General features: G+C 43.3%; 3 protein-coding genes and 2 non-coding genes across 6 annotated transcripts; 2 read left to right on the top strand and 3 right to left on the bottom strand.

Annotated features, from left to right (window-relative positions):
- Nucleotides 1–27,189: 27,189 nt before the first annotated feature.
- On the top strand, nt 27,190–41,493 carry LOC142596496 (ubiquitin-conjugating enzyme E2 R2-like). The gene is made up of 4 exons (XM_075725623.1): nt 27,190–27,213; nt 32,493–32,590; nt 39,601–39,735; nt 41,191–41,493. The coding sequence occupies exons 1-4, from the start codon at nt 27,190–27,192 to the stop codon at nt 41,408–41,410; spliced, it is 477 nt and encodes a 158-aa protein (XP_075581738.1). The 3' UTR covers nt 41,411–41,493.
- Nucleotides 41,494–47,773: 6,280 nt separating this feature from the next.
- LOC104037061 (ubiquitin-associated protein 2-like) lies at nt 47,774–134,675 on the bottom strand. Of its 2 annotated transcripts, none has more exons than XM_075725669.1 (27): nt 134,541–134,675; nt 130,424–130,501; nt 128,092–128,202; nt 123,874–124,027; nt 122,066–122,143; nt 105,676–105,730; nt 104,375–104,478; nt 97,767–97,819; nt 92,287–92,354; nt 89,703–89,892; nt 88,758–88,971; nt 87,057–87,331; nt 85,766–85,938; nt 84,455–84,665; nt 83,229–83,268; nt 80,325–80,508; nt 76,562–76,625; nt 75,052–75,247; nt 73,307–73,398; nt 72,361–72,408; nt 57,636–57,714; nt 55,919–56,133; nt 54,429–54,528; nt 54,238–54,345; nt 52,887–52,954; nt 49,738–49,929; nt 47,774–47,869 (listed from the first exon to the last, which is right to left on the bottom strand). In XM_075725669.1, exons 1-27 carry the CDS (start codon nt 134,637–134,639, stop codon nt 47,774–47,776), a joined length of 3,345 nt encoding a protein of 1,114 aa, XP_075581784.1. In that variant the 5' UTR covers nt 134,640–134,675. The 2 variants fall into 2 exon arrangements, with proteins under 2 accessions (XP_075581784.1, XP_075581785.1); XM_075725670.1 differs by having other exon boundaries at nt 80,325–80,490.
- On the top strand, nt 62,831–63,577 carry LOC142596557 (interferon-like). Its single transcript, XM_075725741.1, has one exon. The coding sequence runs from the start codon at nt 62,831–62,833 to the stop codon at nt 63,575–63,577; it is 747 nt and encodes a 248-aa protein (XP_075581856.1).
- Nucleotides 86,252–86,336, bottom strand: LOC142596591 (small nucleolar RNA SNORD121A). Its single transcript, XR_012831840.1, has one exon. It is a non-coding gene; the product is annotated as a small nucleolar RNA SNORD121A (small nucleolar RNA).
- LOC142596592 (small nucleolar RNA SNORD121A) lies at nt 89,306–89,389 on the bottom strand. The gene has a single exon (XR_012831841.1). It is a non-coding gene; the product is annotated as a small nucleolar RNA SNORD121A (small nucleolar RNA).
- Nucleotides 134,676–144,179: the final 9,504 nt, after the last annotated feature.

Here is a 144,179-nt window from a genome sequence, read left to right as displayed (position 1 = left end):
TGCTGCATCAGTATTAATGCTTATTGAAAAGTGTAATGTTTCAGGGCTTCCTGAAAGAGTGAAACTAGCTTTCCAGTTTTTATGTGCCACATCAGTGTGGCTGCTTCATACACAGGTTGCAAGATTGGAGAAACTGCATAGCTAATGATACCTGCTCTCAGGCTTGTCAAATGGAGTGCGAACAGAACTGCTTCCAGTTGATACTGTCAAATTAAGTTCATGCTCTGGTGTCGTGGTTTAGCCCCAGCCAGCAACTAAGCACCACGCAGCCGCTCGCTCACTCCCCCTACCCCGATGGGATGGGGGAGAGAATCGGAGGAGTAAGAGTGAGAAACACTCCTGGGTTGAGATAAGAACAGTTTAATAATTGAAATAAAATAAAGTAAAATAATAATAATAACAACAATATAATAATAATAATAGTAATAATAATATCCAAAGCAAGTGATGCACAATGCAATTGCTCACCACCTGCTGACTGATACCCAGCCAGTTCCCGAGCAGCGATCGCCGCTACCCGGCCAAGCCCCCCCAGTTTATATCCTGAGCATGACGTCATATGGTATGGAATAGCCCTTTGGTCAGTTTGGATCAACTATTCTGGCTGTGCCCCCTCCCAGTTTCTTGTGCACCTGGCAGAGCATGGGAAGCTGAAAAGTCCTTGACTAGCATAAGCAGTACTTAGCAACAACTAAAACATCAGTGTGTTATCAGCATTCTTCTCCTACTAAATCCAAACCACAGCACTATGCCTGCTACTAGGAAGAAAATTAACTCTATCCCAGCTGAAACCAGGACATCTGGAAAAGTCCTTTTCCAGCAGCAAAAACTTTCTCCAGTCTTGGTACCTATGGAAGATACTGCTCTAACATCTGTAAAATTGCTCAAAGGATGTGTTTCTGCAGTGCAAATCTTAAACATCCTTATTTTCTGTGTGCATAGACACAATTTATTTAAAAATAGTGGTCTACATGTGTCAGTATGTAACTTGGTGCATAAATCAGGTATGAACACTGCTCCCTGTTCTAGGAAGATTTCAGAACTCTTTGGTTTATGTACTAAATGTTATCTACAAGCTGAAGAGGACAAGAAGCAAGCTGGTTTGTTCCCTTATTTGAATCAAGGCAAGGTAAAACTTGTAGGTAGAGCACTATTTAAATCATTGTACTTGGTACCAAGCATGTGTGTGGCTTTCAGATGCTGATTGCTGGTAACCTGACTAGGAGTAATGCATCTGTAGGCTAGTGTGAATACCAGCAAGGCTGTTAGCTTATACTTGAGCATCTGTTAATTCATAGTCACATCTACATCACCGCTAGAGGCTCCTCCAAGTCACGCTTTGGATATGTTTCTGTGTCAGGAAGCAGCTCATGCTTTAATTAGCATGTAGATGTCTGGATCTGTCAGTGTAACACCTCTTTACAAACAATGAATTTTTTTTTTAATAAAAATAATCAGTCATCCTCTTGATGGTATGCTGAAACTCAGTCATCAATTTGAAATAGTTACTGATCTTTAACTACTGATGAACTTTAAAGCGATGTTGAGTAGAAGCTTGTAGTGTTGCTTGCTAGTAACTGGAAAAAATAAGCATGAAAATACTTGTAATGTGTGGGTAAATAATTTTCTTTTAACACCAACATATTTTGTCCCAGCATAGATAAGGCTATAATTACCAACACAGATTATTTTAGGGTTCAGACACTTACATGTATGTCTGGGGTAGGTTTCCCATGACAGGGCTTTACTTACACTTGTATTCTCAAAACACTGTTAACTTTTGCTGCAAACTGATTATTACTGCATTGTAATTTGATAGGGTGTAGGCATCTTGCATCAAGTGCAGTGTGTCTGAGATAGAGGCTGTCCTGGTTTCAGCTGGGATAGAGTTAATTTTCTTCCTAGTAGCAGGCATAGTGCTGTGTTTTGGATTTAGTAGGAGAAGAATGCTGATAACACACTGATGGTTTAGTTGTGGCTAAGTACTGCTTATGCTAGTCAAGGACTTTTCAGCTTCCCATGCTCTGCCAGGTGCACAAGAAACTGGGAGGGGGCACAGCTGTTGGAGTCACAGCATGCATTTTTGTAGATTAAGCATCAGTAATTTCTGTAGTCACAGAAACTTACATGTGATGATCCTATTACTTAGAAAGTGGAGGAGCTTTTAGATGAGTCTTTGCAGGAAAGCAACGTGACTGTGGAAGCTTCAAAATAAGGGGGTGCTGTGTGGCTGCTGGCATACACATGAGGACCTATTGGAAGGTGGTTTTTTTTGTTGTCTGTTTCTCTAGCATTCAGTTAGTGTTTTTAAACTTCAAGACCTTAAGAAGGAAGGGCAAAGCTGAAAAATAAGTTATCCAAAATTCACCAGAAGGGTCTAAGTAGAGAGTGATGTCTCACAGTAGAAAAATTGCTATGTCTTGAAGTTCTCTCTTTTTTTTTTTTCTTCCCCCTTTTGAGGTATCTTCATCCACACTCCAGTTCTCACTAAAAGCAGACTGTCAATCTACCATAGATCTTGTCTTATCTTCCCTGGTATGCCACTTATAGCTGGTTGCTTATGTCACACAAATTTCTTATAAAGTTAAGTCAGATCGGCCACTTCAGACCTTTGGAAGAAGGGGCAGGCAACTCAGGAGGACTACAAAGATGTTGTGAGGCTATGCAGGGAGAAAATTAGAAGGGCCAAAGCCTAACTAGAACTTAATCTGTCAACTGCAGTAAAAGATAATAAAAAACATTTCTATGAACACATTAACAACAAAAGGAGGGCTAAGGAGAATCTCCATCCTTTAGTGGATGTGGGGGGAAACATAGTGACAAAGGATGAGGAAAAGGCTGAGGTACTTAATGCCTTCTTTGCCTCAGTCTTTAATAGTCAGACCAATTGTTCTCCAGGTACCCAGCCCCCTGAGCTGGAAGACAGGGACAGGGAGCAGAATGAAGCCCCCATAATCCAAGGGGAAATGGTTAGCAACCTGCTACACCACTTAGACACTCACAAGTCTATGGGGCTGGCTGGGATCCACCCAAGGGTACTGAGGGAGCTGGCAGAAGTGCTTACCAAGCCACTTTCCATCCTTTATCAGCAGTCCTGGCTAACTGGGGAGGTCCCAGTTGACTGGAGGTTAGCAAATGTGATGCCCATCTACAAGAAGGGCCGGAAGGAGGATCTGGGGCACTGCAGGCCTGTCAGTCTGACCTTGGTGCCAGGGAAGGTCATGGGGCAGATCATCCTGAGTGCCATCACATGGCACATAGAGGACAACCAGGTGATCAGGCCCAGTCAGCATGGGTTTATGAAAGGCAGGTCCTGCTTGACTAACCTGACCTCCTTCTATGACAAGGTGACCTGCTTAGTGGATGAGGGAAAGGCTGTGGATGTTGTCTACCTGGACTTTAGTAAAGCCTTTGACACAGTCTCCCACAGCATTCTCCTGGAGAAACTGGCTGCTCATGGCTTGGATGGGTGGGTAAAAAAGAACTGGTTGGATGGCCGAGCGCAGAGAGTTGCGGTGAACGGAGTTAAACCCAGTTTGTGGCTGGTCACAAGTGGTGTTTCCCAGGGCTCAGTACTGGGGCCAGTTCTTTTTAATATCTTTATCAATGATCTGGACAAGAGGATTGAGTGCACCCTCAGTAAGTTTGTGGATGACACCAAGTTGGGCGGGAGTGTTGATCTGCTTGAGGGTAGGATGGCCCTGCAGAGGGACCTGGACAGGTGTCATGGTTTAGTCCCAGCCAGCAACTAAGCACCACGCAGCTGCTTGCTCACTCCCCCTGCCCCGGCAGGATGGGGGAGAGAATCGGAGGAGTGAGAAACACTCCTGGGTTGAGATAAGAACTGTTTAATAATTGAAACAAAATAAAGTACAATAGTAGTAGTAATAATAGCAATATAATGATAATAATTATATACAAAGCAAGTGATGCATAATGCAATTGCTCACCACCCGCTGAACGATACCCAGACAGTTCCCGAGCAGCAATTGCTGCTCCCCAGCCACCCCCTCCCAGTTTATATACTGAGCATGATGTCATATGGTATGGAATAGCCCTTTGGTCAGTTTGGATCAACTATTCTGGCTGTGCCCCCTCCCAGTTTCTTGTGCACCTGGCAGAGTATGGGAAGCTGAAAAAGTCCTTGACTAGCATAAGCAGTACTTAGCAACAACTAAACCATCAGTGTGTTATCAGCATTCTTCTCATCCTAAATCCAAACCACAGCACTATGCCTGCTACCAGGAAGAAAATTAGCTCTATCCCAGATGAAACCAGGACAGTATCCACCCCTTATTCTATACCATCTACGTCATGCATAGGCCCTCCCTTTTCCAATGTGTTCTAATTAATCATCACCACTTTCCCTATCTTGATATATACACACAGATATCATTCCCTTCGTCTATGGCCCATCCCTCTAAAATGTCCATTGAGTTCATTTAGCCCATGACTTTGGGTTCCATCTGTCATCACAGTCTTTCAGAGCAGGAGAGGTGGTGTGCAGTGTTGGATTGTTGCATGCTGAAGTCAGTTCTCATTCCAACATGGTTTCATCAAAGTTCATTTTCATTAATCTGGGCAATTCTTACTGTAATACGATTGATGTGGCATATAGCAACCATAACATACAGTATTATAAACTTAACATTAATATACTATACTATTATATTAACATTATACTATACTATTATATTAACATACAGTATTATAAAGCAATTAACATCATACAATTCAGTTCATTGGCTATTTTCACCCAAAATCAAATTCCCTTGAGGTACACATTGGTCTTCCACATCCTTTCGCATCACCCACCAAGTGCCCCCAGGTCCTTGAGCAAAAGCAATCCCACCAATGGGTTTGCCTTTGCCCGAAGCAGGAGTAACCCAGACTGTCTTCCCCAGCATATTTTTTATGTGCGCTACAGGGACTTTATCCCCTTGTACAGTACATAAAAGTCTTGATTGGGCAGGGCCAGCTCAATTGGCAGATCCTCTGGTGTTGACTAACCAGGTGGCTTTTGCCAAATGTGTATCCCAATGTTTGAATGTCCCACCACCCATTGCTCTCAGGGTAGTCTTTAACAGTCCATTGTATCGTTTGATTTTTCCCGGAGGCTGGTGCATGGTAAGGGATGTGATATACCCACTCAATGCCATGCTCTTTGGCCCAGGTGTCTATGAGGTTGTTTCGGAAATGAGTCCCGTTGTCTGAGTCAATTCTTTCTGGGGTGCCATGTCACCACAGGACTTGCTTTTCAAGGCCCAGGATGGTGTTCTGGGAGGTGGCATAGGGCATGGGATATGTTTCCAGCCATCTGGTGGTTGCTTCCACCATGGTGAGCACATGTTGCTTGCCTTGGCGAGTTTGTGGGAGTGTGATATAATCAATCTGCCAGGCCTCCCCATATTTATATTTCAGCCATCGTTCACTATACCAAAGAGACTTAAGCACTTGGCTTGTTTGACTGCAGCACGTTTCACATTCATGAATAACCTGTGCAGTACTGTCCATGGTCAAGTCCACCCCTTGATCACAAGCCCATCTATATGTTGAATCTCTTCCTTGATGGCCTGAGGTGTCATGGGCCCACAGAGCTATAAATAGTTCACCCTTATGTTGCCAGTCTAGATCCACCTGAGCCACTTCAATCTTAGCAGCCTGATCCACCTGCTGGTTGTTTTGATGTTCTTCAGTGGCCCGACTCTTGGGTACATGAGCATCTACGTGACATGCTTTTACAACCAGGTTCTCTACCCGGGCAGCAATATCTTGCCACAATGCAGCAGCCCAGATGGGTTTGCCTCTGCGCTGCCAGTTGCTCTGCTTCCATTGCTGCAGCCACCCCCACAGGGCATTTGCCACCATCCATGAGTCAGTACAGAGATAAAGGACTGGCCACTTTTCTCTTTCAGCAATATCTAAAGCCAGCTGGATGGCTTTCACCTCTGCAAACTGACTCGACTCCCCTTCTCCTTCAGCAGTTTCTGCGACTTGTCGTATAGGACTCCATACAGCAGCTTTCCACCTCCGATGCTTTCCCACAAGACGACAGGACCCATCAGTGAACAGGGCATATTGCTTTTCATTTTCTGGCAGTTTATTATACAGTGGGGCCTCTTCAGCATGTGTCACCTCTTCCTCTGGTGATATTCTGAGGTTTTTTTGTCTTCTGGCCAGTCCATGATCACTTCCAAGATTCCTGGGCGACTGGGGTTTCCTATTCGAGCCCGTTGTGTGATTAGTGCAACCCACTTACTCCACGTAGCATCAGTTGCATGATGTGTAGAGGGGACCCTCCCTTTGAACATCCAGCCCAGCACCGGCAGTCGGGGTGCCAGCAGGAGCTGGGCTTCAGTACCAACCACTTCCGAAGCAGCTCGAACCCCTTCATATGCTGCCAATATCTCTTTCTCAGTTGGAGTATAGCGGGCTTCGGATCCTCTGTATCCCCGACTCCAAAACCCTAAGGGTCGACCTCGAGTCTCCCCTGGGGCTTTCTGCCAGAGGCTCCAGGTAGGGCCATTCACCCCGGTTGCGGTGTAGAGCACATTTTTAATATCCTGCCCTGCCCGGACTGGCCCAAGGGCTACTGCATGAACTGTCTCACGTTTAATTTGTTCAAAGGCTTGTTGTTGCTCAGGGCCCCATTTGAAATCGTTCTTCTCCTGGGTCACTTGATAGAGAGTGCTTACGATCTGACTGTAATTTGGAATATGCATTCTCCAAAAACCCACAACGCCTAAGAAACCTTGTGTTTCCTTTTTGCTAGTTGCTGGGGACATAGCTGTTATTTTGTTGATCACATCCATTGGGATCTGACGACGTCCATCTTGCCATTTTATTCCTAAAAACTGGATCTCCTGTGCAGGTCCCTTGACCTTACTCTGTTTTATGGCAAAACCAGCCTTCAGAAGGGTTTGGACTATTTTCTCTCCCTTCTCAAAAACTTCTTCTGCTGTATTGCCCCACACAATGATGTCATCAATGTACTGCAGATGTTCTGGAGCTTCACCCTGTTCCAGTGCTGTCTGGATCAGTCCATGGCAAATGGTGGGGCTGTGCTTCCACCCCTGGGGCAGTCGGTTCCAGGTGTACTGAACACCCCTCCAGGTAAAAGCAAACTGGGGCCTGCACTCTACTGCCAAAGGGATGGAGAAAAATGCATTAGCAATATCAATTGTGGCATACCACTTGGCTGCCTTTGACTCCAGTTCGCATTGAAGTTCTAGCATGTCTGGCACAGCAGCACTCAGTGGCGGCGTGACTTCGTTCAGGCCATGATAGTCCACTGTTAGTCTCCACTCCCCATTAGACTTTCGCACTGGCCATATGGGACTGTTAAAGGGTGAGCGAGTCTTGCTGATCACTCCCTGGCTCTCCAGTCGACAAATCAGGTTATGGATGGGAATCAGGGAGTCTCGGTTGGTGCGATATTGCCACCGATGCACTTGTGGTAGCGATGGGCACCTGTTGTTCCTCAACCTTCAGCAACCCCACAATAGAAGGGTCCTCTGAGAGACCGGGCAAGGTGGACAGCTGTTTAATTTCCTCTGTCTCCAAAGCAGCTATACCAAAAGCCCACCAGTACCCTTTTGGGTCCTTGAAATACCCTCTCCTGAGGCAGTCTATGCCAAGGATGCACGGAGCGTCTGGGCCAGTCACAATGGGGTGCTTCTGCCACTCATTCCCAGTTAGGCTCACTTCGGCCTCCAGTACAGTGAGCTGTTCGCTCCCCTTGTCACTCCCTCTATAACTTGATGGCATTAGGGTACACTGTGCACCGGTGTCCACTACAGCCTTCTACTCCTGTGGGTCTGATGTTCCAGGCCATTGAATCCACACAGTCCAGTAAACCCGGTTGTCCCTTTCCTCCACCTGGCTGGAGGCAGGGCCTCTCTCATCCTGGTCATAGTATTTGTTGTTCGCTCCTTGTAAATGTGAATCAAAAGTCCCTTGATTAAGATTGGAAGTAAAATTAGCCCCCTTACTCTGTCTGGGGAACTGCTTACTGGAAACTGGAGCTGCAATTTTCCTGGGAGAACTGCCTTCTGTAATAGTTTTTCCACAGCTGAGACACAGGCCTGTAGGGAGGAAGAGATACTTTCTTCGTATTCCCGGAGTCAGCCAGCCACTTCATCCACCGTTGGTGCCTCGTCATCTTTCCAGGCCAGTATTGCCAGTGAGTTGGCATACGATGCTGGTGCGCTCTGTACCACCTTCCGCCACATGGGTCGTGTGCACCTGACTTCATCTGGATCTTTGGGTAACTGCTCATCATTCAGGTCACTATAAATCACCTCCAGCACGCCTAATTCCCTCAAGTACTGGATACCCTTCTCTACGGTGGTCCATTTGCCTGGGCGGTCTAAAACATCCTCCTTGAAGGGATACCTTTCCTTCATGCTTGACAGAAGTCGCCTCCAGAGGCTGAGGGTTTTTGCCCCTTTTCCAATTGCTTTGTCAATGCCCCCTTCGCTGGAAAGGGATCCCAGCTGTTTGGCTTCCTTACCCTCTAAATCCAGGCTACTGGCCTCGCTATCTCAGCATCGGAGCAGCCAGGTGATGATGTGCTTGCCTGGATGACAAGTGAAATTCTTTCACATATCTCGCAGCTCACTCAGGGATAGGGATCGGGTGGTTACCATCTCATTTATGGGTTCTTCCTCCTCTGGTTCTTGTGAAGGCCCTGGTTCATCTTCATCCCTTACTAAACGAGCTGATTTCCTTGTGTATTTTTTCTTCTGCATAGGGGCAACTGATACTGGTGCAGGTTGGTTCTCTGGTTTAGCCACGGTGCCCGTGGCTGTGGTTGGAGTAGCCGCAGGGCCCGTGGCTGTGGTTGGAGTGGCCGCAGGGCCTGTAGTGGGGGTTGGAGTAGTCACAGTGCTTCCTGTTTTGTCATCCAATCCAGAGACCTTCTCTTTCCCTTGAGGGTACTGAATAGTGTTGAACAGGGCTCGATAGGCATGGGCCAGTCCCCAGCATGTTGCAATGATTTGTGTCTCTCTGGAGTTGCCAGGGTGGTAACATACTTTTCCCAAATACTTTACTAGTTCTTCAGGATTCTGCACTTGTTCAGGGGTGAAGTTCCAAAACACGGGAGGTACCCACTGCCCTAGGTACTTGCCCATACTATCCCACACACCCTGCCACTCATAACTCTCCAGCCTTGGGGCAGATCTCTGGACGATATTCTTAAATTGCTTACTGACCTTTATCAAAACCGTATTCCCTAGAAGTATCTTAACTGCCCAGGGGTGTTCAAGATACTGAAAAGTTGTTGTAATGAAGGAGGAAACATCATAGAAGAAGGTAGTGAAGGTGCCATTCTGTATTTCCTCCACAACAAGTCTCTCAGAGGAATAAGTATGATTGCTAACTCTCTCCATGAGGTAGTACCTGAAGTACAGCAATGACTTCTGTATGAAACCCAAATACCAAAGAATGTTCAAGGTCAGGGTTTTGATAAAGAGCCTCCCAAGCAAAACATCATGAATCACTGCAGAGCATAGCGCAATGCACAGACCAACACCAAGCTTTAACGTGTGCTGCAAAAAAAAGAAGATGGCGCAGATCAGATGAACTAATATCATGACCGGCAACTGTTAACAGAGTCCTTAATACACTCTGGTTAATCTGTTATTATCTCAAACCCTTTGAGCCCCACGTTGGGCACCAAAAAAGACTGTCGTGGTTTAGCCCCAGCCAGCAACTAAGCACCACGCAGCCGCTCGCTCACTCCCCCTACCCCAATGGGATGGGGGAGAGAATTGGAGGAGTAAGAGTGAGAAACACTCCTGGGTTGAGATAAGAACAGTTTCATAATTGAAATAAAGTAAAACAGTAATAATAATAACAATAATAACAATATAATAATGATAATAATAACAGTAATAACAATATGCAAAGCAAGTGATGCACAATGAAATTCTTGCCATCTGCCAACTGATACCCAGCCAGTTCCCGAGCAGTGATCGCTGCTCCCTGGCCAACCCCCCCAGTTTATATACTGAGCATGACGTCATATGGTATGGAATAGTCCTTTGGCCGGTTTGGGTCAGCTGTCCTGGCTGTGCCCCCTCCCAGTTTCTTGTGCACCTGGCAGAGCATGGGAAGCTGAAAAGTCCTTGACTAGCATAAGCAGTACTTAGCAACAACTAAAACATCAGTGTGTTATCAGCATTCTTCTCCTACTAAATCCAAAACACAGCACTATGCCTGCTACTAGGAAGAAAACTAACTCTATTCCATCCGAAACCAGGACAACAGGCCGGATTGATGGGCTGAGGCCAACTGTATGAGGTTCAATAAGGCTAATTTCCAGGTCCTGCGCTTGGGTCACAACAACCCCATGCAATGCTACAGGCTTGGGGAAGAGTGGCTGGAAAGCTGCCTGGCTGAAAAGGACCTGGCGGTATTGGTAATAGCTGGCTGAATATGAGCCAGCAGTCTGCCCAGGTGGCCAAGAAGGCCAACAGCATCCTGGCTTGTATCAGGAATGCTGTGGCCAGCTGGAGTAGAAGTGATTGTCCCCCTGTACTTGGCACTGGTGAGGCCACACCTCGAATACTGTGTTTAGTTTTGGGCCCCTCAATACAAGAAAGACATTGAGGTGCTGGAGCGTGTTCAGAGAAGGGCAACAAGGCTGGTGAAGGGTCTGGAGCACAGGCCTTATGAGGAGCGGCTGAGGGAACTGGGATTGTTTAGCCTGTAGAAGAGGAGGCTGAGGGGAGACCTTATTGCTCTCTGTAGCTACCTGAACAGAGGTTGTAGTGAGGTGGGTGTTGGTCTCTTCTCCCAAGTAAGAGGTGATAGGATGAGATGATATGGCCTCAAGTTGTGTCAGGGGATGTTTAGTTTGGATATTAGGAACAACTTCTTCATGGATAGGGTTTTCAAGCATTGGAACAGGCTGCCCAGGGAAGTGGTTGAGTCACCATCCCTGGAGGTATTTAAAAGATGTGTAGATGTGGCACTTAAGGATATGGTTTAGGGGTGGACTTGGTAGTGTTAGGTTAATGGTTGGACTTGATGATCTTAAGGTCTTTTCCAACTTAAACGATTCTGTGATTCTAAATGTCAGTGTTAGCTTTCACTTCAGTTTCGTACTTTCTCTTGTATATCTATCTGGCCTGAAAGATGTCTTTTTAAGCATCTGTGTATTAACAGTGGTCAAGAACAATCATTTTGTAGATGGTTCTTTTCTAGCTGTGTGTAATTAGCTTTCTAAATGGAGCATGGGTGTTATAGCAGGGAGGTGACTTCCTGGTGATCTGCAGGAGATGAGGACTCTATGTGAAGCGATATGTTCTTCAGTAGCTGTTTCCTTAGGTCTGTGTTGGGAGCATAAGGTCTACATGGTACCTAACACAAGGCAAGCCAAGATGTGGTTCATATAACAGTAGTACTTTGGAGCTACTGAAGGCCAAAGCAGTTGAATAGCTTGTCCTTGTGACTACAGCAGCAATGCTGTCTGGTCTGTTTTTTTTTTTCTGGCAGATGTTTAAGTGTACGAGGTAGTCTTCTGCCTGGTGTAATGCAGCTGTTAAACATATATTTGTAGGAGCTGGTACTGTGGCAGATGCAGGCTGGCAGCTGCTGCTTTTGCCCCCTAGCCCAGGCAGCGCAGTGCTGTGGTTTACACTTACAATTCTATAAATATTCCTTTCCCCTTGCTGCTTATGAAAGAGGTGACTGCATGAAGACCTGCCTTGTGTTTTTTAGCAGAATATGTGACTGGCTGTCCCTTGAGGAGAGCTTTCCCCTTGCATCCATCCTGGCTTGCATACAAAGAGAATCAAGGAGGTTAGTCATTCACTGACTCATGATTGGTGCTTGTTTAAAGAATTGTCTAAAAATAGTTAAAACATGCTGAGGAAAGGGTGTTTGTATATTGAGCTAGCTTGGATGTCTCTTCACTCAGCAGATGCAAACAGCATGAATTGCTTTACCAAATGATAAAGCAATCTGCTGTGTTTTGGTGAGTATGCAAATGGGGGAATGAATAGGTGAGTTCACTCTGTCAAGCCTGATGCAAAATGCTGCAAAACTGGGATATGCTTTGGTCATGATTACTTGAATTTGATCAAACTAGACTAGAGAAATGACCAGGATAAGTCTGAAGTATATCATACTGTCTCATGCTCAACCATTCCATAGACATGCCTGTATATAAATCTGCTTCAAGAAAGTAAATTACTTACCCAGTCATGAAAGTTCAAAATATAAGATTGAACAGGATGCTGAAGATGTTGTAGGCTAATGCAAAGAGACTAAAGAGACAATCTTCTGGACCCTGAAGACTGGTAAGTGGAGGCAGGTGCCCAGGATGTCAACCCTGTACACACGTAACTGGAGGACTTCCACACATGCTGCCAGAGATGCCAGTAATGTAGCATGATACTTTGAATAAGCAGCCTCAAATATTCCCGCCACTGTCCAGCAAAACTCTATTATTTTTGCAAATAGAAAGAGTTGGAAAACTGCTTTTTCTGAAGTAGACACAAACAGTTTCTAGAACAGCTGCACTAATGTTAGAGCTTTACCAGTTCAGGTACCAGCATCCTCAGCTATACCTGCAGTAGGACTATTTCAAGTGTCAGCTTCTCCTCTAAAGCAGAGACCTAAGAAGAGATGTATGATTTGGAGTAAATTTTAGGTGCAGTATTGCCAAGTATCTTTGGCTCCTTCAGCAAGTATTAGATGCTATAGGGAGACTGAAGTTTCACACATTTGGAGTTATTCTTCCAGTTTTGTCCAAATGGGAAGTCAGTGTATTTGTACAGATATAAATAAGAACAGAGTCATCTGTTTCTGCCCAGAAAATAGTCACACAAACTAGCCTCTCTGCATAACACACACCCAGTGAGCCTGATTTCAAGCCATACAACTTGTGTACAGTCTGTGGGCAACTAGAAGGCATCAGACCCAAAAGCGCAATCTCAACACGAGGCCTTCAGTGATGGCAGAAGTCTCCTCATGTCTGGCTTGCCACAATCTCCAATGTAGTCAATCTTTTTTTTCCTCTTAAAATCAGGCCTGATCCTGGAGTGAAGGTTGAATTGGGGGCAGAATCTAGTAATATTTCAGCATGGGAATTCCCAGGAAAATACAGAAGCCTCAGTATGACATCAGTTTTCTTGCATGGGAATCTGAAATTGTTTTAGTGCTCGGCTCCTGTGGTTGAAGCTCAGTAAAGCTGTTGGGCTGGCAGCTTGCCATACAGAAGAGGACCAAGTAGTTCTGTTTGGTGTTAGGTCTTACATAGCTGCTGGTAGTTGCCTTTTCTGTGATGAGGTGGCAGACAAATGCAAAAACTGAGTGAAAATGGACAGGTTATAGAAGAAATACTTGGATGCTGCTGTTTCCAACTCAATATCTCTTGCTGGATGCTACATCTGCAGCTGCTGCAATGATGGTGTTTTCTGTAGCATTGTGTGAAGTCAAACTGACAGTAAAAGTAATGGAAGTGAACCTGGCAGTTGTTAGCCTAATGTAGGTGAGTGCTCCTGTAATCTGCTTGTTTGTCAGAGCTCTGAGGGCACTGACCTGCAGTTTTGGGAAAAAATTGTCAAAGTAACACAGCTGTGTTTTAGGGGTTTATACTAAGGAGTTCAGAAGTCCAGCCGTATCTGGAAACACTCTTGCTTTGCCATTATCAGCCTGGGACATAGAGCTGAGGCAGGAAAAACCTCTCTGTCAAACCATGGGCACTGCAGTACTGACCTGTGCACAGCTGGGGATGGGCACCTGCTGGCCCTGTGCTGGTGGGGCCATGCTTGGTTGTGCAACCAGGGAGGGGAACAGTTTCAGGAGTGGCCAAGGGAAACTTCTTATTTGGCTTCTAGCCTGTCCTCAGCTTTCTGTCCCCAGTAAGCTCTCCACAGGAGAGCGTTAATGGCTGCCCTATCTGAAGCTGGATGCTCCCTGGCTCAAGAGCACTGACAATGAGTGTTTCTAGCCAGAGCCAAAGTGGTTGTTGCATGGTTCAGACTGAATGGCACAATTAGCTGGGCAATACCATGGGCTGTTCCTACAGTAAAACCCACTGCAAGAAAGAAATTTCTTCTCTAACTGCTGAACTGCTTGAGATCCTAAATACAGCATCCTAAATACAGCTGTCTTGTGCAGGCTAACTCAGTCTCTAGATGAGTAGTAGCTGCCATGATCAGTTATTGTCATGAAGGCTAGAACCTCCAGACTGAATGTCTAGGTTATCAAAGGGAGGCAATATTTGGAAAAAAACAAACAAACAAACAAACAAACAACCCCCCCTTTTGTTTATGTTTGTAATGTTGAATAAAATGGTTTGGTTTCCAGGCACTGCTTGTTCTAATGTCATTGTTCAGAGCGGTTTTATTTACTTGGATCCCTTGAGAGATGGCCCAGGCAACAGGAATGTGAAAGTATGAGAGCACAGGAGCTTGGATGCAAACCAGCTTAACAGGGCTGTAGTGAATCCTCCCCTTATCATTCAGCTCAACCCTGGTTTCACATCTATTGTTAGTCCTGACTTCAGATCTAAGGAGCAAAAGACTAATATGTGGGTGAAAGCCCTTTCTTTAAAGGTGTAATTGTAACTTTGACTTTCATATTGCAGTCTTGCTGCTTTGGTCCAGGTTGGGTGACTTAACAGTCCCAGCTTTATAAACATAGCTACATGGACAGAGAAATATTTAATAACAATTTACTGTTAAAAGAAGTTTTGGTAAAAGGAAACCTAGCTTATACCGGAGGAGTCTTCCATTGCAAATGACAGCTTTTAGTAATGCCCCAGATTATACTTCCTAATTTAGTTTACAAGATCTGATTTAGTGTGAAACAAGAATGGGCTCTTGCCTGTTGTCCTGGTTTTGGCTGGGACAGAGTTAATTTTCTTCCTAGTAGCAGGCACAGTGCTGTGGTTTGGATTTAGGATGAGAAGAATGTTGATAACACGCTGATGTTTTAGTTGTTGCTAAGTACTGCTTATGCTAGTCAAGGACTTTTCAGCTTCCCATGCTCTGCCAGGTGCACAAGAAGCTGGGAGGGGGCACAGCCAGAATAGTTGATCCAAACTGACCAAAGGGCTATTCCATACCATATGATGTCATGCTCAGTATATAAACTGGGGGGGTTGGCTGGGGAGCAGCGATCACTGCTTGGGAGCTGTCTGGGTATCGTTCGGCAGGTGGTGAGCAATTGCATTGTGCATCACTTGCTTTGTATATTATTGTTGTTATCATTATTATATTGTTATTATTATCATTACTATTTTACTTTATTTCAATTATGAAACTGTTCTTATCTCAACCCAGGAGTGTTTCTCACTCTTACTCCTCCAATTCTCTCCCCCATCCCATCAAGGTAGGGGGAGTGAGCGAGCAGCTGCGTGGTGCTTAGTTGCTGGCTGGGGCTAAACCACGACACCTGTCAAACCAGTCTCTGATTTTGTAAGTTAACCTCACTTCTTGACTCATCTTTGCCCTACTGACTTGTGGCTCTATTTTCTTTCTTGTTTAGAAGCTTCATGTCCTTTCTATGAGATCTAGTTCACTCTTCACATTCAGGTCTTTGATTAAAATTCCTTATGAAACAGTGCAGGTAATACAGAATATAAGGGGTTTGCTGCTGTTAGTGTTCATATGGCCACTGCAGCAGCAAGGGAGTTTTCAGGATTCACAAGATTTAATTTACCTGGTCACTCATCTTCTAACTTGGGTCAGAGATGTCATCCTAATTCTCTAAAAGCACAATGAATGTGAAAGGGCTAAACCTCTGACAATACCTGACTCAGATAGTTTTAGTTATCTGCTGAGACACATATTTCGAAGAATGTGACTCCTTGTCTGGCATGATTGAAAACAGACCCTGAGCAAGCTCGTTAGGCTTCCTGTGTAAAACACTGATAACATAGACTCAGGACACCTGTGCCAAGATGAGCACTCAAGGAACTGGTTTCATAGCATTCCAAGGCCAAAGGACTGATGAGCTAATTCAATGACCATATATGGACAAAGGAGGCCCAAAAGTTCAACTAGCGGACAAGTGAAGAAGACTATTGGAGACCACCAGAGGACCCCCGAAAACCACCAAAGAGGGCGACTATGCATGCAGATTGGGCATTTGCATATGATAATGATCTCATGTTTATGCATATGAATTCTTAGAAATCCTATGAATATGTATAACTTGATAGTATAAAATCTCTGAAAGTTTGCCAAATCATGCTTTCATGGTGGAACGATCCCCAGTGCTGCCCAGCGCTGCAATAAAGAATGCCTGCTTAATAGTAACTTTGTTGCTATTGAGTTTTATTTCGGGAACTTTCTGAATACTCCATTTCCTCCTGCGGAGAGGTTTGGACTTTGAAGAATAGTATCCACGAATTTTTGTATCAGTTTTGGCGACCCAGATGGGACCATCTCTGTCCGGCTGCAGGACCCCTGAGTCGGAGACTCCCTTGGCCGGCCCCGGAGACTTCTCTGGAGGGACTCCCCGATTTGGCGGATCCGTGCGGGGGCAGACAAGGACCTCTGGTAAGAATAAGGCATTCTTTTTTTTTCTGTTTTTCTGTTTTGACCGGTCATTTGAAGCTACTCGTAAGTCACGGTTCGTGAGAACCCTGAAGGGTGGCATACAATTGCATATACGATTTGTATTAATCACCTGATTACTACGTTGCATGGTTGTATTGATCATTTGATTAGTACGGTCGTTTGTTTGTGCATTTGTATTTGATTTTGGTTTACATACACGTGTCATATAGTTATAAGTTTGGTGTACACATATTTGAAAATCTCTGATCATCCTATGTCGACATTTGTTATTGTATCTGTGATAGTAATTGTTAGTTGTGTGTGGTGTTCGTGCCCCAGTCTCTGTCCTTGTCCTTGTGTTGTATAAATTTTAGAATGGGGAACCAACAAGGCGGAGTTCTGAAAAAGAGCCCTTTGGGCTGCATTTTAGCTCACTGGAAAGACATTGGGGGGCCATCTGGAGGGAATGTGAATCGTAAAACCTTGATAAAATATTGTAATCAGTGGTGGCCTTTATATAAGTTAGATGGTAGCGAAAAATGGCCTTTTAACGGAACTTTAAGGTATAATACTTTGTTGCGACTTATGTTATTTCTACGACGAGAGATAAAATGGGATGAAGTGGTTTATGCAGATATGTTTTTCACTTTGCGAAATCACCCTGAATGGCAGAAAGAATGTGGAATTAATCTAGCGCCCCAGGACCCTATGGTTCTGGTGATAGAAGGAGAGAAAAATAGGCAGGGGAGAGAATTAAAGAGGTGTTGCTCGGCGTGTAGCATTGGACAGAGATGTTTAAAAGTTGGCTCGCAGAATGAAAGGCTGGAGGATTATTTGCCTCCACCAGAGAGAGAAGGTGATTGGGAGGGAGATGCTGGTGCTGTCGGGGGTGAAGAATCGGAGGCACGAGTCAGGGAAGAAACTAATATCGGATTTTCTCCCATCACTGCCAGAACTCGGAGTAAAGTGGGACCTATTATACAGGCTCCACTAAGGCAGGCAGTGGGAGGACTTGTTAGAATTAAAGTGCCTTTTACTTTAGCAGACTTGGACTGCTGGTGAATTAATTATCGGGATGACCCCGAAAAGGTTGCTAAAGGATTTGAATTGATTGTGAAAACTCAGGACCCTGATTGGGAGGATGTGGATGCAGTGTTGGATGCGGCATTTAGTAAATCGGAGAAGCAGATGATTGTGAGAGCAGCCAGAGCCCAGGTACAGACGCTGGTTCTGGCTGGAACTCTGCCGGGAACAGTGGATAATCATGTTCCAGTTACCAATCCTGGCTGGGACCCTAACCAAGCGGGAGCCAGGGATTTATTAGTGAGGTACAGGGAATTGATTGCATATGGAATAAAAATGCTGTCCCAAAATCAGTAAATTGGTCTAAATTGTACGAGATAAAACAAGATAAAAAGGAATCACCCACTGACTTCTTGAATCGGTTAGAAGCAGCAATGCAGAAATATACTTCTTTAGACCCTACCACCCAGGAGGGAAAGGGTCAGTTGATATTCCTGTTTTTGGGACAGTTGACGGATGATATCAGGAGAAAGTTACAGAAGGTGCAAGGAACAGATGCGAGAGATTTAGAGAAATTGCTGGAGACTGTTTGGTAAGTGTATCGGAACAGAGATAGTCAGAAAGAGAGAATAATGGGCAAAACAATTGCTAATGCTACAGTGGCTGCCTTGCGCACCACAGGGGGTCAGACACCACCCTCTTGGAACTCCTCAGGAAACAACAGTAAGGGAGGGGGAGCCATGAGAAGTGGAGTAAGTGCCCCACCCAAAGGAAATCAGCCCCTCTTAAGAAACCAGTGTGCTTATTGTAAACAAACAGGGCATTGGAAAAAGGATTGCCCAAGATTGGGCAAATTGGTGAAAGTTGCCAACATGGAAGAAAATTGACGGGGACCAGGGGAATCTTCCCTAGCAGAGCCCTTGGTAAGAGTACAGCTGGGGAAAGAGGAAAAACCTGTAGAATTTCTAGTAGATACAGGTGCCACGTTTTCAGTATTAAATCAAAATTTATTGCCCGTAAGTAGGCAAAATGTTAATATTGTGGGAGCAACTGGACAGGTCGAGAAGGCTTTCTTTTTGAAACCCTTAAAATTCAGAATTGGGAAGAGTGTAGAGATTCACAAATTTCTCTACCTGCCTGAAGCTCCTAGACCACTTTTGGGAAGAGACTTATTAGCTGAAACAAAATTTAACAGAAAAATTGTTTTTAAAATACCAGAAGAAAAGCACATTGAAATTCTAAGTCTGGCTGTCACTGAACCCCGAGTTAAAGAAGAAAAAAATCATACAAGAAATAAAAGACCAGGTATACCCAGGAGTATGGGCCTTGGGAATACCAGGAAAAGCTAAAAATGCAGAATTGATTGTTGTTAAATTCAAAGAGGGAGCACGACCTATTAAGGTAAAGCAATATCCCTTGAAATTAGAAGACAGGCAAGGAGTGAAAAGATACAAGACCTGCGGGCAATAAATAAGTAGTTGAAGATTTACACCCAGTAGTGGCAAACCCATACACTTTATTAACTAGTTTAAAAGAAACCTATGAATGGTTCACAGTATTAGATCTGAAAGATGCATTCTTTTGCCTCACCTTGGCCCCTGAAAGCCACGATTTATTTGCCTTTGAATGGGAAAACCCTGATTCAGGATGAAAAACCCAACTAACCTAGACAGTGTTACCTCAAGGATTTAAAAATAGCCCCACGATCTTTGGAAATCAATTAGCTAAGGAATTAGAGACCTGGGAAAGACCTCCAGGAAAAGGTATCCTTTTACAGTATGTGGATGACATTTTAATAGCCACTGAAAAGGATGAAGAATGTAAAGAATGGACTGTGAGTTTATTAAATTTTCTTGGACTAAGGGGTTATCGAGTCTCATTACAGAAAGCCCAGATCTTGAAAAAGGAAGTAATATACCTGGGATTCGTGATTTCTAAGGGACAGAGACAGCTCGGGAATGACTGAAAAGAAGCCATTTGCAGGACTCCAGAACCGACCACACGGTAAAAGAACTTCGAACTTTTCTGGGAATGACAGGTTGGTGCAGATTATGGATATATAACTATGGACTTTTGGTTAAACCTCTATATGAACTGCTGAAAAATAGCCAGATCTCATATTAAAGGGAAGGAGTGGCTTTGGGAATTTTGGCCCAGAGAGTGGGTCCTTATAAACGAGCTGTAGCGTACTTCTCCAAACAATTGGATGAAGTAAGCAAAGGATGGCCAGGATGCCTTCGGGCAGTGGCTGCCGTTGTCTTGATCATCCAGGAAGCCCGAAAATTCACATTGGGGCAGAAGATGATTGTGCATACTTCCCACACTGTAACCTCCATTTTAGAACAAAAAGGGGGACACTGGCTCTCGCCATCAAGATTCTTGAAATATCAAGCAGTTCTGATGCGAGTAGGCCTGACTTGAAGGAGGAGCCACTAGAAGAAGCTGACCGCACCTGGTATACCGATGGGAGCAGTTTTGTAAAGAATGGAGTTCGAATGGCAGGATATGCTGTGACCACCACAGACCAAGTGGTGGAAGCGAAGTCACTCCCTAAGGGCACATCTGCACAACGAGCTGAAATAATTGCTCTAGTAAGAGCATTAGAGCTTGCTGAAGGATTGCGAGTGAATATCTGGACAGATTCAAAATATGCCTTTGGTGTAGTTCATGCCCATGGGGCAATTTGGAAGGAGCGAGGACTTTTAACCGCTCAAGGAAAAGTCATAAAACATGCTGATATAATTTTGCGACTTTTAGATGCTGTACAACTTCCGTCAGCTGTAGCGATTATGCACTGCAAAGGACATCAGAGAGGTAACACTGACAGGGAAGTGGGAAATAAATTGGCTGATCATAAGGCAAGGCAAGCTGCGGAACAAGGTGAGATATTAAGTCTAATTCCTGAAAAATCTTTGCCACTACCTGAGGTAGTTGAATATGATGAAAAGGATCAGAAGTTAATTACTGATTTAAAGGCTGAAATTTGCCCATCAGGGTGGGCAGTGTTGAAAGATAACAGAATAATAGTTCCCTTTAGAACATTATGGAAATTGGTAAAAACAGAACATGACAAATCTTATTGGGGAACTGAAGCTTTGTATAATTCCCTCACCAAGCAAATAGTAGTCAGAAATCTGTTTCAAACTGTAAGAAGTATGGTTAATAGATGTGAAATATGCTTAAAGAATAATCCCAAGGTAGAGAATCGTGTAAAATTTGGAAGTATTGATAAAGGGAATGTTCCAGGTCAAAATTGGCAAATAGATTTTTCGGAGCTCCCTAGAAAAGGGGGGTATAGGTATCTATTAGTATTAACTGATACCTTTTCTGGGTGGCCTGAAGCTTTTCCTTGCAGAACAAATAAAGCCCGAGAAGTAAAGTGCCAGAAGTGATCTCCTCTGATAGGGGACCACACTTTGTGTCACAAGTAGTTCAACAAGTTAGTAGACTTTTAGAAATTAACTGGAAATTACATACAGCTTATCGCCCGCAAGCAAATGGGCAAGTAGAAAAGATGAATCCTTGAATCTCTTTAATAAAAGTATCTGACAAAATTTATGGATTGGACTGTTTGTACCCTACAAGTTATGTGGCAATTGGAACAAAAGAATAAGGTACAGTCCTACTTGATGAGTAATAATGAGTTTATGTGGAGAAAATTATTTGGACAATGGGTCCACCCCAAACACTGGGTAAAAGCATTTTCGCAATTTGTGCAGTGCTATGATAGATGGTGTGCAGAAAAATTAATATACTGTAATGTAACCAACCCTGAAATAATGTGTCTTCTCGAGTCAAGAGAGCCTAGAATATTGGTTACCAGAATTCCAAGGGAAATATATTGGGAATGATAATAAAACATATGATTTAGATCTTTGTGAAACCACCTCTGACGGCATTTTGTGTGGACAACAATCTCAATTATATGAACCCTGCTTGTTAGAACATTCTGTTAACAATTGTAAATGGACGATCCTGTCTCCTAATGTGTTTGAAATGTTTGTAGAAGTTAATGCTAGATATGTGTGATATGTGTGTTTAGTGACTAACAATCGATCAGTAGTTGAAGAATACAACGTGACCACCCCATTCATAGGATGCCTTAAGAATATAACCCATTTAACTTGGCATGGTCAAACGTATTCGGTTTTTTTGCATATACAGAAGAACAAGTAGCAATGTTTTGGCATTATGAAAGCCTCAAGAACATTTCAGAATCTGTACAAACTTGTTGGACTGTCTAGTCAAATTGAATCTGATACCGCCCATCACTGGTGGGATATCTTTTCAGGATACTCACCCTCTGCAGAGAAAACTTTGAATATTTTGGTTCACCCGCTTTTGATATTGTTAGTGTTTGTTATCATACTAACAGTCGTCAATTGCCTTTTGTGGTATAAGCTAAAGAAACTGGCCATAAGAGTTTGGGCTTTGCCTAAGGTAATGAAATATGAAAAATTTAGAAACTTTGTAAAGGAATTTACAAAGTTTAAAGAAAAGGGGGGAATGAAAGGGCTAAACCTCTGACAATACCTGACTCAGATAGTTTTAGTTATCTGCTGAGACAGATATTTCGAAGAATGTGACTCCTTGTCTGGCATGATTGAAAACCAGACCCTGAGCAAGCTCGTTAGGCTTCCTGTGTAAAACACTGATAACATAGACTCAGGACACCTGTGCCAAGATGAGCACTCAAGGAACTGGTTTCATAGCATTCCAAGGCCAAAGGACTGATGAGCTAATTCAATGACCATATATGGACAAAGGAGGCCCAAAGTTCAACCAGTGGACAAGTGAGGAGGACTATGGGAGACCACCGGAGGACCCCCGAAGACCACCAAAAAGGATGACTATGCATGTGGATTGGACATTTGCATATGCTAATGAGCCTCATGTTTATGTAGATGAATTCTCGGAAATCCTATATAATCTTTAGAAGTTTGCCAAATCGTTGGAGCACTCATGGTGGAATGATCCCCAGTGCTGCCCAGCGCTGCAATAAAGAATGCCTGCTTAATAGTAACTTTGTTGCTATTGAGTTTTATTTCGGGAACTTTCTGAATACTCCATTTCCTCCTACGGAGAGGTTTGGACTTTGAAGAATAGTATCCGTGAATTTTTGTATCAAATGTCAATAAATATTGTTATGGTGTTGCTGGGAAATGAAGCCAGAACTGGGACTAAATTGCCAGGCTAGTGCCCAGCTCCGACACAAGAAATTACTTTGGTCCTAAGTTATATCTGGAGCTGAAATAGCAGTGTTGGTTCTGCATTCCTTTTTACCTTGCCAAATAGTTGACAACGAAGTGTGGCTAGCTTTAATGCTGCTTTACAGGTTCTGAAGCTGGATGATATCAAGGTGCTTTAAACCTCATTGATGTGCAAAACAGGCTGCTAGTACTTACTGTTGACCTCTACTGAACGTGTTTTCTGGCACATGGTATTTAAAACTGCATGCACTAATTCAGGCTTAATGTGGAAGAGGAGAATCCATTAGATGAATTGTATAAATGCTTGATATGCTAGAAGCAGTAAAGGGCATTTTGTGGGATTAGATATTAACACTTAACCCAGTAGTAGTCTGTAGTTCCTGTTCTTGTTGGCTTTCTTGTATGTTAAATATATGGTGTAGTTAGCAACATGCTGGCAGGAGCCATTCATTAGGTGTGCAGGGATCTAGGTTTTGTCAGCTTGAGAAGAGTAGAAGAAATCAGTGTCAGACTGTAGAAGTGTCATATACAGCTAGGCTGGAATAAATACCAAATTTCTAGACAGCCGAAGCTATGAGGGAGTCCTGCTTGCATTAGTGCTCCGCACTGAGGGAGATGATATTAATATGTGTCAAGTCAAGTGCATGGCAAGACCTCCAGAAACAAAGTCACTGTAGTAGTTATTCATAATGACTGAATCAGGACTTAATTCAGCAGTTGGTAGAAACATTAGGTTTGTATTTTCAGTCAAATAACATGGTATCTAGTAAGACTTTATTTTTCTGGCATACATAGATTTCACTGTGGCTTTGCCCTATCCAAATAGAAGAAAAATGACAAAACTAAAGTGCAGTCATTAATGAGGATGCCAGGGAGCAAGGCAGTAAAATAGGAAACAAAGTGACCATGCTGGTAGCAATATTCTTAAAATATGTGTCATGGTGCAACTTAGAGGTTGAAGTTCCTGTGCAGTAGCTGTAAATGCCTATAAAGGGCTGAATCTTCTGCCAGGTTGGTCTGTTGAGTGTAACATCAGGGGAGTTTATTCTTTTTCTAGGAACTATAAGCATGACTAGTTATAAATTGGGGAAGGGGGGAATGGGTTGATGACTGTTGTCTCCACCTTCCTGGCTATTGGTACATTCAGTGGTGTCAGAGCCATGGCAAGCAGGTGGCTAAAATCAGGACACTGAAATAAGATTATTAATGTTCAGTTTAAGCTCAGCTAGAGGAGTGAAACACATGGTGAATGCAGTAACGGTTGGGTACTTGTAGACGGGGGACTGAGCTGCATCTTTAGTCCTCCCAAATTAGTTTGGCTGTAACTGAGCTAACAACAAGCTGCCCTAAAGCTCTGCCACTCTAGCACCTAGCAGTGCCTGGCTGAACTTACCAGAAATAAGCTCAGATAGCTGATTTGCCTTCCATCGGTGAAACTGTAGGAGAGGAACCTTTCTGTGAGCTACTGCTTTATTTAAAAAATGTTTATTGCCTAATTTGGTCTTTTTGTCTCAACATGTTTACAATTGGGCTTTTAGTGAAAAAACTGACCTGTAATTGTGGCTGTTGCTGCATCTTTGCAAGCAGTCTTGCAGCTTGTCTTAGAAATTTTTGGCTTGCTTAACCCACTCAGAAGCTCAAACAGCATTCAGCGAGAGCAGAGTGGGTTTACATAATTTCCCATGATTATCTTACAGAAGAGATGCAGAGTAATTCTCTAGGACCTGTTTGTAATGCCCTGGAAAAGCATTTGGTTTCATGTTTCAAATTCTGAATGATTTTGACATAGGTTTGTTTTTGGTTTTTTTGGTTTGTTTTTTTTTTTTTTTTTAAATCCCTGCCTGTAATGTGGGGTTTCCTAGTTTGGTGGCTTTTGGCTCTGAAATCAGGTTTGTAGAGAGGTTTTGCTTGCTTTATGCTCCAGTACAGCATTTCAATGTGCTAAATACAGGCTAGTTAGAAATGGCTTATCAACAAGTAATGTGACTCTGATTTGTCTAAACATGCAACTGGTTACAGGCAAGCTTGGGTCTCAGCAGCCTCCACGTGAGAAGAAAAGGTTTTTCTAATTTCTCTCCAGTTGCATTTTCTGGTGTCAGAGCTCAAGAGGCATCCTTCATGTGGCAAAACACCAGCTTTATTTAATTCCATGATGATTGTTATTGTAGGCAGGCAGATAACCCTTTTCTGTTAAAGAGTTGTGGCTGCAAAACAGGATTTAGAAGTTTGAAACAGTCTTCCAGGATCTATAGTTTCTGCATGAGTTTGCATTACATACAGAGACCATAACTGGTGCTCCAGGCTCAGCCTTTGCAGTGGTGGTCTTGAGATGAAACCCTCAGGGTTAGACAATTTGAGAGCAGAGGGTTTTTACTGAGAGGAATGAGACTTGTTCCCTCAGCTCCTTGACCACATATGTGGGATATAAATATGGTAATGCTGGTACACTACTGGTGGTATGCTTTTTTTTGGTCGCCTGGAAACTATACCTGTGTAGAAGACATATAAGTTCTGCCAAGAAATCTTGTAGCTAGCTCAATCCTGAGTTTTGTTGTCTCTTGCATTTTTAATCTCAGTCCTTGGGTTGTTTTATGCCTTAGATCTCACAAAACTGCACATAAGTACTGGAATGGGCTTTCCTGGGAAAACCCCAGTGGTCCGGAGGAATCTGCAGCTACACGATGCAAGCACTTGAGCTGAAGTGAATCTGCTCTGCACTGGGTAAATCTCTGCTCTGCTCCCAGTGCAGGGTGGCATGTTGTAGAGCCAGGCATGTCCTTGCTGCAGCAGCTGCTCTCTTCTGCGGTGGTGTGGTGACAAGAGACGTTTGTCTGCTCTTCTTGGAGCAATGCCATTCATGTAACTGCTGCTTAAACGACTCTAGCCCATGGTTTAAGTATCTCAAATCTTTTGGTTGTGAGCGTACCATGGCAAATGACTGCGAGGTGAGGACTCGGTGCTGATGTAACATCCCCACATACAGGCAGTATTACGAGAGGGCATGTGCAGAACGTAAAGCCACGTGAGCTGCTGAATTTGTTTCATAAAGGTGAACAGAAAACCTTCTTTTCCTGGCTACCTGGCATTCTGGCCTCATAAAATTTGGGTTACAAGGCAAAAGCATATGCCAATCTAGGTAAAACTGTAGCCAGGTACTTAATGTCTCAGTAATCCAATTTGTTTGGTTGCCTGCTTATGTTTCTGGGAATAATACTTCCCAGTAGCTTGTCCTGTTGAACAAGGTCAGTGCCCTGCATCCAAGAGGCACGGTTAGATGCTTAAGTGGAAGAGGGTGACCCAGGATTCTGCTCTTGCCCTATGTGACCTGCTTTTGGGGTCTCTTCTTGCATTCTCAGTTGCATGTGAGCCTGGCTGTGGTGCAGGTGCCAGGAGATGCTTCTCTGGAGATGCCACATCAGACTGGTGGGACTTTCTTGGTGGGTTGAGCAGTGCCAAGGCAAGGGTCTGTGCTCCACAGCGCAGAAAGCAGTGTGTGAGTCCCCCTTTCAGAGGGGAGTGTTTTTGGCACTTAAACAGTCCCGATTCAGCCCTCTCCTACTGGCTGGCTTTTCCGACTGCTGTGAATGGCAGGACAGCACAGAGGAGTTAATATCCAGTGCTGGGATCTCTGCGGTCTTCTCGCAACTGACTCTGCTCTGAGAGTCTTGCCCCACAGCTGGCTGCTGACCTCAGAGGCACTGGAAGGTAATGTTTGCTGTCACTGCCCATCAATATTTGGTTCATCAAGTTGCACTGATTTTATTAAACAGACACAGATGGCATTCAGACTAGGGAAATGCTTGTGGTGGCAAGAAATGTAGTATTAGGAACACAGGCAGGTGGACCAGTTTAACTCTCGCACAAAACCTTTGGATCTCAATTGAGCAAGTATTTAACAGTACCACCACCACCACCACCCCCCCCACACACACAGAAAGAGTAATTAAAAATCTTTGCACTGGCAAATGTAAAACAGGTCTCTTTACCTCAGCAAATGTTTTTAGCCTGCATCTGACCCAGCAAGACAGCAATGATATTTTGAGTTCTAGCTTTTCAAATCTATTTTACCCTGTTGAACAACAGTTGTTGGATAGTGCTGCTTGAATTAGGACTTGGTAAATGCCTTTTGGCTTGTTTTCTGAGCATTGCCAGCCCAGGTAAGGCCTGGTGTTTAGGTTTTTCTTGTTCAGTTAGTGTTTTGCTCATAAGAAATTGTGTAGAGCTATACTGTGGGCCCGTATGGGCACTGATACATCAAATGAACTATTTGATGGACTTAATAGAAATTTGTTTTTTCCAGGTTTTCACTGTAATGGTTGTTTGTATAATCTCTGTGTTCTGTTTCATAACTAAAATATTTTGCTTTTTTCCAGGCTCACATTAAATTTCCTATTGACTATCCATATTCACCACCTACTTTCAGATTCCTGACCAAAATGTGGCACCCCAACATTTATGAGGTAAGGTGTTTTTTAAACTAATTAATTTTTTTTTTCTCAGGCATGTGAGAAGGTTTTCTATGTCCTTAAACTTCTGGAAATATTGAAGGTACTAAATGTCTCTAGCCATAACTAAAGTGGTTAGTTGTTTGTGTTTAAATGTCAGCTTCATGGTTGCAGAGTAAAATCTAAATGTAGGAAATGCTGTTCCTGTAGGCAGGGATGGAGCCTTTTGCATACCTGCAAGTGCAGCAGGCAGCCCCAGCCAAAGCACCGTGCCATGAGCGTTGGCAATTTTAGGGGATTCTTGGATCAAGGCTGGTGTATAGGGTCTTGCCCTACTGTGATACTTAGGCAACTAGTATTTTTAGCAAGCTTTAACGCGTGCTGCAAAAAAAAGAACATGGTGCAGATCAGATGAACTAATATCGTGACCGGCAACTGTTAAGACTCCTTAATACACTCTGGTTAATCTGTTGTTATCTCAAACCCTTCGGGCCCCACGTTGGGCGCCAAAAAGGACTGTCGTGGTTTAGCCCCAGCCAGCAACTAAGCACCACACAGCCGCTCGCTCACTCCCCCTACCCCGATGGGATGGGGGAGAGAATTGGAGGAGTAAGAGTGAGAAACACTCCTGGGTTGAGATAAGAACAGTTTAATAATTGAAATAAAGTAAAATAGTAATGCTAATAGTAACAGTATAATAATAATAATATACAAAGCAAGTGATGCACAATGCAATTGCTCACCACCCGCTGATCGATACCCAGGCAGTTCCCGAGCAGCAATCGCTGCTCCCTGGCCAACCCCCCCCAGTTTATATACTGAGCATGACGTCATATGGTATGGAATAGCCCTTTGGTCAGTTTGGATCAACTATTCTGGCTGTGCCCCCTCCCAGTTTCTTGTGCGCCTGGCAGAGCATGGGAAGCTGAAAAAGTCCTTGACTAGCATAAGCAGTACTCAGCAACAACTAAAAACATCAGCATGTTATCAACATTCTTCTCCTACTAAATCCAAAACACAGCACTATGCCTGCTGCTAGGAAGAAAATTAACTCTATCCCAGCCAAAACCAGGACAGTACACCTTTCAAGTACATTTTTTAGTATATCCTACAAAATTGTGTGATAAGGCAAGAAATAGTGGGAAACAGTCTTCAGCAGCAGTCAGCCTATGATGAAGGCATTTGGACTTGGGGTGCTCTGACTGCAGAAAGAACTGGAGCTGGAGTCCAGCTTCAGGAGTCGTCATGCACAGCCTGGTCACCCTGGGACCAGAGTGAACAGATACCTTTGGGCTTAATGTCTGCTAGCCAATTTGAAGTGGCCCTTAGTTCAGTGCATGTATGGGTCATGTTCAGAGTGTAACACTGGGCTATCAAGTCCATGATTGGATCATGGTACAACTACATAGCAGATCCAGAAGGGGAATGATTTTATATAAATGCTTTTTAGAAAGCAGTACTCCCTGGCTTGAAAGCATTGTCTTCATGATGCTGAGCACAGGCTGCTTAGAGATTTAAGGTAAAGTCATCATGGACCAAAGCACTGGGGGAAGTGCTGCAATGAGGATATGTCTGGTGCATCTCAGCATGGCTTGGTGCTCTGCTGATGGACTAGCTCAGGGGCTGGCAGTGGCCCAGCTATGTTAATATGGCAATGCTCAGGCTAACCTCTGCTGTTGCTGGGCTATAGCATATGTTGCCCTGCATCTGGTGTGAATGGACTGTGTTGTGTTTCTTGCTGGGCTTTCATCTATCAAGTGACCTTTAAGGTTTATCCTGGAGCCTGGTTGAGTTGAGCTGTTGTTTTAGAGCTCATGGAAGCAGCAGCTTGAGACAGAGTTTAATAGTGCTGCTGCAAAGACTGTGAGAAGCAGCATTTAATTTCATACAATTGGTTCAAAATTACCAAATTTCATAGAGCTGTATTTGAAAGTTGAAGGCCTGTTTTGGCTCAAAACTTGACTTAACTTTTGGATATCTTAGCTATGTGTCAGCCTGCTAGGACTACTGGTTGAATAGTTTATGAGGAGCTAAAGGCCTTTCAAAAATGTTCCTGTTGGTGCAGCTCTGTCACCTTATCACAGGTCTTCCTATGAGAAGGCTTCCTTTGGGTCCACTTCAAAACAGGAATGTCACTTCTCTTCCTTGCTGCAAACAAACAATGGCTTCAGTTGATGCCTTGGGCTTGGAAGGCCCTTTTCTAACAAGTTGCTGCTGCTAAATGCCCAGCCTGAATGAGCATGCTTCAAATGTCATGGTGAAAACAGCACTGATGGCTTAGTAATAAATGGCCAAAAGCCAGTGCAAAACAGGATAGTAATCAGCTTTAATTACTGGATGCTTGGGAGGATTGCCCTAAGCCCAGGGACATCCTGAAATCAGTCATCTGACAGTATTCTGACTTGAGTTTTAGACTTGGCACTGAATCTGGCATGTAGCCAAGGATGATTCTCTTTAAGTCTCTATTTCAGTTACATGGGAGTTTGATCTATAAATAAAGACAACTTTGAGACCTGCAGATCCATACTGCAGATGTTGATTCTGAATCCAGAAATTCTCATGCAGGAGGTGAGTGGGAAATGGTTACCAGAACAGTATGTACAAAATGAGTCTTGGAAAGGATCTCTCCCAGTCCTGGTAGGAAAGATGAAAAATTGGCTCTAGAAACAACTGAAGGCAGGAGGAGAAACTAACCCAAAACTTGATGGGTGTATTTTGAGGTTGCTTTTCAAATACTCCAGCTCTCAGCTTTGTACTTTGTGTTTGTAGCAGTATTTGTTGGAGCTGAGGGAATCTGAAGCAGCTTGTAGGCTGTTTTGGAAACAACATTTAAGCAATGAAGATGAGGCACTGGGATTAACTCCAAATGAAACTGAGAATAAATCAGCAAAGGGTTTGAGGTTTTGTCAGGAGGAGGGGGGGTAAAAAAAAAAACAAAAACACCTTTCAGTTTAAGGAAGATGAAAGAAAGTAGCAGTTTACAGAATCTGCTGGTGGGACCAGATGGAGAGGTTGGGGCTGACGTTGCAGTTCTGAGCAATGAGACTTGAGTAACTTGTGTGTTTTCCCCATCTCCAGTTTACTTGGGTCATCTAGTTGAATTTTGGTAAAACTGCATTCAAGACTTGTTTTTTATTTTTATGACAAGTTCTCAGTCTTAATAGAAGTATGGGCTATTTCCCATTGGCAGATGAATATCCCATCCCTATAAACAGGATGTTTATATCTTTCAAAAATGTACGTAGGGAAAGGCTCTCCCATTGACTACACTGATCCCTAAAACCTTGTGCTAATCTCATCAGGCCCCATGACACCTTTACCCCTTCCAGACTCTGTAATGCAGTGCTGCTCTGCTTGAATTCCCAAACATGTAACATTGATTGTTGCAAGAGGAGAAACTTCTCACATTCTTGCTTCCCTCTATATTTTCATACTGCCAAATACCTACTTGTCCACATGCTGCTTACCTGATCCCATGAGGAACTTCCCCTGAGTGCAGTGATGGCTTCTCCTGGCCACCAGCACTGCATTCTCCCAGGAGATGGTTAAAGGAGATACTGGGTAAACTCATGGAAATTATGAATAAAACTGGAATAGACTGTGAACATAATCTAACATTAGTAAGGTTAACTTCACCTTAAAATTATATTAAAAAACATTTTCTAGATTGCACAAGCCTGTTGGAGTCCTAAAAAGGAAACTGCCTTGTTATGGCAAACTGTTCCAGCAACATAAGTGGGTGCTTGGGTATTCAGCAGCTCCAGGTGCTACATTGCTGTTTTTTTGTTGTGTTCTTGACAAAAAAAGCTCCTTCAAAATGATGAGGGCTTGCTAAATTAGCATACCTGGCAGGGTTAGTGAGCAGCTGAAATCTGGATACTGATCACAAGCCTCCAATGTTGAAGTACAATCTCATTTGGCTATAAAACAAATGTCATTGTTAATCAAGGAGAGTTGAAATGTTTGGGAGGCCTTTCAGGTGAGCTGTTGCTATCTGTAGCTGTGATCGCTGGCTCAGGCTCAAAGGCACAGATGCTGTTGCTGTGAGCAGTGCTACTTTGTGCTTTGGCTCCTGTGCATTGAGCAGTGTTGGAGGGTCCTCAGGATGTAGCTGAGACCAGGTGTGTGGGGAACTGGCAGCCTGTGGTCTTGAACAGAACTGATCTGCAGCTTCTCTCTTGTTCCTATCATCAACCTGTACCTTGGATCGGATCAGGGTGACAAGAGACAGTGTGAGTGCTGCCTGTCAGCTGAGGCAGTGCCACCTGAAAGTGTGGGGCTGCCTCTGGCAACTTCTAAGTCATCCCAGCAGCTGGCTGCAAGAGGCAGCAAGCCAGCAGGGCCTGGAGAGGCCAACATATGCTGGCCAGCCTCAGGCCCCATCTGCACCTTCACCCCATCCTGCAGTAAGGCATTGGGACCCCATGAGCCTCTGGAGTTAACCTCAGTGGAGAATATCAGCTGTGGTGAATACTGCTACAGCACTCCTACAAAGTAATTGTGTCAGAGTGCTGTTGCTGATGGAGAATTGGTTTTACAGGCTTCTTAAAGTGTTTATAAATGGTAGGCATTATGGAGCTTTAAATCTATATTCAGGCTATAACACTGAGTAGAACACAGACTGAGGATTACGTGGCTGTATGGTTTCCATATGCTGCCAAAATATTTTTCCTTTTGCATACTGGAAGGGATTTTCAGTGAAACCTTCAGAGAGCATCTCCTGCTTTTTCACCTGATATTTCAAACAGCTGTGTCCTAGGGGAGCAGTGTAAGCCTGCCCTGCACCATCTGTTCAACCTCCTTGTGTCCCAGGAGAAGCATTGTTTTGATACCTGAGCTAGTAGAGTGCTAAACCCTTCAATTCAAAAATTCCTGTAGCTAACTCAGCTACCACTGGGAACAAAATTTTTTAACCCTACTTTGGGTCTCCTGTGACTAAAGCTCATTTCTGTCACTGTGACAATACTTGCTATCTGGAAACCAATTTAGTTTTATATGACTTGACTTCTATTTTTGCTTGCTCTGCTATATTCTTTAAACCTCTTGACTTGAGATTGTTTTGTACCAATTTGCAGACTAATCCTGTTTAGCAAGGCAGACTTTTGAACATATAAATATAGTAGACCAGGAAGAATTGAGAAATGCTTCCAGTTCTTGCATGTATTTTTACTGGCACTTGGGGCATCTGTATCAACAAGGTTAAACTGCTCAGAACATAGCCAGAGTGTTGGAGTTGAGTCATCAGACCTCTGCCTCAAGCCAGGCTATTCTCAACTTTTGCTTCTGTCTTGCAGAATGGAGATGTATGTATTTCAATTCTTCACCCACCTGTAGATGACCCACAAAGTGGAGAGCTGCCATCCGAGAGGTGGAACCCTACCCAAAATGTCAGGTAACAGTGTGAATCCGTGATGTACAGTGGTGACCTCAAAGGTCTGTTGTGTCTCTCCAAGACCAAGGCCTGTGTTGGGAAAAGTTTGGAAGGGAATTTAAGACTTTGGGGGCTTTGGGTCTTGAATTGGGTGGGAACCAGACTTATCAAGCTGTCTGAAGTGCCGTGTGTCCTGATGCTGGGCTAACAATGTGGAAACTTGTCCTGTTCACAGGGTTTCATGCTCTTAAAGCAAATTATCTCAAATGCTCTAGCCTTTCCTAGTCCCTGTTATCCTACACTTAGGTTTTTCAAACTCCTCCAAGATACCACTAGTGGAAAAGAACATTTTTGAGTATTTGGGCCCAGAAGGAGTAAATTTGTGCATAATCCTACCTACTGTTTGCCTTCTAGTTTTGTCTGTCTCCTGTTCTGCAGCATGGTATCTTGAGCAGTTAGCCAGGTAGTTTTCTTCCTGCCAAAAAACTGAAGGATCACTAAGTACCAGAGGCATTCAAGGTTAACCTGTCTATTTTTTTGAAACACCAGCTGAATTTCATTCTCATTACAAGACACTGCCAATAAAGAACTGATAAAACTCATATCAAGTAGCAGCTCACTGACCTGTGCAGCTGGAGTAGTAAGTGACATAGTGGAAAAACCCTGAAGTAAGGTACTTCCTGTTCTAACTTTTTAATCTGATTTACTATCCAAATAAGGTTAAAATAATTGCCTCTAGATTTTTAGTTTATCATATGAGAATTATGCTTGCTTTCAGAGTGATTTATTAGATGTTGGTTCCCCAACTTTGAAATCTGTTATTGGTAAATCCAGCTAGGGATCTCGTACACCTGAGGGAGTGCAGTGATTTGAAAAAGGTTGTCTGATAGTTTGACTCAGCTTTCATCTAACTTGGTTTCATGAAATTAATTTGAAAAGAACCTTTGTCAAAGCAAAGATCTAGCAAGGGGGTTTTATTGGATTCTTGACCCTTTGAATAGGATTGTAACATATATACTCTGCGAAGTGCTGAACTAGAGCTAACGTGGCAGGAGACTAGGAATTGTAGCAGTCAGCAAACTATAACAACTGATGTTCCTCCTGGAGCATGCTACTTCACACAGCTAAGACACGCCATTTCTCTTGAGCCTTTTTAACCTTGAAGTCATGAAGGGTTGGGAATCTGACCTCCAGAGCTTGAGGTAAATGTTATCCAATCCATCTGTACCAAGTACAAGTGATTATGAAGCAACCTCTCAAAGTTCTAGTTCAGATTTTTAAAAAATGAAAAAAGCTTAAATACTATTAAGGTACGTATTGCTAAGCTATGGTCACCTGCCCCTCTGCTCACATGGCTATTAAACTTTTTTCATACATCTGATATGGTTAGGACTAGGTGACAAGCTTCAACTCATAGTTAGGAAACAGCTTTGGGCATTAATTATTGCACACACATTTTGAGTATTTTATTATATACAACCCTAAAGATTGACATGAAACTTCTCATGGTGCTAGTTCTCTGATTTCTGCTCTTCCTTACCATGGTGCAGTTTTTGGTGCTTATTCTCTTGGAATGTGTTGGGCTTAAGGGTGACATTTGGGGAAAAAACATTCCTCAGCTGTATCAGCAAGCAGAAATAAAACTTGTCCTTAACTCTTAGCCTGCTGCCAGCATCACCTGTTGGGCTAAGCGCCAATAGAAACATGTCCTTCTGGGGTCCCATCTGGCTTTGCAAGGCTCCAGAGTGTCAGACAAGAGGCAGCAGGGCTGAAGGTGTGGGAGGGGAAGCATGCTTGTTGTAATGAGCTGCATGCTGTAACCTAGGGCTTCTCGTCAGCTGCTGAATTGTATATCCTGCTGAGTATTGACTGTTTGCTACAGATGACTGTGGTTGAAGTGTCTGGAGGGGGGGAATGTCATTCTTCAACTTTGAGAGCACCTGTGTTTCTACCTCTAACAGTGTCAAGCATGCTCATTAAGTTTTTTTTTTTAAACACAGTCAATATGGACTTTCCCATCACTCAGAGCTAGATGAGACATAAGTAAATACGGTAAACGTCCAGCAAGATGTGAAAGAATGCAGCTGTGATCTGTGTGGCAGAGAATACTGCTTTTCTTGTGTCCCATAAAGCCAAGGAAGTGGTGGCAGGGCTTAGGGGTTGAGGCTCTTTGATCATTTTAGTTGCCCTTCTCCATATCTCCCCTGGCTTCACTCTGTCCTTTGAGGTGCACAGGCCAGAACTGAGCACAAATTCAAGATGTTGGTATATCTGTATCTTGTGAAGATAGGTGATGCCCTGTCTTACTATTGCTTTGTTTCCTGAGGATGTCCATTTTTGTTGGCTTTTTTGGCTGCTTTATTGCATTGAGCTGGTTGCAGGAACTGTCCAGATCTGTACATTACTGTCAGTACAGCCTAAGACAAAACATCTTACTTTGTACTGGAGAATAAAAATGTGCTAGGACAAATCTATATGTACCTCTGAAGGTGGCTCTGAAAAGCTACAGTGTAGATAGTAGCTGGAACAAAAGAAAAAAAAAAGATCCTTTTCAACAAGGTATATGACAAGATGTGCTGGTTAGGAGCCCCAGCCACTCTACATAATGTCTGTTTTGGTTTAGATTAAATTCATCCATGTCTGAGCCTTCTGATATGTGGAGAGAAAAAGGCACTTAACAGGTCTGATTCCTTGAGCCTCTACTGGCTTCTCTCCTCTGCTGATAAAGGGATGTAGAGGGACTCACACTGAAGACAACAGCATCATAAACACTTAAAGTGGCATGGCAGCTGATGAGCACACTGTTCCCCAGAATGGGGTGGGGGGATGTAAGAAAGCAGAAGGCGGGCTTGAAATCCCCACTCTTCATGCAAACAACTTGCATGAAACAACATGCTAGAACAACCTCACCTGAGGGAGAAACAGATCCATGACGGTACTGGAGAGGGTCATAGAATCATAGAATGCTTTGGGTTGGAAGGGACCTTTAGAGGTCATCTAGCCCAACCCCCCTGCAGTGAGCAGGGACAGCTTTAACCAGAGCAGGGTGCTCAGAGCCCCGTCCAACCTGGCCTGGGATGTTGCCAGGGATGGGGCCTCCACTACCTCTCTGGGCAACCTGTTCCAGTGCTTCACCACCCTCATTGTAAAAACTTTCTTTCTTATGTCTAGTCTAAATCTATTCTTCTTTAGTTTAAATCTATTATTCCTTGTCCTGTCACAACAGGCCTTGCTAAAAAGATTGCCCCCATCCTTCCTATAGGCCCCCTTTAAGTACTGGAAGGTCACAATAAGGTTTCCTCACAGCCTTCTCTTCTCCAGGCCAAACAACCCCAACTCCCTCAGCCTGTCCTCGTAGGAGAGGTGCTCCAGCCCTCGGATCATTTTTGTGGCCCTCCTCTGGACCCGCTCCAGCAGGTCCATGTCCTTCTTGTGCTGAGGGCTCCAGGGCCGGACGCAGTACTCCAGATGAGGTCTCACCAGAGCAGAGAGGCAGAATCACCTCCCTCGACCTGCTGACCACGCTTCTTTTGATGCAGCCCAGGATTCGGTTGGCCTTCTGGGCTGCAAGTGCACATTGTTGGCTCATGTCCAGCTTTTCATCTACCAGTACCCCCAAGTCCTTCTCCGCAGGGCTGCTCTCAATCCATTCATCCCCCAGCCTGTATTGATACCGGGGGTTGCCCCATCCCAGGTGCAGGACCTTGCATTTGGCCTTGTTGAACCTCATGAGGTTCACACAGGCCCACCTCTACAGCTTGTCCAGGGCCCTTTGGATGACATCTCATCCTTCTGGTGTGTCAGCTGCACCACTCAGCTTGGTGTCGTCTGCAAACTTGCTGAGGGTGCACTCGATCCCACTGTCTATGTCATTGATGAAGATGTTAAATAGCACCAGTCCCAGTATAGACCCCTGAGGGACTCCACTTGTCACTGGTCTCCATGTGGACATTGAGCCATTGGCCACGACCCTCTGGATGCGACCATCCAGCCAATTCCTTATCCACCGAACAGTCCACCCATCAAACCCATATCTCCCCAATTTAGAGAGAAGGATGTTGTGGGGGACTGTGTCGAACACATTACAGAAGTCCAAATAGATGACATCCATTGCTTTTCCCTTGTCCACTGATGCAGTCACTCCTTCATAGAAAGCCACTAGGTTGGTCAGGCAGGACTTGCCCTTGGTGAATCCGTGCTGGCTGTCTCGAATCACCTCCCTGTCCTCCATGTGCTTGAGCATATCTTCTAGGAGGATCTGTTCCATGATCTTCCCAGGCACAGAGGTGAGGCTTGACAGGTCGGTAGTTCGCAGGGTCCTCCTTTCTTCCCTTTTTAAAAATGGGCACAACATTCCCCTTCTTCCAGTCCCCAGGGACTTCACCTGACTGCCATGACTTTTCAAATATCATGGAGAGTGGCTTGGCAACTACATCAGCCAATTCCCTCAGGACTCTGGGGTGCATCTCATCTGGTCCCATAGACTTATGTACATTGAGGTTCTTCAGGTGGTCTCGAACCTGATCTTCCCTTACAGTGGGAGGGGCTTTACCCCCTGGTCCCCATCTTTTGGTCCACTGATTTTGGAGGGGTGAGGAGAGAGGTTGCCAGTGAAGACCGAGGCAAAGAAGTTGTTGAGTACCTCAGCCTTCTCCTCGTCTGTTGATACAAGTTCGCCGTTCTTGTTCATCAGAGGGGGTACGCTTTCTTTAACCTTCCTTTTCTGGTTGACATACCTGTAGAAGCCCTTCTTGTTATTCTTTACGTCCCTTGCCAAATTCAGCTCCATCCTCGCCTTGGCCTTCCTGACCCCCTCCCTACACAACTGGGCAGCTTCCCTGTACTCTTCCCAGGACACCTGTCCCTGCTTCCACTGCCTGTGCAGTTCCCTCTTGCTCTTTAGTTTGACCAGCAGGTCTCGACTCAGCCATGCTGGTCTCTTCCCTTCCTTGCCTGATTTCTTACACTTGGGGACTGAGAGCTCTTGTGCTCTATGGAAGGTGTCCTTAAAGATCTGCCAACTCTGTTCCATTCCCCTGTCCCTGAGGACCGTTTCCCAGGGGGTCCTTCTGACTAACTCCTTGAAGAGCTGGAAGTTTGCTTTTCCTGACTGCACTCCTCGCTTTTCCCATGTCCCTCAGGAGCGTGAACTCCACCAACGCGTGATCACTGCAGCCCAAGCTGCCTCCATTCTTGACATCACCGATGAGCTCACTTGTATTGGTGACCATCAGATCCAGTATTGCATCCCCTCGGGTAGGGGTGTCTGTTACCTGGCTTAGGAAGTTATCCTCAATGCATTCTAGAGTCAGTCTGTATCCAGTCTGGTGCAGTTCATATTTGATGCTGAAGATGTTTAATGACGTGTGACTGAAAACTTTTTTGTGGTTTTGGTTCTGTCAGATCCCATGTGCTGGGATCCCTTCCTGTTACCATACCTTGTTCACCTTGCTTACCCACAGCAGCAGGGTTTGAGTCAGAGGAGACTGTCCAGCTCTTAAGGTATCAGCAGTGATGGAGCTGATCTAATGTGCTTTTCAGGAATGAAGAGTGCAGAGAGCCTCACCTCTAATAGACAGTTGCCTTGGTGTATTTAAGTAGCTTTGCAGTGACTTTGGAGTCTGGGGCACTGTGGTGCAAACTGGCTTCTCCTCACTTTGTTGATGGAAGTGTGAGCAGATGCTAAATCCAGACGTGAATTCTTGTCCTCAGCCTTCCCTAGACTTTGCTCACCAGTAAAACTGCTGCAATGATGCTGGAGCTGACATGCTGGCTATACAGCCTGTTTGCTGAGAACCAAAGGCTTTTAAATGAATTCTTGAGATGAAGTAGAAGATGGTGTCTCTTCTGCCCATCATTCCAGTCTGACCAGACAGTTTTTTCCAGAGCTGCTGTTCTTTTTCCTACTGAATTATATCATTTGGAAAGTAAATTGTATAAGACTCCTGATAGCTGTGCTGAACAGTCTGGCTGGACACAAGTGTTTAGTTTCATAAACCTTTCAAGAAACTTGGCATCCAAATGACTAAGCACTTCCTGGAATTGTATCCCAGATATGTGATCTGGTAATGTGCTCAGTGCATGCTGCTCTGAATGTGCCCCTAAATCAATGCAAGTACAGTTGGGGCTGTAGTCTCCTTTATTAAAGTTCTGCAAAGCAGTTGCGATGTACTGCTGTATTTCAAGACTTATTCCTTGTCTCTTGTTCTTCCCTTCCATTTAAATAATTGTAGGAAGTGCAGTAGAAGGATCTGGGTGAGGGAGGTGGTGTTTGCCCCTGGTAAATGCCAGCAGAGCAGGGCAGGCAGCAGCTCTGTGCTGCTGCTAGAAATCCAGGAAGGCTGGCTGTCTGCTGGGGGTTATGTGAGTGGCTCATGCTGGATTTGCTGAGTACTAGCAGCCAAATCCTGCTGGGCCCTTGGCCGCTTGCCTGGGTATTGAAAAACATCTGCGCTGTCTTCCCCTTGCTGTACTTGAATGCTGCTACAGCAGCCTTAGTGACACATGGGCTGAGGAGGGGAGAGACCCAGCCACAGCTCCAATCTCTTAATATGCTGTGGGACAGGGAAGGCAGTGCAGCCTCATCTGATGGCCTTGGGTTGTAGTGGTCCTCCCTACACAGGGTAGGTAAAGAGCCTGGCTTTCTGCTGGGAGGCCGAATGTCATGAGGAACAGGCTCACTACGCAGGTTTCCAACCCTGCACCATCCATGGGTGGTGTGGACAAGCTGAATTCTGGTCTAATGCAAGCTTTGCCTGATGCTCCATCACAAGCACATGCACAGATGTGATAGTCTTTCAGATTAGGTCCTTGAGGTTTGTATTGTGTCACCTTCCTATGCTGATGGCCAGGGTCTGAAGTTCATAAATATCTGCTCTCACTTCAACTATTATCCTTAGCTATCCTTAGTTATCCTTAATTTAGGTTTTGGCTTTAAACAAGTTTCTGATGCATCACCTAAAGAAGGCGTTGGCATCCAGAATCCATGAATGCGTTAGCTCTGACTCTGCTGTTGTGGTTACCTTTTTCAGGACTATCTTACTGAGTGTAATCTCTTTGCTTAATGAGCCCAACACATTCTCTCCTGCCAATGTGGATGCATCAGTCATGTTCAGGAAATGGAGGGACAGTAAAGGAAAAGACAAGGAGTATGCTGAAATCATAAGGTAAGCTTTGCCATGTGTGATGCTGTGCTCCCGGCCTCCTGCTTTGAATCCTATGAAACAGGTTGCTTGCAGAATTTGCTGAAACCAGCTTCTTGCTGTGGTTGCTCCTCTGGAAATGAATTTTACAGTCTTATTCCAAATCCATGTTTCTGGTCCCTCTAGGACTTTCAGCACACAGAAGTGGTGCAAACTTCTGGAGCAGGAGGACCAGGCTGATCTGTCTTTGAATTGTTCTTTTTCAGACTAATCTGGCATGATGCTCTGTAAAACCTATTGGCTGCTAGTAAATCCCAGTCAAAGTCCCTGCTTGCCTTTGAGCCCTGCCTGCATTGCTTGGGATGTGATTCAAACTGACTGGATCCTACTAATTCTGTGCTTAATGCACTCATGAATCATAATCTTGTCCCTCCAATTCAATGGAATATCTGTAGGATTTGGCAAGTGCTTGCAAAGCTGGGTTTGATTAGCTGGAAGCACTTGTTTGGTCTTGACTGTCCTTTGCTGAGAAGTTCATGGTTTATCAGGTGCTGTAGGGAGATGATGTAAACTTGAGCCAGGGTTGCTGTGGAGTGGCAGATTGGCAGCCTATACTGCAGCGGGACCACCATCATGCTTGCGTGGGGCAAGACCACATCTGCATTGACTCTGCTAGCTGGGTGTGCAGGGTATACCCCTGGTTGGAGCTACGCAGGGCAGGCAGTCGCTGGCCTGAGCAGTGCGAAGAGCCTTGCTGGGAGGTTATCTTAGTCCCCTCCAGCTCCATTGGCTTCAGTGGAGCTGGATGTACTCATAAACAGAGCAAGCAGGTGGGGGTGAGGGGACAGGCTGCCATCTGCTCCTCTCCCTGCTGGGAGGCAGCACGGACCAGCAACAGTTCACAGGCTGAGTGCTGCCAGGAGGCAGCAGCCAGAGCCTGTCCGGGGGTGATGGGAAACACTGGTCTCCTGCCAGCTCCAGGCAGCGCCGGGGTTACGGCTGCATCTTGGGGTGCAGCCATGTGCTCAGACTGCTCTTACCCTCCAGTGAGAGTTCAGAGCTGCCAAATGCTTGTGGAAATTGCAGTTTTGAGCATGCTGGGGTAATCAGTGGTGGAGGGTGGCTGTGGATGGCATCTCTGAACCCACCTTAAGTCATCTTAGGAAATCCCTGAACATCCCTTCTGTAACAAATGTAGTGAAAGCTCTGGCAGGTCTCTAATGCGGAGTCCTGTAGAATAACTGATTTCATATGTTGCTGAGAGCGTGCATGCTGCAAACAGCCTTGGAGTGCTCCCAAGCCCGGGGCTGCAGGAATTAAATCTGTTTCTGGTGCTGCTTGTGGTGCTTCAGCCAAACATCAGCTCTGGCTCTGAGCTGTCAGAAGGGCTGGGCTGGGGCCGGCCGGGCCGGGGGGAGCTGAGCTGCGCTGCTCACGGCACATGGCCCGGCTCACGCTGCTGTGTCCTCCTCCCTGCAGGAAACAGGTTTTGGCTACCAAAGCCGAGGCAGAGAAGGATGGCGTGAAGGTCCCCACTACGCTGGCAGAGTATTGCATCAAAACTAAAGTGCCTTCCAATGACAACAGTTCAGATTTGCTTTATGACGACTTGTACGATGACGACATTGATGACGAAGACGAGGAGGAGGAGGATGCCGACTGTTACGATGACGATGATTCTGGCAACGAGGAGTCGTGACCTGCTCCCTCTATGCCCCTGTACTGCCCTGCCGACTCAGGCCAGAAGGGAGCAGCGGTAACCTAGCAGCAGTCCAGCAAAAAAGTGTGTGTGTGTGTGGGGGTCAAAAAAACTGTCTCCTGCTGTCTCCTGTTGTATGGATCTGTTTGCTCCTTTTTTACGGACTTCTTAGAGACCCTCCATGGAATGTCTGAATTCTTGCATTCTTAACCCTTTCATCACTGTATTATGATTTCTTTTTAAAAAAGAAACTCCCCTTTTCACTTCTCTACAAAATGCTCACAGTGAAACAGGTTTGCTTGTGTTTAGATTCTTGAATTAAACACGGTCTTGCATTGAGATGTTTAATGTATTTAAAGCTGGAACAAACCCATTGGAAGCTGGGTTTTTGGGAGCTCAAGTGCTGCATTTACTGGGAAGAAAAAAAAAAATCCACACAAAGCAAATTGCCAGGGTTTAGCTGCTCCATTTACAATAATAGCGTGTATACATGCGTTTAGCCTTGTGGTGGTGGCTTTTCCTTTGAGGTGTGGGGCGGAGAGTGTAAAGCTACTGTGTGTTGAGCTTGATGGGATGTCACTGAAAGGTACAGTATTCCTTTTCAGCCTGCTCAAGTTAGGAAATAGCTGGCCCCTGGAGCCCCAGAGGGCACAATCAGCTTTGTCTCTGAAAAAGGCTTGTGATATGAACCCTAAAAAAAACCACTTAACACTTCACGTCTGTACAACTGAGCCCTGGGTTGCTTGCTTTTTTTTTTTTTTTTTTTTTTTTTTTCTCCCCAGACTAGGTTGGGGTTGAAAAAGTTCAGTTTAGCTGTGCTGCTGAGATCTGCTGCCACCTGCCACTCTCCAGAGGGAGGAAAACATGTGCATCCTGCTGCCCAGTGGGCCAGCATTCATCCTGAACTTGTTTTTTGTCAGTGGGAGAGACTGATAGCCTCCTGCCCCAGTGCTTGCTAGCAGCCCTTGCTTTCTGCAGCCCAAATCCAGTGATGGCCTGAGCCTTCTTTCTGTTGCTTATATAGGTCATATGTTGGTAAATGCAGCCCTGATGCAGCTTTGTGGGGCTGGCAGAAGTCAAAGCTGCCTTTGGTGCCTGCCTGGGGTGGCCAGGCTGTCCCTGTGCCCGCAGTGGCTGCTGCAGCTGGGGCGCAGGGCAGAGGGGATGCCTGTGTGCTGGGCTCTCCCCTGCCCGGCTGGCTGGGGCATGGGTGAGTGTGTCCAGCCCCACAGGAGAGGGCACACAGTGCTGTCAGGCTGGAAGAGAAGGCAGGGGCAGGGTTTGACAGGCTATTGAGCAGCATGCTTCAGCTGGCGCACTGAGCGCAGCCTCCTGCATGTTTTTGGGAGCTCTTGGCAGAGCTTAGGGCCCTCCCTCGTGGGCAGGGAGGATCCTGCATGCTTGTCTCTGCAGAACCCTCTTCCTCGGTCCTTCAGCACCCTCACCCTGTTGCAGCGTGCTCTTCTTGTTCGGCTGTGGTGCAGTGGCCTGCGTTCACCTTTCACATGATCCCTTGATCAGCAGCCAGCCCTGCCCTCCTGCGCTGAGCCCTGGCACCTCCGGCAGCAGATCTGAGGTGCTGGCCCTGCTTGGGCGAGACCCTCCATCCCCACAGGTACAGAGAGTTACCCTGATCAGAGCTGTGGGCTTGGGCATTTCTTTATGCCTCCCTTTCGTATATCTCAGGGTTTTCAGTGGTACGTCACCAGCTGTGGTGCTTTGGTGGGAGTAAACTTTGTTCTGCAATCAGCTTGGGGGCTGTGTCTTGGGGCAAGGAGGCTGGATGAGAGTGAGCAAGCTCAGTGTGCTGCCCAGAGGGAGAGGAGGGGAAAGCAGCCCTTGGGGAGGGGAGGAAGGCTGGTGGGGCTCTGTTTGAAGTGAGCAAGGCAGATGTGTTTTCAGAATGGTGCTTGGCTGGGACTTGCTGCAGCAGGGACAGTCCCTGCTCCTCTGCCCCAGGGTGCACTGGTGGTGCATCCCTCTGTCCCCTGTGGAGCAAAGGCAGCCCTGGTGCATGTTACCTGGGGAGGCAGCTGGACCACTCCTGAACTGCTTCAGCTCATCCTTCCAGCAAGGCCTGACTCAGGCCCTGGTGCTTTTTGGAGCTGGCAGTGGGACTCCCCTGCATCTAGTGATAGTGTGGGGCACCCCCCCAGCTTCACTTGCAGCACCAGTGTTGGCAAATGGGCACCTGGCACTCCTGGCTGCAGGACTGGTCTTGGGGTTGCACCAGGACAGGGACACCAACCTCCAACTTTTGGGGGACTCTTACGGAGTGAAGGAGCAGAGTATGGCAATGCTGGCTGTGCTGATGGCTTGGTTTGAAATGATACTGCATCTTTCAGGATTTCCCTTTTGACAGTCTTCACTGTATACTCTCCAGTGACTTGTATTTTCAAGCTTGGTGTTGTAAGATGCTTTATCATGACTCTTCTGTTACCCTTTTTTAAAGATAAAAAGCACCCTATTTTGAGAGCTACTACATTAACCAAATTTCTCTTCCCCACTGTCCTGTGCAGTGTCATTGCTTGTTGACTTGCTGGTTTCCTTTTTTGAGATACAAACTGACCTATTAGGGGTGGGGGTTTGTATGTTGTGTTTGTTTTTTGTGGGGTGGGGTTTTGTTTGTTTGTTTGTTGTGGGTGGTGGGTTTTTTTTTTTTTTGTTTTTTTTTTTTTCCCTTTTTTTGAAACTATTTAAGAAACTGCAGAACAATGTTTACCCAATTTGTGTATTCTGGTGGGTTTTTTCTTAACCTTTTTCTCCTGTCTCAGCCAAGATTAGCACTTACAGTTGCAACTATATGCTCCTTCAACTGCAGTTTTCAACCATTCTGAAACCAGCAGGGTACACGAGTTTACTTAGTAGTTTCCTTAGGTGAAATCTCAGATGTTTTTGTGTGTGTTTTGTTTTGGGTGGGTGTTGGCTTTTGGTTTGGTTTTTTTTTTTTTTTTTTTTTTAAAATTCTCTCTTCAGTATAATTTACCAGAGAGTTAATGGATGCATTTTTGTGTTGTCTTTCCCCTCAGTAGTTATATTTTGCCTTTTCTGCACATCTGTCTACTAATAAAAATGTAAAATGAAAATATCCCTCTACTGCTATGTCCCTGTTAATTGAGCTGGTTTATTTGCATGGGTTATTTAAAGCTTTGAATAACAGCTATTCAAAAATTCAGTGCTGCTGCAGTATCAATGCCTATACATAAACATCTATAAGGTTATTGGAAATTAAAGCTGCTGGTTGACCGCTGCCTGCCTGAACCAAAGACTAAAGAATGAACTGATTCAGAGAAGTACTTTGGCAAAAGGCCATGGGCTTTGCTGTTATAGTCTTCCCAAGTCAGCAAAGGGGAGACTGGGGGGAAGATGGTTCATGGTCTCATATGACTACAACAACAGGGATGCAGGACTTGGGGCAAAGTTGCTACTGCCAGCAGCTGGGGTGCTGCTGGTGGCCAGTTCCATGGTAGTGCAGGAGCCCTGCACTCCTGAAATGGTCAGACAAGGCAGCAGGGGAAGTTGCCTGCTGGGCCAGGGGGCTTTGACATTGGGCAGAAGGCTGGCAGAGGAGGTGAGGTCATCCCTTCAGGTTACTTGCAGGGAATGGGCCATGCAGGGCAAGCCCAAGAGGGGAGTGTGTGGGGGGTGGGTGGTGTGTTGTGTTTGTGGTTGGCTTGTTTTTGGTGGTGGGTGGTGGTGTGGGGTGGTTTTTTTTTTTTGTTTGTTTGTTTGCTCGTTCTTTTGCAGTGCTGTGCTGCTGCAGTCAAGCTAAAATTAGCAGGACACATGTACAGGAGTTGTTTGCAGCACAGCAAGTGCTGAGTCAAATGTGATTGTGGGCTGAGTGCTTTGGCTTCACAGTCATGCTGGAGGAATGGTGATGGTATTTCAGAGCTGCATTCCTAGAGGAGTTGACATAGTGGTGAATGGGAGCAAGAGAGGGATGGTGCTGTCTGGGCCTTCTGCTTGTGCCTCCTGCTTGGCTCCTACAGCACCAGGCTGCTCAGAGCTGCCAGTAGCTTCTTCAGCAGAAGGTGTGGTATCAAAGGCAGGACAAACTCTCCAGCCTGCCCTGCACTTGGTAAACCTGGCTGCCACTTGTGCAGGCATAGGTGTTTTGTGGGGTGGGTGGTGGTGTGGGGTTGTTTGTTTTTTTTTTTTTTTTTTTTGGGTTGGTTTGGTGGTGGTTTTTTTTTTTTTTTTTTTTTTGGGGTGGGGGGGTGGGGTGGGTGTATGGTTTGTTTGGTTTTTGTGGTTCCCCCATCCCCCGATGGCTGAGTGCAGCTGAGCCACCTTGGCTCTACCATCAGACTGTGGAACAGGGTATTAGAGTGGAAACGGCTGCAGAAGGGCCCTGCTGGAACCAACAGCATAGGGAAATGGGAAACAGCCTGTTTAGGCTTGCCTGGAGAGGAGCCTACATGCAGCTGCCTGCGGGCAGGGCCCCAGGGCAGTTGGGAAGGTGCTGGCACTGCCTTGCACTGGGTGGAGGACAACACAGCCCATTACCTCCAGCTGTGGAAGTGCTACCCTTATGTGCCCACAGCCAGGGATGGATGTTGTGGAGCTGGGGACAGCAGAGCAGCCCTGACTGGAGGAGCCCTTGCAAGGGAGTTCTCCCTTGCAGCTGCTCTGCAACAAACATGAGGCTCAGGGGGCTGCTGTGCGCTGGCCCCAACTCTCACATGTTGTTTTTTGCCACTTCCAACTGCTTCTGGACCCTGGCACACAAGCAAGGGCTGACGCACCCCTGCGGGGCAGCAGTGGATTTCTATACACAAGGAACGAAGTGTGTGAAGATGGCTTTGGGGGAGTGTTTTTCAAAGAATAGCTCCTGTGAGGCAGCAGCTCTGACCATGGGTACATGAGGTGCCATTGCTGTAAGCCCTGTGGCCTCAGCTGCTGGTGCAGCCCCTGTACAGGCCTGCTGGTAAGTCCCCAGCCTGCAGAAGCATTTTCGCCCTCTGTGACATTCAGGCCCCAAAGCTGGTGGCAGTGGGACAGCAGCTGCCAAGGGCTTGCAGCAGCTGCTGAATTTTGACCAGTATCAAAACTTGAGCTGGGGCAGAGGAATATGACTTCTTCAAGGCCAACTGAGTCCTACAGGACCTGAGAACTGGTGCTAGTGTGATTCTAAGAAAAGTGGTTCTCATGGTAGAAAAAGGTGGGGTTTTTTTTTTTTTCTCCTTTTTTTTTTCCCCAGCAGCCCCTGCAGACCTAGCTGCTGCTCTTACCCTCCCAGCTCCGCTTTTGTTGCAAAAAACCCCAAAATTGCTCCTGGGGCCTTTGAAAATGCAGACAACCACCAATAATACACTTAGAACTTTATTAGGTGGAAGAAGGGCTAAAAAGAAATGGAACTCCTAAAACATTTACCACACTGGTGCAGGACAAGAAGGACCAGGACTTGCCTCCAGGGGCTTTGTTTTAAAAACAAGTGGGGAAGAGAACAGGTAGCTCTGGCTTTCCTGGGCAGGGTGGCCCAGGGCAAAAAGAAGTACAAGACACAGCTTATACTTTTATTTAAGAAACCGCTACATAGTTTTTACTCTAATGATAGAAAGGAGGTTCCAGGACACACTGAGCCCTCTGAAGTCTCCTGCTAGAGGAACAACAACAACAACAAAGCCCCACCAAACAAGAAAACCCTTTTTTTAATAATAATTATTATTATTAAAAAATTGAAAAATAAAAAGGCAAGGCTTCAGCTCAGGGCCACAGTGACCAAACTGCCCACAAGCAGGAGGGAAGAAGACAAAAAAGTGGAAGGCCCACAAATCTTTTTTTTTTTTTTTCCTTCTCCCCCCCCCCCCCCCCCCCCCCAGTAACAGCTAGAGTGGGGGTTGGGGGCAGAAATCAGACCAACAGAACATCTGAGGTGTTTTGTGGTTTTTTTTTCCTTGGGGGGGGGGGGGGGGGTGGGGTACCAGGCCTCCTTATTTGCCTGAATTTAGAACTGCATTAAATAAGTGGAAGCTCCAAAAAAATGGCACAGTTTGTCTTTGACAGAGTTTTAAAAGCTTTATAAAAAAAAAAAAAAAAGATGCCCTGGTGCAGATGGGAAATGAATAATTAGTTTTCCTACAAAGAAAATAAAACAGGCTGCAAGATGCAGAAAACCACATTTAGGCTCTATTACATTTACAAATACATACATAAATATATTACATACAACAGCAACTCAAAGAAGAAGTAGGCATCACACAGAGAATGGCTGGCTGGCTGCAGTTCTCCCTGCACAGGCATTTGGCTGAGCAGTTACTTCTCCTAATAATTCTAGGAATGGGCTTCCTCTTTTTTTCCTTTTCTTTTGTTTTTTCTCCTCCTCTCCTCTCATTCTCTCCTCCCTCCCCCGTTTCAGATTTAGTTTGTCCAGTATGGAGAAGTGCCATAGGCAGTTTTGGTAGCCTGAGACTTTTGCTGCATGGTGCTGGGTTGGTTGCGTTGGCCAGATCCACCCTAAAAATTGGAAAGGAAGAAGACATGGGCATCAGCTGCCATAGCACCACAGCACTCCCAGGAAGACAAACCTGTCCATACATCAGCAGAAGAGCTGCCATGCCCAGGAACAGCCCTGACACCCATCAATGCAGTGATACTCCCCACAAACAGATCCGTTTCTGCTCTGCAACATCTCTGCATCTCGCAATCCAGGACAAATCATAGAATCATAGAATGCTTTGGGTTGGAAGGGACCTTGAGAGATCATCAAGCCCAACCCCCCTGCAGTAAGCAGGGATTGAACCTGTGAACTTGGCATTATTAGCACCATGTTCTAACCAACTGAGCTAACCCAGCTGGTCAACATGAACCTCTAAAAACTGAAGTAGCATCAAACAGCAATGTTAGTTCTACAGCAGTTGGCACATTACAGATTAGATTGATTATTCACAAAGGATCTCTTCTTTCCTCACTTCCTCTTCAAAAAGAAACTGGAATATTAGTTTGATTTTGGTTTAGAGAGCTTTGCAGTGGGGCAGATTTTTCTGTAAGTCAGTTGGCCATATTTAATTGGCAAAAGTTGCAGCATAAGTGTCCTCAGAATGTAATTCTCTTTTCCATTTCACACCCTCAGCAAGCAGGAGCACAAGGACACACCATCCCACTGCCCAAGACAGGTTCAAGCACAAGGAAGGAGGGCAGCAGGACTGGGGACAGCAAAGAAGCTCTCAAGGTGAACAGAGGTGGTGCACCAGCTAAGAATGTCACACATTCGGAGAGAGAAATCATTTCCTATTTCTGGACTCTAGGACAGAACACTGTTTTTTCAGGGAACATTTATAGTGAGGAAAGGAACTGCATGGGCTGGTGAAACCAAATCAGAAATTGGAGCCAACATGCAACATGCAAGGGGATGCTTGATTTTTTTCCCCCCGAGTTACAGTCCAAGCGCTCACATCCCGCTCTCCTGCTGCAGCCAGGGGACAGCAGTGCCTCCCTCAGCTTCTCGCCTGGCAGCCTATCTCTCCACACCCCCCATAAGGATGGCCTCTTCACAGAACCACAGGCTGGCTGAGACTGGCAGGGACCTCTCGAGGTATCTTGTCCAATCCCTCTGCTCAAGCAGGGTCACCTAGAGCTGGTTGCCCAGGACCATGTCCAGACATCTCCAAGGATGGAGACTCCATAACCTCCCTGGGCAACCTCTGTGCCAGTGCTTGGTCACCATCCCACTAAAAAAGTGTTTCCTGATGTTGAGGGAACCTCCTGTGTTTCAGTTTGCACCCATTGTCACCGGGCACCACAGAAAAGAGCCTGGCTCCATCCCCTTTACACTCTCCCCTCAGGTATTTATATACATTGATAAGATCCCCCCAAGCCTTCTCTTCTCCAGGCTGAACAATCCCAGCTCTCCCAGCCTTTCCTCATAGGAGAGGTGCTCCAGTCCTTTCCTCATCTTAGTGGCCCTTTGCTGCACTCTCAGGTGTGGCCTCACCAGTGCTGAGCAGAGGGGAAGGATTACCTCCCTTGACCTGCTGGCAGTACTTTGCCTAAAGCAGCCCAGGATACCCTTGGCCTTCTTTGTGGCAAGGGCACATTGTTGGCTCATGGTCAACTTGGTGTCCACCTTTTCCTGGCCTTTTCTGCCAGGCTGCTTTGGCCCCCAGCATGTACTGGTGCATAGGGTTGTTCCTCCCCAGGGGCAGGACTTTGCACTTCCCCTTGCTGAACTTCATGAGCTTCCCTCCCCAAGCTGGTCAAATTGCCCTTTCCCAATGAGCAAAGGAAAAATCAGAAGGAAGCAAAAAGTCCCAAGAACCTACTGGGATGTGAGCAGGAGCAACCTGCCCTCAGGCATGCTGTAGATGTGGAGGGGGCCAACTCACCTGCCCATCTTGCTGAAGATGGTGATGCAGCATCTGGGAATGAGGCTGCTGATGCGCAGGCAGGATATGGAGAAATGGGGCTGGAGCATAACCTGGGGCAGCACCAGGGTTCAGGGGCCCAGTCGATCCAAGAGCAGAGGGCAGGTTGAAAGGAGGCGGCGTACCAGCATGGAATCCCTGCTTGTCAAATGTCTGCACATGAGGCAAGGGGGACAGCATCAGAAAGTGGTGTGAGCAGCCCCACACTGACCAGACAAGAACAAGAATGCCCCAAAAACATATCACCTGAACCTTTACAGAATCATGGAATCATTTAGGTTGGAAAAGACCTTTAAGATCATCCAGTCCAACCATTAACCTAACATTACCAAGTCCACCACTAAACCAATTAAGGGGAGAGTAGTAATTTCATGTTTCCTGGCTTGGTGGCTGGATTATTTTTTAATGAAAGTAAAAACTAGGAATCATTAAGGTTGGAAAGGACCTCTAAGATCATCAGTCCAACCATCAACCCAACACCACCATGCCCACTAAACCATGTCACAAAGTGCCACGTCTACCTGTTTTTTGAACACTTCCAGGGATGGTGACTCCACCACCTCTCTGGGCAGCCTGTTCCAATGCTTGACTACCCTTTTCCTGAAGAAAATTTTCCTAATATCCAATCTAAACCTCCCCTGGTGCAGCTTGAGGCCAAACTAAACCACCCCAGTTCCCTCAGCTGCTCCTCATAAGGCCTGTGCTCCAGACCCTTCACCAGTGCTGAGTACAGGGGGACAATCACCTCCCTGCTCCTGCTGGCCACACTAGTCCTGATACAAGCCAGGATGCTGTTGGCCTTCTTGGCCACCTGGGCACACTGCTGGCTCATGTTCAGCCAGCTGTCAACCAGCACCCCCAGGTCCTTTTCGGCCAGGCAGCTTTCCAGCCACTCTTCCCCAAGCCTGTAGCATTGCATGGGGTTGTTGTGACCCAAGTGCAGAACCTGGCACTCAGCCTTGTTGAACCTCATACAGTTGGCCTCGGCCCATCCATCCAGCCTGTCCAGGCTGCACTGGTGAGGCCGCACCTGGAATACTGTGTCCAGTTTTGGGCCCCTCAGTACAAGAAGGACATGGAGGTGCTGGAGTGTGTCCAGAGAAGGGCAAGGAAGTTGGTGGAGGGTCTGGAGCACAGGCCTTATGAGGAGCAGCTGAGGGAACTGGGGTTGTTTAGCCTGGAGAAGAGGAGGCTGAGGGGTGACCTTATTGCTCTCTACAAGTACCTGAAAGGAGGTTGTAGTGAGGTGGGTGTTGGTCTCTTCTCCCAAGTAGTTAGCGATAGGACGAGAGGAAATGGCCTTTTTTTGATCACTATTTTCTTCTCAAAAAGAGAAGAGTTCATCTCCTGTTCTCACCCATACTTCTGCACTAATGCCTCCAACATTTTATTTCCACAGCTACTGTGCTCCTTTTTTTCCCCCCAACCTCTTTTTACTCAGTGGGACATGGGATGGCAGCACCTGCCTGAAATCAGTCCTTCATATATTGCAGAGGCTCAGGCTGGAATTACTCAACCTACCCAGGGAGGCCCTACAAAAACACAAGAACAACTTGCAATTAGATTTTCTTCCCTCCAGCCAAAGCTTGACCCCTAACACTAAGCATGTAGCTGAGATCTGGCTTCCTACCTGTAAGCATGGATCACAGCCAGACACCGATTCCCCCAACTGAGGGTGCAAGGATGGGAAAACAAGAGCTGGATGTAAGCCCCTTGCACACCACAGCTTGTCAAAGCACTTTCTGCTTTCCCTGGGAAGCTGTATGCTGAGCAATGGCCTCAGGAGAATATGGGACAGGGACCCTCAGGTGTTTGGGGTGGGCACTACTGACTGGTCTCTGGTGAAAAGCAAACAGCCTCTCCACTCACCTGCTTTGGGAGCTATTTTGACTAAAAACATTAGTCCATCTGTGGTGGTGCAGCCCTCCGGGCCACTCTGAGATCCCAGGAAAAGCCCTATTGTGCTGTTATCTTGGTCATAACGATTTGGACATCGGGCTATCTGCTGCCTGAGTTGCGTACCAGAACAACTCAGCACGAATTGTGGCCAGAATGTAAAATACTGACCAAAGCCAATCATCTCGAGATCCTATAAATAGCGATCCAAGAGGGAGACCTCTTTGAGCTCTCCGGGACCGCAGCGGACTGTGTGGCCCAATATCTCCCCCTGAGCTGAGATGCCTCTCAGGGTAGATTTCGCAAGGATTGAAGGATTGTCCATCGGTTTCGCGAGGACTCAAAGGACTGACTTCGTGAGGTTCACCGACCATCCGTTGATGAATGCCAGCACATAAAAGTGAGTAATTCATGAAACTCACGAAAAGGGAAATTTTGATCACAGGTTAACCTTGGGGTGTGCATGTGTGTGTGCAATTTGGCTACATATATATCCATATATACTATCCCTACTCACATAAACCGTTGACCAAGTCTGAGACTAAGATTGGACCTAGCCACACCTAGACTCCTCTCTGAAAGGAGAAAGCAAGGGGGTCTATTCTGAATCTCGTGACTCAACGGGAGGGTCCCCCTTATCCCCTGCACCCACAATCCCTCTGTGAATCATTCTAACTCAAGTGTAGCTGAATTCTCCTTTGTGTGCTTCTTCCATGTAAGCAATAGAGTGAACCTTGCCATTCTCAAACCTTTAACTAAGTAGCTATCTTGATTGTAACAAATTCCATCAAATCGCTGTTTCAAATTGGCTGATGCTTAAGTGTTGTTAAGAATTATACAACCTAATACTGTGATCTATCTCAAAATATTAATAAATCTTAAATCGCTGCTAACCAAAGCCGTGTAAAAAAATCATATTTGCAACACCGTCACACTTCATTTGTACCCAGGACAGAGCACACGTGGGCAGCATGTGGCAGCGTAGAGCACTGCGCCTATGCCAGCAGCTGCTGTCAGGAGCTGACATGGCAGAAGCAGTGGGACAGAGGGCAAGACTCCTCTCCAACAGCAAACAGAGCCAATGTAAGAAGTGCCACAGCCTGCTGACCCTGAGACCAACTGGCCTGGGAATGGCCCCAGCCACCAGTGCTCCACAGGGGGAGCCATCAGCCTTGGCCTCAGGCCACAGGGGAGGAGGGTCCAGCATTCCTCACCTGAGTCTTGTTATAGACTGAGCCACTGATATCAGGCACACCTGTGTTACTTGAGGTCACAGAAACACCTGGAAAACAAAAAGAAAAAGCCACTGACAATGAGAAAGTCAACCACCACCCAGCATGAGCCCCATACTTTGCTCCCAGCACCTCTGGCAGCCTCCATGGATGCACCTTTGTCCACAGCTGCTGCACCACATGCCCTGCTGCTGCTGGCCAGCCTAGTGGGGTTCTCCATGCTGTCAGACCCACAGCGCCCCACATGGGAACAGAAGAAAGGGCTCAGTTCCTCACTCCCACTGCAAAGCAGGAAACCAGCCCACATCCATGACCCAGTGGTTACCACTTGGATTCAAATGTACTTCATCAGGCAGCAGCTGGGCTGCACTGAACACTCATTTAAGCTCACAAAAACCCAGCTTTCCCCTAGGATTAGAATGCTGCAGTAGAGCCAAATGCATCCCAATAGCTTTCCAGTAGTGCAATGAGACTCAGCATCTGCTACACATTTGAGCCCTTGTCCTTTCACATCCTGCAGAAGGGTGAGGTCTGCAATGCTCCTCTGCCCTAAGAGAATGCTCTAAGGTTGTACCCTTCCTAGGACATTGCTCCTTTTTGGATCGCCCCTCCACAGAGGAGAGTGTGATCAGCTCTTGGCTGAAGACAGTCCAGTTGGTGTTTCAGATGAACAGCAAATGCTTGGTATTTGCTTAAGCCCAAGGATGAACTAATTAGCACTAAGCAGTTCAGTATACATTTCTCAGGTCTAACCAGCATATACAGAATAAAGCTTTCATATAAGCTGTATAAATTCTTCAGCCTTTACAGTCACAAAGGAAACATTTCCAGGCATGAAACAATGCAATGAGTTACAGGGTGTACAGACAGCAGCTGAAACAGCCCAGAGATGTGTGAACTGCCCGCCCTACTCACTCCTAACATACTATCTCAGGTGCCTACCAAGAAACTCAAAATCTAGTCTTCATTCAGCAGAGGACCATTTCAGCAGCAGCATCCAACTGCTTAGGCTTCAAAAACACAGCACTGCTGCAGGACCACTATTCTTCAGCAAAGAAAACTTTGGCAGAGGAAACAGCTCACCATTTCTCCCATGTATAATTGTGGACAAAGCTGCGCATCAGCCACACCAATCCTTATGCAAAGTTCAGCCATGAGGTTTAGAAGGAACACTTGGGCCATTAAAAAAGCATTTTGTATACGGGAGATGGAGAAACAGCTTGGATCATGACCCTGTTTAGAGCTGGCTACTGTGTTAACTGCACAGCACTGGCAATACTGGGAGCTTGCCCTGCTAAATCCCACTTGAGCAACCTCAAGTTTCATGTGTTACCTTTCCCAGGTCCAGTGCCAGCAGATTTGTTTTGTGCTTGAGATGACCCACTGTAGCCTCCTTTGCTGTAATCTCCAGCTGCCGTTCCCTGCGTTAAGTCATCATAGCCTGCCGGTGGGTACAAGACAAGGTGTTACAGTGTGCAAGCAGCTCTGCAGACGCTCACATGTGAAGTGCAGTGGTAAGCGTACCTGCTCCATAGCTGTGCTGCCCATAGCCACTCGCTTGCTGGAAAGGAGTCGATGCAGTGTTCAGGTTGACTCCATGCTGTTTAGCAGATGCTGAAGGTACCTGGACAAAGGAAGGGAACAAAAGGTGCTGTTAACTGGGGAACGGCACACAAAATACAAGCTCCCTCTACCATTTAGTGGGGAAGGCACCTCCACCTCACATGGGAAATTTAATCTGGAGTTAGGAGCATGGGATGGCATGGGACATGGTACTTGCACTTCCAGCAGTAACTTGCTTGTAGTGGCTTTGTGCAAGCCCCAAGTTTTCTGCTAGAGCCGCCCCTCTGACTGCAGTGCAACCCTGTCTCAGAACAGGCTGCGTATTTCTTTCATACACTGACTGTAAACAGCAAATTCTTACCCGCAAACCCAAGAAGGAGCAACCACAGTACTCTCCCTCCAGAATCAAATGAAACACCAACTCAGCCTGAGGCTGTTTCATAAAACACAGTCCTACAGGGCCCTAAAATAGACTCATCTACCCTTCTGCCTGGAGCATCACCTCTTCCCAAATAACATTCTCCCTCCTGAGACTACCAGCACTGCTCTCTGACTTAATGGGGTCTCCTCCATCCTTAAAAGGATTTCCTAGGCACTCTCTGTTCACTGACTCAGATTTGGGTCTCCCTTTGACTCTCCAGATGCTGCTACAGGCTTTCAGGAACACTGAGTCCATGAGCTACAGCTGTCTGCTATTTACAGTAACATGCACAGGAGTCCATGAGTTCTGGCCTTTTACATTTCCTGTTTTCTTGGGGAAGGGACTGCAGCTATTTTCTCATGCTTGTACGTTTTTGGAGATCCCTTGCAGACTGGGGAAGATGACTTGACTCTGCTGTCATGAGACCCCACCTGGAGTACCACATCCAGTTTTGGGGCCCTCAGCACAAGAAGGACATAGACCTCTGTTAGAGCAGGTCCAGAGGAGGACCATGAAAATAATCAGAGGGCTGGAACACCTCTCCTATGAAGAAAGGCTGAGGGAGTTGGGGTTGTTCAGCCTGGAGAAGAGAAGGCTCCAAGGAGACCTTATTGTGGCCTTTCAATACTTAAAGGGGGCTTATAAGAAAGACAGAGAGATACTTTAACCAGGGCCTGTAGTGACAGGACAAGGGGCAATGGTTTTAAGCTGAAAGAGGGTAGATTTAGATTGGACATAAGGAAGAAACTTTTTACAATGAAGATGGTGAGATGCTGGAACAAGTTGCCCAGAGAAGTTGTGGGTGCCCCATCATTGGAAGTGTTCAAGGTCAGGTTGGACAGGGCTTTGAACAGCCTGATCTAGTGAAAGATGCCCCTGCCCACGACAGGGGGGGTTGGACTAGATGATCTTTAAAGGTCCCTTCCAACCCAAACCATCCTGTGATTCCAAGATGTAGAAGGTTTGGGCTGGAGAGGGCAAAACCAGAGAGGCACAAAGGGAGGGTTACAGTTTAGGCTGTCGCACTTACAAACATGGTTGGCCCATACTGGAATGCACTGGGTACGCCAGGCATGCCAGCATAATAAGGTAACCCAGTGTAGCTGTACCCCGGGGGCAGGGTCGGGTTGAGGAAGGGCTGCTGAGTTGTATGGTGCGTCTGCGTCTGGTTCTGCTGCGGCTGGGCGAGTGTGGTAGCAGGAGCAGGGGAGGCAGAATCCCCACGGCCAAATTTTGTTACGTCACCTGCGAAAGAAAGAACTGATCAGAAAAGCCATCAAAGCCACTCCACAAGTGGAGAATTCAAAGGATTCAAATCCTCTGAATACAAGTAGACAACTACAGAAGAGAGAACATCCTACACTTGAAAGCCTGCAGTTGTTCATGGGAAGAACTCTCCCGGTCTCTGTTCCTGATGGCCACAGAGACATTGCCTGTTCACGGCACAGAACTCTGTGCCATAGCTAATCCATTCATAAAATGGAGATACTGATACTTACCTATCTCACACAGTCTGAGCAGATTCATTACTATCAGATCATTGCAATAAAACGTGCTAAAAGCAGAAGTATAGTAAATAGCCAAAGAGCAAATGGTTGTTGGGTTAAAGTGTGACTCTCCTGGAGGTTAAAGTGATTAGCTAAGCTTCATGGGCTGAAAGCAAGTTAGGATTTACAGGCAGTGATGGGCATATTTTTGTCAATGTCTGTTTATTTGTCAAGCATGACTAGTTAGATGTCTGGTTCCTCACACCACCAAAGTTCTGAAGACAGTAGCTGAAGGCCAGGAACGCAAGGTTTGCATCGCGGGCCACCTTATTGAAGAAGTAGGAAGGGAAATTCGGTTATTAACCCAAAAGCAGCCTCCTGAGAGAAGTGATTACAAAGCAGAAAACTCCCAAACTCTTGCATTTTCTGGCAGCCTACAGAGCAGCATGTTCACATGTTTTTAGGGAGGTGACATATATCAATCACGTCTATCTCATTCCCAACCAGTATTCCTTTATGTTGGTTACCAAAAAGTATGACAACACTTAATACTGGCATTATAGGAATTATAACACCTATGGCTACAGTTTTAAGCTGTAATCAGATGGCAGTGAAAGAAAACCACTGGCTGAAAATCCTGGATGGCATTAATGTCATCTTTGCATGCTGATAACTGAAGAGCAAGAACAGGAATGAGGAAGGGCTTCTTAAGACCACATGCTTTTGGGAATGAAGTCCATTAGATTTGGGGAGGGTGAGGGAGAGCCTGCTAGATGCAGCTCCTGCTGGGAACATACAAGTGCTAAAATAGCAGCAACAAAGTATGAGCAGCCACTGAGGGGGGTCTATTCCAGTGCCAAAAAAGGAAAGCAAGCCAGTTGAATTATGAGAAGAACGATTAAGCTATGGAATATTTTTCAAGCATCTGTGTGTGCTTGGGAAGGGCACTAGATGTCATGAATGTAAACGGCAGTGTCAATTTTGCACTTATTCTCAAAGGCTATCCAACTTACTCTCAGAAGTCATGTATGAATTACTGAGCAAAACCATGAAAGGAGAAGAAAGAAGGGGGGGGAAGAAGAAAAAATCTCAATATCAGGGTTGAGATGGAGATGCTCGCTTTTGTTTGACTAGTTTGGACTGATGGGTTTAACTGCTTACAGAAGGAAAAAACGACTGCTCTTTCAGCAATGACAGGATGATCTGCATTTAGAAACCAGCACATCTCACTTACCATCCTCATCTTTAAATAGCACTCACCTGAGTATGGGTTGTTAGCAAGGCTCCCATCTCTGCCTGTCAAGGTTGCAGGAGCAGGGAATGTAATTCCATAGTAATCCTTGGAAAGAGACAATATAATTTATTAATAGTTGAAACCTTAACAGAGCTGGACAGCTCTTATGAACCCTGTATTATACACATAAGAAAATTTAAAAAGCAAGAACTAAAGGAAGCTTGGGCAGAAACTGACCTTTTTGCTTACAGCAGAGCTGAAGATTTACCTGAATCCTCAACTTCAAAATAAACCTATTTTATAGACGTTTTTAATATCATATACAAATACTTAATTACTTAATGGTAAGTTAAAGGCAACAACTAAACGCTTTCCCCTCCCAACCCTCAGCTCTGAGCTGTTATATTCCAGTGAGACTGCACCTGGAAGAGCAACAGACCATCAGGGGCCAAAAACCTGGGGTCAGGCCAGGACCGTAATCGCAATGTGGATGTAGTCTAAAGGTTTTTACCCTTGTACCATGCCCTGTTTTCTGAAAGTGGAAACATCAGCTAGGAAAACAGCACAAACAAACAAACAAAAAACATGGAGAGAGTTACCACCTGATGACTGGAAAATTTATTTCAACTACATTACAGGAGACCTCAGATCAGTAGTCTCCAAAGTGGGGTGCATGAAGAAAATGTTTTTGGTACCATTAATAAATAAAATTAAAAAAAAAATTAAAAATAGTGTTTAACCTTTCTCTCATCCTTTTTAAATTTATATTTGTGTATGTTTTATAACATACATATTAGTACAGTAGTATATGTATATAATTTATAAATAAATTAATATTGGGAGTGAGTGCTCACAATTTTTTTACCGATAGGGTGTATGATCGAAAAAGGTGGAGACCACTGCCTTAGATCATTCTTCTAGGTCCTCTACAGGAATTTAAGACAGTCCTCACCCTAGAAAGCTTGCACTCTGAGATGACAGGACATATCAGCAAAAACAAAGCAGCATTTTGTCTTCAGTTTGGGGGAAAAAGAGAAAAGTTTGCCCTTCCCTCTCTGGGTGAACTCCACATGTGGGGCTGGTACTCTACTAAGCAGTTTTCCCCCTAATTCTCATGGTTTACTCCTCACCACCTCCAATCCATCAAGAGTTAATGCTTTAACCACTAACATATCTATTTCCACACAGTCTTCAACACTGGAAAAGCATCCTCCTTCATACCTGCCTCTGCAAATTCCCCAGCACCTCAAATGCTTTCTCAGAGTTGACAGCACCTTCCACCTTGCTACATTTCTGTGCATCACCTGTGGTGGTGCATTCCCCCCCCCCCCCCCCCCCCCCTTTTTTTCTCTCTTCAACCACTTTACAACCTCAGGGATTCCTGCCAGACCACGGCCTTGTGTAGTGAGCTGGTCAGTTAGGTGCCCCTTAATTGTACCAGAAACTCCTACATGGTTGAAGCAGAGAGTGGCCTTGTCCTTATCAGAAACTCTTACATGCTTGAAGCAGAGAGTGAGAACAATCAAGTTACCCCTGACAGCTTTGAAACAGAGCAGTAATTACCGACCCAGATTGTGGCTCGGATGGAGATTTACAATGGCTAAAGCCAATCATCTCACAATCCTATAAAACAGCAGTCCTAAGTGAGGCCCTTTGAGCTCTCCTGGACTGCAGCGGGCTGCACCAGCATCTCCCTCTGAGCAGAACTCCTCAGAGCTAGCAAACTCTGAAAGTTTGCTAAAATTGGAGGTCTATTGCTGAAGACCGACAGTGGAGCCTGGGCTGAAACCCTTCACTCCTTGAGGCTCAACCCTCGCCAGTTGAGAAATGCCAAGACATTCAACGTGAATATTTCACTGAACTTGAAGGGAATTTTTAAACTGGTATACCAATTTTTTTTTTTTAATATATATATGTATATATGTATTCATGTCTGTGTGTATGCAGGTGTGAATCAGTTGAAGTAGTCTGTAGATGTATGATTTAATTTCAAAGCGAGTCTTATACTGCTGCATTATCCTTATTCCTATAAACTGTTGACCAAGTCTGAGACTAAGATTGGACCTAGCCACACCTAGACTCCTCTCTGAGGAGTTTAGAAAGCAAGAGGGTCTATTCTGAACCTTGTGACTCAATGGGAGAATCCTCCTTTTCCCTGCATCCACGATTTCTCTCACTCGAGTGTAACCTAATTTTCTTTTATGCACTTCTTCCATGTACTAGATACACACACACACATATATATAATCCTTATTCACATAAACCGTTGACCAAGTCTGAGACTAAGATTGGACCTAGCCACACCTAGACTCCTCTCTGAAAAGGAGTTTAGAAAGCAAGGGGGTCCATTCTGAACCTCGTGACTCAACAGGAGGGTCCCCCTTATCCCCTGCACCCATGATCCCTCTGTGAATCATTCCAACTCAGTGTAACTTAATTTTTCCTTTATGCACTTCCATGTAGTAATAGAGTGAACCTTGCCATCTTCGAATCTGTAACTAAGTCACTGTTTTGATCAATTTTGTCTAATCACATTGTTAATCACTGATGACCGAGTGCTATTAAAAATATTACAATCAAATCCTGCGATTTGCTACAAGTAAATTCTAAACTGCTACTAAATCAAACTGTGTAAAGTCACTAATTCACAATAAATTGACATAATCATCAGGATTCACAAATCTGCATTCGTGACATCACCTCCCCGTCTCCTACACCCAATCCTCCATCACTGAACATGAAATAATCTGGCAAAGATTTAGTATTGCAGGTGCTTTCTGTAACTTGAAACGGTGCCATATTTCATCATCCTTTCCTTCCCAGGTAATTCCACCTCATCAGCTCCGGCATGAATCACTTAACAAAACACAACCAAATTCCTACTAAAAGTCTTTGCAGGTTATTCAAAAGCAGCGCTCCTGTCTCCTTCTGAGGAAAATGACACGAAAAGCAGATTTGGAGAAGAGATCTGAACAGGACTTGGTAGACGTGAACTGGAACTGACACACTACTATTTTCCCCTATATAAACCAGACAAAAATATAACCAAATCCACATGAGAACAAGGTCTAAGGATTGCAATTATTCCCACTGTCCCTCAGGTGGAGGAAAACCACATCAGCACTGCATATCCCTATCCCACACACATATGCATACACACACTCAAAACAAAGATCATTAGAAAAATACAAGTGCAAGCCAGTTATCTTTGCACTTCATGCCCACCCATAGGAAAGCATCAGAAGAGATATTCTGCTCTTCAAACAACACAGGTATTTCCTGACCTACAGAAGACATGCAGTAGAAGGTGCTTCAAGTCAAAACTGAAATATCAGGAATAGACTCAAAAGGTGAGACAGAAAAGGACTGAAAAATAAGTGATCTGACATAATAGATTTAAGCTCCACCAAGCAGTTTGCTAGGTACCACGCACACCAGCTAAGATATTTGTAAGATCTCTACTACACAGGCAGCCTGCAACAGGCTAACAGAAAAGACAGCATCTTCCAATGTAATTATCTTGGTTTCGGCTGGGATAGAGTTAATTTTCTTCCTAGTAGCAGGCATAGTGCTGTGTGTTGGATTTAGGATGAGAAGAATGCTGATAACACACTGATGGTTTAGTTGTTGCTAAGTACTGCTTATGCTAGTCAAGGACTTTTCAGCTTCCCATGCTCTGCCAGGTGCACAAGAAGCTGGGAGGGGGCACAGCCAGAACAGTTGATCCAAACTGGCCAAAGGGCTATTCCATACCATATGATGTCATGCTCAGTACATAAGCTGCAGGGAGTTGGCCGGGGGACAGTGATCGCTGCTCGGGAACTGTCTGGGCATTGGTCAGCAGGTGGTGAGCAATTGCATTGTGCATCACTTGCTCTGTATATTATTATTACTGTTATTAATATATTGTTATTACTACTACTATTATTTTACTTTATTTTATTTCAATTATTAAACAGTTCTTATCTCAACCCAGGAGTGTTTCTCACTCTTACTCCTCCAATTCTCTCCCCCATCCCATCAGGGTAAGGGGAGCGAGTGAGTGGCTGCATGGTGCTTAGTTGCTGGCTGGGGTTAAACCACGACAGTAATACACACTAAAATTAAAGGTAAAAACAAAAAAAAACCCCACCCAACAAACCAACACAGTGAGAATTTACAGCATCAACATACACAATAAGAAATTGAGTTAAATTAAAAAAGACACCCCCCCCACCCCCCCAAACCTCAGGGGAAACCCCCATTCTCACTGCATCAGCAGCCACTGGTACCTCTCGCTGCTGGAAGCTTCCCAGGAAGCAGTGACGACTTGCACTTGGGACTCTGCCCACTTTCGCTTTCTAGATATAAATGGACCAGCACAAAGACAAATATTCCCCACCAGCTCCTACCTCCCATACACCTAATTGTTGCCTAATTTCTACAACAAATTCAAAACACAATAAAAAACCCAAAACTAGAAATCACAATTATTGAATGAATAGTTGATGAAAAATCCTTTGTGACATTTATGCATTTATTTATAAATATCAACACACTGAGGACAAATAACTCAGGGGGGATGACAGACAACCCCCAAAATATTCTGCAAGATATTTGCAGAGAGGAAAAACCCTTCTACCAGCAAAGCTGCAGATGCTATAGAGAAAGGGGGGGGGGAACAACCAACCAAAAAACAACCTGACAAACTAAAAATATTTGTCAATAAGAAATAAAGGAAAACATGCATTAACTCATATATACAAATAATATCAGAGCATGAAATAAGAAAAATAGATGTTAGTAGGCAGAGAAACTTGAAAATAAAAACTAAGACAGACAACGCGCAAAAGAGATGAAAAGGAAACGCTGAAATGCATCCCTAGCACAGCTGCCCCAAAAGCCTCTGCCACTGCGCTTTCATCCTCTGCTGCACCATAAGGGCACAGGAGCCGGGCTCCCCCCATACCCCAACAGCAGCCCTAGGAAAGAACCGGCTCCCCTTCCCTATGGCCACCTCTGGCTCATACTTTGACGAGCACAACAAAAGCCCTCAGGAGAAAGTAAATGGAAAGCAAAACTGAAAATGGAAACAGAAATTCTGTCTAGATGATGATGATGAAAGGAAAGCTGTGGCACCACATAAAGCCAGCCACCCAGCAGCGCCCACCCGCACCACCACCAAGCCTGACCAGGCTCCTGCCCAGCCCAGCACCACCCACACAGCACGCACAGACCCACCATGGCTGTGCCCGCAACCCCACAGCCCTGCCTGCGGCACAGTGCCCCAGTACTCCTGCTCCTCCTGCCAGCTCTCACCACCGCCCTCACCTGCCAACCTGCATCCCCGAGACCCCACCTTCCCCTGGCACAGCCTCCAGCTCAGCTCCTCCAGGCCATGGCTCCCAGCCCGCCACAGCCCTGCCACCACCAGCACACGCACTTCCCCTTCCCCAACACCCTCCTCCACACCAGCCACCCACAGCAGGCTGCCGCCACCGCCCTCTGCATTCTCCAGCACCTCTTCACCACCCTCAGCAGCCCAAGCACCCCCCACCACTGGGATGCCCCAGCACGCCACCAACTCCTCAGCAACCTCCAGCATTACATCTACCACCTGGAGCAATGCCTGCCAGCCAACGGCATGCTCTTCGAAGGCCAAGGGCCCCGCAACCTGCTGCTCGGCATCAACAAGTACTTCGGGCGCATCCAGGACTTCCTCCGCACCCACCACCACAGTCCCTGTGACTGGGACCACGTCTGCCTTGAAGCTCGCATCTGCTTCCAACATGTGGACATACTCATATGGCAGATGAAGAGCCGAACTGCTCCTGCCCTCCACCAAACCCACCTGCGCCAAATGCCCATCCCCAGCCAACACTGGCAGCCACAGATCGAGTGGATGCAGCAGCAGCCCGGGCTGGGATTGCTCAGCACTGCTCACACCTTTTCCAGCCAGGAGCCTGTGCCAACGGGGAAACGGGCATGACTGTGGCGAGGCCAGCAGCACCATGGTGAGGCCAGGGCCAGGCTGCAGCACAGCCCATGCACCGGCACCATGGCCACACCTTCGCTGGAAAGGAAGGAGGAGGAAATTGCTGTGCTGCACACTCATGGAGAGAGCCATGAGGCAATGAGGAGAGGGGTAGTATTTATTACCCATGGCATTATCTAGCCCGTCCAGACTGCAACCTCCCCTGATGGAGAGGAAGGTCCCCGTGGACACTGCAGGACTCACACCAACAACTATTTATCAGAGAACTCTATTTATTTATCCAGTCATTAATTTATATATATTTTATTTATTTATTCACCTGTTGGAAATAAAGACTTTAAAAAAAAAAAAAAAGAAAAAAGAGGTGGTCATCATGCATGTACCTGGCAGGCAAAGACAGGGTCTCTGCAGGCTGGCAGGGATGAGCCTCCCTCCTGCAGCCCATCCCACCGATGCCTCCTGCCCTGGTTGAAGGCTTTGGAGAGCAGGCCACTCTTGGGGACCCACAGGCATCTCCCACTGATGCCAGACCCTCAGAGCACACACTCGCCCAGATGACATGATGCCTGCCCTGCACACTCCTCCTCTCCCACCACCCACACTCTTCCTTCCTAACCCTTTCACACTGCCAAGATATGAAAGTCACCTCCAAAATACCACCCCATCATAAACAACCATTCAGCGATGACACAGCACTGCTTGGGGCCAAGCAGGGTGGCATGGACAAGGTGCACCTCAAAGAGGCAAGAAGGGGACCCACCAAGGCCTGTGGAAATTTGGACAAGGAACAGCACCCAAGTACTATCAACCCCACCCAAGAAACACCAAAAAGCCACAAAAAACATAGGAGATGCCCAGGACTGCTCATTGCTCTCCTACAACCACCACAACTGGCCCAGAATGCTCCTGCCTGTGCTCACATACCAGTGGCCATGTGGACCTGCCTCACTGCATAGAGTGGATCAGCCTAGGCCTTCTTCACCCCAACACATCCTTAGCAAACAAAAAGATACATCCCCCAAGCACCACCACCCAACATGGTCCAAACCAACCAGCACAGCATTCCCCATGAAGGAAACTGCCCACTCACCACCAGCTGCTCCTTTGCACTCCAACCACCACCCCAAAAATATCTGCCCCAGGTGCTTTGCCCTCCCCAGGTAAGCCCGAGCAAGACAACACAAAAGCTCAGCAGCTTTGGCCTCCTCCCACACGGGACAAAGAGGTAGTTCTCCATGCTCAGTCACACCACCTCCACACCACTGCAAGGACACTGCTCCATGCAAACACAAAGGGGCACTTCCCATGCAGCTGGAGAACAAGAAAACAAGTGGGACCAAATATAGTCAGGAACACAGCAGGACCCCTCAAGATGCAACATCCAGGCTGTACTACAGTCCTCCTGATATTCTTCTAACCAGAAATACCCTGTGATGCCAGGCAGGGACAACCTCATTGGCTCTGTCTTCTCTGAGGTGGCTGAAGAAAGCAAACCCTCCTCAGACATAAAAACAGAGAGGATGAGAGATAACACCACGAGCTGGAACACAGGGGATTCAAACATGAAAGAATAAACACACTATTATCTTTACCATGAAGGTGATACAACACCAGAAGAGGGATCAGGGAGGTTGTGCGATGTCCATTCCTGGAGATACATCCAAAAGCATCACTGGACAATGCATCAGCAACCTCCTCTGACACCACCTACCCTCAGCACCAGATTGTACTCGGGACCTCCAAAGCAAAACAGACCACTGAAAAAGAATTTAAAAAAGATTGAAAGAAATTATGCACTCAGTGATAAAAAAAGAGAAACTGAGAAGTTCCAGCAGTATGAGGGCATAACATAAGACACAAGCATTTCACCAGGCAAACACTAGAAATTGGAAAAATTGAATTGTTTGTAGAGGACCTTTTCCTCCACACAGCACAATGGGACAGTAGTCATGAAAAATTCCTCAACTGGCAAAAATAGCAAAAATCACCCTATGCAAAAATATTTCTGTCTGCATCTCCTTCATTCAATAAGCAACAGCTTAGAAAAAACAACTTATCCCCCATCACAATGAGGTTCAAACTGAGGAAAGGGAAGCAAAGAGATTGTAGAAGCTTCATCAATAAACATTCAGTGCTCAAGTGCTTAGACCCAGAGCTACCTCCTCAAACGATATCTGAACTTAGAGAGCTCCTGAGATATACATCACATTACAAATCTTCCAAAATGTAAAAAGAAATGATGTACTGATACGAAAACAAAGATGACATATACTGAAAGTAAAAAACCCACAACCAATACTGGCGCATTACATAAGGAAGAGACTTGGGCAGGAAGGGAAATTCAGCAGAACACAACAGGCATCAGAGCTTGCCTGAGAGGGAAAGGAGAAACCACAAAAAACACATCAGCAAAAAAACTGCCCCATGTGTCACTACCCCAGTGCTTTCACATCCCCCCCGCTGAACCACTACAGCCAACCTCCCCCAAACACACCACCGCCCTTCCCAAGCACAGCCACACCACCAACACACTTCCCCCAAGGCCACCACAGCCACCAGACAAAACTGAAGATTACAGCCAGAAACTTGCTGCAATCAGAAAGCGAGGAAGGGAAAGACGCAGCACCACATAAAGCCAGCCACCCAGCAGCACCCCAATCACAGTGCCCACCCGCACCACCACCAAGCCTGACCAGGCTCCTGCCCAGCACCACCCACACAGCATGCACAGAGCCACCATGGCTGCACCCACAACCCCACAGCCCTGCCTGCGGCACAGCGCTCCTGCTCCTCCTGCCAGCTCTCACCACCGCCCTCACCTGCCAACCTGCATCCCCGAGACCCCACCTTCCCCTGGCACAGCCTCCAGCTCAGCTCCTCCAGGCCATGGCTCCCAGCCCGCCACAGCCCTGCCACCACCAGCACACGCACTTCCCCTTCCCCAACACCCTCCTCCACACCAGCCACCCACAGCAGGCTGCCGCCACCGCCCTCTGCATTCTCCAGCACCTCTTCACCACCCTCAGCAGCCCAAGCACCCCCCACCACTGGGATGCCCCAGCACGCCACCAACTCCTCAGCAACCTCCAGCATTACATCTACCACCTGGAGCAATGCCTGCCAGCCAACGGCATGCTCTTCGAAGGCCAAGGGCCCCGCAACCTGCTGCTCGGCATCAACAAGTACTTCGGGCGCATCCAGGACTTCCTCCGCACCCACCACCACAGTCCCTGTGACTGGGACCACGTCTGCCTTGAAGCTCGCATCTGCTTCCAACCCCTCCACAACCTCACCCGCACCACGTGCGGTTAGCTCAACGACCCTGACCAACCTGCACAGCCCCACGCTGCCACCACCACTTCTGGACCACTGCCCCATCCCCACCTCTGTCCTCCTGCCTCCCCTGACTGATGGCAAGAGCCACTGCAAGAACGACCCTGGACCCTGAGCCTCCAATGACTACTTGTCTATTTATACAACTTATTATATTTAATTTGACAACGGCTTTTATCTATTTATTCACCTATTTATTTGACAGAAAATAAAGACCTGTTGCAAAAAGCTTGCCAGTGCGTCTTGTGTCAGAAGCACAGGAATAAGCCTTTGGGGTGGGGGGAAGCGACCTCCACTCAACACCTACTCCAAGCCCTGCTCCAAACAGGGCTCTTACAGATCCAGTGCCCACTCTTCTCTTTGGCACCTCCCCAAGGATGCACTTTCCTCAACCTCTTCAGAAAACCTCCGCCAGGGTTTAGCCATCATCAGCAGAATCATCTCTTCAGTCCTTATCTCCTCAAGATTTTCCACCTTCCATTTTGGTTTAGACCAGCTGATGAAGGAGAGTAAGTATTACCCATTCATTTTTTCCTCTCCATTTGCTGTCACTACATGTAAATAACATCAATAATTCTCAGCTCCTGGCCCCTCAGAACCAAACCAAGAGGCATGCTCTGCTCCAACCTTTGCATGGCCCTGTGGTACGGCTATATGGAAAAAGCACTCCTGCTCACAGAGCAACAAAAAAATTGAGCAAACAGATGGGAATCGCAGGCTGATAAAAGTGGAACAACACTCCTAGAAAACATTTTGTCTCCTACCAATGTAACCATGTCTCTCCTGGCCCCAGAACTGTAAATATTTTGTCATTTTGCTGCTCTGAAAATAATCCCATTCATTTCAGTCGACAATTCTTCCAAGGATCACGCCTTCATTGGGTAGCTAAAATCTTCATTAATGCACTCAACTTCTTTTAATTCAGGATGTGCAGCTGGACAGGGTTTTGTCTGGGACATCCCTGTACTCACCTTTGACTATCTGACTCTGGCTGTTCCCAGACTCCACCTGGTACTGACTTGGACCTTTAACTTTGGCATTCATCCAGCAATACTTCTTTTCCAGATCACTGCTCATTACTCCACTTCTACCTCCACAGATACACTGTATCACTTAATCCTGTGACTTTCCTCAGTTAAATACTGTCAAACTTACTCTCCAAGTTCCCTATCCTAGTTTTCTGAAAACAAAATTCTTTACCTTTCTGCAATCTAGGCTTAGGCTCTTTGTGAATCTAACTCTCAGCTTCTCTCACATGCCATTTACATTCTGGATCCAAGTAAGGAAGAAAGCTTCGCATACTCTCCCTCCTGCAGCTCATCTGCATTTGTTGCCATGATGCACGTGCAAAGATCTCCACCTACGAGCGCCTCCAAAACCTGTCAGATGCACCTACTGGCTGTCAATTTGTGTACTTGCTGTTCAACCCTACCTCTTGGTAAAAGAAAACATTCACACTCAGATTTCAACTACACTTGACAAAACAGAATATAATCATTAAGGTTGGAAAGGACCTCTAAGATCATCAGTCCAACCATCAACCCAACACCAACATGACCACTAAACCATGTCCCAGAGTGCCACGTCTACCCGTTTTCTGAACACTTCCAGGGATGGTGACTCCACCACCTCTCTGGGCAGCCTGTTCCAATGCTTGACTACCCTTTCCGTGAAGAAATTTTTCCTAATATCCAACCTAAACCTCCCCTGGCGCAGCTTAAGCCCATTTCCTCTTGTCCTATCACTAACTACTTGGGAAAAGAGACCAACACCCACCTCACTGCAACCTCCTTTCAGGTAGTTGTAGAGAGCAATAAGGTCTCCCCCTCAGCCTCCTCTTCTCCAGGCTAAACAAACACAGTTCCCTCAGCCACTCCTCATAAGACTTGTGCTCCAGACCCTTCACCAGCCTTGTTGCCCTTCTCTGAACATGCTCCAGCAACTCAATGTCTTTCTTGTATTGAGGGGCCCAAAACTGGACACAGTATTCCAGGTGTGGCCTCACCAGCACCGAGTACAGGGGGACAATCACCTCCCTGCTCCTGCTGGCCACACTAGTCCTGATACAAGCCAGGATGCTGTTGGCCTTCTTGGCCACCTGGGCACACTGATGGCTCATGTTCAGCCGGCTGTCAACCAGCACCCCCAGGTCCCTTTCGGCCAGGCAACTTTCCAGCCACTCTACCCCAAGCCTGTAGCATTGCATGGGGTTGTTGTGACCCAAGTGCAGGACCTGGCACTTGGCCTTGTTGAACCTCATACAGTTGGCCTCAGCCCATCAGTCCAGCCTGTCCAGGTCCCTCTTGCAGAGCCTTCCTACCCTCAAGCAGATTGACACTCCCACCCAGTTTGGTGTCATCTGCAAACTTACTGAGGGTGCACTCAATCCCCTCATCCAGATCATCGATAAAGATATTAAACAAGACTGGCCCCAAAACAGAGCCCTGGGGAACACTGCTCGTGACCGGCCGCCAACTGGACAACTCCATTCACCACTACTCTCTAGGCTCGGCCACACAGCCAGTTTTTTTACCCAGCAAAGAGTATGCCCGTCCAAGCCATGAGCTGCTAGCTTCCTTAGGAGAATGCTATGGGAGACTGTGTCAAAGGCTTTACTAAAGTCCAGGTAGATGACATCCACAGCCTTTCCTTCATCCACCAGGCGGGTCACCAGGTCATAGAAGGAGATCAGGTTGGTCAAGCAGGACCTGCCTTTCATAAACCCATGCTAGCTGGGCCCTATCCCCTGGTTGACCTGCACATGCCTGTTGAGTGCACTCAAGACGAACCGCTCCATCATCTTCCCCAGCACCGAGGTCAGGCTGGCAGGCCTGTAGTTCCCCGGATCCTCTCTCCGGCCCTTCTTGTAGATGGGCGTCACATTGGCAAGCCTCCAGTCATCAGGGACCTCCCCTGTTAACCAGGACTGCTGATAGACGATGGAAAGTGGCTTGGCAAGCTCCTCCACCAGCTCCCTCAGTACTCTCAGATGGATCCCATCCAGCCCCATAGACTTGCGAGTGTCTCAGTGGTGTATGAGGTCACTAACCATTTCCCCTTGGATTATGGGGGCTTCATTCTGCTCCCTGTCCCTGTCTTCCAGCTCAGGGGGCTGAATGCCCTGGGGATAACTGGTCTGGCTATTAAAGACAGAGGCAAAGAAGGCATTAAGTACCTCAGCCTTTTCCTCATCCTTGGTGGCAACTCCCCCCCCTGCATCCAGCAAAGGATGGAGATTCTCCTTGGCTCTCTTTTTGTTGTTAATGTATTTGTAAAAACATTTTTTATTATCTCTTACAACAGTGGCCAGATTGAGTTCTAGCTGGGCTTTTGCCTTTCTAATTTCCTCTCTGCATGACCTAACGAGATCCCTGTACTCTACCTGAATTGCCTGCCCCTTCTTCCAAAGGTGGTAAACTCTCCTTTTTTCCCCCCCGAGTCCCAGCAAAAGCTCCCTGTTCAGCGAGGCCAGTCGTCTTCCCCACCAGTTCGTCTTATGGCACATGGGGACAGCCTGTTCCTGCGCCTTTAAGACTTCCTTCTTGAAGAAGGCCCAGCCTTCCCGGACCCCTTTGCCCTTCAGGACTGCCTCCCAAGGGACTCTGTCAACTAGCGTCCTGAACAGGCCAAAGTCTGCCCTCCGGAAGTCCATGGTAGTGGTTTTGCTGAACCTCCTCCTTACGTCACCAAGAATCGAAAACGCTATCATATCATGGCCGCTAAGCCCAAGACAGCCTCCGACCACAACATCTCCCACCAGTCCTTCTCTGTTTGCAAACAGCAGGTCAAGCGAGGCACTTCCCCTGGTAGGCTCACTTACCAGCTGCGTCAGGAAGTTGTCTTCCACACACTCTAGGAACCTCTGAGACTGTTGCCTCTCTGCTGTGTTGTATTTCCAGCAGATGTCCGGCAAGTTGAAGTCCCCCACAAGAACAAGGGCTAGCAATTGCGAGACTTCTGCCAGCTGCTTACAGAATATTTCATCTGCCTCTTCATCCTGGTTGGGCAGTCTATAACAGACTCCCAGCAGGACATCTGCCTTGTTGGCCTTCCCCCTCATCCTTACCCATAAACACTCAACCCTATCGTCACCATCATCAAGCTCTATACAATCGAAACACTCCCTAACATACAGAGCCACCCCACTGCCTCGCCTTCCTTGCCTATCCCTTCTGAAGAGCTTATAGCCCTCCAGTGCAGCACTCCAGTCATGAGAGTCGTCCCACCATGTTTCTGTGATGGCGACTAAGTCATAGCCATCCTGCTGCACAACGGCTTCCAGCTCCTCCTGTTTGTTGCCCATGCTGCGTGCATTGGTGTAGATGCACTCGAGCTGGGCTATCGATTTCATCCCCAATGTTGCCATGCCACCCTTGGGCTCCTCTCTGCTGAGCCTGGTTATATCCCCTTCCCCCTTCAAACCTAGTTTAAAGCCCTCTCGATGAGCCCCACCAACTCATGAGTGAGAATCCTTTTTTCCCCCCTTGGAGACAGCTGAACTCCATCTGTTGCCAGCAGGCCCAGTGCTGTGTAAACCTTCCCATGATCAAAAAAACCAAAATTCCACTAACAGCACCAGCCTCTGAGCCACCTGTTAATCAGGTGAGTTTTCCCATTCCTTTCAGTATTCTTCCCTGCCACTGACGGGATTGAGGAAAACACTACCTGCGCTCCCGATCATGCGACTAATCGCCCCAGTGCCCTGAAGTCCCTTTTGATCGCTTTAGGACTTCTCTCTGCAACCTCATCACTGCCAACCTGTATAACCAGCAGTGGGTAATAATCAGAGGGCCGTACCAGACCAGGGAGTTTCCTAGTAACGTCCCTAACCTGGGCCCCAGGGAGGCAGCAGACTTCCCTGTGGGATGGGTCTGGACGGCAGATTGGGCCCTCTGTTCCCCACAGAAGGGAATCACCTACAACAATTACCCTCCTTTTTTTCTTAACAGAGGCAGTCATAATGCGTGGGGCTGACTGACTCACCCTAGTCAACCCCCTGGCTGGACCTTCACCTCCCTCCTCACTTGCCTGGCCCTCAAGTTCCAGAGCCCCATATCTGTTGTGTAAGGGCAACTGGGAAGGTGAGGGAGGCCAGGAGGGGATTTGCCTGCCGCCCTGAGCAGGGACCTGTTTCCATTCCCCCCCTGTCATCTTAGGTAAGAAGTCATACTGTTGCTACAACAATTAAAAATTTCTCCACTCAAAAGCACAAAGCACACTTGCTTCTATTTACAGAATTTGCAGATGGACGAATGCATGATGCAACAGTTGCTCTGTATCAATTTACACCACCTAGAGAAACTCTTTGTGGATATTTAAAAAACAGAATATAGAACATAAGGATAAGCTCTTAATCACCATTAAATGAACCAATTTGTGTTACACAAATGATCAACACTGAAGATAACTTGTTTAAAATTAAACAAACCAAGCCATTTACTTACCATTGGCAGCCTGGACTGAAGCATCTGGAGATCATCATAACCATAAATCTGCTTAAAGACAGATAAAAATAGAACATTATTATAACACTTTTCTCTGACACTGACCAATTTGGGGCTTTAAACAGAGTTTGACCTAGGCCCAGTCTATTTTAAAGGTGTACAGCTACATGTCACATTGTGCTATCATGGAGCACTGTAGCATTTTAAGACTAGTAGAGCTAAGCTTAAAATGGCTTGTCACTCTGATGTTGTTTCTTGGTGACAGCAGTCCTCTGAGGAGAGTACGACTGTCCCATCTTCAATACTGTTTTCACAGATGCATCATTCATCAACTTCTGAAAAATCTATAGGGCAGTCAGATTTGGGAGTAAGAGCAACAGCCTTCTTTGCTTCAATCATTACTTCTGAGAATAGCAGGATTTCAGATTTAATGACTAGACCACAAAGCAACCTATGGTATCCCCTTGCATTCAGTGTGATACAGAAAAATTATTAGTATAAAGTTTCTGATTCAAAAACCAGATAACCAAAAATATGTTGATCCTGGTCAGACATCAAAAAGCTACGTGCAATCTTTCAAAGTATGACAGACAGGACACACTGCACATTTCAACCATTACTATAGTAAATCTATTCCAGTAACCCAAACCTGAATGAGTCTAATTTTACTCAAAGGGCCTAAAACCTGATCCCACTGAAAACCATAGCAACATGCATGTTTAGCTTCAACAGTAGCCAAATCAGGTCTCTACCAACAGTTCTGCAGTTTACTATCAACAGCAAACCCTCACTGAATACATTTCACATATTCTTCAGCATTTGGAACAAGAATTCCAGGTGCAACATGTGCCAACAGAAATGCCTTGGCATAGGCAGCAGTAGGTCTGGAGGGCCCACTTGCACCAAGGGTTAGGCAATCAAGGGCAGGAACAATTAAATTGCTTACTGGGTAGGCAGGCAGAAGTCCTCCAGGTCCCACAATATACTGGTTATGCAACAAGGGTGGTACACCTTGGGGCAGGTTTGGGGGAGCTTTGCCTGTAGAATCAAAATACAGACACTTTAACAAGCCTTTAGAAAAGGCTTCAGCATTGAGACAAGATAGCTCACAAGCCCTGGCGGCTGCACTGTCATAGCTTGTAAAGAGCAGAACTATGCAGAAGAATTTTGTGCTGGTTGATAAAAATGCTCAAAATAGTCTGAAGAGTTTAACCATGCCTCAAGGAAGGAAAGCACAAGGTACTGAAGACTGAAAACAGTCCCATCAGAGAACAGTGATTTTTGTCATTTACTTTGTCTTAGAGGATTACAAGAATTACAGGAACTTCTCCTTTCCTCAGTCCTCTCCTGAAGGCAAAATTTAGGCATTGTTTTCAATCTAAGAGAGCAAATTCTCTCATTTTCTGCTCTGTCAACACATTCCCCCTTATCACCAGCAATTGACTGGAAAGCACTAAATGTTGCCAGCATACTTTTTGTGGGTGACTCACTGCAGCTGGAAATAGCAAAGAAGAAAATTGAAACAGTTTCAGTTGCCTCCATGAAGCAGTGCTATGAAGCAGAAGAGTTAAAAAAAAAAAAAAAGCACTTTGGCCAGTCATCAGACACATCATTTACAAGGCATTGAAATGAGAAATCGTTCTTTAAGTAAGTTTGATCTCAATATTTCAATCATTCACTTCCCTCCATAGGATTTCCTTTTAGCAGTTCAAGTTGATTAGTGAAGCAAGAGAGAATTTATCATAGAATCATTTAGGTTGGAAAAGACCTTTAAGATCATCCAGTCCAACCATTAACCTAACATTACCAAGTCCACCACTAAACCAATTAAGGGTACAGTAGCAATTTCATGTTTCCTGGCTTAATGGCTGGATTATTTATAATGAAAGTAAAAACTAGGAATCATTAAGGTTGGAAAGGACCTCTAAGATCATCAGTCCAACCATCAACCCAACACCACCATGCCCACTAAACCATGTCCCAGAGTGCCATGTCTACCCGTTTTCTGAACACCTCCAGGGATGGCGACTCCACCACCTCTCTGGGCAGCCTGTTCCAATGCTTGACTACCCTTTTCCTGAAGAAATTTTCCCTAATATCCAATCTGAACCTCCCCTGATGCAGCTTGAGGCCATTTCCTCTCATCCTCGCATTGCTTCCACTTCAGTGCAAGAAGCTTCCCCACCTTCTCTCTCTGTGGACCCTTTTTCTGAAGGGCTATTTGCTGTGGAATGACCCAGACATCAGACACTTTTTTCCTTTCTGTAGATGTGGCAGCATGGATGAAGCATATGATAATGAGGACACTGCAGTATATTTTGATACTGCCAAATGAATTCAAGTCACAAAGACAACTGAAATTAAAGCTAATGTGAACTCACAGCCAAGAGCTGATTACAACCTGGAATACAAACTGAGCGAATCTCCTAGCCCAAAACTTCCAGAGTCAGAACTGCTCTGGTGTCTATTTATAAAGCTCTTTGGGGATGGAATGTGCTATATAAATGCCACATAACACCCTAACAAATATTTCAAATACACAAAACCAGGCAACTTTAAGCCAGCAAATAAAGCATGCTGAAAATGCTAGTGTGGATTTCTTAGCATAGTTATGGCTGGTGAGATGCTCAACTGACAGCTCTGCTGACTGAAGTCCTCTGTCTATCCACGTGATCTGTTAATATTGCGAACCTGAAGACATTAAGGGAGCTGCCCGTGTGGTAGCAGCTGGTATAGACACACTGGTAATGCTCAGGCCAAGGCTGTTTGTAGTGTTCATACTGCTTGCCATGCTGACAACCGAAGAGGTGGTGCTAGTGGACGAGGTTGAAACAGTTGAAAAGGTTGTTGAGGGCTGGAGCGAAGTTGTGTTCTCAACACTAGTGTGCTAGAAATGAGACAAAAAGAATGAGGATGACAGAGCAAATAAACCACAGTGGAAGATGCTGGGGGCAGGGGAACAAACCCCAAACCAACAATCTTTTAAGTAACAGCAGCACATGCAAAAGAAAAAGATATGCATTATCTATGTTCCAAGCAAGCAACTAAGTTGCATGCTTGTGATTTTTAAGTATTCAAAGAAAATTATTACATGAGAGTTAAATTCAAACCACTATATCATCGTAAAATTATACCACAGTAACTCAAATGTCACTCCACTGAATTATTTCTTGCCCTTTGCTTGTATACTCATTTAAGCTAGTACTTGTTATGTTAAATAAACTCCTATATTCTTCGAAAAGACAGTATTTGTTTTCAAAATACAGGACACTGCTATCGTGATTTCCTCAATGCACTTGTGGAATTTAAAAAATTAGAACTGCAGTACCCCACAACAGAGTCAATGTGGTAAACCGAAACGCAGACCAGACGTATTACAGGAACATGTGAGGATAAAGGAGTTCCTGGTTTGAATCCAGCACAATACAGTGCCTTAGCTGCAAGCTGATCATGCTTGCAAAACAGTGCCATCAACACACAGAAGCCAAAACAACTCTGACAACAGAAAAGAAGGACATTTGGATAAATGTGAATTTTTAAGTTACATATTCAGTAGGGATGGAGCATTACAAACCAAAATACAGGCATAAAGGAAAGCAGTAACCTATCTGCACACCCCAACTGGGATTGTACAGAAGTACCCCATCAGAGAACGAGGCAGCATCTGGCTCGTTTGTGCAATCTCATCTAGAGCACTGTGTTCAATACCATTTGCCTTGTTACCTTAAATGCATTAAATACACAGGTGACAACAATGCCACATGGTAAACTCTAAAATCATCTGTCATGAGGCATTTGTCATGACATGTATCATTCCATCACCTGCATTTTGCCAGCTAACCTCTCCAGTGGAGTCCACATTTTGGAGCAGTTTCAGACAGCCACTTCTAAAGATTTTTTTTTTTTTTTTTATTTAATACATTTGTTACAAGAAATTTTTTCTTTATTCCATCCCCCCTTGCTGGCATGAAAGTTTCCTCTACAGTTGTGTGTCTGGCAAGTCTCTGTAATAGCTATTCCTGATCTAGTACAAATCACGACTTTTTTTTACCACTAGAGGGACTGGCAGTCCTCCTTCCCCGAGATGAAGCTCTTGTTTCAGTTCTTAGTGTACTGAGACACAATGAACTTTGAGAGGGTCTTAATCATCAGATAAACTGACTATATGCCAAACATCTGTTGAAATGCAAATTGGACTTACTGCATGTGATGTGCTTGAAGACAACACTGAGGCAGGGGAGAGGCTGCTCTGATTGGAAAGGGAGCTAGAAAGAAATTGCAAAGAATTAATAAAATTAATTTTTCCTAGAACATTTTTTAATATATACATATATACACAAACACAGAGTAGGTAGTAGGATATTAGTTAAAGAATAAAAACTGTAGGTATGTGTATACACATACACACACAGTAGGATATTAAAGAAAAAATTGTCTGTAGGGGTGCATGTACACCTACACCCCTACAGACGTTTTTCCTTTAACTTATATCCTACTACTGTTTAATGAAAAAAATTCAAGTACAGAGACAACTATTACTAAACAAGAAACATCTAATACACCATTCATTTGTATTTATCAATTTACTATATTTTTAGAAAATCAATAGCTGCTTCAGGAATTATGTAGCAATGACTCCAAGACATGTAAAGTCCAAAACCAGAAGAAGGTTTCACACAAGACATGGCTTGTTTCTCATTCTTTCCCTGAGCAACTGCTGCTACCTGCCATGGGGCACAGGTATTAATTAGGTGAGGCAGTGCTTTGGTTTGACTCACTATGGTATTTCTCACATAACCTGCATGACATTAGTTCAACCAATTAGAACTGCAGTTCATTTGCCCCATAACTCTGCCAAAAGCCCCAATACTCTCTCAAAAGACAGGGCTCAAAAAAAAACCCCAAAACACAAAAAAACCCCAAACAAACAAAAACCAAACCCAAACCACCACCCACCAAAAAAAACCACAGCAAATGAAGAGCATCTGTGAAAGCCCAAAAATTAGACATACTACTACAGAATCTGGCAATTTAATCAATTACACCCCACCAAAAGCCATTTCCTCTTTGAAAAAATGAATTGGAACTACCAGTTCAGGGGATTCTTTATTTTCATATCTTACAGTGTATGTATAAGACTGGTGAAAAACATCTGCAGATAACTTAATTTTAGGAAGCAACTCTGCTTTAGCACCATCTTTTTTCCCCTAGCTGACCAGGCCTGTGAACTTTTGGCAGCAACAGCAGCACTGACATTCATCTGTAATCCAAAGATCTTTAAATGTCTCCCTGAAAGGTGACTGAAACTGGTTCTTAAACATTTACACTGACAAAAGTTATACCTTAAATTTGACATCAAGAACATTAGAGTACAACATAGAATAAACAAAATGAACACTGAACAAAGGCAAACAAAACAAAGCCATAAAAAATATGTATTGTTTGGTGCTCAAAAAGCCCCTCCTCACATGAAATCAGAAGCAAGAGAGATCCTAACCATAACAAATATTTTAGTATTCTCTATGGAAATAGCCACAAGAAAATGCAGCAGTTTTCATAACAAAGCTGCAGGCTAAATTATATGCCCTAATTTAAGGGCAAACACTTCTGGCAGCTCTCCAAGGCATGGGATCAGAATAAATCTTGGCAGTTTCATAGATTAATTTTACTTCGACTCTTTAAAACTGTTCCCCATCTCCAGGAATTATAATGACACCACTTCAGGCAGCAAGGAAAGAAATGGTTCAGTCCAACATATGGTTTTAAACCACTCCCTTGCCTGCTCTCCCCAGCTTTTCTAATAAGCCTTAATTGGCCATCTGACCTACAGCAGAGACAGACAAGAGTCACCAGCACAACCAAGTCATACATACTTGGAATTCAGGAATCATCTAAGCATGGTGCTTGGTATCTGTCTAACAGCATCAATCCTCCAACTAAAATTTCTACCACTGTACATAGCTTTTCAAACAAACGTGGGGAGATGATGTTTCTAATGCGAATGGAGCAATTCTTCCTATTTGACATATTTACCATTTTATTCAACAGAAAACACTAGTGTATTAAAAGAGAATCAACCATGTCCTACCTGTGAAACAGAAAAAAAAAGTGTGATAGCCCATCAAATTAGTTTCTTACATTAACAAATGCAGTACAAATGTGATGTGGTGGGTTGACACTGGCTGGATGCCAAGTGCCCACCAAAGCTGCTCTATCACTCCCCTTCTCAACTGGACAGGGGAGAGAAAATATAACAAAAATGCTCATGGGTCAAGATAAAGACAGGGAGAGGTCACTCAGCAATTACTGTCACAGGCAAAACAGACTCAACCTGGGGAAAATTAGTTTAATTTATTACCAATCAAAACTGAGTAGGAGAGAGAACTGAGAACATGTGTAGGGTAATGAGAAATAAAACCAAATCTTAAAACACCTTCCCCCCAACCCTCCCTGCTTCCCAGGCTCAACTTCACTCCCAAATTCTCTACCTCCTCCCCCTGAGTGGCTCAGGGGGATGGGGAATGGGGGTTGCAGTCAGTTCATCACATGCTGTCTCTGCTGCTCCTTCCTCCTCAAGGGGAGGACTCCTCACACTCTTCCCCTGCTCCAGCATGGGGTCCCTCCCACAGGAGACAGTCCTCCACAAACTTCTCCAATGTGGGTCCTTCCCATGGGCTACGGTTCTTCACAAACTGCTCCAGCGTGGGTCCCCCACAGGGTTACAACTCCTGCCACAGCAAACCTGCTCCAGCATGGGTTCCTCTCTCTCCATGGGTCCTGCGCCAGGAGCCTGCTCCAGCACAGGCTTCCCACAGGGTCACAGCCTCCTTCAGGCACATCCACCTGCTCCAGCTTGGGGTCCTCCATGGGCTGCAGGTGGATATCTGCTCCACCATTAACCTCCATGGGCTGCAGGGGGACAGCCTGCCTCACCATGGGCTGCAGGGGAATCTCTGCTCTGGTGCCTGGAGCACCTCTTCCCCCTCCTTCTTCACTGACCTTGGTGTCTGCAGAGTCGTCCTTCTCTCATATTCTCACTCCTCACTCCAGCTGCACTTTGTGTCCTGGAGGTTTGTTTGGTTTTTTTGTCCCGTCTTCCCCCCCCCCCCCCCCCCCCCCTTAAATATGTTATCACAGAGGTGCTACCACTGTCGCTGATTGGCTCGGCCTTGGCCAGTAGCAGGTCCATCTTGGAACCGGCTGGCATTGGCTCTATTGGACATAGGGTAAGATTCTAGCAGCTTCTCACAGAAGCCACCCCTGTAGCCCCCCCCGCTACCAAAACCTTGCCATGCAAACCCAATACAGGTGAGTATTAAAATATAACTCAACCAGTATAGCCTCAGATGTCACCTGTCTGAGGACGAAGCTCAAGTAACAGGCACTGAAAAATCAGACAGATGTGCAAACAAGCTAAGCTGTGCTAAATGCACTTCCAGGAATGCCAATCTTGTAGTTCAAAGTGTCTTAAGGAAATGTCTTAGAAAAAGGAAAAAAAAAGAAACCACACACTGTCCCTGTGGAATTATTTCTGATTTTTAATTTTAAAAAATACAAATATAAATGAAACCACAATATTTCAAAAGTAGCCAGGAAGTAAACTGTTAAGGAATGATTTCAAACATACAACACTAAACAAACAGCAGATACTGTGGACAAAGTAGGAAAAACAAAGTGGGGGAATCAATTTAGCTGGCATGATTGAAGCAAGAGCCCCTTGAAACACAAAGTTGTTTATACACAATGAAAACTTGAGGGCAGCAGCTGCTCTATCATTAAGAGGCAGCCCAGTGCTCATACTTTGCAGCCAGAAACATCCTGGTCTCTTCTGAATCTCTCTCCTAATTCTAGTTAATGTCAGAAAAGGGGACCCTGGTGTCCGACAGCCCCATACACAACCACCCTCACGTTTGCCCTTTCCCCAAAATTAAACCCCTTTCAGTTTATCACAGCTCCTACTGTACCTGCTTAACTGGGAAAGCGAGCTGCTGGCCAAATCACTGGACTGAGGCAAGCTGGGCAATGCTGCCGCGTGCTGCGATGCTGAAGGAAGAAGCGAAGCAGTGGTGGATACCACGCTAGGCAGAGAACCAGCAGAAGGTAGCGAAGGAGAAGGCTCTGTCTTAGGTGCTGGAACTGATGGAGTAGCTGCAACAAGTTAAAAAGAGGCATTCAAATACGAGTTCCAGCATACCTGATATCCCAGCCTGGATCCAGGAACACATTAGTATTCTCCCCTTGGTTTACAAAAACCTGACCATTAAGAACCAGTAACGGTATCAAGCAATCTAGCTATTAAGGAAAAGTCAAACAGCAACAGAACTATCATTTTTTCCCTTTAAGCTCTTCACCTACAATAGATTTATAATTTTGACTGCTACACGTGTAGTAAACTACAGTCTTCTGCACTTTACCTCCCACTATATGGATTACTAACTTTTGCTTGCAAGTCAATCCTCATTTTAAAATTCCTTGCGTTTGGTTCCGTAAACAAAAGTCATTTGCGCTTTTCAAGGCACTGTACAAATCTGCTTTTACCTACAGCTCTGCTTCTTCATTCCAACCTACATGGCACCTTTGATGTTTGAGACTTAGATCGCTGGAGTACAAGGGCACATACAACTTACCAGTTTGGAGAACTGAGTCAAATGTGTAATGCAGTAGAATAAAAGAAGCTACAGTAAAAGGCCACGATTGAGCACAGCATTAAGCACTTTTAATGGCTAAAGAGTTGTCAAATATTGTCTTTATTTGACCTAAATAACAAAAAGTGTTTAGCATTAATATTACTTTTTAGTCTATACAGAGTAGAACTTGTTTACCACAGACATGCCTTTCCAAAGGATCACTATACCGTAATAAGACACTGAACAACTCTACTGCCCAACATAGTTCCCAGCTGTTTCTACATTTATCTCTTGTCCTCCAAAGATAATGCACAGAATTAGAGACACTCACCCACCAATAAAACTCAGAGTTGAGCCCTGCCTTCTGCTGCACCATGCTTCCATACCACACCAGAGACCGCTACCCAGTGGATCATCACTAACTTGCAATGCATGTGAAAACAGTCTTAGAATGGTCACCAAAAGTCAGATACACGCTTGGAAGTTACACATCACAGTTTGTTCACATTATTGGTGTGGTTTCCTTGCTAAATGACCCAAGTCAGGTTGCTGGATTGGGTGCTATGCAAACAGAAATCAAAAGGTTTTGTCCTTAGCAATAAGTATGAGGGTAACTGACAACAGAAAAGGAAATTCAAGTGACAAACAGAAACCTAGTTATGAAGAAGGCAACTATATCACCTGATACCTCCTGGCAAGATACATATAAAAATAAGTAAATAACCTTTACAACTCTCAATACATTTAGAACAGGGTTCCCTCCTTGAAGTAAAAGTAGATGCCCTTAATACAAGGGACAGAATCACCATCTTCATTAAGACCCCTTACAAGATGCCTGAACACTATGTGCAAGACAAAGAAAACCAGGAGACAAGTAGGATGGTCAGAATTATTACATATCAGTCACACTTTGAACTAAGGGTTTAGGAAGCATGGGATCTGGATATTAAAGGACAATAGCAGCAAAGATGAGAGGTGAACAACTAAGAATATTATCAGCACATACAGAAGGGAAAAGGTCAGTACTTTCAAATGTTAAGAAGGGAATTTCAAAATTATTTGGATGCATGACATAGATACATGGAAGAAGACTGATTCCAGTTTATGTGCTTGAGATACAGAAAAACCCAAAAGTGTTCTCAAGGAAACTGGCATAGAAAAAGGGACTAATAAAGCTGTTAGAGAATAATTACAAAAATACTAGGAATTCTCAGATCTTTGTTTTCCATAGCAAAAATACAAGTCTGTAGTGAATTTCATAAATTGTTTATTAATTCTGTACACGAGAGTAAAAGTTTTCCACTTGAAAATCTGTCTTTATATATAACAATCTTTTAAGTGGTAACTCTTTGGGCATATACACTCCTCCTGCTCATTTAAATTGAACTTGGCACTAACAAGACACTGTTTACAGGTGTGAATTCTCAACTTTCTACTCAGAAGTATAAAAAAAACCCAAAAAGGCCACCCCAACTAATGACCTACCTGAAGAGATGTTTAAGAGGAGGACAGACCTAAAATTGAAGTATTGAAATTCCAAAAGATGTTAATTCACACTGCTGCCCTTGAAAACTTCCACAGAGCAGCACATAAAGGTCAGAAGAGTAAATACTATAATTATTTTAACTCCAGGAAGAAAGCTGTAGGGATGCTACAAGTAAAATACCACATCAGAAACAGGCCAAGATGAAGATAACAGTAATGCCTGTATCAGAGCCAGTACTGTGTTATTGCTACCCCACTGCAAGGCAGCAAGCTACCCGGCAGAGGGAGCATGTTAGTCACCCTTATTCCCTCCAGGCTTCTAACAGGGCAGAAGTAGCACTAAACCCAGTGAGAGGTGCATTCAAAGAATGTGACTGTTTCATTACAGCTAAATGCTACTCACAGCTTCCCAACTGCGAATCGGAAGAATTGCTAAGAAATTTTATATTAAATTTTAATTTTATATTAATTTTTGGCAGATAAATTCAAAAGAAAAAGCAGCAAAGCAGCTTCTCTAATTCTAAGACTGCTTAGGTTTGTAGATTTAATAAGGCTGCTTTCATACTTTAGTTTTAGTCAAGAAGCAAGCAGTGTATCCTATGCAAGTACAAAATAAACTCAAATGGGTCAGCCACAAATTAGCCAGCAAGAACAATGTAAAACCTTAAACCAGACGTCACTGCTACAGTTGTGCGCACAGCAAGTAGTAAGGAAAGATCAGAAAGTCCCATGCACAACCAAGCTTTGTAAACTTACTGTCAAGAGTTGCCTGTGTTCTAACACCACTGTGCCCATTCTGTAAACAAAGAAGAAATGAATGAATAAATCATCTTAGAGGTATGTTACATGTTCAGACTGAATCAAACATGGAACATGCTTCATGCAAAATTCTATATTCATTCTAAATTGAAAGACAAAAAAAGGCAGAAAATTAACTTTTTACTGCCTTTAACAAAACCACATAATAAAGTTGTCTCAAGTGCAAGGTGTCCTGAACATACAGAATCCCATACACTGCCCATACTACACCCATCAGCAGGAGACCTTCCCATGTACTGTATATAACATAAACTTCAGGTTCACACAGATATGAAAGAAAGAATTGCATTAACATATAGGAAATGGTTGTGCTTTTGATCTAATGAAACTCACAATTTTAACTATCCAAGTTACACAGAGACGCCAATTTTTTTCCATTGAAAGATAAGACTTGAGAAGCTCCAGTTGTTTTTTTGATAACGCTGGAGTACAGAAGTGGATAGTCTATGCTTGATCCTCACCAGTACATACGAGCTAGTGCAGAAGACAAGTGTGACTGAGCCATTGCATAACAAAGGCCAGAAGTAAATCAACTTACAGACTCTCACAAGTTCCTTAAACATTTAATAAATCAAGTTCTCTTAAAACAAACCTACATTCCATATACAAAGAGAGTAGGTGCTTTTGAATATCTTCCGAGAGGTCCTCTCTGTCCTAGATTAGACCTCTCCCTATACTTTTTAAAATAAAACATGAAACTAAATTTCCAATGCTGTTTAAATCCAACAAAAGAGTAATGCTGGAGGGGCCACAAACAGTTTGGGATCCATTTGCTAGTTGCCATATAAATTTAATAAATAACATACCTTTGGATAGAAACTGTCAAGTTATGGCAAAATACCATGACTAATATTTACACACAGAGATAGTTCCTTTTTTAAAAGCTAAGCTTCAGGGAAGGAAGCTCAACTAGAATGTTAAGTATTACTAAGAAAAAAGGTCAAACAGCAATTTAAGATGTCAAAACCCATAAAATCAGAAGCTCTCATATCCCAAATACAAAAAATGGAAATAGGAAAAGAAAAAACAAATAACAGGGTGGACTCGGGAATCAAAAATACCACTTGGCTTGGTTAAAATATTAACATAGCAGGGTAATACAAGTCTAACATAGATAAGAAGATTTCACCTTTTTCAAGGTCTTATTTCTAAAATTCACTCACCATAACTGCAACAGGGGTTGATTCAGACGGAGCCATGGAGCTTTGGTACACTACCCTACTATGCACAGAAGTCTGGTCATAGGAGGAAGTTGTTGTTACTGGGCTAGTGCTCTGGGATGAGCAGGTCAGACTGGAAGAGGTGATGGCAGAAGTTGTGTAGGTGGACTCCTGTACTGTATTGGATATTGGCAAAGAGGTATTCAAAGGATCACTGGAAAAAGTAAAAATTATTTATTATCTTGGTAAACAACATCTCAAACACCTTCATGAAAATATCAGCTCCTATACATTTATCTAGAACTACCTTAAACATGTAGTCAAATCTACATTATTTATACTAGATAATCTAATAATGAAAAAATATTTTGCTCTGGTCCCCAGTAATCTGCTTCAAAACCATCAGCTGCACTAAGCACCATTCACCTTCTTCCTGCCAACCCAATCAAAACAAGGGTTTCCACACAAGCACTTTTCAGTCATATTATTTACACCTTCTCAAAGGATAAATTAATGATCATAATCTCTTTTTTAAACAATTAGATCCATAAAGTCTGGTATAAGATGAGAAACACCCTGTCTCTTTTTACAATAGAATTCTAACATTACAGTAGCAGTCTAACAGAATGAACTATGCAAAGAGGAAAAAATACTTTAAAACATGCAGGAGTGTTTTACTTTCTAAACAGCTTAAATAATTTACAGAATAGAAATGAATGTGAAAATTCATTTTTACTAGTATTTCTGAATTAACTTCAGGAAGCTTTTTACTGAAGCCAATTTTTTAATGAATAAGGAAGAAAAAAATGGGTTACTGGTACATTGGCATTTATTATTGGCTATTTTAGCATTTCAGTAAGAGCTTCTGCATACTGAAAGCCTGGCTTCTTTTCTCATCCCATAGGAGCATCAGATCTGTAATCTGGTGCCAATCTACTGACACACATATGTGGTACACAAGGGTCACCTCTCCTGGATCAAAAGCAGAAAAATTCAGGTTGTGAGGAACAAACCCTCAAACAAATTTGAAAATCAGGACAATTAAACATGAGAAAGCAATTCTATAAAGGGTAGCTTATTATAAGGTTATTTATATTCATGTCATCTCCAGCTTCACATCAACCCATCCAGGGAGATTTTGATTGTCATTAGAAAATAAATTTCTCCTTTCAGATGCCATCCACAGAAAACACAGCTTACAAGTCATCATATTTCCCCCTCCCATTACATGGTAACTGTACCTTGATTTTTTTGGCACAAACTTGACCCCTTAAAGAAGACATGTAAGAATGCACAAGGGGAACTCGCACGTACTTTACAGATTTTGAGTATAAGCTATTGTTGGCCGCCTGGCTGGTATTCTCACTGCTTGAAGTTGATCCAAATTCTTGGAGCGCAGGCTCTGATCCAAACTCCAGAGCTCCAAACTGAACATTTAACCCTGTCACATCCGCTGATCCAGGCATCTCCACTGCAGAGGCAGGAATCTTAAAGGAGGGAAAAAAAAGCCGTAATTCCTTTGCATGCACTATCTGTATTAAAGATATCAGTAACTGACACCCTCTCCTCCCTTAAACTACAGGCTTCTTCAGTTATTGCCTCAGCCTTCACTGCTAGCTAGATCTGCGACAACCCCCCAGTTTACATCACATAAATTAACTACATTCTTGTAACCTGAAATTAATTGATTCTGTGCCCTGATCTGGAGCTGAAAGAGTAAGCCATACTATACTACAATATCAAAGTGTCATCCGTGTCTATCCCCCTTCAGTCAACATTCATCTTGTGGCTACTAAGTCAATCCAAAATCACTTGGCCACAGTCATTTTCCATACAGAGCAATCAGATATGTGCTTGGAAAAGACATCACCACTGAATTTTGGACCTAAAAACTATCAAGCTTAGAATTTCCTGCTTTATAAACAAGAAATAGACCATGGCCTTTGCTCTCCTCCCTAGCAACTTATATATAGAATAGAATCATAGAATCATTTAAGTTGGAAAAGACCCTTAAGATCGAGTCCAACCATAAACCTAACACTACCAGTCCACCACTAAACCATGTCCCTAAGCACCACATCTACATGTCTTTTAAATACCTCCAGGGATGGCAATTCAACCACTTCCCTGGGCAATGCTTGACAACCCTTTTCGTGAAGAATTTTTTCCTCATATCCAATCTAAACCTCCCCTGGCACAACTTGAGGCCGTTCCCTCTCATCCTATCACCTCTTACTTGGGAAAAGAGACTGACACCCACCTCACTACAACCTCCGTTCAGGTAGTTGTAGAGAGCGATAAGGTCTCCCCTCAGCCTCCTCTTCTCCAGGCTAAACAACCCCAGTTCCCTCAGCCACTCCTCATAAGGCCTGTTCTCTAGACCCTTCACCAGCTTCGTTGCCCTTCTCTGAACACACTCCAGCACCTCCATGTCCTTCTTGTACCGAGGGGCCCAACACTGGACACAGTATTCCAGGTGCGGCCTCACCAGTACTGCGTACAAAGGGACAATCACTTCCCTAGTCCTGCTGGCCACACTATTTCTGATACAAGCTTTTGTATATTTATATGTTTACTAAGGACAAGCCACCACTCAATTACCCACCTTGGATGTTGGAGTTATCCTCCGTTTTGGTGGTTTTATCTGTTTCTGCTGGGTTTGATGGCCAGTTACTGCCTGGTTATCCATAGATATAGCAGGGAGCTGTAACATTTTGCTAACAGCTGTAGAGGTGTCTACTGGTGATGGCTCACGGAGTTTTACCTGGGAGGAGGACGACTCCAGCCCAGGAGGAGGAACAGGGACTGCCTGCATTTGTTGTTGCTGTCGCTGGGTCAGCTGGCTCAGAACTGGGGATGGTTCAGGCTGGGATTTAAAGTCTGGTCAGCATTGGGAAAAAGAAATATCAAAATTAAAGCATTAAACTCTGCTCTTCATGCTTCTACTCTTTATGAAAGAATCTGGGTGACTTGACACAGTCAACAGCTATGATTTTATAGAGTGTGCAAGTCTCTTTCAGACATCACACACGTTTCACATTGAACATTACCACTGCAATAAGGCCAACATTTGATATTCTCCACTTTAAATAAACAGCTGTGGGCAGGCATTACTTAGCTTTCTTCAAAAATATGAAAACAAACTTATCTATACAGTCACATATTATCACACATTAGGCCTCAAAAACTGTTACGGATTATTTTAATCAAACACTGCAAGTTTCACTGTAATTAACTGTGCCAATAAATTGTGATTACTTCCAAGGGGTCTGGAGTTGCAATTTAGAGGTATTATGAGTGAGGATTTCCTGCCCCTACAAAGGAGATTATTTTCAACACAAAGAGGAATTCATCTACCATCTCAATCTGGCTGAAAGTCAAGAGACACTGGACACTGACAGTTTTTTTCCCCAAGTCTTCCCCTTTCATGTTTTTCAGACACTGAAAACCAGGCAGTGAATGTGAGCACTGGTCAACAACTGTAAGAGATCCACAGCATTTGCAATGTGAAGGGTTTTTTATTCAGTTGGTAAAGTGCATTAGAAAGCAACTTAAAATGTACGTAAACATTTTTTCAGAATTGCTGCATGCTACCAAATTGGCTGCTTATCTATCTGGAAACATACACGAGAGCTATCACTCTTCACAGTGAGGATACTGTTAGTAACTACACTGCAAAAAAAAGTTTGTGTCATTTTCACTGTTTCTACTAGTTTTACTCAATTAAATGAAAAATCTATACAATTATGAATAGACAAAATGGGTAATCTGCATCATTCTCAGCACATGTAGACTTCACATTAGGGAAAGAACACTGAAATGCAATGCACATTATGAAGAAATTATATAGTACTCACTCAAAATTCATGTAATGGTTAGAAGAGAAAAAATTGGGGGAAAAAAAAGACAAAATATGGTACAACCTTATACTCAGCTAGAAGCAGCATAGGCACAGTGAAAATAAGTATTTTCCAGGATTTGTTGAGAAACAGTCACATTAAAGTTCCACTTAGACATTAAAGCATATTAAGTCAAAGACGTCATTACATGAAGGCTCAACAACTTCTAAAGATGCAATGACATTTATGGATAGGCTTAAACCTATCAAAACTTAGTTTGTGATATACTCATAATGTCTATTACCAGCAAGTAAGTGTAACTCTTAGTGTTGTAACCAATTGTATTATTAGGATTATATTTTTTTAGAAAAAGCTTTTCATTTAAGGCCATTTTAAACTGTCATTGGCATTAAGAAATCTTACAGGCTAACAGAGAGAGAGAGAAAAAACTATGTCAAAGCACTTACCAAACTGACTAAGGACTGAGGATTGAGTAATGGGTGGGTTTAGATCCCAGGATGATATGGTAGTTGTGGTAGTGGTGGTAGAGCTACTGTTATTTTGTTGAGAGGTAAACTGACCCAAGCCTGGAGATTTCAATTGGTCCAAGATTTGGGATCCAGTAGAATTTGCCAATTTAGAGGATCCAAGTTCTCCAAAGCCAGAACAAAGAACTGCAGACTACCAAAAGATGAAAAAAAAAAAATAAGAGGAGGGGAAGGAGTGGAGTTAAGTATTTAATAAATAATTTGAACATAACCATAGGGTCAATGCCTACAGCTGCTATTTGGCAGCAACCAAAACCTCTTCAGTCCTAGATTACTAATAAACGACCAATAAGAAATTCAGCAGTTGTAGCATATGGCCAGATTCTCTCTGGTTATCACCAATACAACTTCCACCACTGATTGCAACAATACTGATTTACTTGAATCCATGCATCTCAAATAGCACGTATTTACTAATAGTTGAACTGATTTTCAGAGAATACATACAAATGCCCAATTTCAAGCTCTCACAATTGACTCAGAAATAGGCAGGTTTCCACAAAAAGCAGTCAAATATGTGCTTGGAAATAACACATCATAGTTTTCTGGCATAGAACTCTTCACTATAAACAAATTATTTCATCCTAAATCAGCATGCAGTAAACACATCCACTCTCTACTCAAAAATTAATACAAGTACTTCATGTATAACTACTTCGCAAAACCAGAAAAAAAAGTAATCCCTTCCCTTCCCCCCCCATGTGTGAATGGAAGGAATGGAATTAAGAATTCCATTCCTTCAACGTTTTCAACCTGAATTTTACAAATACTGAAACATCCCATGAAATGACCAGTACTGGAAAAGTTGTTTAACCTGAAATATTTACTCATTAAGAATATTTAGAAAGATTAAGATAACTTTACCAGACTTTGAGGAGAATAAGAGTTTACAGCACTGGAGCTGCCAGTTCCTGATGCCACCTGGGTGCTGTGCTGAGAATTTGTGAAGACTAGGGCTTGGCCAAAGCTCTGCTGCTGGGGAGCCTCAAATGAGTTGCCTTCTGTCTCTTGGGTAGAAGTCACAGGCTTTTGAAGCAGTGTTACCAAATCAATGCTGTAAGAAAAAGCAAAGTTTGGCTGGAATAAACATAACTATTGGGCTGCGTTGAAACTGAAGAAAGCACTGACAATACTAAAGCTGCTGTATCAGCAACAGTATTATTACTGATTAACAGTCTTTTCAAATATTGCTTGTCTGCCATACAAAAAGAGGTAGAACAGAGGTTTTTTCCAGAAAGTAAAATTCTGCTAACTGAAACCTTCCACTACAGTTAAAATATAAATTATCTTTGCACTCTTTTCAAACATTATCTAATTTATAACATCATGTATCATATAAATAACCTATATGATTAATATAACCAAGTAACCGGACACAAGTCATAAGAGATACATTATGTTTGAGTGGATCCTGCCTGCAAGCCCATTATATATATTGATATCTGTATATCACACTATCCCTTTAAAAAGAGCAAGTCCTACCTCTGTATAGGGTGGGTATGAGGACAGTGAAGAATGAAGTCACACATGCAGCAATGTAGTGAATGTGCGATGACATGGAAGTCACAAGAGGAGCAGAAATAAAAGCTAAGTTTCTCAGACAGTAGGCACATATCCAAAATTACTCTACCACACATACCTGAGCAGGATAAGAAACACGAATTTTCCTATATTTAGCATGGCTTACTAACCCCTACCACATGTTTAGCACAGGTTTATCCAAGGAAAAGCAAAGCATTCAGACAATAAGAAAAAAAAAAAATCTACTCCAAAAATTCTGACTTAAGTTTATCCTAAATATACCACAGGCTTGGGCTGAAGAGCTGCTTCCAGCACTTTCATTAGCATAGATTTCTTAATGCCAAAACCTTTCTTATGGCAAGTAAAAAAAAAAAAACCAAAACCAAAAACCCACTGTCATGGTTTAACCCCAGCCAGCAACTAAGCACCACGCAGCCGCTCGCTCACTCCCCCTACCCCAATGGGATGGGGGAGAGAATTGGAGGAGTAAGAGTGAGAAACACTCCTGGGTTGAGATAAGAACAGTTTCATAATTGAAATAAAAGTAAAATAGTAATGATAATAATAACAGTATAATAATAATAGTAATAATATACAAAGCAAGTGATGCACAATGCAATCGCTCACCACCCACTGACTGATACCCAGACAGTTCCCGAGCAGCAATCGCTGCCCCCTGGCCAACCCCCCCCAGTTTATATACTGAGCATGACGTCATATGGTATGGAATAGCCCTTTGGTCAGTTTGGATCAACTATCCTGGCTGTGCCCCTCCCAGTTTCTTGTGCACCTGGCAGAGCATGGGAAGCTGAAAAGTCCTTGACTAGCATAAGCAGTACTTAGCAACAACTAAACCATCAGTGTGTTATCAGCATTCTTCTCATCCTAAATCCAACACACAGCACTATGCCAGCTACTAGGAAGAAAATTAACTCTATCCCAGCTGAAACCAGGACAAAAAACCAAAACAAAACCCCCACACCTACCCCCCCCCCCCCCCCTCAAAACAAAACACCAGAATTTGAGTTGATGAACTAAAATATTTTCTAACAAAATTTGAGGGACATCCACTGGAAGAATACTTCCATTACAACAACGAACATGCGAGCATATCAGCTTTAAGAAAGAAAGGAATATAAACTGTAGACCAACTGACACCATGCCTCCTCCAGGTCACAACCATAAGGAAAATTTTGCTGCAGTCTGGAGTACAGCAGTACAGCTGTACCAGGATGTTTGGGATCATTAGGCCATCTAGTTTTCAGATCTCATGCTATCCAACTACCAAAGTCTTCATCACACAACTTTAACCTGCTCTCCTGGGACCTGAGGCTAATGCAGGCAACTGATTCCACAACATCATTGGCCAGGCATTTGGTAAAGACAAAGGCAAGCAAAGGAAGGCAGCAACTGCCATATTTTTGATTCTCTATCTGAACTCTGTATCATCAGTTAAGGCAAGTAATTGCAATGCTTACCAGGAAATTCACCTTCTTACCAACGCAAGCTTTTCTGTTAACATATTTGTCAAAGCACTACATTCTGAACACTTTCTGCACCTACAGGGGCAAGCTTTCCATTTTCTGGACAGCAAAGCCAGAGTTTCCTTTTCAACAGCAGAAAACTTTTCTTCCCATCTACTTTTGTTCCTGCCTGTAAGCAGTGTTTGTGCAGAAGACAGGGTCTTCTCAGTATTATGCTTGTGGATTGGGTAAGTTTGGCTCCATTTCCATAGTCAATAATAGGTAACACAGGGACCCACAAAACCAATGATTTACAAGCAAGGCTTTTGCAATTTTGAAATTAGCTTGACCAATCTCTGACCAGGGCTGCCCTATGTTTTATTCAACATTTTATATGTGCAAGCTAACATTGCTTCACCAAGCAAGTTTTTAAGGTATAGGGAAACCATAGAAGAACAACTTACCTTTGCCCAGGAATCACATGATTCTCAGCTGGAACAGAGGAAGCAGTGAAGACTTTTGTTTCAGAAAGCTGAAAAAGAGGGGGGGGAAGAAGAGGTATTTTAAATCATACACATGCTCACACTTCAGTGCTGCAACATCTGCAGAAATTCCATCTTGGTCATGTACTTTCAGATAAAAGTAAAGTCAAACTATCATTACAACCAGTTATGCTGCAGTTCTGCTTAAAAAGACAAAAACACATAGTCAAACTTCAGCAAAGTCTTCTCCATAGAATCAAGTACCAATTTAATTAAAGTGTTAGGAAATTTGATCTATTGAACACACACAATGGTATACCAATGTAACTACATCAGTATGGGCAACAGTTTAACTGAAACATATACCAGTAGAAAGTAATTAACATGACAGCTAGTATAGCATCAGTGTAAAGATACCTCGTGCAGATATAATTTAAGACTCCATAGAGCAGCTCTGATAAATCTTGTTGCAGAAGTCTAACGCATTGCGCCATTCCCACTCACTCATTTCATATATCCCTGTGTTTTACATTTCAGCTCACATCACCAGCGGAGGCAGGTTTGCACTCAGGTATGTACAGTGAACTAGCATTCGTGGTTCCTTCTTGGCATTTCTGCTAGGGGCAGCAATAACATCTTAAACTGCTCTGTGAGCATGAGTTTGAAAACAACAATAAAGGGAGAACCATGTAATTGCTTATACTAGTATAACCAGTCAGACCATCCACAGCAGAAAACCATACTGCTTTCACCATGCTGTTACAATAAAGACAGATACTTGCACAGGTAGCTGGGGAGGGGAAGCTGGTTGGTTGGGGTTTTGGGGGGAAAGGGAGTGATTTTGGTTTGTAGGGGGGTTGTTTGTTTGCCTTTTTTTTTTAATAGCTTTTATTTTTTAAAAAATAGTAGTTAAACAAGCTACAACTTCCTAGGGCTAATTCATTTCTATTGACAGGAATACTTGCAAACCAGAACAGGTCTTAAGCCAGTACAGGTTAGGTTTAACAAGATAGAGATATGCACGTATAATGGTTATATTTTAAATTAAATTTGCACAAAATCACCCTTAACTACTTTGGTGTAGCTTTGTATTTAGACTAAAGAATAACTGACCTATTCAAACACTCACAAAGAATCACTTTAGAATGTGACATTTGAATACAGCTCTTCCAGGAAATTATGCATTTTTAATTGCATGCATTGCTAGCAGCCCAGCTTAAAGGACATCACGAACATAAGCCAATTTCATCTGCCAGGCAAAGTTCAAATGTTTCAAGTATTCTCCTAGCACCCACTTATGCGCAACATGCTGTCATGAAAAAATGAATACCACCACAGTTCCTCCTTCCCCTTGCTGCTGCCAATACAATGTATTTTAATCCCATCTTTCTGGAACACAACTCTGTCCTGTGCATAATGCTGCAGCCCGCAACTCTATGTACTGACCAAAATGAAAGAAAGAAGATTCAGCTCAAGCATATTTGCAATTAAAAACGCTGTTTCTCTATTGTTCAGCCCTTTCCCCACCATACGTGTTATTTTAGAACAACGTGTACTATACTTTTTGTAGTGTTATGAGACTCCTGCATTATATGGCACAAGGAGGTCAGCTAACGGCACGAGCAGCAGCCTATGGTCTGCAATCCCTTGGTTAAATATTAAATTCTTTGTAATGTCAACGGTTTCTTATGCTCACATAACCCAGGATAAGACTAACTGTGGCCAAAACACTGATGAATCCTGAAAACTAAGCGAATCGAGGAGCCCGACGATGTTTGTGACAATGCAAAAGCATGCTTAACATATGAGAAGAAATGTTCTTTTCAAGTGAACCAGCACACAAAACAAAAGTCTCCAGCTACCAGCTTGGCTACCTACATTGAAGTTTACACTACACCCTGTAGCAAACTCACTGCCACAAGCTCCAATCAAGCACCTAATTCATAAGTCTGCTGGAATTATGGCATTTGTCAAAACACATACTTCGCGCAGCAGCAGCTGAAAAGTTTTATTATGCAGATGTATTTAGTATTACTTAGAAGTAGTATTATCGGCTCCTAACAAAGTTATTTACGTTCACCATACACTACACTTGCAAATCTTTCACTGAGGCTCTGGCATTTTCCCAGAACTGACTGAACAGTCATGAACCATTTGCAAACGTTGGCCTCACAAGGGTATTTGTCCATCTGCAGTGAAATCCCTGTGCTTTTCAGCTCCTGTTCCTATGATAAAAATAATTTTCCAATCACCAAACAGACAATATACTTAACAACTAGCTACCAGCTCCTATGGCCAGTTGATAGGTGAGGAGAACAGGAAAATATACTCCACAGCATCCTCAAAAACTCAACATCAACAAATCGGAAATAACAAAACCTTATTACTATTTTGATACGATGTACCGAAGTTAAAGAAATTAAAACAAGTTCTCATGCTGCTTCCTGGTAAAGGAAACGTTCCCACTAAAATACACTTTTTTTCTTTTTTTTTTTTGTGTTGCTGTTTCAAATAAAAACTAAGACTACCAATATTGTACAGGAAATGTTTGCCTTCATCCACTTTCCAGCAGTTTGTATGCATTCTATTTCTCCCCTTCTGATAGTTTCTGTAGTTAAACTTTATTTTCTTTAGCCAGGAGAATATGATCACAATTTTAACAGGAAAACCCAGAGCCATCTACAGTACCTCAACATTTGTCTGGTCCTTCACTGTCCATGCCTTGAATATCCCTTTAACAAAATACAACCTCCTATTTTCACTGCAAGTAGTTTCCACTCTATTTAAGAGCATGCTGACAACCTACTATACTTGCTCAATACTCACTACTAAAGATAAATACCAGACAGGACTATTGGATCACAAAAATCTAATCCTTCTCAGGTCAAACAGCATTAAATTTCACTCACCCACTCCTAACTTGTATCTGACTAGAGAACACCACATCTAAACAAAAATATTCTTCAGAAAAACACCTGGTCTTTATCTGCAGACAGCAAATACATCAGCTTCCTTTGTTGTTTTAATCATTAGTCATGCAGCTAGAACTGTTTATTATACAATTAAACACACAGCTCCATTTTCCAGCCACAGGTTCATATTATGCCTTTTTCTGCTAGACTAAAACCAGAGCCCATTATATGCTAATAAAGTAACCTTTGCAGATTCAGTAAACTAAAAATCTCACTCTCAAGCACCAATTCTATCAGTACATAATTTTCAGCTATTTTCCACAACTTTTGTTTTGTAAAAGCAATGAATAATTGGATGCAGTACTTCAGAATCAAGTTCAGGAGAGTCCACATACAGAAATATAAATCAAGAATGATTAAGAGACAGGGAATAGTGCCTACAGGCAAAAAGACTACAAAAAAAAAAAAAGACTAGCTTTTTTTTTGCCACATCATCAGGCCTTTAGGAGATCATGCTGAGCTGTTGTTTTTTTCATCATCCACTACAATCCTGCAAATTTTTCAGTTGCTGCTTTCCAGAAAATAGCCCCTTGTTCTGGAGGTGTGCCTTTATCCCTATAAAACAAATGGAATATTCCTATAAAACAAATATAGCGTTTGGCTATATTAAAGCATTTTTCATTTGAACAGGTTAAGTTTAGCAGAGGTCCAGATTTCTCTGCACGACTGGCTTACTTTTAATTGCCATTCCAATAATTTTTTTATTTCCCACACATTTTATTCAGCAGTGATTTTATTTTTACTTCCAAATCATTGATAAAGACACTAGATGGCATCTGGCCTGGGACTGGATTCCTTTACAGCCCTCCTAGAAATGCCCATGTTCAGTAAGGGTCATCCTGCAAAAGATTTATTTGCTGAAATTTGCAAGGTAGATTTTAATCCACTTAATGTGTTTTGTGATAGCATGTAATTACTTTTAGAATAAAATATGTAGATGAAATCTCTTACAAGGACATACTCTATCTTCACAGTTAACTTGTGATTTACTTAAAGACCAAGATCAGGTTTATTTGAAGTGGACCTATTTTCCATAAAACAACACTGAGTGGCACAAGGTGTGTTCTTATGCTTCTAGGTTTTTTTAAAATCAAATGAATCAATTTTTCCTTTACTTTTTCCCCAGGGATGTTTTGGGCTAATTTGTCTGCAGCTCGCCGTTTCATTTACTCTTTCTGAACATCAGCATGTGAACAACTTCTTCCTAGGTTACAGGTATTTTTCCAGCACTCTAATAAAAATTAACAACAGGCTAGAGATTTCATCTGCTGCTCTTTCAAGATTCATGTGCAAATTATTCAGGTTTAATACTTAAAAAATTCTATCCCTAGTCAGCATTGCTCAACACCCCTCCCATACTACAAATGCTGTATTGTACCAGCATCAAACAGGGGTGAGAACAAGGCCATAAATTTTCACTATCCTTAGTCCGCCTCTGGCATATACTGCAGAAATAGAGGACAGGTATAAAAAAAAAGTTGCTAGCTTTTGATGGCAGTAACTGATACAGAAAACCTAGGAATTTTAGAGTTTCTTCTAATTTTCTCAAAAGACAGCCCTCTCATTAGGTAAGGGCCAAGTTTTCATATCTGTAATATGACACATTCACACATTTCTAGGGATTACACTGACATGCCACCCTACAGGAGGCGGCAAAAGGGATGACTTCCGAGACCATCTGTTACTCTTCTGAAAATAAGCTTGAAATAATTGATGTTCCTATAAAAGATGAAAAACTTGTTAAAAGCTAAGTTTTCCTTTCCATATTTCTTGCTACCTACTTTGTTTTCTGAACTGCTTAAGCTTTAATACCATAACTGGAAACTTAAAATCACAAATGTGATTTTCACACGTGATGATCACGAATATCAAATATTTTGCGTACATGAAGACATCTCTTGCCTGATAAAGAATGGGAACCAAAATTGTTGTAGTACTTTAGACAACACATCATGATGAAACAACAGGAATGAAGCAGTTAAGTGCTAACTTCAGCATACTACTAGCTCCTCTTTTTAATATTATGAAGTAGACTAAGTGGAACAATCATGCAGATTTCAAACAAAAATCATCAAATGAGGAGTCTAAAGTTGATAGTAAGCTTCAGCACTTAACTGCATAAAAGTCTTGTGACAATATGTCTTTAAATCCCTACACAATAGTAGGAGGAAGTATGCAGTTAACACCCATCAGCACTGAGCAGTAGAGAACTATAATTCACAAATATTTAATTGGGGATAAAACTTAAAATTATTATCTATGTATTGTCTACCCAGCAAAATAAATTACTATTTCTTGATTCAATTTTATTTAAAAAATAAGCTTATCTAAATATATATATTTTAAACAGGAATTACAGCAAGAAACACAGTAAGAAATATCATTGCATGCATACAGCAAAGTATTACTTCGAACATTTAGTTTTTGAAGACAACACAAACTCTGAAAAGGGTAAATAATCAATCGGTCTATCCAACAAGGTACACTTACATCTTCATTCCAGTCTTCTGCTGTCCATTCTTCTATTGAGTTTTTCCACGCTCCTATTGTAATTTGGGGAAGGAAATAAGAGTTACAAGCTAAAAGCACAATGTCATATTTCAACCCTTCTGCTTTATAAGAAGTCCTGTTTTCATTATTAGTGGAACACAAAGCGAGGAGATAGGGGTTGGAAACATGGTAAGCTCTAGAAAATTGGTCTGCAGATTTCAAGTTTTGGGAGGGGTTCCCCCTCCCCCCCCTTTAATTTCTGATTTCAGGAATTTCTTAGCCACTATGGTACCAGACACAGTTTGCATGAACGCATCTGCAACCAGTGATTAATCCCAAACATTGGAAGAACTTCCTCCTATGTCCCAAATGACAGTGAGAGCTTACTCAACCCTCCCCCATGGGATCTCCCAGTTTCATGCACAAATTCATACAGAGCCTGAACAAAACACAACACCTGCTCCAACATCCATAATCCTACTTTCAACATACTCAAATTCAAGATCTAAGCTATGCCTCTAGAAGCTCCTTTCCAACCTGTTAACTCTCTCCTCAGGGCAGAACAACCCCAATCCCTTCCCCTAATAGAGCAATTTTATTTTAAAACATATATAATTCATATAATGGCAGCAGAAGAGTCAATAAGCTTCCACTGTAGCTGCAAAACACTTCTTGCTGTAACTTGTGACAGAGTTTATTTGGCGAATACTGGAGCACAGCACGGAGTCCACAGCATGCAGCAATGGGAAAACAACAGGAAACGATCCTACGGATGCAAAAACCTGATCCCTTCCATAGGAAACAGCAGGCACAGACATGCAAAAGCAATAAATACACTGAAGACCTTGCCCACCAGCATAAGCATAGGGAAGGTTATCCCAGCAGCAACCAGAGCCTTCATTTAAACTGCATAACCACAAGTGAAGAAAACACCAGCAGTAAAGTTCCTGCTACCATCACCTTTGATCAAGTACAAAAACAAGAGAACTACTGCTTTAATCATCTCCTCCTACTTAACCAGGAACCCTCCAAGACACATTAATCCAGAAACAAGCCCCCTGAAGACAGCATCAAATCCAGTTCATACTAATGCCATCGCTACATTAGCACATTCTTTTGTACACCTTCACAAAGCAGCATCTTGGGCAGAGGAGGGTCAAATGGCACTGATCCAGTGAGGCGAACAGGCTACCACAAAGATATACACACGGTGGGAGAAGAGAGGGGGTTTATACCTTGGAATCAAAAATTATTTGGCAGGTCCTGAGCAAGGTAACATTTGCTCTGCGTTGGCTCTGTGGAGCAATATAGAGTTGCAATATAGATGTTTCAGCATCTCATGCTCACATTTTACCAAACACACCCTAACCATCAGGTATCTGTATCTACATGCTGCAAAATATTGAGGCACTTGAAAAATAACTAATAATCATATTAGAGCACAGCAAAATTACTACAGTGCCTCAAATTTCTAGACTAATCCACACATTTCCACAGAAATTTTGGAAAAGAGGAAAAGCCCAATGAGCAGCATTTTTTAGAGAAACAGATTTTCTTTCCCTTCTGACTAGAACAGGATCTCTTCCTCTGATATTTCTTCTTTAGAGAAATACATCCTGGTATTTGCCCTGCTTATATTTATCTCCCATCAGTCAGAGCAAGGCCTGCCTCTGTAGAAGACAAACCTTGTGTTGGTGTCAGAACTCTAACAATGGAGCTCAGAGTCTGCTGAAACAAACACAAAGAGCTCCGACAAATCAAGCCCAACTCTTGAGTATCCCCCATCACCTTTGGGAGACTGAACCTATTTAGAATAATACTTGGAATGTTTTCCTGACATTCAATTTAGACTTTTACCTGTTGCTCCTACTTATGACCATGGTTCTATGCATTTACTCTTTTTAAATACTGAACACAACCCTTCACCCTTTTATTAGTTTACCCAAGCTGCTAAGTTTATTATTGTTGCTTATTAACACCCTAACTTCCCAACTCAGTCCTTCCAGCCTCAGTTATTTCATTGCTCTTCTCTGCATTAAATCCAGGTTGCTAATGCCTTCCTCCTATCCATGGGATTTTAAGTCTGATCTTGCCACAAGTGTATCAATTCCCTTTTAGCCCAAAATCTACCTTGGCATTATTGCAACTCCATATATCTTCTTCCCAATCTTTACCCCCAAGCCTTGCAAAGCATCACAATTTAAGAGTTCTGTTTTCCACCGAAATGATGCTTTGTGTTTTCAAGGATCCTCAGCATCGCAACTTCAACCTAGATGGCTATCTATGACTTTTCCTGTCTCCTTTTGTAACAAGTTTAGTTTTAGAAAGTTATAAAGCCAATATAAGGTATACTATATGTTTTTGGTAAGTCTTCAGCTATTTTCCTCCAATTCCTCACTTCCTGTCACACTATTTGATTTTTTTTTCTTTTTTTGAATAATCAGCCATAGATATTAGCCCCAAAATTGAAATTATTTTGGTCTATCCCAAACTTATGTAGCAATCCTTTCCTTCTGGATGACATTCACATTCTAGAATGACCTGAAGGTTTCCTTAAAATGTTCCTTCTGACTTTTACAGCAGTCCTAAAAAAAAAAAAACCAAAACAAAAAAACACACACCACCCCAAAAAACCACACCACCCAAAAAAACCCCAAAACAAACCAAAACCCAAAAAAACCCAACTTCCTTGTAACTTCCAAGCTACACAATTCCCTTCTTCCCCCTTGACAGTTACACTATAATTTAATTTTTCTTTCTTGTCGTTCTTCAGTTTCAGAGTCATTTAAGGCTGCTCATAACCAAGATAATATCAAATGAAGTTTTTCTGTGAAATTTATGAAACTCTATCAAAGTAGAGGTATTAGTAAATTACCAGATTACAATACCATTTTTATAACCTACTTTGAGAAGTGACCACCTCCAACACAGTTTATTTATAAGAACTGCTGTGATTTGTTGTTCAGGATCTCCCACTGACTTGTACATTACAAAAAAGGTAAGAGACTGAACACTCAGCATGCCTATAAGAAAATATCAATCACACTGTTCAAGTTTATTTCCTTTTGGATAAGGATTGGTCATTTTGTTTCCTCCCACCTGTCCCTTCTCTTTGCCTTTCAGTTGTACATTACTTCTCTAAAAATTAGGATGCAGGAAAACCAATGCCGAATTATGTGGAATACAATTACACTTAATGTTATGAACCATTAAAGATTCACCCTTTACTCTCTCTTTTATTTCAACCAACAACACTAAATTTTACCTCCACAGAACCAGCCAGCTTTTCTGTAGGATTACATGATGGTGCACCCTAGAAACACCTTTCATTCAGGCTACTGCGATTCCTCTGGCATCTCCAACAATTCAGGACAAGAGGTTCTAGAGCACTTTCAGAGCACGTATGGGGGCAGCTACATTTTGGAAACAAATAGCGTATTTCTTTTTAATTGAAAATGTTGATCCTTTCCCAGCACTGGCTTAAAGAGGAAATACTTAGTAAATACTCAGAACTCCACAGAGAGTTTATATTTGCATGATGTCTTCAGAAAACATTTTGATACGCAAAACTGGTTTTGTTTCTCCATATAGTTGTCCAGTTACCTCCTTTTTAATGTAACTGCAGATGAAAGACACTAATTTTCCAAGTAGCTAGTATGAGCTAATTTTGGTTGTTGGGGGTTTTTTTGTTTGTGGGGTTTTTTTTTTTTTTAGATGAAAGAAGAAATGGGACTAAGTAATGAGGAATAGAGAGAGGGATTTCCATCCTGCCCTTCTTCTGTGTATACTCTTATCTGACATCCTTCACTAGCCCACTGCAGGCTTTATGGATTTCCATACATATACATCCCCCTCATTCACATCTTTAGTAACTCCACATTGGTAACTTATTTATTACTGGGACTGTTCATTTGTAACTAACATAACAGCACTGTAAATTAAGGAAAAAAAAAAACCCCAACCCAACTGAAAACTAATTTTTGTGATTAACAAGCCAAATCAACAGCTCAACTTTGTACAACCTGCTTCCAGCCCCACACCTTGTCTGCCACTCCTTCCCCCTACCCCTGCTTCCATCTTCCTTCCCAGCACTCTCTCTTCTGCTTTAAAATTACTACCCCAGCTGCAGCCTCCTCTAATAACCCTCAAGATGCTTTCCATCACAAGGTTGAAAGTGCTTCCCGCTTGGACAAAACCAAATGATTCAATTTTAAAGCCTACTCTTTTTAAAGAGATCTCTTCTTTTTGGCTCAGGGACTTATTTCTGACATTCCTACAGCTTGTCTAAAGAAGAAACAGTGTAAAATAAAACACTCTTCCTATATTCATATATATAGACATTTTTGTTTTGTCAGTTATGGTGCTTTTTCCATTTGCACTGAAAGTAAATTAAGATTAGCAGCAAAAAGGTACTTAGCACCCAAAGAGAACATTCACACTTAACTAGTTTACTTTAAATTTCCACCAACCAAATGATTTTGCAGGAACTCCCCATGCTGACACTCACTCACACCCCTAAGAACCATTAATCTGACGAGGCCAGGGAAAATTCCCAAATGCCTTCTCGCACCTTCTTTCCATACCATGGCTCCCCAACTTTCCATACATGCCTTAAGTTGCGCTACTGAAGTTCAGTGCAGTTCTCAGTGACATGTGCACAGCTTAACAGCAAAAACACACTTGGCATCCAAAAAGAAGTTCCACACATCAACTAGTACACTTTGAATTTCCATGAATCTGCTCAGCAGCAAACCCCTCATGTAGTCACATTGGTACTCTTATGGGGATCTGTTTAGCCACATCAAACTACTCTTATTCCTAGGCAGAATTCTTCCATTACTGAAGACCGAGGAGATGCCTACAAGAAGGAACAGAGGTTGCCATAGGGGAGGCACATGAAGGCTACCCAGAGTTAGCAGGGAGGGTCACAAAACATTTGAGCTCACTTGGGAAGTGGAGCACAAGTCAAAGTCATTTGTAAGCCACAGCCTTACAGTTACATTCATTAATAATGAACCAGTGAATTTTCTACCTCTGGTCCAGTCTCCTCATGCCTTTCTTGTATGTCATCTTTAGTTAGTTAGCTAACCTTATTGCTTCTGCACTACTTGTGACAACATACCCTGCCCTCCACTACCATATAGCAAAAAGTATCAGTATTCCTAGGGAAATTTTCAAGTCATTAGGTGTCCTTCTAATTCATTATCCGATAAACTTATTTGAAAAACTAACATGAGTGAAAGTAAAAGCTGTGTTTCTGTTTGCGCTATAGCGCCAAGTCATTTAAAAAGTAATTCCTTGGAAAGATGCCATAACTTAGCAAAAGAGCTCCCTTTCAATAACCATTAATATACTCGGTGCCACTCTCCCATGCTGGACTAAAAGGCACTCAAGAGTGACAAGACAACTGCCTAATAAGCCTTCCTAAACTCTGAGCCTGTTATGGTCTTCTCTGTTTAAGTGGAAAATGGCTTGTATGAAGTTTAGAAAGCTGTATCTCAAGAGGCTCACAGCAGAGCTCAACAGAGCACACCCTAGCCTCCAGTATCAGTCTTTTCCTTCCACCCTTGACACAGGGGTTGATGAAAAAAATCAGAGTAGGCTTCAGCAATGAAGAGATCAGAAAAGTTACCCTTTGCTGGGGTTAAAAAAAAACCAAAACCAAACAACAAACAAAACTCTCTCCTATCACTCAGTGGTTCCCAAGCGTGGACAATAATGTACATGAATTTCTCCATCCTGACACAGGGTTTCCCTTTGTCTTCATCTCCTGTCACAGAATATGGGAAGCAGCAAGGTATCCCGTTTTCCCAATCACAGACAAGCAGGTCACATTCTTCATTTATGAATCACCACAAGGCCACTGTTAAGCGATTGCTTTCCAAACTATGTCTGTCTCTTGCCTTTAGCCAGGAGTGTGTACTTCACATTTGAAACTTCATACAGAAACACACAGTTGCCTCTATCTTCAGACAGGCAGACTGCTCTTTTGGCTTCCATTCAAGTGCCTACTCATGCTTTAGTTAATAATTCTTCTCTTTAAAGGTGGCAGATCTTGGAACTCTCCTCCATCCCAGAGACTCACATCCTTACATTCCTGCTTTGTACAGGTGGGGCTGCCAAAGTCATACCAGTGTCACTGAGTGGATTCATATTTGTAAACAGTTTTTCTTTTCTTTTTCTTCTTCTACTTAAATATTCACACCCTACTGTCCGATGCCTGTGGACCAATTGCTTTTAGTAGGACTTAACACTCCTTAACTACATTAGGTGAGCTCTTAAGCAGTACTTAAGATATCTAAACAGTTCTTCACATACAAGGTTCTTCCAGGAACTCTTCAAATCCCTGTGTCTCTCAAGGGATTGTTAGTACTAAAACAAAAAAATTGCAAATTGCCTTCCCTTCATTCTAATCAGAGAGTCACTCAGGCTACAGGATGTGCTCTGCACATTAGTAGCAGTTAAGCTATAAAAATGAACTAATATCCGTGTTATGCGAGATGTATTCACATTTTCAGAAGTCAACTGAACACTAACAGAATGGTTATTTTAACGGCAGTTTCCTACAGGTCTTCATTCCAATCCTTTCACTTCTTGAAGCATCTTACCAGTTCCATCATCTGCATCATTCTGACCAGTCTCCCAAATCTCTGATTTTGTCCCAAAGCCATCAGTGGCAGAAGACTCCATATAGTCTGCAGGGTTAAATGTCCTAGAGTTTTAAAAGTTAAGAAATGGAAGAGAACACATGGGTCATTCAATGAACACAAGCGTCATCATTTTTAGCTGAAGTTGTATTAGATTTAACATCTCGATTTCCACATAATTTATCTTGATAGTTTTGGTATCAAAAGAAGTTTTTCCTCTATGAGCAAACACAGATAAAAAAGGGAGAAAAGTAAGAGGAGAAAAGTCAGGAGACTGGAGAAAAAAAAAGTTACTGTAGAGAAACTGAACCAAAACAACAGTTCCTGAAAAAGCAGTTAACAGCATACCTACTCCTCCCAGTCTGATAAAGCATTAGTTTATATGCACAACAATAAGCCCCTCTCAGCTGACAGTTTCTCAGCAGGTGGCTGACTGATGAGAAACCAGTATCATATCCTTTCAGAGCACCAGACCTGCGCAGGACAGGCGTCAGAACATCAGTAGGATTATTTCAGAATGCACTCCTGACACCAATGCCAAAACACACAGATGCAGCTAAAAGGTGGAAAAGGATTATTGAAGAAAAACCTCTTTTCAGTTTATCATCTAGAAGTAGGAACAAGAAGGATTATTAAAGAAGTAGAATGAGCCTTCTGTTCATCATGACATCACTGATGTTACATGAAATGTCATTACATGCAAACACTGAGTGAAAGTAGTGAAGGCTACACTTCTCTGAAGCAAGTTATTCCAACAAAACCAAGAACAAACTTCAGAGTAACTTTTGATTCCGTTTTAGGGTTGACGTATGTCTAAACAGCTAAAGCATGAAACCACAAAAACAGGAGGAAGTTTATAATCACTAGTCCTTCTGGTTTTATATAGAACTTGCACGTTCTACATTACACTGAAACAAATCTTTTTTTAAATTGATCTAGGACTATATGCACCACACAGAACTTTCAGCCTCCTAGGCACTATGTGGCTGCTACCGATAGATACAAACAGGTTCTCAAAGTTTGAGATATTAACATTGAGTGAACTTACATTAGGTTTGTATAGGTGTGTCTAGTTAGAAATACTGGTTTAAGACAAAAATAATCCATTAATCATTTAACGTATCTTTGAATTTTTGCATCCATATTGGTTTATCAAACATACAGAAATATTAATACATACAGTGGGAATATTAATATTGTCAATTAATATTGCCACTGAGTTTGATCCTTGCCAAAAAATCTGCGCTCTGCATGTTTCTTACCCCATGCCTTGGGCTGAAAACCTCCCTGCTCCTCTCCCTCTGCCACGTCCAAACCCTAGGAGAGAAAACACCATTTAACAGCAACAGCAGAGGAGCCACCAATCACCAGTCTGTCACGTTAGAAAATACTATGACTGAAGAAGAAAACTACCATAGTTAAAGTTAAATATAATTTACTTCCCAAATTTCCTCACAGGAGAATTTGTTTCCCTAACACATGCAAGTAAGCCACAGTTCATCTAAGACGGTGTTTCAGTAGGACTTGCAATTCTTCGCTGTCTTTTCTGTATCTAGTGAAGTAGCTCCAAATGTCAAGAAAAGGACTTAAAAGACCCATCCTACATGAGACTGCTACTGCCTAATCATTAGACATTGTTCAAAATTTTGTCTCTTCTTTCTCACTCTTGCCTAAGATGCTCTAGAATCCCAGCGTCCCTACGTACCCTGATCTCTCAAGAAATTCCCTGTCACTCCTTGTCTGAGGAGAAAGTTTAAATACTCCATTTGTTTCCTTCCAACTCAGCCCACCTGTCCACCCCTACCCTCCTGTGCTTTCACCAACCTGCAACCACACATTCCTTCTGCTTCCCCCTTAATCATACTGACATGAAAATTACCCAATTCAAATTACTCAAACAACTTCCTTGTCATCACCCACAAGAATATTCATTTCTATTTTAACAACAAATATTTGTTGCCTCCAATTTTGGTTACCAGCCTCAGTTTACAAGCTTCTTGATGCAGTGAATGGCTTTATTTTTGCATGTTGCATAGTGCCAACAAGGCACGGAAATTTTTGTATTACTTAACCATCCATAAATAACACGTCTACATAAGCTGTTAAACTATCTTACATGCAGCATATTTCTATATAGATTTTTATTTTTTCCCCTTTTTTAGGACCTCAATATCTGAGGCTTTTCCAGTTTGTCAGTGTTTTTGTTTTTTGGTTTTTTTTTTTTTTAAAAAGACGACAACGAATATTTTGTATTACAAGAACAGGAGGAGGTCAAGAGCAGCAGACTGAGAACAAAGTGATGTTTATTTTAATGACAAAATTATGTGGTAATTATAAGTCACCAAGCAACTACAAGTTTACCAGAGCACAAAAGTTATAAACCTAAGTCACCGATACACTGGTTGTCCAAACATCAGAATTACCCATGATAGGCTGTTCAAATTTGGATCAGAATTACTCCTTATTTTCAGGGGACCACCTAAACTGAATAGTAACAGTAGCTCCAGGACATGATAAAACCAGTTTAGGAAGTTCCTATTTTAATGACTTTCCTTTCCCTCCCCTTACCACTGGTTCTTCCCCTTGCCCTAGTTCACTGTCCAAGTTTTAAAAGACATTTCTGGACCTCTAAAACGTCTACTACCTACATTTTCAAGGACTTCTTAGAAGCATCAAAATAGCAGGATAGCTTTACCCCCATTTTGATGAAAGAGTTTACCCATACCCTGTACAAGACTACAACTGCTAGCTACAGAGGAACCATAGAAACCTGCAGAGAAAGGATTCCCATACAGCAACACAGAAGAACTGAAGTTTGACACTAGGCCAGGCCTGCTATCTCTACATTTTCCCCTCTTTGATCTCTTTTCACAACTGGTTGGAGAAAGGACAGACATAGGTTAGGAAAGAAATAACAACAGCTACAACCCAGCAATTGCCATCCCTCTTCACCGAGCCCACATGCGGAGCTGTGCTCTTTGCTCTGCCATAAACAACAGTCCCCCAGACCCTGCTGTACCCAACCAATTGTAACTTGGCCCCTGAACCTCCTTGCTCAGCCTACTTATTCCATTGCTCTTCTCTCCTTCGCCCACCTAAAATCCCCAATCTGGGGAGCTGATCCATGGCATGACCAGCTGGGTTAGCTCAGTTGGTTAGAACATGGTGCTAATAACGCCAAGTTCACAGGTTCAATCCCTGCTTACTGCAGGGGGGTTGGGCTCGATGATCTTTCAAGGTCCCTTCCAACCCAAAGCATTCTATGATAATGGGGTTGCAGTTCTCAGATGCACAGAAGTCAGTACACTCCAATTTTTTTTTTTTTTTTTTTTTTGGTAAGAGTAGAACCAGCTAAACAAGTTTACTTGGGGATACTGTAGGGGCCATCTATGTAATAAATTTACTTCCTACAGCTATCAATACAGCATTAAACACCATTTACTAATGATGCATAGAAGAGAGATCAACAGCTTTTTGACAAGCTCAGCTATAAGACCAATTGGGAGCTGCGAATCACAAACAGTCAAGCAGAAATATTTTTGAGCGAGGTGGACATTAAGTACAGAGAAATTAGCTGGAATAGCTAGCATGAAAGTACAAAATAGATTTTAGAAGAGGAGGTAAGTCTCCCCAGCCTCCCAAGTGCAAAAGTCTGAAAGAATAACCTTAGCATATTAAACAGAAGATGAAGTTTTAGCAAGCAAGGCATACATAAGATGCCAAACCAGCATGGGCACAGTAAACTGCTGGCTAAAAACAGCATTAAGAACCTCTAACAATTTTAGAAATTGCTAGAAATCATGTTGTTCCTGAAGTTCCATGCACAGTCTTAGACTACTAGCCAACAAGGGCTTTTTTATACCAGATCACTTTGAAAGTTAATCCTGAACTTGAATTTCAAGTAGATTCCCTTAACTTCATAAAGCTGTGTCTATGCTTTCTGTCAAAACTGAAATTAAATTAAGTTTAATCAACAAATGCAACAAAAAGCATTCTAATGAAGATAAGAGGGAAGTACGAAACCAGTGGGGTTACAGAAAGCACTAAATTCAAAGCTAGAAAAGACACTTACAAAGAACTAATTCAAAATATGGGACAGTGAATACTCACCACTGAAAAACCACCCTAACTCAGACATGGAATCTCATACATCATGGCCATTAATGAAAGGTGCCAGTGGGAAGGGCTGATATTCTCTTTGACACAACCAGATCACTAATATATTCTTAAATTCTCATGCTAAGAAAGTTACTTCTCTCAGCTGCCGAAATTAAAACACGGCCTTAAAAAAATTAGAAGGTACAGTCTTTAACACAGAGAAGTTAGTCATGAAGCAACTATGAATGCCCATCAGGTATCTGTAAACTTCTGATGCTTTTTAACAGTGACTAAAAGGCCAGTGAGTAAATGGGGCTTCACACCACAATTCAGAGTGGTGACCCAAATTCTGAGCATGCAATCCCACAGTAGCTTAAACCCATTTAAATCAGAACTACAACCGAGGTCTTTCTCACCAGTGATCACAAGCTCTGCTCTCCTTCCTGCACTGACAGTTTTGCACGTACCAGTAAGTGAGCACAAAACCACCATCAGAAAACAAAATTATTAGTTCACTGTTGGATCAGCTCTCCAAACCAGTTCCCTGCTTGCTAAATCCCAGAAATCCAGTGACCTTTACACCAGGATAAGCCTGTTGTCCCCAGCTACCATGCTGCCTGCCCCCCTTTTTTCTTTTTTGGCTTGGTTAATTTTAAACTTAGATCAATCCTCTGATAAAGTTGAAATGCACCAGGAGACAGACAGGACCAATTCCTCACAGCAGTAATACCAGTTTATGCTTGTAATGTAAAAAGTATAGCTTTAACACTACTCTAAAAAGATGTGTATATATGGGTTTAGATTGCAACAGCCAATGTTTACAAAAAAAACATTTTTGTGTGGTAATTCACAATCAGCAATTCTTCTATTAACATTTTTAGCCACAAAAAGGGAACAAGTGACTTGGCAGTAGCTTATTATATCTTCTAGTGAGCCTAAAGGAACAGACTTTCTTGCAATCAATCAGCATATTGAGTACAAAAGCAAATGATGGACATCAGGCAAAGAACAAAATTACTGCCCTGCCTCATAAAACCTCATAACATTTCTTCACATTCCTTTACACTTGGATCTATAAACAACAGCCTAAAGTATCAAGGCAGCATTGCTTACTCATTTCTGTTCCAGGAAACCAGGACTGGGGAACTATGTTTAAAGTTGATTCTAATCAACGTTCCTGCTACTACCCCTATCCAACATGATTTTAAATAATGAACTATTTAAAACATGTTTTTGTTTCCTTTAACACTGTAACTCTGTTCAACTGTGTATTGTTGGGGGTTTTTTTCCTGCTCTCCAGCACATCTCCCTCAAGTTCACTACATTCACATTAGCCATCACTTATTCAATTTACATTGTTCTTTGCTGGAATAAGTTTTAGAAAAGTCAACACTTAGACCCAGGCAGGTGGCAAGATTTTCTGTTTCCACTAAAACCCACTGGGAATTCAAAACACTCATAATTACACAATCAAGTCTTCACTCTGGTACCATCCATGCATGGAAAGAATCATTCATCTCATTCACAACATTTCTTCCCCCAAAACAAATGCATACTACACAGGAGCATGAGAAGAGAGTGTAGTACCACAACTTGGATCCCATTAACTTAATAGCCTATTCTGTAGAAAATCCAGTTAGCTGAGCTCGCAGACCTAAATCCTTCCACTGCAACACAGGTGCTTTATTTCAAAACTCAGATTTTCACACTAAATGGTTTAAATTAGATGAAGACACTTTAAGGTGAAGAAAGAGGCCTAAGAACAGCTGAAAGGAAAAGGAAATGCAGACTGGAAGGGCAGGCAACACCCTAGATTTGTGCTTATCTCCAAGGACACAGTAAATGAACAGCCCTGGTAATGCAGAGCCAACCATCTTCCCAGCAGATGCTGAGGTGACAAAGGCTTAACCCTTATGAATGGATAAGAAGGCTAAGTAAAGAAAATTTCTATTCTAAGTATTCCATACTACCAAAACAAACACTGAAGTTCGATTAAATATTTCAAATCACTTCTGTCTTATTAGTCATCATGAAGCTAGAAGCATTAGATCAGTTTTATATACTGCATGTACTCTAATAACAATTTTTAGAAACATGTGAAGAAAACTTTCAATTCTAAAGTTATGTTTAAAAGAAAATAAAAAACTTATGTTAAAGCTAAATTCTGGTTAATCTAAAAAAAAAAAAAAATTTACATGTGTTGTGGTTTAAGCCAGCAGGCAGCTAAACACCACACAGCCATTCACTCACTGCCCCCCTCACCAGTTGGATGGGGAAGAGAATCAGGGGAAAAAAAAAAAAAGCAAAATTTCTAGGTTGAGATAAAGACAGTTTAATACGACAGAAAAGGAAAGGAAAGTAATAATAAGAAATGAACATATAAAACAAGCAATGCACAATGCAATTGCTCACCATGCAACAACCAATGCCCAGCCAGTCCCAGAACAGCAGTACCACCCCCCCACCCCCCCTCGCCAGTTTATATACTGAGCATGATGTCACATGGTATAGAATAGCCCTTTGGCCAGTTTGGATCAGTTCTCCTGGCTGTGCCCCCTCCCAGCTTCTCACTGGCAGAGCATGGGAAGCTGAAAAGTCCTTGACTAGCATAAGCAGTACTTAGCAACAACTAAAACATCAGTGTGTTATCAACATTATTCTCATACTAGATCCAAAACACAGCACTACACCAGCCACTAGAAGGAAAAAAAAAAAAAAAGAATTAACTCTATCCCAGCCAAAATCAGGACAATAGCCACCCCTTATTCTATACAATGTACATCATGCCCAGGTCTTACCCTTTCCAATACATCCCAATTAATCACCACCAATTTTCCTCTCTTTTGATATATACACACAAATATCATTCCCTTCACCTATGGGACATGGACCTAAAACTTCCACTGAATTCATTTAGTCCATGACTTTGGGCTCCATCTGTCATCACAGTCTTTCAGAGCAGGAGAGGTGGTGTGTGGTGTTAGATTGTTGCATGCTGAAGCCAGTTCTAGTTCCATTATCACTGTGCTACCCTTGGTTTCATCAAAGTTCATTCTTCATTAATCTGGTTGATTCTTACTGTAATACCACTGACGTGGCATATAGCAACCATAAAAAAGATAACATACGGTATTTCACAGCAATTAACATCATACCACTCAGTTCATTGGTTGTTTTCACCCAAAATCAAATTCCCTTGAGGTACACATTGGACTTCCCCATCCTTTCACATTGCCCACCAAGTGCACCCAGGTCCTTGAGCAAAAGCAATCCCACAAATGGGTTTGCCTTTGCCTGATGGGGAGGTAACCCAGACTGTCTTCCCCAGCTTTTTTTTTTTTTTTTTTTTTTCATGCACTACAGGGACTTTATCCCCTTCTACAGCACGTAAAAGTTTTGATTGGGCAGGACCAGCTCGATTGGCAGATCCCCTGGTGTTGACTAACCAGGTGGCTTTTGCCAAATGTGTATCCCAATGTTTGAATGTCCCACCACCCATTCCTCTCAGGGTAGTCTTTAACAGCCCATTGAATCATTCGATCTTCCCGAAGGCTGGTGTATGGTAAGGGATGTGATATATCCACTCAATGCTGTGCTCTTTGGCACAGGTGTCTATGAGATGGTTTCAGAAATGAGTCCCATTGTCTGACTCAATTCTTTCTGGGGTGCCATGTCGCCACAGGACTTGCTTTTCAAGGCCCAGGATGATGTTCTGGGAGGTGGCATGGGGCACGGGATATGTTTCCAGCCATCCGGTGGTTGCTTCCACCACTGTAAACACACAGTACTTGCCTTAGCAGGTTTGTGGGAGTGTGACATAATCAATCTGCCAGACCTCTCCATATTTATATTTCAGCCATCATTCACTATACCAAAGAGACTTAAGCACTTGGCTTGTTTGACTGCAGCACGTTTCACATTCATGAATAACCTGTGCAGTACTGTCCATGGTCAAGTACACCCCTCGATCACAAGCCCATCTATATGTTGAATCTCTTCCTTGATGGCCTGAGGCATCATGGGCCCACCGAGCTATAAATAGTTCACCCTCATGTTACCAGTCCAGATCCACCTGAGCCACTTCAATCTTAGCAGCCTGATCCGCCTGCTGGTTGTTTTGATGTTCTTCAGTGGCCCGACTCTTGGGTACATGAGCATCTACGTGACATGCTTTCACAACCAGGTTCTCTGCCTGGGCAGCAATATCCTGCCACAATGCGGCAGCCCAGATGGGTTTGCCTCTGCGCTGCCAGTTGCTCTGCTTCCATTGCTGCAGCCACCCCCACAGGGCATTTGCCACCATCCATGAGTCAGTATAGAGGTAAAGGACTGGCCACTTTTCTCGTTCAGCAATATCTAAAGCCAGCTGGATGGCTTTCACCTCTGCAAACTGACTCAACTCCCCTTCTCCTTCAGCAGTTTCTGCAACTTGTCATATAGGACTCCATACAGCAGCTTTCCACCTCCGATGCTTTCCCACAAGACGACAAGACCCATCAGTGAATAGGGCATATTGCTTCTCATTTTCTGGCAATTTATTATACAGTGGGGCCTCTTCAGCACGTGTCACCTCCTCCTCTGGTGATATTCTGAAGTTTTTGCCTTCTGGCCAGTCCATGATCACTTCCAAGATCCCTGGGCGACTGGGGTTTCCTATTCGAGCCCGTTGTGTGATTAGTGCAACCCACTTACTCCACGTAGCATCAGTTGCATGATGTGTAGAGAGGACCCTCCCTTTGAACATCCAGCCCAGCACCAGCAGTCAGGGTGCCAGCAGGAGCTGGGCTTCAGTAGCAACCACTTCCGAAGCAGCTCGAACCCCTTCATATGCTGCCAATATCTCTTTCTCAGTTGGAGTATAGCGGGCTTCGGATCCTCTGTATCCCCGACTCCAAAACCCTAAGGGTCGACCTCAAGTCTCCCCTGGGGCTTTCTGCCAGAGGCTCCAGGTAGGGACATTCTCCCCAGCTGCGGTGTAGAGCACATTTTTAATATCCTGCCCTGCCCGGACTGGCCCAAGGGCTACTGCATGAACTATCTCCCATTTCATTTGTTCAAAGGCTTCTTGTTGCTCAGGGGGGCCCCCATTTGAAATCGGTCTTCTTCCAGGTCACCTGGTAAAGAGGGCTTACGATCTGGCTGTAATTTGGAATATGCATTCTCCAAAAACCCACAAGGCCTAAGAAAGCTTGTGTTTCCTTTTTGCTAGTTGCTGGGGACATAGCTGTTATTTTGTTGATCACATCCATTGGGATCTGACGACGTCCATCTTGCCATTTTATTCCTAAAAACTGGATCTCCTGTGCAGGTCCCTTGACATTACTTTGTTTTATGGCAAAACCAGCCTTCAGAAGGATTTGGACTATTTTCTCTCCCTTCTCAAAAACTTCTTCTGCTGTGTTGCCCCACACAATGATGTCATCAATGTACTGCAGATGTTCTGGAGCTTCACCCTGTTCCAGTGCTGTCTGGATCAGTCCATGGCAAATGGTGGGGCTGTGCTTCCACCCCTGGGGCAGTCGGTTCCAGGTGTACTGAACACCCCTCCAGGTAAAAGCAAAGTGTGGCCTGCACTCTGCTGCCAAAGGGATGGAGAAAAACACATTAGCCATGTCAATTGTGGCATACCACTTGGCTGCCTTTGACTCCAGTTCGTATTGAAGTTCTACAATGTCTGGCACGGCAGCACTCAGTGGCGGCGTAACTTCGTTCAGGCCACGATAGTCCACTGTTAGTCTCCACTCCCCATTAGACTTTCGCACTGGCCATATGGGACTGTTAAAGGGTGAGCGAGTCTTGCTGATCACTCCCTGGCTCTCCAGTCGACAAATCAGGTTATGGATGGGAAGCAGTGAGTCTCGGTTGGTGCGATATTGCCACCGATGCACTGTTGTGGTAGTGATGGGCGCCTGTTGTTCTTTGACCCTCAGCAACCCCACAATAGAAGGGTCCTCTGAGAGACCGGGCAAGGTGGACAGCTGTTTAATTTCCTCCGTCTCCAAGGCAGCTATACCAAAAGCCCACCAGTACCCTTTTGGGTCCTTGAAATACCCTCTCCTGAGGTAATCTATGCCAAGGATGCACGAATCGTCTGGGCCAGTCACAATGGGGTGCTTCTGCCACTCATTCCCGGTTAGGCTCACTTCTGCCCCTCTATAACTTGATGGAATTAGGGTACACTGTGCACCGGTGTCCACTAGAGGCTTCTACTCCTGTGGGTCTGATGTGCCAGGCCATCGAATCCACACAGTCCAGTAAACCCGATTGTCCCTTTCCTCCACCTGGCTGGAGGCAGGGCCCCTCTAACACTGGTCACAGTATTCATTGTTTACTCCTTGTAAATGTGAATCAAAAGTCCCTTGATTAAGATCAGAAAATCAGTCCTTGTCCTCTAGTCTAGGGAACTGCCCACTGGAAAGCGGAGCTGCAATTTTCCTGGGAGAACCCCCTTGTGTGATTGTCTTTCCTTGCAACTCACGCACCCGTGCCTCTAGGGTCGAGGTGGGTTTTCCATCCCACTTCCTCATGTCCTCTACATGGTCACGCAGGTAAAACCACAGGGTGCCCCATGGTGTGTATCCTCTCCATCCTCTCTCTTGAGCATAAGGACATTGACTCCTAATGGCTGAGATACTGGTCCATACAGGTAGGGAGCAGGACAGATCCTCTCTGAGTTGATGGACTTCCCGGGACAGTTTCTCCACAGCCAAGACAAGGGAGGAAGAGAGTCTTCATATTGCCCGAGTTGGCCAGCCAAGTCATCCACTGTTTGTTCTTCTCAGTCTTTCCAGATCGTTACTGCCAATGAGTTTGCATGCGACCATGGTGCACTCCATAAAAGCTTCCGACACATGGATTTTGTGCACCTGACTTCGTCTGGATCTTTCGATAACTGCTCGTTGTCCAGGTCATCATAAATCACCTCCACCACAGCTAATTCCCTCAGGTACTGGATACCTCTCTCCAGGGTGGTCCATTTGCCTGGGTGACATATAACATCTTCCTTGAAGGGATACCTTTCCTTCACGCTTGACAGAAGTCATCTCCAGAGGCTAAGGGTTTGTGCCCCTTTTCAAATTGCTTTGTCAATGCCCCCTTCCCTAGAAAGGGATTCCAGCTGCTTGGTTTCCCTACCAAGCAACAACTAAAACAGCAGTTCTAAACTAATTAAAACATTATTCTCATACTAAATCCAACACACAGCACTATGCCAGCTACTACAAGGAAGAAAAAAAGTAACTCTATCCCAGCCAACACCAGGACAACATGACACACACAGTTTACTAACCAATGCCGAACCAACTACAGCAAAACTAAATGGACTTCAGATTGTGACCTCTGGAAAGTCTGCTCCACATTCCTGTTTCAGAAAAAACTAACATCCTTTCTAGTTCTGGCAAAGGACATCCAAAATATATCCTGTGCCAACTGTGCTAAGCTTTTAAAACAAGAAAATGTTTAGACATTCAATTCTGGTTACAGAAGCTCATTTTTTGCAAGGATAGCATACTTCTTATCTAAGAAATGTTTAAAAAGAAAAAAAGATCAAGAATACAAGCTGGATTGTAGTCAGATATTGTGGTGGGTTGACCATGGCTGGATGCCAAGTGCCCACCAAAGCTGCTCTATCACTTCTCAACTGGACAGGGGAGAGAAAATCTAACAAAAACACTTGTAGGTTGAGATAAGGACAGGGAGATCACTCAGCAATTACTATCATGGGCAAAACAGACTCAACTTGGGGAAAATCAGTTTAATTTATTACCAATCAAAACTGAGTGAGAGGAGTGAGAACATGTGTAGGGTAATAAGAAAGAAAACCAAATCTTAAAACACCTTCCCCCCAACCCTCCCTTCTTCCCAGGCTCAACTTCACTCCTGATTTTCTCTACCTCCTCCCCCCAAACAGCACAGGGGGAAAGGGAATGGGGGTTGCAGTCAGTTCATCACGTCATCTCTGCTGCTCCTTCCTTCTCAGGGAAGGACTCCTCACACTCTGCCCCTGCTCCAGCATGGGGTCCCTCTCACAGGAGGCAGTCCTCCACGAACTTCTCCAACGTGGGTCCTTCCCAAGGGCTGCAGTTCTTCACAAATTGCTCCAGCGTGGGTCCCCCACAGGGTCACAAGTCCTGCCAGAAAACCTGCTCCAGCCTGGGCTCCTCTCTCTCCACAGGTCCTGCCAGGAGCCTGCTCCAGCATGGCCTTCCCACAGGGTCACAGCCTCCTTCAGGTGCATCCACCTGCTCCAGCTTGGGGTCCTCCATGGGCTGCAAGTGGATATCTGCTCCACCATTAACCTCCACAGGCTGCAGGGGGACAGCCTGCTTCACCACAGGCTGAAGGGGAATCTCTGCCCCAGTGCCTGGGGCACCTCCTCCTCCTTCACTGACCTTGGTGTCTGCAGAGTCCTTCCCCTCACATATTCTCACTCCTCACTCCAGCTCCAGCCCTGCCCTGCCCCCCCCCCCCCCCAAACCTTGCCACGCAAACCCAATACAGACATTTACAAAAAGGGTAAGCTGCTTCCTTATACACCCATCAGAAAAAAAAAGTTTGAAAGGCTCGTTGTCACGCTGATTAAGTCCAAAATTAAAACATAATTTTTTTTTCATTTTTATTTCTGTTTTGCTAGAAAAAATTCCCTGTCAGCATCCACATTTATGGCATGCTCACGTTGCTCTGGAAAAATGAAGAGGAAGGGAATCATAGAACAGAATTAAAAGCGACAAATCCATTTTCACTTTGCAAACCAGGAGAATTGCTACGCATGAGTCTGTAACAATTTCTATGCTGAATCAAGTCCAAAAGTTCATCTACCTGCTATCCCATTATCAGCTATGGTCCATTAGATATCTAGGGAACAGTACAAGAACTGAAAGCACAGTGCAGTTTCTCTGGACACTCTCCTAGTCTTCAACCATTTTTTGCTCAGACTTCCTCAGCCAATGATAATTTACATACATCAAAAGCCTCAGTCTTTTTTCCTTTTCTTGATGTGGTTCTTTTTTAGGATGAAACTGTCAAGTCTCTGCATGTATAAGTTTTCAGCACCCACATCATCTTACTGAAAGGAGTTCCTCAGGTTAACTACATGTATGAAGAACCACCTCCGTAAGTTCATTTTGAAACTGCAACCTACTAATATAATTTAATATTCTGTCATTTGCATACTTAGAATCATAGAATCACTTAGTTTGGAAAAGACCTTTAGGATCATCAAGTCCAACCATTAACCTAGCACTGCCAAGTCCACCACCAAACCATGTCCTTAAGTGCCACGTCTATATGCTTTTGAACACCCTCCAGGGATGGCAATTCAACCACTTCCCTGGGCAGCCTGTTCCAATGCTTGACAACCCTTTCCATGAAGAAATTTTTCCCCATATCCAATCTAAACCTCCCTGGCACAGCTTGAGCCCATTTCCTCTCGTCCTATCACTTGTTACTTTGGAAAAAAGAACGACTCACACCTCACTACAACCTCCTTTCAGGTAGTTGTAGAGAGCAATAAGGTCTCCCCTCAGCCTCCTCTTCTTTAGACTAAACAACCCCAGTTCCCTCAGCCACTCCTTGTAAGACACATGCTTTAGACCCTTCACCAGCTTCGTTGCCCTTCTCTGGACACACTCCAGCACCTCAATGTCTTTCTTGTATTGAGGGGCCCAAAACTGGACACAGTATTCCAGGTGCGGCCTCACCAGTGCCGAGTACAGGGGAACAATCACCTCCCTGCTCCTGCTGGCCACACTCTTCCTGATACAAGCCAAGATGCTGTTGGCCTTCTTGGCCACCTGGGCACACTGCTGGCTCATGTTCAGCCGGCTGTCGACCAACACCCCCAGGTCCTTTACGGCCAGGCAGCTTTCGAGCCACTCTTCCCCAAGCCTGTAGCGTTGCATGGGGTTGTTGTGACTGAAGTGCAGGACCCGGCACTTGGCCTTGTTAAACCTCATACAGTTGGCCTCGGCCCATCGATCCAGCCTGTCCTGATCCCTCTGTAGAGCATCTCTACCCTCAAGCAGATCAACACTCCCACCCAACTTGGTGCCATCCACAAACCACACCCACAAAAGAAAGGGTGTACTCAATCCCCTCATCCAGATCATTGATAAAGATATTCAACAGAACTGGCCCCAATACTGAGCCCTGGGGAACAACACTTGTGACCAGCCACAAACTGGGTTTAACTCCATTCACCACAACTCTTTGGGCCCAGCCATCCAGCCAGTTTTTTACCCAGTGAAGAGTATGCCTGTCCAAGCCATGAGCAGGCAGTTTCTCCAGGAGAATGCTGTGGGAGACGGTGTCAAAGGCTTTACTAAAGTCCAGGTAGACAACATCCACAGCCTTTCCCTCATCCACTAAGCAGGTCACCTTGTCATAGAAGGAGGTCAGGTTGGTCAAGCAGGACCTGCCTTTCATAAACCCATGCTGACTGGGCCTGATCACCTGGTTGTCCTGTATGTGCCGTGTGATGGCACTCAGGATCATCTGCCCCATGACCTTCCCCAGCACCGAGGTCAGACTGACAGGCCTGTAGTTCCCCAGATCCTCTTTCCGGCCCTTCTTGTAGATGGGCATCACATTTGCCAACTTCCACTCAACTGGGACCTCCATGGTTAGCCAGGATATCACTTGCTTGGAGTGATCAATTGATTTCCCCACAGAACCTTCCCCGCAGAAATTTACAGGTCTCTACTATACACCCACTCATCCCTCTCTCTTGCAGGTAGAGAAGTCCTAGACTGCTTGTTCCTCACACCCCATAAATGCAGTCTTCCCAGTACCTTCAAAAGCCTTTTCTAGCTCTACTGCATCCTTTTCAACATGGAGTGAAGGACAGTGGGAGAACCAGACCTGCACTTAAAATTGAAGATCTGAGAACAGTACAAAACAGCAGCATAAAAAAAAAATTGTGCCTGTAAAGTTTGTCAATTTGTATATAACACTGCAGCTGATTAAAACACAAACAAGGAAACATTTCTAGAGCTGACAATCCTCAAGACATAACCATCTTCCTCCATAATTCTTTCACAAGATTCCATTCCAGACAGTTACAAACCTTTGCAATACTGACACAAATACAATCACTTTGATGCAATTAATATCCATCACCATTATAGTATTTTTTACATCTAAATTAAACTCATTCAAGAAATTCAGTTCTGAAAAGATAGATGGGGAGGCCATCTTAAAGAAATTCCTTAACTCCTTTCCAAGCCAAAGTTTGCACCCTTAAAGATTAAGTTGCAAGCAAAGATTAAGGGCAGAGCAATGTCAGCTGGGGTGTGTCCTGAAACACATCCTGTGATGCGTTTTTGCTTTCTGTTAATCAGTCAATAACATGTTTCTACTTCACATCCCTGATCTCCTGCATACCAGCAACCAGTGGTGTTGGTAGACTTTATACCTACTAACCTATATAAAGTTGCAAGGAATGTCACACAGTCATTAACAGAAGATCTACTGCACAATGAAGCCTACAGCACCAAGGCTGAAATACTCAGTATCAGGGGTTTTTCCCCTCATTATCACTCCAGTGTCAATCCCATTTCTTCTATTTTCAGTACATATCATTTCTTAAAATTAGGTTGTTCTACAGTAGAGCAGTAATACAATGGCCCAGCAAATCTTCCTCTGGAAAGCAGCCAGTAAGAGAACTCCAGCCTGAGACGGTAGCTTAAAATAGAGAGACAATGCATTGCTCAGGTATTAGCTGACCCCTAATTTTGTATCCAGTGCCTAGATTCCTACACACACTCTGCACAAAACATTTCTAAAAAAGGGTTCTGTGATGATTACCAGCAGCCTATTTACTTTCAGCTGAAATACACAGAATAGTCAAATACAGGATAAAGTAACAGAAAAGAAAGACTACTGAATGAAATGGCAGGAAGCTTTTTTTTATTATTTCTACTAATATCCAAACAAAGTCAGTCATGAATCCCTGAAATACTGAGAAGTGAATTACACAGCTTTATACAACTCCCTGCAGATTTCAAGGGCTTGCATTATAAAATTAAATTAGGTATTTCCTGCCACAGAATACACACACTTGTAATATAATGATCCTGAAGTCATTCAACGGGTTTATCACAGACAGTTGAGAACACTTCATTAAGATACTTTGCTCACATGAATGTACAGTCTAAAATATTTGTTAGAGAGATACAGTAATACTATGTACACTAAGCCAGTGAACAGAAATTGGTTGAAGTTGTTCCTATTTCTTCAGATATGTCAGTTTGATCTGATGATTAAGTGCTTTGGCTTGAGACATATGATATTCATCTAGAGAGCTACAGTGTTGACAACAAAAGCAGTGTATTGTTCACAAGGTTAAAAAGCCAAAAATATACTGCATTTGAAATTAATCTCTAAGTTTCAACCAACAACTTAAAAAATTCTACCTTTATATTTATAATTTGAGTATAAAGGATTATTTTATAAAACAAATAACCAAAAGACTTACATTCCATCTATTAACAGTGCTAACATACCAAAAACTGTAGCTGTGAACTATACCACACCCTCCTCTGCAAAGCTACCTCTCTGCACACACCATTTGCTGATTCACAGGCACAACCGAGTCACTCTTGCAACCCTCTGGAAACTACATGTCTTTGCATCTTTCCACTCCTTCAAGATGCAGATCTGGACACGCCTGTCTGAACACCTCGTTACTGGATATTCCAAAGAGAAGAGAGTCCTTTGAAGGCAGAATTTTTTGTGAGTCAGACATTACTTATTAAGTACATTAGCTCTGCTGCTCACTTCATCAATTTAACTCATTTAATACCCACTTCCCCATGCAATCTGCACTGTACCTAGGTTACTCATTTTCATTCCTCCTGCTCCAAGAAAAAACAAGCCTCTTTCCATTCTGACCTGTGAAAATTCAAACCAACTACACATCCCTTGATCCCACATCAAATTCATTATCAACATCTTTCCTATCTCTTCTACAGGACAGGATGGGAGTTGTACCTAAGACTCCGCAGTATTCTTTTTCCACAGTTCTCCTCATCAGTTCTTCCATGCCAAATTCCTTCTCTTACCAAAAAGAGCCTCTAAGGTGGCTTGTACTTTCTCTGATTGGGCACCAAGAACAGAAGGCAAGCCTGACAACCAGATCCATCCCAAAGAAACAGCACAAGTACACATCAAATCCCTCCCCGAGAGCTCTACAGATGGAATCTTGTACTCTCCTGCTGCCAAGGTACATCCTGAGGAGCCCAGTGCACTCCTACTCACAGGAGGCTGGCATGAGTCAATATGGGCAAACAGCTCTCCACAGCCAGAGCACACCAGCCTGCTACACAGGAAATTACCATAAAGGTGATTTGTGTCAATTCTTTTAAGTTGTTCTGAGACCAAGACGTGACAAGGGGTAAGAGAGGGGGGATGTACCTAAATTAAAGGTGGCTGAAGTGCTTATGGAATCAAAGGATAACCAACAAATGCTTAAAAAGAAGTGTTTAAAGAAATAAATGGGAGAGTCCCATTTCAGGACATGAAATCAGTGCCAGTCCCACACCAACGCCACCATCTCACCTCTCCCACGGCCACGTTTCCCACGGTCTGAAGGCCTGTCTCCTTGATTGTTGTCCACTCCATTCTCTTCAGCTCGAACTGTGGAGAGAGGACAGCTTAAAAGAAGCTTTAGAGACTCATACATGAGATAATATAGCCATCTGCTTAACCTGAACTCCAAAAGAAAAGACAAGATTTTCAAGTGGGCTGGTCAACAGATCTCAGTCACCCCTCTTTGGGGGCCTAGCTACAAGCAAATTATGTTTACTTTGCACTGGACAATATAAGGAAGCAAAAAAATCTAATCTGAGGGTTATGTCCCTCAGACAACACACTTGGTTTTTTGGGAGGGAAAAAAACCCAAAAAAGCAGTGTTTTGCAGCCTACACTATTAAATTAATTATGGCCTCACCACTTTAACAAGGCAGGAAATAAAGCTGCCTCATACTATGCTTCCTTGATAACGTGCTGGGTGGCAGCAGTGAAAGAATAAGGGATAACCAAGAACGCCAACTCTTCTCCTGTCTGCCTATACGACATCCATGTACAACCAGGGAAACTTAAAAGAACTCTCCTCTGTATTTAAATCAGAGTGATGACAACTGGGTGAAGGTGAGGCATTAGAAAAGCACTGCAACTTAACTATTTTGTGGAAAACTCCTGAGGAGGTACTCTGAAAGTGGGGGAGGGAAGACTAGCCACTTAAAACACTGCTGAGATTTTGTACTGCACAACTCTTCCTAATGGCAGCAACAAAGTCATTAATTCTTCAACTGGGAAGCTGGGAAGAGAATATCAAGGTTTGGTAACCATCTGAAAAATCTTTAATTCCAGTTTACAAAAAGAGACAAGCAGCATCTGGCTCTGCCCCTCATTTTCATTTTGATGGATCTGATTTCAATTTGTTCTAAGTATAGCTGCAAATTTTATTAATATTTTTTCCTATCTTGACATTACTCTATTCTACAAAGATTGACAATGTCTTCACTGGCACAATACTTAAATATATGAATAATAATGAATTAGAGGAGTTGACTAATACTGTAAATATTTTTCCTACTTGGAAGTGAAAAGCTAAACATTTTTTTCATTCTGGTTTCTCTGCTCATCTATCAGTGTTGTGTATGGCCCTTACAGGCAATGTATACAGCTTTGATACTGCTGATAAAACTTAGAGAAAAAAGCAATGTGTATCCAATGGTGATCTAATGTGATGCTACCTAACTTGGAAACATCTGTTTGCTTTTGTACAATGTATTATTGCACCTGTATAAACTGTAGCAAATTTTTAAATGTTTCAACTCAAAGAATTTTCTCTGTTGTAGAAACTCACCTTTGGTTGGCTTATGCGAGTAATATATGCTAGAGATTAATAATGATCCCAGTCTTTTCATTCCCCTTATGAGAAGATGAGAACATCTTCAGGTTCTCCCACTCATAAAAGGAGATGGAGTCAAAGCTGGATAATTTTTTCATTAAAAGAAACAAAGAAGTGTATCAGCTGTGCAGTGAAATACTTGCTCTCAAGCAGTCTTACAAAGACTCGATTCCAAAACTTACATGAAGAACAGCAATTTGTACAAGATCAATTAATCAAAAAAGGACAGATATTTAAATTAAATTGAGCATCTCTGAACAAGCACAGACCATCCCAAAACCAAGTCACATAGACAGATCAAGCATACCTGTTGCACAAACAAGTTATGATCCCTTCAGCACTGAGCTATAGCTCGGACTGACTTTACTCCATTAAGCATTTGCTCTCAACTCAGCCAGTTTCAGCTGCAAGAAAAGTGTCTGAATCTTTAAAAATAAACCCCTATACATACACTCTCGGCCACGGCTGCCGCCTCTTCCCCGTCTGTTGGAACTTCCCCGTCCGCGACTCACTTCTCTGTCCCCTCGTTTTTCTCTGTTCTCTTTGTTTTCTGAACTTTCCTTTCCAAGGCTTTTCTTCTTTCCCCCTACAGTCTCCCAAGAAGTCTATTTGGGTAGAACAGAATTAGATACAAAAGTCAAAAAGGAAGAGACAGCTCTCAATGCATACTTCCACCTCACACCCCTCCAGTTCATGGAAAAAAAACAACAGGTGTTTGCATAATGTAACATATGTAATACCTTGCAAACTACACTGATACAAATGGAAACATGCTGTATTTTTGGGAAGAGATGAGAAAGAAACAAGTTTTAGAATTTGGATTTTTCTTATGGAATGTGAGAATCCCAAATATTTCTGGCTATAATGGACTTTTACCAGTTTAAGGAAGCCTAGATACAACCACAATGCAGAAAATCTGCAAAGCAAGCAACAGTTTCCCTCTCGCTACCTCCATAAATCTAGCAAGGGAGCATGCACAGAGCTATCTTTTTCTCCCAAGGAAATGAAAAAATGCTTATAAGCATCACTGAACAAGAGACTGCTGAGAATAAGTATGTGGCCAAGGGGGACACACACACACACACATTATCCAGATGTACTAGAATTCAAGCACCAAGAGACAGAATGGCAGAACAACAACTTGGGAAAACTGGGGCCATGACAAGCCAGACCATCCACTCTTAACAGCTACAGCTCATCACACAGAGCAAAATACAGGAAAAACTATGTCTAAACAAGACAAGGGACCAAGGTCCAAACATCAGGCTTCAGCTTTAATATTAAACTCCATCTTTAAAATAAATTCAGGAATTGTATTGGCTCCATAGGATTATCTGTAGGAGTTGAAAATAAAAGGACTAAAACAGTTGCTAAGAATAGCACAGCAACTGGTATATTATGCAATTGCATGGCTAGTCTATTGAGCCATAGCTGCAAAACAAAGAAGAAAGGTGGTATTTGCAAACCATTAAGGTGGCAGATCGGTTTATATATATATGTCTCTAGGAGCTTATAGTCCAGGTAAGGTATTTAAGTGGGAAATTTGCATATGCAAATAAGGCACCATCAACTGCAAAGCACTACATAAAGCCATGACCTCTGACAGGCACCTGCATCAAACAAAAAAGGTTGGCTATCAGTACTTTTAGGTCCTGTCTTATCTCTTCTCAATTCAGACAACAGCAACTCAGAAGCCCTCGTGAGGTAGGCAATGACCAGCTAGTCCAAGCTGCCTAGAACTGAGAAAACGATTGCTATTGAGAAAGCAGGTAACAAAGCAGTTTACAAGTATAAACTCAATGTTTCAGTGTCTCCTTTGAGAGAATAAGTACTAAGAGAATGGTTACTCTCTAATTTTTTGACACGGCATAGGTGAGAAAGAAGGCTGAAATCACTTTTCAATTTCATCTCCCATACAGAAGACTACACCACCATAAGCCAACTCAGGTGAAGTACAGACAGCATGGATTAGAAATACAAAACTATGCATTTGAGCAACACCACGTTATTTGTGCAACAGAAAACTCATTTCCTTCAGTAACTATTGTACAGCTTCATCTGCCATAGCCTGTGTAACTGCATTACACACTAACACTCCTAAAGCTTTAGAGACACTTCACAGGAGAAAAAAAAAACAAAACAAAACTGCACTGACAACTTCAGAACCAAGTCTATATAGTTCAGAATGCACTACTATTTCACTGATGGGCATGGTGCCAAAAGATCTTAGACCATTTTAAGAAATACCCAAAACTGGATGATCCTGCAAAGCTTAAGAGGAAGCAGCCTCTCCTTAGTAAGGTTTTGCATGACTTGTGAAGGATCAGTAAAAGGACCACTATGAAAGCATCAGATCCATGTTTTCCCAATATAATTTTGAGGAAAGGCTTGAGAAGTTGGGCAGGTCCTTTAAGATAGAGGATGATGCTACCTCTGGGCATGGGAATCCATCACAGACTATCGAAGCTGCCTGTTTTTGGAAGGGAGCTAACTGTTTACAATTTCAGCTGACAATGCCTGAGGCAACCCAAATAACAGCTGTGAGCCTGACCTTCAAAAATATGTAACAGAAGCCGCCTTGGTGGCCTGATCTTAGATGGAAAGAAGAATAATCTGAAAGGTCCCCTTTGTTTTATCTTCAAAGGTTTAGGAAGTAAAACATGGTCAGGCATAAAATGGATCTTCCGCCTGTAGGAAGTTAAATGAATAGAACTCTTGGGCAAAGAAACATGCCCTTCTCTACTCTCATCCAGAAGCCTCTGTCTATCCAAAGCCAGACTGTCACAATTGTTGCAAGTGAAAAATCTTCATAAAGACTAACAGTCACACAGCATAAAGCCTTAAAGATCACAGCATTAGAAAAAAAAAAAAAAAAGACAAAATTGGCAGTACTAAAGAAATTATAAATAGACATTCTAGCTATCACTCCTTGCTCTTCTAATTCTTCAAATTGGATAGACACATCATCTTCCAAATGATGTAAAAAAAAAAAAAAACCCACAAGAAAACTTCCAGTGCATCAAAGCAGAGTGAAACTAGAAAAAGAGATTTGGGAATCTGCATTCAGAACTAGTACCACCTCTGTTTCCAACTTTACATCAAATCCATGGTTAAACTGTTCTGGAGTATAATAGCCTTAAAACAAACCCTTCAAGTTGGAGGCCCGCAAACTTCCATAAAGAAGAATAGATTTCTTCACGCTCTGATGAGGACCCCTTCTAATTAATACTCCTTCCTCCTTGTGCCCTTTAAATTCTCTGTATTTGAGTTGCATTTTGTCTACAGAGAGCAGTAGATTCAGAGGGACTTGTCAAAAGAACAGAACATATGGATGTGTTGCTTCTAATTGATAAATGAGTTCAGAAAGTTCCTTCCATGTCATGATCACTTATAACAATCTGCTAAAGTAAGGAAGCATTTAACATTCTCTATCAACCAGAAAACTATTTTCAACTAGAAAATGGCAAATACGAGAAGTACAAGAAAACACAAAACCAGCATATTACTAAGATTTAATCAAGGTGAGATGCTCTCTTCTACTCCCAACTTACTAGCTCGCTCAGTATTATATACTTCTGTGTTTTAGATGACCTCAACTCTTATAAATGAAAAGGGGATAGAAAAGAAAGTCCCCTCAGTCAGAACAGTATGTGTCCTAGATTTGGGAGGGGGGGGGGGAGTTTCCTCATTAACAATAAGCCATCCTGACAAATCACAGGAAATACTGTATGTTCAGCATTAAGAAAGGAAGTTCAGGTTTCTTTCCCAATTTAGATGAGATGGAATCTAGTTTACTGCCTTGGAAAAAACTGTAAGAAGTCCCTCCAGCAAAAACTTCAACTGCAGCAAGACATATTTTCCTGATCTCTTGGGATAAAAAAAAATTGCTCTGTGCAACATTATAAGCGACATTATTTGTTGTTATAGACCAGCCGGGTTAGCTCAGTTGGTTAGAGCATGGTGCTAATAATGCCAAGTTCACAGGTTCAATCCCTGCTTACTGCAGGGGGGTTGGGCTCGATGATCTCTCAAGGTCCCTTCCAACCCAAAGCATTCTATGATTCTACAATATACACATTTAGTCTCCTCTTTTTGTTTTTTTCAATAGTCATGCAAATGAGCAATACAGTGAAAGGAGCAACTACTTGCTGTATCCTCTTCTGCCATTAGCAGCACTATCAATGCAACTTTCAGATGTGGAAACCTCCTCCAACTTCAATACTCACAATGCACACCTACAGAAGTTGCATGACTTAAAATATCTGCCTGCCCTTTAGGTTTATAGAGATTGCCCTTTGCGGCAAACACTTAGACTCAGGTCTCAGGGTTGTGGAGGTGCTGCAGAGTAACTACAAACACTGCAGCAAAAAACAGGCCCATGTCTGACAGAGCACTGAATTCTGCTGCAGAGTTAAAATTGTTGCATATAAATGAAAGCCAGAGGACTCTGCAAGAGACCAGCTGAATACCCACAACATTTTCAAGGTTCAGTCTACTCTAAGGTATGCATGCAGTAGAGAAGCTGACCTGGTCTCCATTTCCTTCAAAAGAATTTGAATGGAGACACAGAAATTGAAAGCTTCCAAAATATGACTTTCCCAATCACTTCTTAGAAGTGGAAAGGCACAGCAAACAGAAAGAGCTGTTTGATATAAAAGTAAAACCTTACCGTGTCTGAACTTCCTTCCAGCAGTATGTTGATTGCTCTGTTCACATCCCCATTACAATCATGTAGTGCCACTATGCACTCATCCTGGTTTTTCCCCGTCACTTCCATAAGCTGGCAGTAAGAGTCAGACATGTTAAAATATCCAAATTATCATCATAAGAAAATAAGAGTTAGTACCACCACAGATTCCAATAAAGTGCATAGCTACTGCATCAGAGCAAACTAAAATCCTAAATAAAGGTATCTGCATTTTACAGATCTGCTTGGGATTCAGACAAGAGACAGGATGAAACACAAATTAAATGGTAATCAAGAAAGCATTCTTTCATGCTTTTCTTTTTTTCCTTTAACTTCATGCTTGCAGCAAATGCTGTCACCCCAGAGACAGCAGTATATGAGGGTAAAGATGTAGAAGACCAGGATTGCTCCAGTATCATCCTCTCTCCCTCCCCACTAAACATCCCCCTTTTTATCCCACTGTGCGAGAACAGCATAAGGTAAGGCATGGCAGAGAACAGATCCATGTAGAAAAACATCCAGACTAAGAAAAAGGTTCTTTTTCAGCCAGATCAGCTCCCTCCAATGGACTGACATTTCAGCATAAGGCCACACAAAAGGCATAAGCGATGGCTGCTTAAGGAGACCTAGTACTGAATTATGCTCCATGGACCTGCAGTGCACATCCTGAGGAGTGTGGGATGGAAATAATCACAGTCTGTCATGGGACATCCAGCAACTTCACCCAAAGAAAAAAAGAAAAAAACTACACAAGCTAGAAATATATATACACAATGTAAAATATTGAAGATTTCCTATGCAAAACTTAATTCTTATCCTTTCCACCAGCAGAGCCACAGGCACTATTGATGAGGGCCCTTTGGCTTCAGGAAGTACAAGACTTCACTTCTGGCACAGCAACAGAACAAGTTTATATCAAGAACAACAAAAAGCACTTAACGTGTTTTGGTTTAGCCCCAGCCAGCAACTAAGCACCACACAGCGGCTTGCTCACCCTCCCCCCCCCCAGTGGGATGGGGGAGAGAATTGGAAGGGCAAAAGAAAGAAAACTCATAGGTCAAGATAAGAACAGTTTAATAATTGACGTATAATAATAATAATAATAAATTGTAGTGAAAAGGAAAACAACAAAAAGAGGAACAAAACCCAGGAAAAACAAGTGATGCAACCACTCATCACCTGCCAACCAACACCCAGCCAGTCCCCAAGCAGCGATCACTGCCCCCCGGCCAACCCCCCCCAGTTTATATACTGAGCATGACGTCATATGGTATGGAATAGCCCTTTGGTCAGTTTGGATCAACTATTCTGGCTGTGCCCCCTCCCAGCTTCTTGTGCACCTGGCAGAGCATGGGAAGCTGAAAAGTCCTTGACTAGCATAAGCAGTACTTAGCAACAACTAAACCATCAGTGTGTTATCAACATTCTTCTCCTACTAAATCCAAAACACAGCACTATGCCAGCTACTAGGAAGAAAATTAACTCTATCCCAGCCAAAACCAGGACATAATGCTTCAGAGGAGGTTTTACAAAGGAAAAGAAATCAAGAAATCTGCTTCTCTGCTGCATTAATGCATTCACGCTAATTGTTCTCTCCTTCTGGGTGTACTCCTATGTTCTTTGTGATGTGTTCACTCGGACAAAATCACCAATACCCACAGCAGAACAGGGACCCAGATTCTCAGTACTGTTTGAATTAATGGTCTCTGCTATAATTTGGTAATGGAAGCTCAAGCATCTACACCTGAAACTCAGCATAGTAAAGGAAATTGTGTGAGATTTCATTTTCACAGTGTAATTCTATCATTTTAATGCATACACAGATCTGGGATGTCAGATTTTTTTTTTTTTTTTACATAACACTTCAGTTCACCTTTAAGCTATGATTAGACTTTTACTTTCCTGAAAAACAGCTAAGATATTAGCAAACTCAGTTTACACAGGTGAAATTTTTCCCACGTGCATGTACATGTGGACAAGCTGAATGCACTCTTTATTCTGATGATCATTAAGCATCAGGACCATACTAGAGAGACAGTGTGGAAGATACATCAGCACAGATGAGTTCTGGCTTAAAGCCTTGTCTACCAAGGAAAATACACCAGTGTAACTATACAGCCAGAGCTATATTACCGCACAATTTCTTGTAAACGGACTTTACAGTGCAATAAGAGCACCTTTTCCTAGTTAAACTTACATCCTTCTGAAAAAGGTTTCAACTAAATCAGAAACAGACGCTCTAGCTCCAAAATGTAAGCCACCTTTAGAGCACCTTATTGCACAGCATAAAAACTCTGTACCGTAAGAAACATACTTGTTTCACTTTATCTTCAAAATCTGCATCATTCTTATCGTAGATCATCTGAGCAAGGCGAATCTGTTCTGCTGTTGCCTGAAAAACGCAAACATCCAATAAAGTACACAAAATGTGACAATATATTTTTTTTAAAAGTATCTCCTAGTATCACTATATTTTTTTTCTCCAGATTCTCAAAAAGAACATACACAACAAGCACAGAGGTGCTATGGGGAAGGGATTAACATCTCCTCTATGCCCATGTTATAGTTAAAAATTTAGCTGGGACAGAAGCAATTTCAACATGTTCTAACGTATTTGAACCACAGTTAAAGGTCACCACATAGACAAGACAACCATATAATAAAATAGAATTTACCACAGAAGCCTACACTTTGATATTATTACTTTTACTTAGTATCTACCACTCCAGAGTTAGAGTTTTATCATAACAAACTGGCAACGGTATTTCTAAATTAACCACATCTCTGACTATTCCTGCTCACATCACCTTCCACAACTCTTTCAACAACCTGACTCTGTAGTTTTATGAGCACTTTAAAAGAGACTGAGTCATGCCTCAAGATTTTGCCCATGAACAGCTGCACTTATTTTCTTTATAAGCGAATACTGGTCTCTGAAAACTACTAAAGGATCTTGCTATTGATGAAGTATTTGGTGCTTCTGTAATGTTTCTGGACAACAAATCCATGCTGGCAACTTCTCCAAAAGCTGAAAGACTAAAATGGATGGATGCAGTAAAGTGTCATAAAATCCAAATAGGCTATGGCTACCCCACAGCGAAAGCAACTCGAACACTAATGTCTCATTGTACAGGCCACTCTTCATAGTGCAGCATTTGCAGTCTACTTGAACTGCACTCCCATGAAAATACCAAAGATAACTCTATGCTACATGATCCTGGACCGAATTTGATTTCTGCTCAAACAGAAGAGGCTATCGTCTCATGCTAGAGAAGCCTGATACTGAAAGAGCCAGGACCCAAAATGCAAGTTGAAGTGCTGTGGAAGACTTCATTGAGAAGGGGACCACCTCATCCACTGAAATGCTTGACAGGAAGGATTCATCCTGGGCAGCTGGTTGAATCTCACCTTTCGAAGTCTCACTTCACAGGATACCCACGTGAAATTCTGTGCCTCACGAGTCCAGACTTAATCAGCCTCAAACTGCTTTGCTTTTGAAGTTTACTACAAATACAAGCTCTAGAGTAGGTCACCAAGTGTAAATCCTGAGAAGAGTCTAAAAATTACTCCACTGTACACCACCAGGTGCTTATTTGCCAATAAGTTACTGCAGCTGTCCCAGTTCCTCTAGGGAAGTGACATTTACTGTGCTCAGAGGCAACTTCCAAGACAATTAGCACACTACTTCACATTTTTAAAGCGTCATGCTGACAGCTTCATAAGTCAGTCGGTAACAGAGGAGAGCCTGCTCTGGAATTCCCCGTGCCAGCCCTGGTGCCACCCTCCACAAAAGCCTCCTGGTCAGCGTGGTGCTCTGTGCTAAGGAGCTTGCTCTTGGTGTCTGCTGAGAGCTCAGCAGAGAGCAAAAACAAAAGGTCTGCTGGTTTCAGGAATTAAGCCTTGTTGATCCACCTTCTTGCTCTGACTTCAGCATCCTCAGGCCCACTACAACTTTTAAGCTAGTAAAGGGATTTCCTTTAAAGATATCCATGTAAGAAACATGGATATATAAAAACATTCAGATGGTGTAGTTTCTGTAGAGACATGACAGCATTTGACCAGAAACAGGAAACCATCAAGATTCATTTTTTCCATAAACCAACTTACTTTCAAGTCCACCTTAGAAGACAAAAATATACCAAATTTTATAACAATATCACATGTGTGACAGTATCTTCAGTTTTCCTGTGTAAGGAGAGAGCTTAGAAACACAAGTAGGTGCAATATCACCAATATTTATGCCAGTGGATTACACCCAGATGGAACTGAAGATTCAGAAAAAAAAAAAAAAACAACAAAACCCCACAAGATGTGTTTACTATACAAACACCAAATCATTGTCACAAAAAGTTTTGGTTTTTTTCCCCAGCAACTGGTTCTTCTTTATTTTTAAGGCACCATTGTTACAAGTAAGACTGTAGTATCCTATAAAAGTATAATTAAGTTTTAATTGCGACTAAGAAAATAGTAGCATTTTAAGACAGCTAAAATTTTACTCAACCTTACAAGATATTATCTTTGCAGCATAACAGACTGAAGGAAATTTTTAACAACTTTGAACTACCAGAAAACAGAAGTGTGCAAAACACAAATTTAAGTGATAGTAATAGGCTCAGATCTTATAATAAAATGGCATATTTATTATCCAGAAGCAATGCAAAAGAACTGTGATGTAATTTCTTAAATAACTTACATGATGATCAGTGTGATATTATGACAATGAAATCTCCATTTGGGAAAGCAACATTATTCTACGTTCAGAAAAATGAATCAGTGGTAATTGAACAGTAAAATCCCACACATTTCTGTTGATCTGTAAAGCCTGACTAAGGAAGAAGGTCCATCTAATATCTAAACAATAAAAAAATATGGTGCACTAAAACATAATTGCTGTATATTAAATCATCATCATTTCCACTGAATTGACCAAACCAGTATCTATTATGCAAGTAGAAGAATCAGTGGACAAAATGCAGAAAAAGGCCAGTAAGACCTAATGCTTAAAATCAATGAATCACATAGGTTGGAGAAGTCCTCCAAGGATACTCAGTGCAACCTCACACTGAGAGCATGTCCCATCAGAGGAGCTGCTTGGGGCCAGACAGAGATCCCACAACCTCTCTAATCCATGACGTTGTTCATGGTAAACAATTTTTTTTCCTTTTAACAGCTGGAATTTACAGTGTTCCAGCTTGTGCCATTGTCTCTCTGAGAAGAGTCTGGCTTCACCTTTTCTATACCCTTTTCATGAGGTGTCTGAATAGAAGACACCACCCTTTCCTTGCCTTCTTAGGGCTGAACAAATGCAGTTCCCTGAGCCACCCCTCATTCATCCTGTGCTCCAGCCTCTCAGCCATCTTCGCAGCTCTTCACTGGACTTGCTCCCATCTGCCAACATCTGTCTTGTGCCAGGGAACCCAAAACTGGGCAGAGTACTCCACTGCTGGCTTGCAAATGTCAAAAAAGGGGAAGCCACCACTTCTGCCAACCTGCTCACTACACTCCTGCAGCCTTACTTGTTATAAAACAAAAAACAAATTCAACTTCATCTATTAAAAGTTGCTTCCTAAATCCACACATTAGCATGAATCACCACTATGCAAAGCACTGCAATGCAAGATAAGGACTTGAGCTCATATAATTAATACTGTACAAAACAGAACAGGAGCCCCTCCATGTTAAAGATCAGTCTACAAAACAATAAGACACAATTTTCCAGGGGATCACCTCTAGATTGATGTACACTCTACCAGCAGAGAACTGAGGTAATTCCTGAATTGAGTTCAATTTTGAAAAGTACCTGACAAGAGAATAATGAGTTGCCAGGAGCAGAGACATTTTGCACTCTATGTAACCCAGACAAGCACACAACTACTCTGCTGCTGAGAATCAAGACAACGGGCTAAGAGCTTAATTTCAATCTCGCAGATACTCAAAATGATTTTAGTCTGCTGGTGGACAACCATCTTCATTTCACTTTGTGAAGACACTGCACAAGTAGTTTAGGATTTTGTGACTTGTAGATATGCTGAATCATGCTGCAGAACACAGCATACATCTAACGAAGCTTTTCCCACCACCCAAATTCCTCTACCGACCAGAAATCTGCTAGCATCATGATGCTGGCATATGGAAGAGCTGAGATCTGAGGACACTGAGGTCACAGGACAGAAATCCTGACACAGGCATAGAATTCATCACTGATGGGAAATGTTGCTGAAGAACACAAAGCTCCTTTAGAGACAAGGATACAGGAACAACTTAATGCTGTGCTGGATTACTGAGCAATTAAAGCGAGATATCAAACATACTCTTCCAAAATAGACCATGATTTTCCCCTGTCTTTTCTCAGTTTTTACTGACTTGGGGAAGAAATGCATACCATTACATGCTCACTTTACACTCAAAGAAGATTATATAGTAGCACATACCTGTACTACTTGTTTCTGTGGTTGTGCTGGCTGTGTGGTTGAAATTTGCATTTTGTCCCGAGTGCCCCGGGTACGTTCACTGCCCACCGAAGTCATCATATACAGTATATACAAAACAATGTATGTACAAAATAGAAAATCTGGAAAAAAAGAAAAAAAGAAAAGAGCATGAGTTAAGGCAGGGTATTGATTAAATACCCAGATAATATACAAATGCAGTAGCTTGAACTCTTCCTGCCTTTACCACGAACTCTATACAGAGACTCCTGAGAAAGCAGCTTTAATACACCATTATTGGATTTATCACAGTCTTTACAGTACAGGGGGAAATGTAGTAGATAAAAAGCATTTTTGTCAGCTGACTGGGATCTGTCTAGATCTGTACTTCCAGACGACATCTAAATCTCACAGCTTTTCCCAGTTATTTAACATACAGACTTTTCTATTTGCTACTCTGCTGAAATTCCAGCTCCAGCTGTATCTCTCCTTAAATTTCTGTAATACCTGCTGTCTTGTTTTGATGCCTGGAATTTAACCACTCACACCCACTCAGAACACTAACACAAAAATCACATTCACAAACCAGGCTGTTCCTTTCTTCCCTATCATTAAACTGCTTTCCTGCACTTATACGGAGGTCGTGGCCAACACCCATTCTACTTCTCACCTCTCATTTAGAATCATAGCATCATTTAGGTTGGAAAAGACCTTTAAGATCAAGTCCAACCATTTATAAGAAAAATTACGATCCTTGCCTTTAAATACAGCCTCCATAGCCAGTATTTTTATGTTCTCCCTCATACAGAAGTGTTTTACAAAACTACCTATTACCCTGCTTTAAACATACCTTTGTTGTATGGCAACAAAGAAACCCAAAAGAAAACTCAAACCCCACGCACACATCAGCACTATCCCATTTGTGACAGTCAGCTTTCATTCTCATTCATCCTCTACCATATAAATTTCTTGTTTCAAAGTAATTTTATATTCTCCCTGTGTTTGTACAGCATCTAACACAGGTTTAATTGATGAGTATGGTTTATAGTAGCTATGATAACTGGAAACAGACCTCTCAACTGGTCAGAACAGTCATGGTCAACTGCCTGGTTTCTGTCCCCATGACACTGGGAAGGTAAAACCTGCAAATTTAGGGAGCTAAGGACAACCTGCAAGTGGTGCACCTGGGCAGAAGGAGATGTGCAAACAACCAGCAAAGTGCTTTTACTGCAGCCCCAATGTACGAACATGCCTCAGCACACAACTTGTCAGGGCAGCAGCTTTGGTGCAAGCTGACTGTCACCGAGCTCAACACTGAATTTCTTTATGTGCTAGTTAAAGCATTCAATAAAGTCTGAGGAGAAAGTATATTTCCATGAACTCTTACATATTTAACAAGAAAAGGCCTGCCTTTACCAGGAACTGACTGTAGTACGAGCTGAACTGGAACACTCTGTTTTTCCAGCTTTATGAATATAATCACCAAAGCCAATCTGTCTCCCAGCCTCTTAAGGTAGTCTAACTTTGCTGTCTTCTAAGCCCCAGAACACACAGGCCTGCAGAGCACCGCACTTGACACCCTAAAAGCCAGATACAGTCAGAACAGAGATTATCCAAGCTCATGACAACATGTTCTATAGAAACCAAAATATTAAGTAGATGCGGAGATGCTCTGAACAGCAATCAACGCTTATCGCTGACTATCTGGTCATGGTTGTCCACTGATATTTTAAACACATTATGAACAGTCTTCAGTTGAGTTTGCAGTAGAAATTATTTTGCTCTGTGTTAAAATCTGCTTTATAAGCCTTGCTGGCTGGACTGCCAACCTCTGAAAACTAACTTAAGTTTATATACACTAATAATGACCTTTGGGTTGGTGGGGTTTTTTTTTGTTTGTTTGGGGTTTTATTATTGTTGGTTTTGGGTTTCTGGGGTTTGTTTGGGTTTGGTTTTTTTTTTTTTTTTTTTTTTTTTAAGTATCAGTCAGCTCATCATGATTTGAACCTAGCACAATAAGCAATGAAAAAAACCCTGAACAGAGAACATGACAGAGAGCACTAACCTCTCAAAGACAAGCTAATAGTTTCAAATATGATTGTCTGGAATTAGCCCACTGTGATTTAAGATATGTTGAGAAATTATAATTCCACTGGATCTCAATTTGTTCATCATTTCTGAATTAACATCACGTTTACACAGATTCTGGTACCTAGAAATTCTGACATACATTTCAATCTTCTTTTCTCCAATTTCACCAAAGCTACTCAAAATATAGCGAGTGATCCATGTTTTGGACATGACAGCAGTACACACACATTAAAACAAAGAGTTTTCCATTTGTTTGTAAAGCACACACTGAACTACAGCCTACACTTCTGATAGCCAGGCAACCTATGGTTCCTGAGGAAGACTGTGTCTTTTTCTCCCTCTCCTAACATATATTTTACAGTGCCTCTGCATCACAGCTGTTTAAGCCATGTTTGTTTTTCAGGATGAAAGGATACTTGAAGGAAAAAGGCAGGCACACAAGCATTTGAAACACTCCTGGGGGATGAAGCAGCACAGCAAGATCAGCCTGCTGGTGGGAACAGAGCCCAAACAACCCGAACAGCGTAACAGGATCTTTAAAGATCCTCATCTTGCTGACCAGGCAGGCCATGAGCAGCACAATTTGGCAACAGGTCTGAAGCAGAAAACCAGCAAAGGCAAGAGCCTCTTCCTGGCAGCAGTATGGACTTGCACTTGCTTCAGACAAGTGTGGAAACTCCCTCAGTTTGACATTCCCCATCAAGCCAACACAGACACATTATAATCCATTTCAGACACAATCCAGTCTTCTTAAAAGCACAGTTGGCAGCTTGAAAAATAAAGCTATTTCCCCTTAGTTGGTTCCCACTATCTACAAGCAGTGTCTAGAAACAGCAACCAGCCCAGCCCCAGCACACATGAGGAGCAGCCTGCTCTACTGCCAACAGTGCACTAGCCAGGGAAACATTGCACCTCCCTGGCACAGGCATGTCTTCACCACGCCAGGCTGAGGCTTCATACACCCTACCACACTTACTCTTCAGAGTACCGAAGCAACAGGCAGAAGGGAGGCAGATAGCCACTGACTTCAAATTACACCATAGTGACTACAATTTTGAGCATTAAGTGGGATATTACTAATTAATAAGATGGGGATGAACAAGAACATTTCCTTGCTCACAAAGCAGCTGCTTATTCTCTCCAACTCCTCATATTAAGGTCTGTTTGGCAGGCTGTCATCATAGCAGTGAGTAGGATATCACAAACTGATGAACTTAATTTTAACTGCAGATCAAATGAGGAAAGAGGATTTGAGACTGCAAGACAACTATTAATGCAGGTTTTTAAAGTTATCATAATGCTTTCTTTGATCTTTTGTTCAACTTTCCTTCAGCAAGAAATCTAGTCCTTTTAGACTCAGTCAGAAAAATTAAGAGATACACAGAATACAAATTGACTTGACAGGGTGACAAGCCCTGCAAGACACAGTAAATCTATTCCTGAACTTCCAGGGACAGACCATGCACTGCAATACAACCTGACTTTCAAGAATCCTTCTGAAGTTAAATATTCACTTCCATCAGCTGAACGAAACATTTGCAGTTTCAATTCTTTTCCTGAGGCAGTCTCAAGAAAGTTATTTTCTTGACTCTCTGGACAAGGAGCTGTGATAAAGAACACTGTGCAGAAATCTCTGTGAACACCTTAAAAGTGTGATTGCTTTTTTTATACTCTAATCACAAAGCTACTCGGTCAAAGATTTCTCAAAATGACAGGGTGGGGAAAAGGCTGCAGGACACTGCCTCATGATAGCATGACTACTGTACATGTACAATGAGTCTAGATTTTACTGCTACAGCAGTAGTGTGACATGAGCATGAGGAAAAAGAGTGGAGAAAAAACCCCATGTCTGCAAAGCATTGATTCAATGCATTTCCCTCAAGTCTAAAGAATCTCACCACCTTTATTACTGCTTGAAAGGAGAAAAGATTTTGCAAGAGTCAGGTGTTCCTCAGGAGCAGTGCTGATTACTCAGTGTGTACTGCCCCAAGCCAACAATACTGAACCTGAGCTTGTGGATCCTGGGAGGATTCATGTGTCATCTTACTGTCTTCTATGGTAAACAGGAAGAATATTGATGGCCAGGAGTAGACCTGCATCACTGGCAGAACACCACAGGAGAGAGAAATTGTACTATCTGTATGCTCCCATGTTTTACCAAGAAAAGAGGATTGCTGGGAATGGCCAGAGTACCAGCACAAACATATAAACTAACATATACACTTCCAGTTGCATTAGCAAAGATTACTGAATAAACAAGTGAATACTCTTACCCACCTTTCTTAAAACCCACTGAGTTGTTAGTTGAAATTGCTATTCTGCCAAGTCAATCTATAATTAAGATAAGAACACACCTCAATCTACAGAAATCAATAATTTCTCATTACCAGAAAAAAAAAAAGGTTCATTTAAAGGATGGGTATTCCTAAGCAAATGTTATACAAAGGAAGACAAAGAAATAGGTCTTACAAATAAAAAGGAAAGACAGCATTGTTTTGGAAGAGAAAGAAGTGTTCATCATCAAAGGACTGGGTTAGGCAAAGGCTGGTCATGTATCCCAACCCCCTCTCAAAAGCATGATGTGGAAGGGGGACTGAACAGTGCATGTTTTCCACTAGTAGAGCAGGTTTCAATCGTGAAAGTTAAATAATATCATTAACATTATTTAAAAAAAAAATCTTCTAATCTCACCATATCTATCTTTGCTATTATCCCAGTGTCTCTGCCTAACAGTCGTGTTTTACATTTTAGTATATACTGGTGATAATCCTAGCTTTAATCAAAATCTGCTGACTAGACCAAATAAACACCCAGTGGACTTGCCCTGATCATTTCTTTATAAATATTCAAACTTCAGAGGCAACAAGTGCCCTTATATTCATACAGAAATTTCTGAAGGAGGAATCTAAATTTCCCCAAATGAAAAAAAAAATTAAAAAAGGGGGGGGGGAATATCGCACTGAAATCAGAGAAGCCTAACCAACTTCCACCTAGGGCTTTATCTTTCACACAACCAAGGCAATCTTCAGACTGCTAAAAACCTGGCTAGCAAAACCCACCCAGCTCTGCTGCTGTCAGGAGACAACACTCCTGAGTGACTCTGGACAATCAAAAGGCAGTGAATGTCCTAGAAGATTCAGATTACTTGACCTTATGTTTCAGACATCAGTATCTACAAAGTCACTATTCTCATCTTTTGCTGCCTTTCTGCAAGAACACCATTTTAGATAGCAACCAGCTGGACTTCCACATGCAAAAAGAATAAAGTCCTAACTAATTATAAGCCCCATGTTTGCAAGGACCTGCAAGATGCACTAGTTACCAGCACTTACCATTGACTGTAATGAAACTTTTAAGTAGCAGAGACCCAGTTTGAAAATAACATGCAGTTAGTCTATCTAAGCACCACTCTCAGAACTATCAGAACTAGAGGATCTTACTAGACCATAACACAGACTAGACCACAGTTTGTTGCCATGAACTACACAAAAAAAAAAGTCTGCACTGGTCCACATTGAAATATAATATATAGAAAACAGGAATTCTCTTTGAGAAGCAGCAATCATGGGGATGCCGTGAGGAAGGGGCAACAGCAAGTTCACTTTTGAAGTATGTTTCTCTGCTGAGAAATATTTTAAGAAAAGCTCTGGCCTGTCCTGACATTCTAAGACCTGAAGGAAAAATTAAATACATGTTCCTGTCATCTTTGATGGAAGGACCTCATTTCTTGCACTCTGTCATAGAAAAGGCTTTTCTTATGCGAACCCTCTCTAAAAGCTACCAAAGTAAAAGAGGTAATGTATTCCCATCACTGACCACACTGTATGCTGTCCTGAACTGTCAACTGACTCGGTATCTCAGGCTAGGAAACACACAGAGACCACAGTGGCTCAGAGGTGCTTATACAGCCATGCACGCACTCTACTTCCTCTTGCTATGGGAAGAAAGGAACACCTCCATTTCCGAGTCCTCTGCTCTCTTATTTTCTAGCATAAGGAGATAAAAGAAAATACTACCCAAGTCAATACACAGTATGCTTGCTGTTTATTCCATCACTGCTACATTCAGTGGTGAAGAACCATCAGTATTGCAAATCTCCTCTTCATACCTGTTTCTCTGGGTTTGTCCCCCCCAAAAAATGGAACAATCAATGAAGAAAAACAGAAAAGGTAAAGCCCTTGGTGTTTTCCCTCCTAAGGTTTCCCAAGTAGTGTCCAGTGAAAGGGCACTAGTGTCTACAACTTCCAAGCAAGCAGCAGCTAGCAGAACTACAGCCTAGTCACCCCCTGCAACAAATACTCAGATTGAATTATACACTGCATTAACTAGGAGGCTTGTAAAAAACATTAACTAGTATTTCACAAAAGGAAAGCTTTACTGCAGCTGAGGAAAAAATGAACTAGCAGGTTTTTCAGGGTTGAAAATCATTACCCTCTGCAGCCAGAACTAATACAGCATTCCTGAAGTCACACACAAGTGGAGGACGGCTAAGCAGTTCGGGACAAAAAAATCGTGACAAGAGTTTTAGTTCCCGTTTGGGACCTGGCTGTATATTTACTCAACGTTCAATCCGTAGTGCAGGTAGAACCCAAACAGTTTATTCCATTAAAATCAAGTTTCAGCTCATATCTAAATGCCACACAACTGCGGGCTGTCACCAGAAATAGCAGTCCTGCTCCCTACTCCTTAACCACATAATATTGTTACTTCCCTTCAATCAGACTAACGATCCTGCAGCTGCAGAGGGAGCTGGTTCAGTGAGCTGACCCAAGAGCAAGCTAAACCCTCTAAAACAAAACAGTGAGTCAGTTGAATAAACTTATCCAGTGGAAAACTATGTGGCTATACAACTGCTGAATCTGACACAAGGGATAGAGATCAAGTTCATGAGGAAAGGTGAACTTGCATTTCAGCAGCCATGCACCATTATAATATAGGTAAAATGTGAGGTTCCACATTTTGTTTTCCTGGGATCCAGTATAGCAAGACTCAATCCTGGTCAGGCCCTCTGCATGCAACAACAAAAAAAGCCCAAACCCCACACACATTAAAAATGCCTTGTAGGCATTTTAAAAAATAAAAAACTCCCAGGAAGGGACTCTACCAGCAGAGTGACCTTGAATATATCACTATCTTATGGCATATATATTATTTTGATCACCAGTATCACTTGTATCACCTTTACTGAGGAACGCTCTTTAATGTCCAGCTCTTGGATACCTGTTCACATTCAGTAACTTGCAGTGAAGAATACACTTATAAAAATTTGGAGGTGCTTCTATCCAAACAAGAGGAGGCTATAATCAACCAACATTAGGACAGCCTGACTAACATAGCTTATGGTAATCTAGAATAGTGTCTTTTCCCCCAGCCACAGAAGTATCTGTCTACATTCGGTTTTGGGCATTAAACTAGACTCAAACTACCCTAAAGCAATTTAGCCACCAAAAGCAATCTTTAATGATTTTGTACACACAACTAAACATTCAATGCTTTTGCTGGTCATCTTCGAATTTCACTTTCACAGGAACAACACACACATCCACCCTTTCCCTATCAAAAGCCCCACCTTGAGAAGGCTTGCTCCCTCTGCCAGCTCATAAAAAAAAAAAAAAACCAAAAAACAACCCACACAAAAACAACAAACAAACACCAGCCACCCTCCAAGGGGGAAAGGAAGAAATCCAGACAGACTCGTCTGGGAAGACAGGGCTAGGTGACTTGGAAGTTCTTCAGATGGCTCCCTCTACCAAAAAAAGTCACAAGACAAAGCCTCTGTAGACTGTAATAATTTGCACAGCTTTCCAGTCTATCCTCAGGGGTCAGCTAGAAGCCTGGGTGAGCTCAGAGCATGCACACACACACACACGTATATATGTGGGTGAGGAAACAGCTGCAGAGTATGAACTGAACAAGTTATAGATGCTCTCTTCAAAGGATACATGGAAGGACATATGATCTCAGGTCACACTCTGGTGAAGCTATCAATACCACAAGGAAAAAAAAATGTAAGTAGCCAAAGCATCTCAGATAATACTGAGGTACACCACTAAAGCTGCACAGGACATATGACCTTCCTGTATTAACTGACTTGTCTCAAAACCACTATTCCCCACACCTCTAGTGACAATGTCAGCAGGACACTTTTGAAACAGTTTAAGCTTGGGCTAAGTCAGTACGTACAACACAAACTACAAGCATACATCAAGGACACTTCAGGCTTGCGGTTTGTCAATAGTACCACTGTAAGACACAACAGTTAAAATCTTTCAGTGGACCACCCCCCTATCAATCATTACCATTACAATCAACAGCTAGCTGCACCCACAAGATGAGTAATTCATGCAACAGCAAAAAAAGGGGGGAAAAAAGCTGTTAAATAACAAAAAAACCTTTTTTAAAAAACTTATTAGGAAAGCTAGTCCAGATTAAAACAGTAACAGAAAAAAAAAAAAAAAGAATTGTCTTTTTCCCTGCTCCTGTTACAAGTACTGGGAACTGTCAGCTTTGGCTATTAAACTACAGAAATGCATATTTCAGCTATTTGCTCTGATGTAATGCCCCATATCTAAACAGCCCCTAAAATTAATTACTGTTTACACAGAAAAACAAACCCAATAAGAAGATTCAAGTTAAAACCTGGGTACTCCAAATGACAGAAAGAAATAGCTAACATAAGCTTGGAGCCACACAGCCAGGACGATATCCAGAAGGGGGAATTCACTTTGACCATGGTTCTTGTAAACAAGGTGGCACACAGAAAGCAGCACTTGATGTCGGACATCTCACTGCCAGATCATGAACACACTCAGTGTTTGTGCTCTCCCTACCCCCTCCAGCTCCCTCCCATGTCACTGAACCACACTCACCTGGAACAACTTCCAAAGAAATTCTTTTAATAGAAACAGATACAAGGAACAGGACTAAAAATAGCCGAGCAAGAGCAGAGACATTTGTGACATTCTCAAACTGGCAGAAACACACTCAACTGCATTAAAAAAAAAAAAAAAAAAAACCAAGGGGGGGACCTAGTTAATTCACACTAGAAGTGACAAGGAGGAACAAAGAAAGTGCCACCATAAAAAAGTTTTGGAGGGGAGGATTAATTCAGACTTGTGACACTCATCAGATCACATTACACCACTCACAACAAAAAGCAATGGTTAAATTATAAGCCACAAGTGATATAAAAGCAAATGCACTAAGTAATCAATAAGGCTATATCTATAAAGTGTGCTAAAAACCTCATGATATCAGATTTTTTGATTCTAGCTTCAGAGTTTTGGTAGCAACGCCAAAGAGCTCAGGTATCACTCCTGCACCTGTACAGAGCCTACTCCTTGAACTAGGTACTGAGGGAAGACCACCAGTACAGATCACTGCTTGTGATGTGCTCACATATTCAGAAAACCAAAGAAAACCAGGAGTCTTGCTAAAAAAACCCCACTTTTAAATAAATAAACCAAGATATTCTAGAACATCTTTCTATAATTTTCCCCCAGATGATATTTCTCAAGGTTAATCTTAGGCAAGAGGAGAATCCACCAAAAA

The sequence above is a fragment of the Pelecanus crispus genome, chromosome W (assembly GCF_030463565.1).
Source record: "Pelecanus crispus isolate bPelCri1 chromosome W, bPelCri1.pri, whole genome shotgun sequence".
In the NCBI taxonomy this organism is placed as follows: domain Eukaryota; kingdom Metazoa; phylum Chordata; class Aves; order Pelecaniformes; family Pelecanidae; genus Pelecanus; species Pelecanus crispus.
This window is presented reverse-complemented; position numbering and strand designations above follow the sequence as displayed.

Bases quoted from the DNA above. Each gene is read 5' to 3' on its own strand.
- LOC142596496 (XM_075725623.1), top strand. From the start codon at position 27,190: ATGTGGCACCCCAACATTTATGAG. The intron at 27,214-32,492 runs GTAAGGTGTTTT...TCTGTCTTGCAG, and splicing joins GGCACCCCAACATTTATGAG to AATGGAGATGTATGTATTTC. The intron at 39,736-41,190 runs GTAAGCTTTGCC...TCCTCCCTGCAG, and splicing joins GAGTATGCTGAAATCATAAG to GAAACAGGTTTTGGCTACCA.
- LOC104037061 (XM_075725669.1), bottom strand. From the start codon at position 134,639: ATGATGACTTCGGTGGGCAGTGAACGTACCCGGGGCACTCGGGACAAA. The intron at 73,399-75,051 runs GTTCGCAATATT...TTGATTCTACAG, and splicing joins AGCTCCCTTAATGTCTTCAG to GCAAAGCTCCCCCAAACCTG. The intron at 57,715-72,360 runs GTAAGTAAATGG...TCTCTTTCCAAG, and splicing joins TTCAGTCCAGGCTGCCAATG to GATTACTATGGAATTACATT.
- LOC142596557 (XM_075725741.1), top strand. From the start codon at position 62,831: ATGGCTGTGCCCGCAACCCCACAGCCCTGCCTGCGGCACAGTGCCCCA.